The 143711-nt window shown below is 42.2% G+C and overlaps 6 protein-coding genes and 2 long non-coding RNA genes across 12 annotated transcripts in view; 6 read left to right on the top strand and 2 right to left on the bottom strand.

Moving 5' to 3' along the window:
• The window catches only part of rec8b (REC8 meiotic recombination protein b), a 12609-nt gene extending 10991 nt beyond the window's left edge, over positions 1 to 1618 (top strand). For both annotated transcript variants that reach the window (XM_042068042.1, XM_042068041.1), the window contains 3 exons: positions 121 to 246; positions 579 to 685; positions 889 to 1618. In XM_042068042.1, the coding sequence (XP_041923976.1) occupies positions 121 to 246; positions 579 to 685; positions 889 to 974 (319 nt within the window). In that variant the 3' untranslated portion in view covers positions 975 to 1618. The remainder of the gene's footprint in view (positions 1 to 120; positions 247 to 578; positions 686 to 888) is intronic.
• A 15466-nt stretch (positions 1619 to 17084) lies between these two features.
• LOC121688470 lies at positions 17085 to 18014 on the top strand. The gene is made up of 3 exons (XR_006024590.1): positions 17085 to 17540; positions 17711 to 17756; positions 17917 to 18014. It is a non-coding gene; the product is annotated as an uncharacterized LOC121688470 (long non-coding RNA).
• A 14438-nt stretch (positions 18015 to 32452) lies between these two features.
• On the top strand, positions 32453 to 37400 carry si:ch211-196f5.2 (uncharacterized protein LOC556372 homolog). The gene is made up of 4 exons (XM_042068817.1): positions 32453 to 32586; positions 34603 to 34833; positions 35344 to 35585; positions 36809 to 37400. Exons 1-4 carry the CDS (start codon positions 32453 to 32455, stop codon positions 36934 to 36936), a joined length of 735 nt encoding a protein of 244 aa, XP_041924751.1. The 3' UTR covers positions 36937 to 37400.
• Positions 37401 to 37834: 434 nt separating this feature from the next.
• ipo4 (importin 4) lies at positions 37835 to 57672 on the bottom strand. 2 transcript variants are annotated; one of them, XM_042068014.1, is made up of 30 exons: positions 57547 to 57672; positions 53314 to 53400; positions 53048 to 53127; positions 52895 to 52936; positions 52622 to 52751; positions 52173 to 52352; positions 51807 to 51872; positions 51619 to 51720; positions 50363 to 50446; positions 49750 to 49908; positions 49591 to 49644; positions 49373 to 49482; positions 49056 to 49164; positions 48523 to 48652; positions 48219 to 48332; positions 48011 to 48124; positions 47108 to 47231; positions 46804 to 46915; positions 46577 to 46710; positions 46346 to 46423; positions 46076 to 46133; positions 45546 to 45651; positions 42974 to 43167; positions 41993 to 42043; positions 40518 to 40643; positions 40137 to 40363; positions 39769 to 39901; positions 38730 to 38834; positions 38513 to 38582; positions 37835 to 38408 (listed from the first exon to the last, which is right to left on the bottom strand). In XM_042068014.1, exons 1-30 carry the CDS (start codon positions 57616 to 57618, stop codon positions 38278 to 38280), a joined length of 3282 nt encoding a protein of 1093 aa, XP_041923948.1. In that variant the 5' UTR covers positions 57619 to 57672; the 3' UTR covers positions 37835 to 38277. The 2 variants fall into 2 exon arrangements, with proteins under 2 accessions (XP_041923948.1, XP_041923949.1); XM_042068015.1 differs by lacking the exon at positions 57547 to 57672 and adding an exon at positions 53718 to 54097.
• nanog (nanog homeobox) lies at positions 56757 to 59638 on the top strand. The gene is made up of 5 exons (XM_042068063.1): positions 56757 to 57348; positions 57778 to 58136; positions 58230 to 58352; positions 58602 to 58872; positions 59012 to 59638. The coding sequence occupies exons 1-5, from the start codon at positions 56967 to 56969 to the stop codon at positions 59065 to 59067; spliced, it is 1191 nt and encodes a 396-aa protein (XP_041923997.1). The 5' UTR covers positions 56757 to 56966; the 3' UTR covers positions 59068 to 59638.
• Positions 59639 to 60205: 567 nt separating this feature from the next.
• tm9sf1 (transmembrane 9 superfamily member 1) lies at positions 60206 to 76097 on the bottom strand. 2 transcript variants are annotated; one of them, XM_042068040.1, is made up of 9 exons: positions 75614 to 76097; positions 74918 to 75138; positions 74659 to 74790; positions 74309 to 74431; positions 73382 to 73740; positions 71899 to 72053; positions 71288 to 71473; positions 63943 to 64216; positions 60206 to 61510 (listed from the first exon to the last, which is right to left on the bottom strand). In XM_042068040.1, exons 2-9 carry the CDS (start codon positions 75128 to 75130, stop codon positions 61117 to 61119), a joined length of 1836 nt encoding a protein of 611 aa, XP_041923974.1. In that variant the 5' UTR covers positions 75131 to 75138; positions 75614 to 76097; the 3' UTR covers positions 60206 to 61116. The 2 variants fall into 2 exon arrangements, with proteins under 2 accessions (XP_041923974.1, XP_041923973.1); XM_042068039.1 differs by having other exon boundaries at positions 75670 to 76097.
• Positions 67591 to 107830, top strand: fen1 (flap structure-specific endonuclease 1). 2 transcript variants are annotated; one of them, XM_042068071.1, is made up of 12 exons: positions 67591 to 67744; positions 76615 to 76709; positions 76894 to 76996; positions 89104 to 89206; positions 90213 to 90276; positions 90396 to 90505; positions 90788 to 90924; positions 91509 to 91575; positions 91659 to 91790; positions 98860 to 99011; positions 101549 to 101663; positions 107562 to 107830. In XM_042068071.1, the coding sequence occupies exons 2-12, from the start codon at positions 76628 to 76630 to the stop codon at positions 107637 to 107639; spliced, it is 1143 nt and encodes a 380-aa protein (XP_041924005.1). In that variant the 5' UTR covers positions 67591 to 67744; positions 76615 to 76627; the 3' UTR covers positions 107640 to 107830. The 2 variants fall into 2 exon arrangements, with proteins under 2 accessions (XP_041924005.1, XP_041924004.1); XM_042068070.1 differs by lacking the exon at positions 67591 to 67744 and adding an exon at positions 76207 to 76360.
• Positions 107831 to 122312: 14482 nt separating this feature from the next.
• Positions 122313 to 124386, top strand: LOC121688464. Its single transcript, XR_006024584.1, has 3 exons — positions 122313 to 122382; positions 123125 to 123299; positions 123380 to 124386. It is a non-coding gene; the product is annotated as an uncharacterized LOC121688464 (long non-coding RNA).
• Positions 124387 to 143711: the final 19325 nt, after the last annotated feature.

The following is a 143711-nucleotide window of genomic DNA, read 5'->3' as shown; positions in this document are numbered from 1 at the left end:
CAGGTACTACAAAGGAATCAAATAAATAAATGTTCTACTAGATATGGAGATGTTATGCAAATGTTAGAGTGTGTGTGTGTGTGTGTGTGTGTGTGTGTGTGTGCGCGTGTGTGTGTGCAGGTCTGTGACAGAGGAGGCTCCCTCAGTGCTGCACATGGAACCCATCCTGGAGGAACCTCTGGTGGAGCTGCCTCCGACTGTCACAGAGATGGAGCCCGGGGAGCACACCACCGCTAGCCTGCTCAGGTATGAGTGTGTGTGTCTGTGTGTGTGTGCGTGTGTGTGTTTGAGAGATAGAGAGAGAGTATGTGTGTGTGGGTGTATGCATTTGGGAGTCACATGAATGCGTGGAAGGAATTACAGTATAACTGCACACTGTTCATTTCACCTTTTAGTGCCGGTGCAATATTTATGTGCATTACCCTGTGTGTGGGTGCACATGCTCACGGGTATTCTGATTTGTAGTTCAAGCCATGTAATGTCATGCATGGCATACTGTGTGTGTGTGTGTGTGTGATTTGTGACTCACAGCAGTGCTGTTGTTTTTTTTGTTTCTTTTTTTGTTTTTCCGTCCACAGAGCGGTCAGCAGCCACCTGGAGCGCTTTGGGAAGATCTCCTTTGACTCGATGCTCCCCCCAGAGGCCGACCGCTGCACTGTGGTGCATGTGTTCTACAACCTGTTAGGTACAGTAAACATACCAGAGTGAGAAAGCGTTTGTCTATGTGTGTGTGCATATTTATTTTGTGTGTTATCTGATGTTTTGAGTGTAAGATAAATACCATTTGTTTGTGTGTGTGTGTGGGGGGGGGGTTGCTGTGTGTGTCTGTGTGTGTGTATTAGTTGGCGTCTTTAGATTGGTCCTGACGTCTATTTGTTTTTTTTGCAGTGCTTGTGAGTGAGAGAAGGTTGGGAGTGTATCAGGCCAAGCCCTTTGACCCCATAACGGTAACAGCTGGATTACACATTCACTAGTACACACACACACATGCACACACCATCACATGCTGATACTCATGAACACACACACATGCATACATTCACTAGCACTATCATTATGACCCTAAAGCATACTCCATACACAGAGATGCACACACATGTACAAACCTAAATAATGACATTTTTATTCTCACTGTGCATTCTGATAGAGATGGGGGAGAGATGAGAGAGGTGGGGTAGAGAGATGATGAATTTGAATTCTTCATTTTAAAACACAGTGTTTCATAAATGGCATTTTTACCATTTATAATCAGAAGAAAATGAGAATGCAAAAAGGCATTATATTGCAAGTAATGATTCTAAAACTATTTCAGAACATAACTTGCTATAACATGTTTTGTAAGATATATTCATTGTTTTATTGTGGTTTAAATGTAGAAGAAAGTTGTAGTATTTATACTCAATTATTTATTGATGTTTGTGTATTTGTATTTATTTAAAAACATACTTGTTTGTATTTGAAGTATGGTTATTTGAATGTTGAGTTATTTGAAGTACAAAATAAGTATTTTCCAAATCTACTCCAGCAATATTGTGTACGTAACATTCACCTTCACCAAAAGTGTTCAAAAGATTCATGCAAATCTCATTAAACACCCACTGTCAGGGACTGGAGTGTCCTTTCTCATTCTCGTGAATGTTTTGACCACTTGACCCCTCACCTCACCAGATTTATAGTAGAATGGTGATGACCCTGTTTTACCATGGATAACCTCTAGTGGGCGTTAGAGTACCAGCATGCACTCTGATTCGGGTTCTCCAGTCCTCGGCACCTGTTGAGTAGCCAGCCAATTGCTCCACCCCAGCTAGCTTTTCACTGCTAAAGCAATGCAGATAATGTGTGGCTGGTGGCCGAGGGTCTTCCTGTTTAGTGCAGTGGGAATGGGGGTATGCATTGGGTAGTTACAGCCATGTGTGGTGACACTAGAACATGATGTAACTAGCTCATTGCTCTTACTTAAATGTCTGAATGACAAATCACCCTTTTTGTACACTGTAAACCACTTGGATGTCCTGTTCAAGGCTCTGAAGGTCCTGCAATATAGTTTGAGTGAGGTAATAGCACTTTAGGCTGTACATCAGCAGTGAATTGAGGTGGTTTGGAGAGAGGCTGTGCCGACTTCAGCAGGGGGGAGCCAGCCACGGTTGCTGCCATCTGCCCCACAAAAGCACACTCAGGTCACTTTAACACACACACATGCGTATTCACTGAAGTTCATGCTGAGGTATGATCAGGTCAGGTGAACTGCTTCTCACAGTAGCCCCCTGCTGCTGCTGCACCTGTGGAGGATTACAAGAACCGCACATCCTACCTGGCAAAGAACCACAGACAACACACAGCTAGATTAGATTTAACTGTGTTGTCATTTAGCAGAGTACAGGTACAGAGCCAATGAAATGCAGTTGACATCCAACCAGAAGTGCAAAGAAGCATTAAATACCAAAGTGCAGATTGAGTACGGTATTCTGTGCAGTTATGTAGACAATAGAGATTAATTATGTACAGTGTATAGTTGGATAAATGCAGGTTTTCCAGATGACATGTCTACAGAGACAGAGGGTTATATATATTATGTACAGAGAGTATAAATAGACATTCTAGACCTATGATGCATTCCATAGCCTTCAATGCCAACTTACACAATGTGTTTTACTATGAAAATGACACACAGTCCCACCTCACCCTCACCTCAATGTTAGCTTCCACTCACACTCTCTCACTCACTCTCACACACACACACACATACATACATGCCTCACTGAGCTCAGCTCAGGCTGTCTCGTCCTTCACCTAGACTGCAGCACACACACCCAGTCATCTCTGCTGGGGATGGTTTATAATATGAGGTCAACTCACCTGGATTCCATACTAAATTTTAGTCCCTTTTTGCCAGACGTCTGGAAAGCAGATCCAACACACGTTTGTTTAAAAGGTGCTCTATAAATTAGGGCTGTCAAAATAACTGATTAATTTCGATTAATTAATTTGAGAAAAAATAACTGATTAAAAAAATTAGTGCAGATTAATCGATTCCATATGACCTTTGACCCCGAGCCGTTCTAGTCAGTAAAAATTAGACTGTAATATGAAGGAGAGAGAAGAAAACGTGCTGCTTGGATCATTGATTGGAACATTTACTTTTAAAAAACGGCCTGATGGTGTTGATAAAAAATAAAGTGTTGAAAATAAAGTCCTCTGCAATGTCTGCAGCAAGGAATTTGCATATCACCGGAGTTCATCAACTCTATAGTCGCACATCAATGCAAAGAAATAAGTGTTGACATTGAGGGGAGTATTAATTTATTTTCATTGTGTCCCCTAGGTTATATCTGTGGCCTGAAATGCCTTGTATGTAAAAAAAACTTCTTCCCGAAGCACTTTATTTTGAATTTATTTGAATTTGAAGCACTTTGAATTTATTTCCTCAGCATATTAGGTCATATCATAGATTATTATGGCAATTATTACAGTGAAAATAATATTACAGTGAAAATAATAATAAAAGAGTTTTTGAACTTTAATGTCACTAATGCTGATTATTCAATGATTCATTTGAATTTAAATATTTAAAATACTTTCACAGCAAAACGTATATATAAAATTCTAACTTCACATGTAAAAGTGGTCTGGGGAAAGGTTATGTGTGTGAAATCATGCATTTGTCTTAGTGTTTAAAAAATATTGGTTTAAATGTTTCCTCAATCTCAATAAAATCCTACAGTCAAACCCTTACATATAACTATACTACAAGTATCAGAACTGCAGTTTTGGAGTAATTATGCAGTTCTAATGCAGAAATGCAATATTTTGGCGACTTCAAATATACTATTGTATATATTTTATTGGGGGGGTGCCTTTATTCAGATAGGACAGTGAATAGTGATGGGAGAAAGAGAGGAATGGGGGTATTCAAATCGGGGTACCTGTAGCTACTTGGACCCTAAGATACAGCAGCTGCTTGCACCACAGCGCCCCCCTCCTCCGCGAGAGCGGGCACGCGAAATCTCATGAAGCCAAGTGTGAGACTCTTTATAACTGTTTGCTTTCTGTTTGATGTGCTTTTTTACTGAGGGCATTCAAATTAATCACTGATATCAATTGCAACAGCCAGAGAAATAAAAATATTTTTTTACGAAAAGGATGACCTTTGACCTACACACAATAACCAGCGTCACGAGACTCTAATAATGTATATAACACCGAGCACTAGGTTAAGCAGCGCTTCCCTGTGGAAAAGACGTCGCTGTGCACATGAAGAATTGTGCCAGCATCGCCGGTTCGAATCCTGCTTGATGACGTGGCCGCCTCCGTCACGCGATCTCCCGTTAATTTTACCGCTGTCCGGTAGTCAGGGCAATCGCGAGTCCGTGTGTGCGTGCGGGCACGCGCGATCTCTTATGAAGCCAAGTGCGTGCATGACTGTTTGTAACTGTTTGCTTTATAGGTGGAGTTTGACATTCGAGCCAGGGGGAGCAGACAAAAAGCATGAACACATAAGGAGAAAACAAACATACTAAATAAAGATATATATTACATTGTAACAATTTAACAATTCGTCCATGAAATCCAATGCAGCACGGTTGTCTTGAAACGCAATAGACAGGGTGTCGCCTAGCAGTTGAAAACCTTCGGGGCTTAAGTGTTCTACACATAGATATAATATACATAGACGCCGCATCGACCGCTACTCCCTACTAGCGCTGACGAGATGTGGGGCCACCATCTTGGATTGGTCATCCACTCCACTCAGTGTAATCTGTTTGGCTGATGCAATGAGCTGTCAGCGCATTTAATTAATCATACTTCACTGAATACCGAACAGATTTTCACACTTTTTTTTTTTGCTGCAAAGGTCATACATGTAGCTATGATACAGGCCACATGGTTCGGCGTATTTTAATATTCATAGTAGGTTTAACAGTAATAGAATATTCGGATATATGATAAAGTGACCTGACGTCCGATATCAAAACTGGGAACATAATCCATGTTAGACAGCATAGACAAAACTATTTTGATACAAGTTTAATGAGTTAAATATAGTTCACAGTTGACAGAAAAGTTCAGCATTAGTCACAGTTCACAGAAAGGTTCCATAAACATTTAAGTGAGATCAGTGCCATTCAGACATCTGAGGGGTATTCCAAGTAGGCCTATGTGGTTTAGTGACAAACTTGGGTAAATTGACAATGAAAAAAAAAAAAAAAGCTGTATGATACAGGAAACATGGTTGTGTGTATTTTAATATTCATAGTGGGCTTAACAGTAATAGAATATTCTGATATATTATAATGTGATGACATCCAATATAAAAACTGGGAACATAAATAATCCATGTTTGACAGCATAGACAAAAACTGGTTTGATCAGTAATACGCTTTAATGAGTTAAATTTACAGAAAAAATCAATTTTCAGTTCAGTGCCATCAAAAATAAAGTTTGATGAACAGACATTGGTGTGGCATAAGTAAAGGAAATGGAGTAACTGGGTTCAATATCAACAGCATTTGTTAGACAAGTTCCATAAATATTGTAAAGTGCAAGTTTGTTTCTGATCCTTAAAAAACAGACATTAGTTTGGCATAGTAAGTTCAACAGTTCATCAATTCAAGACAAAAAGGTGACTTGTCACTTGTACAGTGTCAATGGGTTCATCAACAGCATCTGTTATTTACAGTTCACAGAAAGGTTCCAGCCCCAATGAAGAGATTAAATAAAAAGGAATTAAGAAACATTTAGAAACTGCTAAGATCAGCCCCGTTCATTGCAATCAGTAAAGAATCAGGGAGTGTCTTCACAGGCTCAGTGAGACAGAGATTACTGTCATGCAGTTGGTTCTATGATTTCGACAACTGGTGCATGTAATTTTGTATGTTCCCAACTTGCTAAAATTGCTTGGGTACACTTTGACTGAGAACAAAAGTGCTTCAGACAGCAGGTGGGCAAATAAGATGGCAGAACATAGTGAAACTGGGTAAACTCCATAAAAGAGGACCGAGTCAACCAGACGATGGGAAAATGGGACACAGAGTGGCGAATGCAGGTGATGAAGGTCACAATATTCAGTCACAGTGTAGCAGATGCACTGCAGTACTGCAATGAAGAGCTGCACCTTCCTCAGTTCCAGGGGTGTGAGGAGACCGTTCAGTTCATTCACAGTCTCCTTGAGCAAGGCAGTTGTTCTGAGAAGCCCCTGGCTGCAGCTTGCAGATCGGGGCTGGGCTCAATGTGGGGCGGAGCGCCACCTTCAGCACGTCTTCTCACGCTGACCATGTCCGTAGGGCCTACCTTGTTTCCTACTGTCCAAATTATATTTCTCAACATAATCTAGGAAGAATGCTTAAATCTATAAAAGCATTTCCTCGACTTCAAGAGAAAAACACGGAGGTTAGACGCTCGCATCTGGTATCTTGAGAACGTTCACCAGTGTTTTGATTTTGCCCTACAGAACGTTCGGTAACAATCCTACAAATCGCACCTTTAAGGCCCGTACACACCGAGTCCGATTTTTTGGACGAAACATTCGCCCGAAATTATGCAGCCTATTAAACACATGCATTCATATTAGTCTGTACACACCGAGGACGAAATTCGTTGCGTTTAATTTTTTTTTCCGCAACAGTCTTATTTCATGCGAAATTTCGCATACATACAGTCGGCAACTAGTCATAATCGTGGTTACCGCCCACAGTTGCCGTGGTTACCGTGGCTGAAAAGCCCCCGAGGGGGAAAACATTCGTTTCGATTGCATGTAATCTAATGGAGGTGCACCGGCTTGAGTACAGAAAGCACCTATAAAAATATTAAATCTTTTAGCAAACATCACTAAACGGTACAAACACGTTTCAACTGAGAGTTATCTGTGTGTCAAGGAGGTTAAGGGTAACATTAAGTTCCCTCATTTTGCTAATTCCAGTTAAACGGCCAGAACTGTCTCGGGTGTACTCATTGTAGAACTGCTTTCAATGGCCGGACTGTGTAGCTCGGTTTAGCAAGCTAACCCTTTTGCCTTAACATCACATACACGCAAGTTGCATCTAAATTTATTCTCACATGAATGCACATTCCCTACAATGGCCGTGGGAATAGTTTTAACAAGTAATGTGTACCAGTTGGTTATGTTACACTGACGATATAAAGTTAGCCAGTTAGCAACCTTATGATGCTACCATTGAATATAGCTTCCAGAGAAATTTGTCGTCAACATTGGGCAATCGAGGGTGTCAATCGATAGCAGTTATGCTAACGATGCTAACTAACATGTTAACAATGCTAACCATGTGACTTAGCTAACATAGGTAATCATTTTTAGCAGTTATGCTAACTAGCATGCTAACTATGCTAACCATGTTACTTAGCTAACTTAGCTAATCATTTTTAGCAGTTTTGCTAAAAATGCTAACTAGCATTTTAGGAACATTTCATATAGATTTTTGCAACTGGTGTTTTTTTACTTGCTAGGACCCCATTGAATATAAAACAACCTGTTTCCAATTTTTTTCTTCATTTTCAGTGCCAAAATTCAAGATGGCAGACAATATATGCAGAAAAATCACAGGAAATAACATATATAATCTTTTCACTTCTATAAAGGTTTTAAAATGGTCAACATTTTGATGAATGTACTCCTAATAAGGCAGACAACTGAGACACAGACTATTTTCAAAAGATGTATTGGATCATTTGCCAAAAAATTGGGGGGAGGGGGAGAAAAATTAGGAAAAAATGAAAAAAAAAAATTCTGCATTTTGTTTCATTATTGAAGAGTCAGTCAGTCATTGTCACTCAAGTATTAATCTTCATCACTGTCACTGTCACTATCTGACTTTTCAATATTGGTGCACGTCTCCTCAGAGCCCTCACACCTGCAAAGTTGCGTGCATGGTAAGTTGTTGCTCTTGCAAGAACACCTTCTACTGCATTGGCTGCCAAGACAAGAGTACTTCACAAGCTCCACAACAGCCTCTGGTGCTGGTGGAAGTTTTGACAGGACAGGAGCCCATTGCCCATCATCAATTTGCCTCCATCCCAGTGATAGTGCATCAAGAATCTTTGGAGCAGGCACTGTATCTTGTGCCCAAACATTTGCTTGCCAGTGTGCTCTCAGAATGTGCTCTGTAACTGCTCCTGAAGTGGCACATAGTCTTTCCACTCCCTGGTTGGGTTTTAGAGTTTTAAACATGTTCCACCGAAGGGCTGTACCTGTTTCAAAACCAGGTTTGAAGAGCTGACACATGAATTTCTCACATCCAGCTAACACGTCTGGAGATGGATGAGGACCTACACCAAGCCTACAAAGTGCATTAATGACATCATCATCTGCCTCCATGAATGACTTGAAACAAGAAACCTTTCCTTTCCCACGGATATGGCCTGTGGTATCGCAACCTGTGAGTGCATGGAACCCTGGTAATGCTGCTGCACGCTCTGGGCCAAGAGCCATGTAAATAGGTTGGAGTTGTAGCTTTCGTCGACGATCTCCAGTGCCCATGATAATGAGACTGTCTTTGTTGAGGTCTGGTACCCTGCGTAGGGCAAGCACCAAGACATCTGTGTCACATGTGTAGATGTGTGGGGTTTTGCCAAAATGACTTACTGCTACTGCGTACATGATCAGTAGAGTGTCCGCCTCTTCTTGTGAGCTCTTCATGCTCACCATGTTATCTTTTGAGGCCATGACACCTTTGTGTGTGTGAACTGTGACTGGCAGTTTACATAATTCAACAGCTTTATGAGCAAGGTAGAGGACGAGGTTGGCTTTGGTTTCCTTAGATCCCAGAAAAGCTTTAAAGTCTTTGATTGGTGTGGAATCTTGTATTTTGTATCCCTTATCCTGTGCTTTTCCCGCGCTGTACGAACCTGTCTTGTCCTGTCTTTCATGGAGTTTGAGATGGTATAGTTGTCAAATAATATGTATGTGTCTTTGTAGCCTCGTGCCTTACTTTCAACACTTTGAATGAAGCATTCTGCCAAATCTTGGCAACAGTTTATGTCACTTTTCCTGACAACCATCTCCTGCACAACAGCCATGCCATCTATTAAAATGCTATCCAATGCGTCTGTTGATTGCACTGAGCTACTCTCAGAGGATGCTGTTTCTGAAACCAGTCCCTCCAGTTCATGGATGAGGGTAGACTTAGCTGTAGTGGGCAGCAAAGAACCATCAGGCACCATTAGGCTTGCGTTATAGTCAGCAAATTCATATGTTCCCACAATGTCCTGCAAGTCCAGTTCTCTTGAGGACTTTGCAATGAGGAGCAAGCGAACAAACAGGGAGTTGGTTGCTTTCATCTGAACAACCTCAGAAGATGACTTAAGCTTGATAGTTTTGCATCCATCATTCCATGTCAAATACTTCAGCTTTGACATTTTGTCCCACATATTCTTTTCTCCTCTGACCCTTTCATTAACATAAGTTTCAAGTGCTTTTGCACCTCGTAACTCTGTGTCCAAAATATCATGCTGCACTGCTGTTGGCATTATTTGCTTGGTGACAAAGTTAACCAATTTCATGTTGTGATGCTCAACACGTTTCACATGTTTTACAGCTTTTTCCTGAAGTGTATTTCTGGATAAAGAATGTCGATGATGTTTGTTTCTCGTGGGATCAGTAATATTTAGCATTCGCTCTGTCTCACCAGCCAGTCTAGCCAGCACCGGGGAACTCAGGCAGTACTTCAACAGGCCCTGATTATCAGTGGTTAAGCCTGAAATGGCACCCTCTCCTTTGTGAATCTTGTTCAGATGCGCTTGAGCATGATCCGGTCCAATGGATGTGAAGGGAATAGGGTTGGTACTAACAACAAAATCACCACTTTTGAGATCTTGCCAAATTGAAGGCTGTCTTCTTTCCAGGTGATACATATGTGCAATGTACTCAGGAATATTCTGGGCATAATCATGCCTGTTGTAGGCAAAAAAGTAAATGCACATCCTTTCCAGTGAGGCCAGGTGCAAGAGCCAGTTCTGACTGTGAATACTTCGCATGAAGTTGAGTAGGTTGCTGACCTGTCTCATGTACATACGAGCCCACTGGTACATTGGATTCTTTTCATTGTTGCGATCAAATTGTTCCAACATTTCCATCAAGTTCAGATCAGATACCATTTCAACCAGTTTACAATGAACTTGAGGAACATCTTCACCACTTTCACCAGTTTTTCTGACTTCCTCTAGCACAGGTGACAATTTATGACGCAACACTGGGTGATGTTCATAGAAGGCCTCAATCCATAAGTCAAATAGAACTTGTAGAGCTTCCAATGCTCTATTGTAGTGTTTACCATTCAGTATTTGGATTACTGTAACACTACTGTACAGACCAGATTGAACCCAGGCTTCATCCAGACCACTGCCCTCAAGGGTTGCACCAAGACACCGTAAAGCACAGAGTACTACATGGAAAGGACCTGGATGTGGTATGATGTTAGCTTGGAACTGCAGATCCAGGAAACTCAGTTTTCGAACTCTTTTATACAAGTCCATGTCTAACCACACAAGTGCTGGCTCATTTCCCTGGTGGTCCCCTGCCATCAGTTTGTTAAGATTACAGAACCGAGTTAATGCTGTAGTGAGAGTTGTCCATTCATGCGCTGGTGAATTTATGATTGGCAGGGTGTGGACTTTGTCAAGTGACTGAGTGTTGGATGTTGATGTACACACAATTGAGTTATATGCTGACCACACAGGTACAGGCTGACAGTTCACCTGACTCTGTAGAGAATCATCAAGTGACTCTTTGTTGCGATGGTCATGACGTACCAGCAGCCAAGCTAGGTCATCTACAGCAGGTTTTCTGAGTTCTTCCTCATTCATTCCCAGTTTGAAGTTTGGATATTGTGGGCTGGTGTGAGGCTTAGGAGCACCAGTTATCTTGCTTGGTATCAGTGGGATGACAGTTTTGGGGACATCCTTTAATGAACTTATTGGTCTGCACTGTGAAGGGTTTGCCCACTCTGTGAATACCACTTCAGTGTCATCCATTCTAGGCTCTCGTTGATAGACAGCCATGGCTGTTGCATGGAATGAATTCTTTCCATCATAGGTATCAACATTTGCATCAAGATTGTCAATTGAAAAACGCAACCGTTGTTTTTTGTGAAGCCCAGGGGGTACATAGTTTCCATCATTTCTGGCCATGTTCACTTGTACTCCTTCTGCAATTTGAGTGACACGCTGCTTCACTCTTTTGTATGGAATTCCCAAACCAACTTGTGAAAGTAAATTGGACAGTTTCTTGCTTCTCCATTTATGATCACAATACAGTGAGACGCCAAGTGTGATTGGCGTTTCATTTGTTGATTGAAATCCTGCTTTTGATGATTTTGGGTCATACAACAATTGGCGATTTGATCTGTGGGCTTTAATAATTTGCTGAGAGATGACTGCCACAGATCTTTCCAACTCTTGTGTCCTGGCTTCAGTTTTGACAGCAGTAGTGCCTTTTATAATCCACAACATCATGCTGTGGAGCTCCTGTGGCACAATGTCGGTCTCACTGTTTTCAAGTCTTCCATCAAAAATCCACCCTTTTTTCTTTGCTTCCTGGATCAGCCTCCGTAAAACTCTGCTTGCTTCAAACAATGTCTTTATGTCATCATACCCTTTTGCTATTTGCTACTTTCTGAGCAGCTACATTTTGTGCAGCTTTAGAATGTATAAGTGTAGGCTTCCTTTCTGATGTTGTGAACAGAACTGTTGGGACATGTTCCTCAATCTTTTGCCGTAACCATCTCCATTCTGACCTGACACATGAAAACTTTGGGTTGTACTGGATTCTGTACTGTGCCATCTTTTATATGTATAGCTTTTTAGCATCATCTATTGGAATAAACTGTCCCTCTTTGATGAGATCATGTATTTCGGCAAAGAACTCAATTTCAGCCATGATGTGGTTTACTGTCGGTCCACTGTCCTCTTTGTTGCAGCTGTAAAGTGTCTTTGAACTTGAACTGTCATCCTCAGTGTTTCCCTGCTTCAGAATCTGCCACTGTTTGGTCATACACTGCTTGTGGTACACAAGATCACATGACAGAGCATCACTGTCAGCTAAGACCATAGCATAGTTGATTTTCCATTCTTCATTGTCTGAGTGATGCACTATGTCTTTTATTTGCTCTCCAATAATTTTTGTGTGACATTTGTGCAAAGTACCTTTAACTTCACCTTGGCAGAAGAAACATTCTCCTTTATTATAGGGTTTGAACTGTGATCGAGTGCGCTTTTTTGGCAATGAGTCCTCGTCCATTTCAGTGACTTTTGATGAAGTTGATGGTCTCCCAACTTTTCGTCTACTGAGGAGAGCAATATCAGATGTTGTACAGGCTTGGTTGTAGCGCTTTTCATCACGTGCAATATGATCTTTATTTATACACTCTCCATAGCATGTTCTGTGCCAGGTAGCATTTTTATTGCTTAGATCTTGCGCTGTCAGTTTTGCAATTTTCGAATTGAGTGTGATAAAGTCAGTGTTCCCAAACTGAGCTCTTACACAAACTGCTGTCAAGAATTTGTCATATGTTGATAGTTTTTGAGACTCTGGGGGCTTCTTCAATTCTTCTTTCTTTGACCTTTGGCATTTTATGCACAGCTTAAAATTTAGTTCAGTATGTTTTCCTATCTCCACAGACTCTTGGTTGGTTTCCATCACTTACCTACAAACAGAATTAAGCTACTGTTCAAACTGTTCAAAATGGACACTTCATGAGCTCATCAGTACACTCTCATTCACAGATCATAATAATGAAGTATATTTAAAGTGTAACACATATACCAACTCTGGTCTCAAATTACCCCTGACCTTATGGTTTACTTTAACCAGCAACCAGCTAAACCCAGTACTGCTCACAAGATGCTAGGCTAGTAATTCAGGGCTTGCTCAGATGTCACATTATAGCTTATCAAAACAGCACTGAGGTTTGATCACTCTTATGTTTTTTTTCTCTGAATCACTTAATTTCTAACATTGGGTGTAGAAATGTGAACTTACATTTCATAGCACATTTGACATGTGCTGTTCCTCTCCATGCTGGAAAAATAATTTCCCTCTTCCTGAAAAAGCTCAACATTTCATTTTGTTTATCGTTTCCTAGTAACAAGGGCTGGCTATCTTTCCCATCTTTCCTGTAATCCATTCTCCCCAATAGTTTTCGATGTCATCTGATTGTTAACAGAATTATTGTGGTGAGCGCAGACCATTATTTTAATTCAAATATTACATATTAGGTTATGTGAAGGAAACTTTTAATCAGTCAATGTGTTTTTCCGGGTATGCCAATAAATAATATAGTGGTGGTTACACCCATTATTGGTTGATAATCATGATAATTCATGTTACCCATGGTCATATTTATTACCTAAATCATTCAATTAATTAGAAAATGTATGTATATAATGATATACCTAACATATATCCATTTGAAATGTTTAAAAAGGCGATTATTTGCCATTTTTGGTGATATATCCGCCATCTTGGATTTTGGGCATGTGCAGCCCGGGAAAAAATTGGAAACAGGTAGTTTTGCAAACTAAAGGGTCTGAAGAAGTCAAAAAACATAATTTGCAAAAATCTATATGAAATGTTCCAAACACTTTATTTTGCTACATATGGCCCTGCACTATTGCCACAAAAACAGACAAAAACGTGGGGTAAGTCCAGCTATATGAAGTGATTATTTTGCTGTCACTTCGTCTGTTTTATAACCCAGAAGGATGTACTTGGTATCAAATGATAGCTCTGTGTCTCCTCTCTCATCTGACATGCGTGGCATATCTATCCGATCACGGGTCTGCGAGTAATTCAAACGAGAGTAATTAGTGTGCAGCATTGGCTTGTGTACATGACGTTATTATTTTGCAGTCATATCGTCTGTTTTTATAAGCCAGAAGGATCGATATACATGGTACCAATGGATAGCCCTGTGTCTCCTCTTTCATCTGATATGCTTGCCATATCTATGCGATCACGGGTTCGCGAGTAATTCAAACGAGAGTATTGGGTGCGCAGGTGAACGCAGAGAAGTATAGACTGTTAATATGATGCAATTTGATTTAATTTCATGATTTGTTTTTGTTCATGATTGTTTCATACTTGATCGTACAGACACGTGTGTAGTCTCGTTGGAAAGCCCCACTTCTGCTCTGTCACGCAATAAAGGTTTCATCTCGCTGCGATGAACGGTTCCGGAGCAATGTAACAGAGAAGAAAGGGTGTGTTTTTTGACGCACTTTGCGTCAATCGGGTTCTAAGGGTTAACGGCCGTATTATGATGTCACAATCGGCAATGTTAAGTCTATGGGGATTTTTTAAAAGTTTTTATTTAATAGTTTAAAAAGTATAAAAGTTTAAAAGTTGAAAAGACATAGCAGCTTGGTCCGTTTGAAGACCTACGTTACAAAGTTTGAACGAAGTTTCTAAGTTAAACTGTTCAAGAGAAATTGCGTACGGAAAAAGTGGTAAGCGGAAGAAGAAGTTGTTGAAGTTGCCTAGGAAGAACAGTACAGTGCATTTTCATGCACTGTAACTAGAGAATCCAATTCCAGGGAATTACGAGTGCATGAAAATGACGCTAGGACAGACATGGTGGTTGCACAGCTTAATAAAAGTTGATAGTTTAAAAGTAGACAGTTTAAAAGTTGAATGTAGATTGGGAGTTGATCACACTAGTTGACTGAAAAGCTCAGGCTGCCAAACAGTTGTGGGCAGAGGACACAATTGGCGGGAGTCATAGCTGATGACGACAGTTGGATTGGCTGAACAGTTAAATAGTTGGATAGTTTAAATGGTTCAAATATTTCATAGGGAATTGTTGTAGTGAGGACTTTTATTTTGAAACAGCTTTGGGCAGAGGAAACAGTTGACGGGAATCATAGTTGATGACAACTGACAGTTGGAATAGTTGAACAGTTAAAAAGTTGGATAGTTTAAATGGTTAAATAATTTAATAGGGGATTATAGCAGTGAAGACTTTTATTTTGAAACAGTTGTGGGGAGAGGAAACAGTTGACTGGAGTCAAAGTTGATGACAACTGACTGTTGCTAGAGTAGTTATGGTGGTTGCTATGCTGGTTGCTAGGTTAATGATGTTGGTTGCTAGGTTTTAAAGGGGTGATAGAATGATTATATAGGGTATTTGGTGCTGGTCCTTAAGGTCTCTGAATAGGGTGTGTAACATTGGTTGGGCTGAAAATGGCATATGTGCTGTTCTATGCGCCCTAATGCAAGCCTGGTTAAAAGCCCTAGAATGAAACGAGAGGTTTTCTCCCTTTTATGGTATGCTCATGAATATTTAGATGAGCTGTGTGATGATTGGTTGGTTTACAACGAGCGAAGCTGCGGAGCAAATGCATCATGGCCACAAGCACTCACTCACTGAAACATCGAAATTGTTGATATGGACACATTAGGTGTTGAACCATATGTGTATGAGCCAGAATCAGAGGAAGAATCTGATGTAGAGGAGCAACCAGTCGCCCATAGATTACAAATGACTACTTCAGAATGGTAAGTTTTTTCATTTATCATTTACACGTAGCACTACACGTTAGCTGTAATACTAATGTAATAGCCTACTCACACTTCAGTGTCCTAGCCTAAGCATAACGTTGTATTAGTCTTATGTTAACTTTGTAAGCAGCATAACAGTTATTCATTTGCACACAAACAAATGTTTTACAACATGTAACGTTACCCTCATGCATTTTCTGTCAAGACGTCCAGTTAGCGAGAAAGTCCGTATAGCCAATATGTAGCGTGCAGATAGCTATAATGAAATGAGTGCTGCTCGCAAGGAAAGTAGCCTATACTCTCGTTTTAGTCAGTATATTGTTACCGTTCTCTCCTGCTGAATGGGTTATCTGATTAGGAGTTACCTACATTATTTGCCACGTAACGTTAGTAGTAATATGTGATCTTACAAACGTGGACAAACGTGCATCGTAACGTGTAGATTTACATGTCAACATGTTATTTATTCGAATGAAATACAGTCAGGGAAATGAAATGTTACCCCCATTGCTAACAAACTGAATCGTAACACATTCTACGTGTACATGTATGTTGCTATACACGATATGCTAGCATTGCTATCAACTGCTTAGCGACAAAATAATACTTACAGCTTGCGGTTGTGATGACCTTACGGTCGGAACAGCCCCTTGTTTCAGTAAAAGAAGTTTGGCAAATCCTGCTTTAAACTGTCCAAGATTTTGAAAGCTGTCTTCGGTAAAATGTTTAGAGCAAATGAACAGCTGAGCGTCGAACTTTGCAGGGATCTTCTGATAGACAAACATTATCCATGCCTGCCGAGTCTTCGGATCCTTGGGAAGACTGTGACAAACTTCCCCTTTCTCCGTGCAGCCTGGAACACTGCATTTACCTCTCAGGCTCATTTTCGATAGAGAAACTGCCTGCTTTGTAATTCTTGTAGAAGTAAACCCAACAGTAGGCTAGCTAAATTAGTGTCTGACATCTTCACGACCTCCATTCATGTTCTTGGGCCAGCGAACCAGTGGGCTGGTCTGTATGTAAATTTTGGGGCGTGACAAATGTACAGGCCAGAGCCAAATAAGGCACCACTTCAGAGTTTGCGTAAACTCTCAGCTTCTTTTGGATTCGCCCGTTTTATGGCGGGAGTTTCGAATTGTGAGATTTGCACAGAAAGGAGGGGTTTTGAACTTCTCTGTATCTCCATTTCACCCACTGAACTATCGTTATTCATCTATGACAAGGTAAACTCGGTTTTGCATTCTATGACCCCTTTAATGGAATGTGGTTGCTAGGCTGTTGCTAGGGTACTTGAAGTCGTTGCTAGGTTGTTACTAGGGTGTCCATGGTGGCTACTATCAGAAATAAAGGAGTTACTACAGTGGTTTGCTAGTATAATCATCTTGGTTGCTATGGAAACTGACATAGATGCTTAATTTCAATGGTTGCTAAATTAGTTGCTAGGTAGGTGGTGGTTTAATATAGTAGGCTAGAGGCATAGTTGATGATAACTGACAGTTGGAATAGTTGAACAGTTAAATAGTTGGATAGTTTAAATGGATAAATTATTTAATAGGGAATTATTGTAGTGGATACTTTTATTTTGAAACAATTGTGGGCAGAGGAAACAGTTGAACAGGATCTGTAGTCTTAAGAGAGCCAGATTGTATGCTAACTCCAGCACTATCACAGACGGTAAGAACATTTTCCTGTCTTCAAATACACGTCTGAATTGTATACAAATATAGTCGTGTTTCTACATAGCTCTATAACAGATATGACTATAGCTTCGTTTTGGTGAATAGCTTTGTAACAGCCCACTATGCAAACGTTATTTATCGACAACACATATTTTTATTACAGTAGGTGTAACGTAGCCTACTGGTTAAGTAGCTATTTAATGTTAGCTTGTTAATCTAAAGGCAAACTTGTGAAACACAGGCAAACTTAAGTCACTGAACACATCCAATATTGCACATCCAATTATTTCCCTTTTTTCTGTTCTGTTTTCAGTGCATAAGACATTCAGTGGAGCTGCAGCAAGCAGTATAAATTGGTAAGTTTTTATCATGGCAATAAAGCCTCATTTTGCCCTAATATGGCTAGCTAAGTAGCTAGTTAACATGTTAACCTAAATGCTCTGCAGGTGGCAAACTTTTTTAAAACAGACAGACTTATATCAATGAACACATCCACTTATTTCCCTTTCTTCTCTTCTGTTTTCAGTGCATAAGGCATTCAGTTGAGCTGCACCTTAAGGCAATAGTAATGGGTAAGTTTCAATCACTGTAGGCCTAATACAGCCTCATTTTTACCCTACACTCAATGACTGCATCTGAATTAAACTTCACTAAACAATTTCTAAGGCTATTTAAAGAGTAGATTTAGTAATTGTGTTTCTTTTGTCTTTGTGTGCATGTTGTCAATTTCAGATGCTGTGAGAAGAAATTCTGTTTGCTCTGCCAACAGTCGACCCGTTTACAGTAATAAGTATGCTGATATGACTTAATAAATACAAATCACAATGAAATGCATTTAATCTTTGTGTTTTTTTTTTTGTAAAAATATAGGCTAATTTAACAGTATGAGCCTAGTGCACTAGGACATAGCAATTAATATATAAAACTAATGTAGACATTTAAGTGGAGTTTCAATGTAGATGCAATCATTTGGCATACTTATGGCCTCACTTTGGGTCAGTTTTGGCTTTTATTGAAGTGGAATTTATTGAAGGCATTTGATCACAGCTGACAAATTACGCAGAGACATTTTCAACTGGAGCAAAACAATGCATGAATGTAGCTTGGGTGCGTCTTGAATTTCCCTATCTATCTATCTATCTATCTATCTACATGAAACACAATTGAGACAATAGATTGACCATATCGGACAACTTCAAAGCTTTATCATAGGCATGTTACATTCATGACATGAAAAGTGGAACTTATTGTACAAAAATGACACATTATGCTGTCGGCTAAACATTTTAAACTTGCGAACCCAGCATCGGTGCGTCGCATAAATTAAAACACAATTGAACAGCTTGACCATCGGACAATCCTACTGAAAATCCTTTTCATAGGCATGCAGCGTTTATGACATAAAAAGTGGAATATGAACGAATTTCATCACACCTGACAATTACGGAGCTGCCGGCTGTAGCCTACGCGATTTTACTGATTCTTGAACTATCAGCGCAGTGTTGACTTGCGCGTCTTTTTTAGATGGTTAACGTAAACGAAGGAAAGCCCGCTGTGGCATGGTCGCTTGCAAATGTATGGTTCATCTATATTATTTTAACTAATTGATCTGAATTGGTTGATGTTTCTTCTAGTAGCCTATGCTCGCCTGTGCTGCGTGCGTATACCTACCATAATGGCTGTTGCGGTCGTGGGCGTGTTGCTCCCCGGCACAGAATAACGTAGGACCGGCCCTGTCTAAAATCAAAAGAATATCACTGTGCATGTGTGTGGTATCGTTAACTTCTGGTCTTGACTCACTGCAGAATGCAGCGGCTTGTTCACTGCACTGGAGAATACAGCTAAACAAGTTAAAGAAAGGGAAACGAAACTTCATATTTTTAAAGCCTCTAAAATCAAATTGACTATTGAAATCGAGGTTTAGGATGGAGTGATGTGTAGGAGCGATGACGCCCCCGCCCCCCCCTCGGCTTTTTTCACAAATCGCACCCTGACTAGGTTGGCTTGTCAGTGTGGAACGCAACCTCAGACCAACGCAGATGCTAAAATAAGGAACGGCAACGTAATTCCAGTGGCTAAAGCTCCCCGGAACATTTCTAGTGGTTCTCATATGCATTGATGGATTTGCGAGACTCGCAAAAGAAAGTCGAGATCTCGCAAAAGAAAGTCAAGATCTCGCAAAAGAAACCCGAGATCTCGCAAAAGAAAGTCAAGATTTCGCAAAAAAAACTCGAGATCTCGCAAAACAAACTCGAGATCTCGCAAACCTAGTCAGTGCTTGTCCCAAGTACATACCTTTTCTCGTTTTTTTTTTTTCCATGTCACCTCACAGGCTCCATATAATTTCGATGATCTGTCGCGGTAGATTCGAACCCTCCTCAGCAAAAGTAACACCATGCGAGATCGTCTCGCTCTCCACTACACTACCACAACTACAAAACTTTCACGACATGACGTTGTTTTCACTCAGTAGGCCATGATTCACCGTTCATCTGAATATTTTGAAACAACTGGTTACCTTGATTTAGGCTTTAAAACATAACTGTATCATGCACTCTACCTTCTGTTACACCTCTGCGCTATTCATGTGCAAGGATTTGTCATAGCCTACATTCTGCCAGGCAGCGCACGGAGCATGAAACAATGGGCCTAAAACAACTGGTTACCCTGGACTAAAAACGCATGATCTCGCTGTCAAACACTCAACAGCTGGAGCTGGAGAGCTTTTGGTGCAAATTAACTAGCACACAATGTTGGTATATGCGCAAGCAGCTTGTGGGGATCATCTGTAGCCTAATTGAAGCAAGGTAACGAGTTTCATCCCAATTTAGAACAAGCTGCTTGTGATAACAGTGATATGAGGTTAACCTTTTAAAATTAAAAACCTGAAATGAAAAGCATTGTAGGGGTTGCAAATACTTATCTTCCGTTGTAAACATAACGTTGTAGGATAGCATAGGCTATAACTTTGGAAACGAGACGCCATGGCCATAGAAATCTGCTTGTCCTAAACCAAAGGAACTGGCTATTGTAGCTGTTTTTCACAGTCTCGATTTCATGCGTTTCCAGGCCAGGGTAACCAGTTGTTTCAGACCCATTGTTTCAGAATCCATATGCTGCCTGGTAGAATTTTTGACAAATCATTGCACACAGATGGCGCAGCGGTGTAGCAGAGTACACAATATGTTTTACGCCTAAATTAAGGTAACCTAGCCTAGAAATCTAGACGCGACCCTAGCGGGCAGGGCTAGTCTAGCAACTCTCCGCTGGCTTGTGAGCTCCAGAAATCAAAACTCAATCAGGCCAATGAAATCGTGTATAGAGTCATTAGGTGGGCTTAACATAATGATTGATGGCAGAGTTGCAACGGTTTGGCTTGAATTCCCTGCTACTTGAAAACAAATAAGATGGATGTTGCTGTTGGCGAACAGTGTGACACAAGTTAAGCTTTTATTAAGTTGGCAAACGTTTGAACTAGCCAACTAGCTCCGCTGGTGGGAAAGGCATGGGACTCATAGCGCTGCCGCTGTCCTATTGCGTGCAGAGGGAATTTGAAAGACAACTGATTATCCCGCCCCTCGGACTGAGCACTGCGAACGGAGTGCCCAGACCCTACATTTTAATGTGGGTCTGGCTCGTCAGGCTAAAGGTAACCAGTTGTTTCGGAATATTCAGACAAACAGTGATGTGTGACCTGATAGAAAATAGTTAAACGACCATTGACACAGTGTTGATAGTGTAGTGGGGAGCGGTGTGGTCACGCATGTAATTTGTTTTCCTGAAGAGAGTTCGAATCTACTGCGACACGGATCATGGTCATGGTCATTAGGCGCCTTCTAAAAAATCATTTTCTCGCTGGAAAATGTTATAGTGCTCAGCTGTTCAGTTTAGTACAGATTATAGTAAGGTGCGACACGCAAAGGCCAGTAAAATGTGTAGGCCTATGCATCCAAGGAACGTAGGCTATTGCAGCCTAGCTGTTTGAGAGCGAGATCATGCGTTTTCAGTCCAGGGTAACCAGTTGTTTTAGACCCATTGTTTCATAATCCGTGCGTTTCCTGGTAGAATTTATGACGAATCCTAGCACATGGATAGTGCAGAGGTGTAACAGAAGGTAGAGTGCATAATACAGTTATGTTTTTAAAGCCTAAATCAAGGTAACCAGTTGTTTCAAAATATTAAGATAAACGGTGAATCATGGCCTACTGAGTGAAGACAGCGGCATGTCCTAAAAGTTATATAGGTGCTGATAGCAAAGATTGTTAAGGAGCAAGATATTTCATCAGGAGCCACTTCCGGGAACCCGGATTGCACGAGGGGGGGTCAAAATCCCCCTTTATGCAGAGCAGAGGCAGCGACTGCTCCATTGAAGTCTATGGGCATAGCTCAGAATTTCACCACATATGCTAAGGTCTTGGTTCTATAGAGTTAGGAATGTGAATTTCGGGCACATTTTCATGATCCTCAAACCCTTCTGAACATTTCAGGTACATTTTTAGCATTTTTGAGCAATCCAGTCTGGAGAAAATCAACCTTATATCAGGTGTGCGCCGGTTATTTCTGCCGCTGCTGTTGGCCGGTTGCAACTTACGCTCGTCAATACGTCATCGACACGCCTCTTTATGCAGACAGGATTCGATCCCCATTTCGCGCCCATAGACATGAACTACGACGAAGTGTCTTGCTCCGCCTTAACAATCTTTGCTGATAGTGTAGCGGAGAGCGAGGCGGCCTCGCATGGTGATACTTTTGCTGAGATTAGGTTACTTTAAAAAAAACATTTTTCCCGCTGGAAAATGTTATAGTAATGTAGTGCTCAGGTATTCAGTTCAGTTCAGTGCAGTTTTTATCGAGGTGCGACATGCAAAGGCCAGTAAAATGTTTATGAATATGTAGCGAATCTGTCGACGTGGGTAGCAGTCAGTTGCTGTTGATAGGTATACATGACATCTGGACAGGCTCGGAAACAGCTCGGAAACCACAACCAGTAGGTGGAAAAACCAGAAGGGGCACAACACCGGATCACTCCCTAATTTAGAGGTCTGCGCGCCCGCAATATTCTGTCCGGCTCCCACATTATGTGTCATTTTTAGTCCCGCTCCCGCCCGCATCTGTAACATGATGTCCTGCTCCCGCCCGCTAAAGCCCGCATGCAGGAGGGATAGCCTATTCAGCTTTTCTTTCTGTCCCACGAAAGGAGCACACACACCTGAGAAAAACTCCAGATGTCAGTTTCTTGGTTCTGAATGTAAGCTATAAGTAGGCCTAGCCTGGTGCCCTCTTCCTGTCATGCTTTCGATTTCGAGTTTTGACAATGAGCAGCAGGAACATATAAAACAGCATTTTCTGAACAATATCACCATAGTTTTTGACATATTTTTTTATAATTTACCTATCTTTGACACATTGGACCAAAAAAAGGCCATGTCATGTCAACCACCCATATACATGGATTTCTATGGAACGTCACGAAAATATGCATGCGCAACCAAGAGGCAGAAAGCACCATAGAACAGAACGCATTTGAAAGGCTTTTTAGAACAAATAAGTGACTCAAAAAATATAATACTCAGCGGTCTGTATTTTCTCTGCCCCCTCTTTCGCATGCAACATTCAAATTTTTGGGCAAAAAATTATATCCAGAGAAAAGTGGATTTGAGGGGTACAGCTCCATAGACCTTCATTCATTCTGCACTTATTCGTGAGCGCCCTCATGTGGAACCAGAAAAGGAACTGCAACCAGTTCAGAAACCGGAAGTTTCCAGAGAGTGGCGGTTCTCCCCTTATTAGACATTCTCTGCCAGCAGCCAATGCATTCTCGGTTTTTGCTTCTTTTTTGCTTGCTCTGTCATGACGAATGTCTGAGAAACTCCGTCGCTACCTTTTTCTAGCCGGTGCCTGGCGTGTATGTGTATTTGAATGCAGTAAAGCAATTCGTTAAACACTCGTTATACTTCCTGACACTGAGGCCGTCGGCCCGCCGGCCCACAGTTGCAAGGGTGGTTTTTCCGCTCACAGGCGCTAGGGGGAAGCGAGACGGGGGTCAAAATCCCCCTTTATGCAGAGTAGAGGCAGCAACTGCTCCAGGGGCGGTCTTAACATAGAGGCATACTGTAGGTAGGCCAAATATTGTTAAGGCGGAGCTCCGACTTAACAATCTTTGGGTAGGCGGCTGCTTGGGGCCCCCTACCAGTAGTCTTAGGGGGGCTCCCAACCAACCTAAAAAAAATAAATAAAAACCCCTTGTCATCATGAACGCTTCAAAAGTATGGTAAATTGTAATAATATTCTCAAGAAAATACGTTAAAACATTGACGTAGTAGTTAAAATGTCCAGTTCATGGTTATGTCCCTAACATACACCCCCTACTTCCACAATGAAATGGACTAGTCTGTAACGTGCATTGCGCGAAAGATAAACACAAAGGACGTCTGGGAAAGTGTTGCCAATTTACTTTGTCGCTAGATTAAGTGACTTTTGGCCATCCCTAGCAAGAGAAAATGCCATCTAGCGACTAGCGACAAATTTGCTTACTTCTTTCAACGATGGCAAACTCTGTTTCGTTGTTGAAACGTCAGAAAATCTCTCCTCTCATGCCAGTTTCGTCAGTGAATTAGGCCTACATCGCAAATTCGCAAAAGTTACGACTGGCTTATGTGGTATCAGCCTGTGTCATTACACGGAAGAAGATGTTCTATAAATCTAACAGCTCAGAAAACTTCACTGGAAGGTGCAGCAACAACGAGACGAGAGCAATGCCATGATGACAGGGAAACAGGGACACGCTTGCCAGCATCGTTCAACAAGCACATTGAACAAAGAAAAGTAGGCTACAACTTCATTCACAAAGTAGAAATCGAGCATACAAGTAAAAAAAGTAGAAAAACCTATAACATTTGTTTAGGCTATGCAGCATGTTGTCAATGCAGGACTGACTGTCGGCTGGAGTAAAAAAAACAATTCTCTCGGTCTGTCCGAGTGACATTTAAGCCTATAGCCTATATCCAAAATATAGCAATTGCCGGTTAAATTGTGTAGGCTACCCTATGGTGAAGTTATAATCAGATGTCAAGCTGTAAAAAGCAGATGCAGCAGTTGGGAATAGGTTAGAAATGACTGCATTTCAGCCACCTGATGCTCGTTCTGGTGTAGGCTATGACAAGATAGTATACAGAAATGTAAAGTGTACCAATTAATACTGTATATAGGTATTAAAACAATTATATTTCAAGAAGTTGCCTATATTAATATGAGTAGGAGAAAAGCAAACAGGCGTAAAGGGGAATTAAAGGGCCATCACCAGGGTTTTTTAGGTGGTGGTGGTGGTGGGGGGCGGGGGGCGGGTTCTCTGTTGGGCTATCGTGACTATTAGTTTGTGTAGTGCTACAGTGCTTGTGTGTTCTCTGCTTTCCATCTTCGTTTTGGAGTAAAGAAGTGTATGCAGGGTTTAAAGGGGAAGGTTTTTTTCTCCTCTCCAACCTTTACTTTCCCGTAGATTAGCTTTACCTGCCTATCCACCATTCAGTCGGTAGGCTACATTTTTTTTTGTTCTCTTTTAAAGATCGGATGGGGGGACCCCATACATACCTTCGCCTTGGGCCCCCAATTTGCTAAATCCGCCACTGGACTGCTCCATTGAAGTCTATGGGCATAGCTCAGAATTTTACCACATATGCTAAGGTCTTAGTTCTATAGAGTTAGGAATGTGAATTTCTGGCACATTTTCATGATCCTCAAACCCTTCTGAACATTTCAGGTACATTTTTAGCATTTTTGTAGCCTGACGAGCCAGACCCACATTAAAATGTAGGGTCTGGGCACTCACCGTTCACAGTGCTCAGTCCGAGGGGCGGGATAATCGGTTGTCTTTCAAATTCTCTCTGCACGCAATAGGACAGCGTTATGAGTCCCATGCGTTTCCCACCAGCGGAACTAGTTGGCTTGTTCAAACTTTTGCCAACTTAATAAAAGCTTAACTCGTGTCACACTGTTTGCCAACAGCAACATTATCTTATTTGTTTTCAAGTAGCAGGGAATTCAAGCCAAACCGTTGCAACTCTGCCATCAATCATTATGTTAAGCCCGCCTAACGACTCTATACACGATTTGATTGGCCTGATAGAAGTTTAATTTTTCAAGCTCACAAGCCAATGGAGAGTTGCTAGACTAGCCCTGGCAGCAAATTTAATTTGCTGCCGCTAGGGTGCGTCTAGATTTCTAGGCTAGCATTTTTGAGCATTCCAGTCTGGAGAAAATCGACTTTATATCAGGTGTGCGCCGGTTATTTATGCCGCTGCTGTTGGCCGGTTGCAACGTACACACATCAATAAGTCATCGACACGCCTCTTTATGCAGACAGGATTCGATCCCCATAGAGCATCACAGTCCCGCCCACAGTAGTTTCCGGAAGTAAGAATTCAATACAATTTCTCCATTGACAATTGGGGTATAAGCCATAAAAACTTAACCATACATGGTAGACTTAAAACCAGCTACGGCTGTACTAAGCGATTGTATATGCTCATATTAAGGGCGAAAATTCAAGGGGCACTTGTTTTGAGAGAAATGTCTTTTAATCGCGATGTCTGTATGTGTATGTATATGTACGTTATGTATGTACACAGTCTTGTAGGGGTCATCCCTATGTTCCCCGGGTCCGGTGTGATATAGTCACGTTTAATTGATTTAATTGTAACAGTAGCTGCTTGAAATAGCTGCTTGACTTATATGCGGTTTAATGCGCATCGATAATTTCAGAAGATGAAAAGAAGGTTCAACAGATACTGAGAGACGAGTTTAAGTTAATAATGCTAGGCTATGTTAGCATAAACTTAACTTAGGCTACCTATAAAGCATGCTTATGACATCAATAAATAAGGAAAATTATCACATATACACACACTCACATATATCCGTTTTATTTAACCAGAAACACACAATCCCTTCAGTCAACACAGTTACAACAGACGTGCAGACCGGTGACCGGCAGACCGGAGCTTTTGGTGGAAAACACTTTGTTTGTGATGAGGGAAGGAGGGAAGGAAGAGGGGGCGCCGCGAACTGAAGTTCTTTGCACAGAGGCGCAGTGCGGAGCCCAGTGCGATATAGTCACGTTTAATTGATTTAATTGAGACACTTAAGTCTTATGTAACAGTAGCTGGTGTCAGTGGCAATCAGCCTAATGACACAGCCCCACCTGTTTTCCTATGATATTAGGATTGGCTCACTGTCTTGCTCCAACGGCCTGCTGTGTTTAAATCTAGCCGAGTCTGCATGGCTTCAGTCCCAAGCTTGTCATTGTCTTTGCACTTGGCATGTCATTGTTGATTCTTACTGTACAAGAGGTGAAGGAGGTGATCTAAAATAGCCTTTGGTTGAGCTGTCGGAAGAATGGGATTAATTTTAATGGAACAAAGAGATATCAAACTATACTGGGCTGTAGACCCAAAGGGACATTTTTTGATTATTGACGAGTCAGACCAAAGGGGCTTCGGAGCAACGCGCAGTCCCCCCTGCAGCGTGCCAGCGAACGGAAAAATGAACAAAACAAACCAATTAAATATCAACTTAAAAAGGCATGTAGTTGTAGCGCGTTTCTTCTGTGAGAGGTGCAGCTCGTGTGTGTTGCTGTCCTCAATTTAGTGCTGAAGCGGACAATGCGAAGTTACCTAGAATGTTAACTTTGAACTCGTTATATTCAGTAAAGAAGCACTACAGTAAAACCATTGTAGGCCTATGTTATAAAAAATGTTCTTCATCTATTCTTTTACTCCGCTATACTCAACGTGGAAGTTAGGAAAATCGCCCTTCTGGCTTGTGTCAATATTGCACCGTGCGCGTATGTGTAGGTCTACCTGGTGTGCTACGGCAAGCAACATTGACAGAAAAATACACTTTGCTACCATTTGTGCACGAAATGTGCACTCGCAAGCATATCCCATGCAATTTCCGTGGTCAGATACAAGGCGGGGAACATAGGACCCTTTTCTACAAAAAGGGTCCTATGTTCCCCGGTCCCATACAAATAGCGGGGAACATAGGACCCGGGGAACATAGGTACGCTCCCGTCTTGTACCTTTGACTTTTTTTGGACTTTCTCTTCGTTTTTTCACTCGAAATGATATGTTGTATGCTTATGACTTACGCCGTAGCTGATTAGCCTAAGACATGCTCTAAAACTCTTTAGATACGGATTTTTCCAAAACGTCAATGGGAGAAATTAATGGGAAATTTACTTCCGGAAACTAAGCTCTCTCGGAGGAGGGGCGGGACTGTGATGCTCTATTTCGGGCCCATAGACATGAATTACGACGAAGTATCTTGATCCGCCTTAACAATCTTTCCTCGCTGCACCATAGACAGTAAAAGAAATGGACGAACAGACTCCGTCGTTCTCAGTGGGAGGGCACTGAGTCAAATTGAATGATTTTTCAGTTGGTCCCCCAGTACTGCGCAGACTCGCACTTAACTTTGTGACGTTAGCCATCGAACTGAATCTTATAACTCATATGATAGATACACAGAAATTCTTCTCACACTTCCTTCACCTTCAAAGTTAAACATTTATTTATGTATTATTATTAATATCATCCTCACAAGTGATATCAAGTCGTGTTAATGTTGAAACTACCACATATGATCATCTTCAAAAACAGTCATGGTAAAACATTTAACAAAAAAGTTATAGCCTTGAAGCTAATCTTCTTTCCACTTTTCTGACCTACGGTCAATCCATTGAAAACCTCTGAAATGATTATTGTTAGACTACCTAACGGTAAAACTACTGTTTTTCATTAGGTTTACTTGCCTCTATGCTTTACCTTAACGTACAATGCTATTGTAGGCTACATAGCTTTGTTCACGAGTTTCCGTGCTGGCTGGACCACGCTTCTTATCCAAACAATACGGTTATCTCCCTTCGGTGCGTTAGCTTCACTTCAACCGGACATGCTAAACATTCTTCTTACGGGAACCTAACGTTACGTACGAGGTAGTCGAGTCTTGTTTTGCCTTTTATTGTTTATGTAGATAACACAGAAGCTACAATATCGGCACAGGATATATGCCATATGAAGTTATGGTATTTAAAAAAAAATCCTAAAATGAATGGGCTTCTATGGGGGTTAGCCACCTCCAGCCACCATTGATTCTTCTACTTCCGGGGGGCAGGCGAACGTTCGGAGAGCGTAGACACTATGGCTGATCTGAGGCTAAATAGTAGACCAGTTCACCTAGCCATCCCATTGAAGCCCATTCAATTTTGGCGCCACTTTGACATCAAATAACGTTACAGCTGAAGCGTTTTAAGACTTTATATGAACTTTTTCTATTTTCGGAGTAATACAACATTGTGTAATTGTCGTCATAACCTCGTAACTGACTTAACGGCTGAGTAATAAACTTTTTTCCGAAATCAATGCTAAAGTGACGTAATGAGCATACAACCAGAGCGGGTGAAAGCGTCACACAGGAGCAAAATAACCTTATTCTCTGGATAAGAACGAAAGCATCGGAGCACATTTCTGGTAACGAAGGAAGTGGCTACATACCCAATCTCTCCGTGCAGCTATCACAAGAGTTACATGAGTCAGACTACGTGCCTACGTTACATTTACGTCCCCTGAGCCTGCGCAGGAAGCCTCGTCGACCAACAGGAAACGGTTGAAATTTGCTTCACCCGCCTCGATTGACGTCTACGTGATGATTCTGTCCATATCTTTTACTGTCTATGGCCGCACCAGACCGGTAGTGCGACAATGTGACGTCAAAATTGCGTCATTTCCTCTGTCGCACGAGAAATTTTAGCCACGCGCAGGCAGGTTGTTTTTTTCAGATGCGCGCGACAAGCAGGATGAGCTTGAAGCCAAGATCAGGGAGCATGCGTGCCTCTATAGAGACATCAACCACATTCAGGCATTTCATATAGCCTAGCCCTAGCCTAGGTGCCATTCCGAACTTAGTCCCGCCCACAACTGAGGTCGGGAAGTTTGGTCTGGCATTGCTTCATTGTGGTTGAAGTATGCTCACCCTATATCAGGCGGACCAATTAAATCAGGCTTTACGATGATGGACAGGTGAGCAACAGCGCCTGGTCTATCACGGCATCTGAGCACGCTTAGATTAGGCTTATGTTTGAAACAAAAACGCTGTGGCTAGAAGGATACATGGCTTTTAAGACCCCATATTGAAAATTCATATTATTTAATGAGGTTGTATCACTGAAAATGATTATTTCTGAAAACTTTGGCCAAAGTTGAGATGTGGTTTCACTTTCATCAAGGGAAAACAGCGCTGTTGCATTGCAACATGTTCCCTCGTTCGTTTGAAATCTCTGATTGACCACCTGTTCGAGGGATTTGCGACAGCCTTTCCCAGCTGTTTAACATGTTTGTAGCATATCACTGTTCAACAGAATTATTTTTAAAAACGGAGGGGATATAGGAGAAGGATGGTTTGTGTGTTTTCTTCCTACAGGTACACCTCACGGTAAGCTATTTTGTTGCTCTGATTGGTTAGGTCTATCCAATTGAGTGCAGAGGCATTCCCCCCTTTATCGGTTGAAACACGCCCCATAATTACCTTGCTAAAATTTCCCTCGGGATGAATAAAGTATCTATCTATCTATCTAGCTGCACACACCTTGGAAACTAGATGGTAATGATGGTAGTTGTGAATAGACCTCTCCGGAATAAGTCCCGCCTCCGAAACATACGGATCCACCCAACTTCCGGGCGTCGAATGTCTATGGGAAATAACATGGCGTTTCGAAATATCCTGTCAAACATCTGTAGGTGGCGAAGTAGAAAAAAAAGGTGGGCTGATTGGCCTACACACTTCTGCCATCTAGTTTCCACTGGATTTTTTGATTGTCGGTGCCGACGCGACATCTTATGAAGCCAAGTGCGTGACTGTTTGTAACTGTTTGCTTTCTGTTTGTTGTGCTTTTTTACTAAGGGCATTCATATTAATCATTGATATCAATTGCAACAGCCAGAGAAATAAAAATCAATTTTACGAAAAAGGAAGACGCCGCTGCGCGGCGGACTTTGACCTACACGAGACTCTAATAATGTATTTAATACAGAGCACTACGTTATGCAGCTCCTCCGTGGCACTATTGAGAAGACGCTGCTGTGCAGAGCACATTAAGAATTGTGCCAGTAGCATCGCCGGTAATCCGGCTTGATGCTTCGACTGCCGTTGCGGCCGTGGTCACGCGGTCTCCCGTAATATAATAGAACAGTTATATCTGTTCATCTGTTTCATTTTACTTCCAGCTCCTGTGATTCTAGACCCCAACTCTGCCCACTGTCGCTTGTCTTTGTCTAAAGACCTGACCACCGTCAGGTTCAGTGAAGGTTTCACTCCAAGTTCTTCCTGCCCCCGAGAGGTTTGACACCAGTGCTGTGGTCCTGGGCTCTGAGAGGGCTTCAGCTCAGGGAAACACTGCTGGGATGTAAAGGTGGGTGAGAGCGCTGACTGGGCCTTGGGCTTGATGGCTGAGTCTGCAATAAGAAAAGGATACATCAGCTCCAGAACCGGTCTGTGGCGGCTCCTGTACAACGGGGAGTACCAGGCTGGGTCCACATCAGGGTCGCCCACTCTCCTAACAGTGAGGCAGAAAACCCCAGAAGATCAGAGTGCAGCTGGACTGGGATTCAGGAGAGTTGTCCTTCTCTGACCCTGACAATGACACACACATCTACACACTCTTACACACAATTTCACTGAACAAGTCTTCCCTTTGATAAATGTCACATGTAAAGTCTCTCCAGTAAAAATTATGCCTCTGAAGGCTTCTGTGACAGTTGCGTCTTTGAACTAAGACTGAGTAACACAAACACCAGATTACACAGGCAAAATACATTAGTCATAGGGGGGGAAAGATTATTTATTCAAGGAAATGGTACTCAATTCTATCTCTTATTGATTTGTTAGAAAGCTTCAAGTAAAGTTGAAATTCATTTTCAGATTAGATCAATCTAATCTAACTCTAAATCAGCAAATGACTACTTAGTTTCTTGAAGCACTAGGGAAGCCTAGTGTTTGTGCACAGAGGTTGCTTTGTTGGTGATTTTGTGTTGTCTGGTTTGGTTCGTTGTCAGTATTTGTTGGTAGGACCCATCATAAGTGTGGAGGGTGTTAGTCTGGGACGCCAGATACCACTGTTGAGCTTTCTGGAGATGTTGTGGAGCTAATTAATGAAACATCTATGGAGATAGGTGCCTGCTTGATAACTCCAGTGACATGCTCTTGAAAGCAGTTCTGTTGGTGATGTTTTTATTAGTGATTTGTGACTTAGTAATTTTGGTTTTGACAGTAAACTACCAAGACTTGGTAGTAGATTGGCCACTGTGTGAAATCCCCTACCTGTAGCACAAGGAATCAACATCTCTCCTGTGTATATTTCTTTTAAAAAATATTAATTTTGAATAGAATCCTTATTCTATTTCAATGAAGAGAAAACTATTTATCTATTATTCCTGCCCTCACACATGAGACACTTTTTGGACAGAACTCAAACTTGGCTTAACCATGGAATTAATCTAAAATTAGTAACAATTTGTATGGAAGTAAAACTGAGGAAAACATTGGAATCAAAGCAATCAAGGAACTGAGCAAATGTGGAATTGAGCAAATCAATTGTGTGTGTCTGCCATATTATCCTGTCTGTCGAGAGCAATCTAATCTGTTGCTGAGTGCAGACCCACTGGCTGACCCTGTGCCCCTCTGTCCCCTCAGTCCAGTTGCCATTGTACCACGCTGGCAGAAACCACAACAGCCCTCTCATGCCTGAATGACTTCACTCAATTAAAGTGTGCTGAGAGAGGGGCAGAGTTACAGCAGAGCACAGAAATGTAGCACGGCTGCGCAATAAACAATGAGTGGAAAGGACACGCTGCTTTTGAAATAAGCTTAGAGACATTAGGCATGCTTCCTGTACCCCCGTGGCTGCCCTCACACACATGCGCACACACACACACACACACACACACACACACAGGATGACGATAGGGCTGTGCATAGTGTGGTACTCTATCTCAACTAGTGGAAGAAGGTGTGAACAACGTCAAGGCCATGTGGTTGTTTCCCATTTACTGATGAAATAATGATCTTTACTATAAACATCTTTAGATAAATGTCTCTGCGAAATAAATAAATATTTATGTCGAATTTCATAACTACTCTGTATTTGTTCAATTTGCCTTTTTTAGAAAATTAATATTCTTGTCCAAACACTTTCTGAAAAATGTTGTTCATTTGCATTATGAAGCGTCCGATCAGCTGTGTAACCTCCTGTAAACAGCCTGTACCACACGCCCAGACTGAGAGCATGGCCGTGCATTTAGAGCACATGCGTAAGCGCCGCGGGGAGCTGGCGCCGCCAGACGTGTCACTCAGGTGTGGCATCTTGGTCCGCACTCTATCAGACGTCAGCGACTGACATCAGGCCCCTGGCAACTGGCATCCGCCTTGGCATCAGATGCTGGCATCACACAGTCCCCGTCCCAGAGGCAGAGCCAGCCAAAGCTGAAGCTGGCATGCGATCTGGCCAGAGCTGGACGGCCTCTCTGGACTAATCCTTGTGAGGACAAGGTGCCGAGGTTTGATTGATTGGACACAATTAACGCTTACTGTAAGGCCAGTGTTCTTGAGGTCTGGGCCTGAGTTACATGAGACTATTACATTTAGATTTACACTGGTTTATATTCTCTCTCTGCTTGATTATTATTCTGTTTTTGTAGATTTATGTTTGTAATTCTTATTGGTGGTTTGCTCAGGAATCTTTAATAATTACCTGTGGAATGTGAGTTATTTTGTTTGGACCATGTGATCAGAGATGTTAATAAGCTCTGGAACAACATTGATGCTGAAGGTCAATATTTAATGTATACTGGTTTCTATGGAGATGCATCTTTGCTGAGACGTGCAGGTATGTAGCACTGTGCGGTCAGCACATCTACACTTTGCCAAAGGAATGTTGTTTACTTTCAGTTGCAATAGACAGGAGCATAACTGGGTCTTATGAACATGGACACAAAGGACATGTTAAGGCTGTAAAAAGTTATGGAAGTGAACAGTGTTTTTGCTGCTTTTAGAAATGTGACACGTGGCTGTGAGATATCAATAAATCCATCAGCTCACACGTGGCTGGCAGAAAGAGACAGTGCAGAGGACAGATTGGGGGACTGAAAGGGGGAAAGATGAGGAATAAGCAGTTGGGGTCTAAATATTTATCTGAGCCTGAACTATTTTGCTGTAGGTATGATTAATGAACCATATTTAATTATCAGGACACGCTCCATTAATCATTTATACTGATGATCAATTGGTCTTATATAAATAATTTATTATTATTTATATAAATTATTTATAAATATTATTCACTTGCCTTTTTAATGTTTTTGCATTTATATGGGTACTTACATCTCTAAAACATTGTAACAAAGCATTACATGGTGGAACATCAATGCACAACTCTGTTAATCCATCTAAACAGCATAGCTCAGATGGAAGAAAAAGTACAGTGGCATGACAAGGTCAAGGGCTCATCTCCCAAAGAGTACAGATCATTATTACCTTACCTGTGCTGCACATTCATAAACACATCTGCTAAATGCGCAGTAGTCATCAGTATGTGAAGAATTTTATATACATTCTGTCCCATCATGAGATGACCAACCCCTGCACACGCAGACTCCACCAGAGGTGTTGTCATGCAGTATTTCTTCCCAAGGAGATGGACGCTGTCTTGATTTATGCTCGGAACACCAGAGCTATGACCTCTTAGACATCAACACACACTCACAAGGACCTCAAAGGACTCGCAGGGTCTAGTGTGTACTCTAGAGAGAGAGAGAGAGGGAGGGAGGGAGAGGGAAAGAGAGAGAGATTAGGACAAGGGGGACAGCCGAGGAGGATTCCCTCGCCATTTTAAGAAAAAAGAAACACACAACAAGGCTGTTTGTCAGCGCCCTGACAGCCTAATAAACTTCACGGCCCGACGCCACATTACACATCGTCGCTTTGAGTATTTAAAAAGGAGGGGAGATTATTTCTGAGCTCATCAAAGCACACAGAGAGAGAGAGAGGGAAAGAGAGAGATCACATCCTCACACCCACAACACAGAGACATCCAAGGAGGAGAGGCTCCACACGCTTTGACCATCCTTCTTTGACCAGCCGTTTGTCCCCAGCGTAGGAATCGAGACTTGTTGAAAACCACTGACCCCCTAAAGGGAACATGAACTAAGGACTGCGGCTGAAAAGCCTAAGCGTTACTGGACAGAGACGAGTAGAGACCACTCAGACCCCAAGCAGACAAGGAGAAGGACAAGGATCCAGGACAGAGACATAGAGCGGAAGACCCGACTCTGTGGAGATCACTTTTATTCCTTTCCTTTGGTTGTGTGAGTAACCAGACAAGCTGGCGGGCCAGGAGACAGAGGTGCAGGAGCACCAGGGCTCGGCTGTGCAGCAGCCACAGGAGCAAGTGAACGGGGAGCCAACGAGCCCCCTCACAGGAACCAAACTCTCCCAGCTCCTCTGGGACGTCCCCATGTGCGTCTCCCTGCCCATCGAGGTCCTCAGCCCAGACCAGGCCTTCCCTTTCCTGGACACCACCCTTGCCGGCCTGGGCATTGAAGAGTAAGTGTTCTTTGATTTCCTTTTTTAAAGTATATTTTTTGGGCTTTTGGATAGGACAGTGAAGAGTGACAGGAAGTCAGTGGGAGAGAGAGATGGGGTGGGATCGGGATATGACCGCAGGTCGGATTTGAACCTGGGTCCCCGTGGGCACTTAGACCCGTACATGGTATGGGCACTGTAGCCTGTTGTGCCACAACCCCCCCCCCAAGTGCTCTTTGATTTCTAATATGACTGCAGTGCATGTGTAGAGATGTAGTGGCATTAGTGATCTGAACGTGTAAATAAGTGAGAAAATGGATAGCTGAGCTCTGAATATGTTAAGAGTGGTGATGGGCAATCCACCAACTCCATGAGTTTGATTCTGGAGAGCGAAAATCACACATAGTCGGAAAAAAGTTGGCTTCATGGTGATTGATGCTGTGCAGTGGCACTGTGAAGTATGTAGTCAATATTAGCTGGCATTAGAAATGACCTAAGCATGTTATCGTGTGTGTGTGTGTGTGTGTGTAGGTCAGCGGTGAAGGAGCGGGTGGTATGGGTGGACACCAAACGCACCCAGGTGAGAACTAAATCGGGAAAGGTCAAGGAGAAGGAGATCACGCTGCTGGAGGTTCGCGTGAAGGCCAAACATCCCGGGGACAACCAGAGCCAGGAGGTCCTCTACAGCACCGAGTCCCACACAGACCGCTCCTTCACCCGCAGCGGAGTGGACATCACACCCTGGAGACACACTGACAAAGACAACGAGCCAGGTGAGCAGAGAGCTTCTACCTGCCTGCCTACTGTACCTGACGCAGAGTTGTTGCAGTGTACACGTGACCCTGTTGTTTCTGTTAGTCAATGCAATGGATTGCTTGCTGGCCTCATAGTGCAACATCAGTCCATCAGAGAACAGTCCAGTTTGGTGCTTTTGTTTCTCTTTTGTGGCTGACCAGAGTGATCTAATCTTTCCTGTCAGCCCTTGTCTGAAGGTTTAGTCTATCCTTTCTGGTTCATGAACACTGCTGATTTGCCTATCTATACACCTTATATTCCTGTTTCTACTGAGTCAGTAAATCACTGAAGTGAAGGGTTGAGTTTCTTCTCAAACGTAACTCTGATCAAAAATGCCATCAGTTCTCATCTCGTCTTCACTCCAGTGGTCACTGTGTCCAGCAGTGTGGTTAATTGTTGCTCTGGCCTCCCTTTGGTTAAAGAGGGTGAAAAAACAGAAACACTCATATTTGAGACTCTGATCTTTGCAGGCGCTGGAGGGTAGCACGGTATCCTCATTCAAAATGTCACTCGAGACGGCAGTCATAAATTGGTCCTTTCAAACAGTTAATTATGTTGAAAGGCGTCCGACTGCTTTCAGAGAATAGATCTTTTTTTTGTTACAGTAATGGCTCTAGCGTCAGCCCACTACCTTAGTTAAGACTATAGTGAAGCTCTACTGGCGGCTGTCCACAATACAGTCGGCCACAAGGCATTCCAGAGATGGCACACTTGGGGAAAATGGGATCATGTCCCATCCGGCCCCTCCTTCATTAGGTAATAGAACAAATGTTCAGCTAGCCTGAATTCTCACACCGCTGAGGATTCCTGCCCCATGCCAGACGCCCATTCCTCAGCGGCAGAAAGGAATGACCTCAGCCTCATTTATCGTCTCTTGGCCAGAGCACAGGGACCGCTGCACCCACCTCTGTCCTGCTGGCTGTTCTCTGGACCACACCAGCACGCTGTGCTATAGGGCTGAGTCAGTGAAGATGTGTGGTATTTGTCCAGTCAGCATGAGCTCTCCACTGCGGAACTCTGCTGCTGAATGCGTGTTCCGATTAGGAACTAATGGTAGTGTTAGTGTTCATACACTGACTGTTTTATGTTGAAACATTTCCTAATTAGGAATTCCAGCTTAATAAAAACATCTAAATTGTCTTTATTTAACTGGTGCTCTATTATAGGATTTTTAGATATTGAATTCTTGATTGCTTTCCAGCATTGCCACAGGATGAATTTGAGACAGTGGAGATGACTCTGCCCTTGGACATAGACGCCCTCTCCCAGGCAAAGACAGAGGCCGTGGAGGCCAGGACCCAGAATGCCGAGCTGCCGGCGGAGGAGTGAAGGCACCAGAGATAAAATGCACGGCTCAATAAGCTTTTTTTCCTGCTTTGAGATCTTTAACAGACAGGCCTTGCACACCGAAACGATGGCGTCCATCTGTGCTCTAATGCAAGAGCTTTAAGGCAGCGTTAGTTCATTCTGCTTAATGTGCCGAGAAGGACACTACTGTAGGCCATTGTCAGGATTCTAGTCTAATTCTGAATGCTTCTCTATATCTTGTGTGAAGATATTGTTCAGATAGCCTGTCAGTATTACTTTGTAATACAAACAGACAATGATTTATAACTTGGAGGTATAGAAGAGCTAATTTGACTTGATGTTGTGATGAGGATAAGAGATAACAGAACACGCTGCATATGTGAACGACAACAGCTACAAAGAAAAAGCAGCCAAATACATGACCACCAGCACTGAATACTGAGCTGGACTGTATTGTGTTCCATCTAATAAAAATTATGAAGCTGTCACTGTGTAATTTTTCAGTCCAAGAGTATAGGGGGGGGGGGGGGGGGGTTGACCAATATGGGTATTTCTATGGTCAATGGCGATCTTTACAAATCAGGGTCAGCCAATGGCCGATGTGTGCTGCTGATTTGTTTTTGGCCGATATTTGGAGGTTTTTCCCTGTACTAGCATGATAAAGAATGATAAGACAATAATTTATTTTTCTCCCAGGAACAACACTGTTGTTGTGTCTGCTGGTAATTTAATTGACACAAGGAGTAGCAGGCATCACACGTGTTCCACAGGAACAACACTGGGCTACCCGCAGATGCACCTGCCTGTTAATCGGCTCAATATACTCGGAATAGCAGCTGATGCTGATTATTTTAAAAATGGCAATATTCGGCTTGATAAATAGGTCTACCTCTAGGAAAAAGTATGCAAAGGCAGCAAATCTCTGAAAAGCATTTATAGAATGAAAAATTCATAGTTTCACACATACACTAGTCAAGCCAGAATACTGTGGGATTGTGGAGTGGGACTGGAAGCAAATTGATAAAAAGCCTCGAGGTCAGAAAATCAAAAAAAAAAAAAAAAGAGAAAAATAATAATAATAATAATAAAAAATAATAACCACAAAACAAAACTGGTAACTAAGAACATAAATTAAACATAAAAGTAAAATAGTAACACTGAACATATGACCAGTTAAACTATAAATTAAAAGAAAATTCTCCCTTTTCTGGAGTAACAGTTTTAATTGTTAAGCGTTTTAAGTGCTGAAATGTGCATATATTTGGCTTCTGATATTTATGTATTTTACTATCTGTGGTATAGTAAAAAATCTATGACAAATTTGGCTAGTTTTCAAGTGAATGTAAGGCCTTGTGGGAGGTGCTACGACTGTGTGACAACTGCAGTCATCTTGGTCCGCTGCTCTGCAGGAAGTGACATCACTGCACCCTGGAACTCCTGGGAGTGACGCTGGGCAACGTCTCTGAGCAGCAGAAGCAAGGTATTCTGGGTTTCTATAAAGACATGGCAGATATTTCAAAAAGACAAAACACAACGACAATAACCACAACCACATGCATTCACAGAATGGCCATGGTGGTCTCCAAACCTCACTTACCTTCATCAATTTCCTTTGTTCCCAAGACATGGTTGGAAGCAGCTATGATGGGCTTCAGTTGGCTTACGACCTATTAGCAAACATCATTCCATTACACATCTCAATAGTGCAGTGAGCATGGGAGATGACAGACTAAAATGATGCCACTTGTTACTTCTAGAGCTATTGTTCTAATGACACTTGACGTGTCCACTGGGAGAGCAGCCGTGCAGCGTACCAGTGAAGGGTTTTTGGAATAGAGGAAGGCCAGGCACTGGTAGACAGTCTGGTTCTCCTCCAGGTCCTCCTTCAGAGGAAGTTGTGCTATGAGGGCAGGAACAACCTGAGAGGCAGGCAAAGGGAAAGTGGTGAAGCAATAAGGCAAAGGCAGAATTTGCAAAACTCGGCCCAAAGGCACATCACAGACTGATCATCCATTGTGTGTGTGTTTTTTTTATTATTAATTTTGTAAGAGGATAAGTTAACTGACAGAGAAATAGTACAATACTGTAATTCACTTTATGCTAGCTATAGACTAACTGGTGTAACCCGCTTCCTGTGCATTGTGTAAGTGCTAAGCTAGGCTAACAGTGTCAGACTTGATTATTGCCCGCACAGAGCAGAGAAGGGGGATGGGTCATTCCGTGTCAAATCAGATAAGGTTGTTGCTGCACTCTCAGAGAGCTGCATTCTCAGATTCTCAGAGACTCTCAGACCCTGTCTATATCAAGAATGGGTCCTAAAACCAAGGCCTGTAAAATATTTCTGTTCAAATCCTATGTCCTCATATTATTTTCAGCCCTTGAAATGACTTCAGTTGTACAGCCTGAAAATCACATTATCTGGGAAGCAATGTTTTGGCATTAATACAATGAAAAGTATTATCTATTGGCAGCCCAAACTTTGTAGGGTGGAAGACAAACATGTTCTCAATATGACTGAACCATTACAAGTTTGTACACTGATTTCCTTCAAGGCCCTAGATTTGGAAAAAGTGCAAAAAGTGCGCATTTTGTGTCAATAATTATTTTTTTCTTTACAGTATATGCTAAACTTTTCAAAAGTTCTGCCAATATTTGAGCTCTCCACATATAATGGGCTTGAAGATTTTTAAGGATTAAACAAGGGAAGGTTGTGTTTTTGGGTAATTTTCATAGGATTAAAATGGTATGTGGGGTAGCTAGATTTGACATGGAATGACCCGTATGTATCCTCTTCTATAAATAATTTCCCAAAAAGTTGGCGTGTTCCTTTATGTGAGAACTGCCAGGCAGTACCTGGTCCACTGGCATGCACTCAAAGTTGGTCATGATCATCCTGCACAGGGCAGCACACAGGTTGTCAATGACCCTACGGTCCGACTCCTTGGCCAGCAGGTTAGAGAAGAGCGAGAGCATCATAGGGTAATCTCTGATGGTTGGGTAAAGGAATACTACGTAATCTGTACATTTACAACAGAATCCTCACACAATCACTGCACACCTGTCCAGCTTCAATATCCACTGAAGAAACAATACATGTGCTGAAGTAAAAACAGACTGACATTACAATGTAAATACTGTATGAACATGGATATGGGTGGGTGTGTAAAGGCACCTCGTGAAGAGATTGTACATGAAAACACACACACACACAAAGAGGATACGAGACGACAATGGGTCCAGCAGCCTGGGCCAGGACTCCCAGTCCGTACACGCTGTTGTTCCGCACCTCCGGGTCACTGTCCTTCACTCCGCTCACCAGCACGGGCAGCAGCCGATTGGACAGCCGTCCGGCCACGCCTGCGCCACCCTGCACCTTAGTGAGTGCGTGCAGAGTCTCCCCAAGGGTCCCCACAGAGAAGGAGCGATCGGCCACTGTACACGAGGACTTCTGTGGGGGTCAGCCAAAACTAGTCATCTAGTCATCAACAACTCACCAGAGGCCACACAGTTGGTGTCAGCGCTGATCCAGTGTACTGAAATTGAAGTCAATAGAAATACAGCTATCCTAACAATGAAACTGAAGTGAGGGAGTTGCCACTCACCGCCTTGTTGATGATGAGGGGTAGCAGCTCGTTCAGGTAGGGCAAGAAGGTATCAGCGGGCACAGCCGATGCCAGCAGAGGGATGCCCTCTCCTGCAAACTCCTGCAGCATAGCGTCATACTCTGCCTGGGGGGCACAGATAGGGAGCAGTCAAGGTAATGCTAACAGCCTAGCATTTCCACAGAGAATACACATGGTTAGCATACAAAACATGGGCTCAGGGAATATATTTGCCATTCCTACTCTAGCATGCCTATCATACTTTGAATAGCCTACTTTGGAAACACAAGCGACAATTCCAACTGCATGGTCACAAATTTAAAGATGCAAGATGCAAATGGCAGACACCTTTTTAGCCAATCAGTGTTTACTCAATTATTCATATTGGTGGATTAGTTTACCGTATTGTCCATAAAAATAATGTCTAGAATCTAGATTACATACAGCAGGCCTGTTTCATGTATAGGCATATGCATGACATCATCCCTTGGTGGCTGCCTGGCCATACATTCGTCATGAAATTTACCACACCCTTCCTCTGCATGTACATTTAACAAAACATTAACAATTGTTGAAGGATTGTTGTTGGCACATACATTGCATAAAAAGACAACGGGCTAAATTGCTATTAAATCTGCTTAGCATTGTGACCATGCTGCACAAATTCGTTAAAAACTGCTACGGTCTCATCACAACATAATTTAGTAAATAGGGGACACTAAACTAAGTTATGCAATCAAGCTGTATCTCTAAGCTAATGTTAGAATACTGTTTGGATGTCGAGTTTAGCATGTTTAGTTACAGCTGCTTGTCAATTTTGACTAGGTTACTCGTGCAGGGCTCTATTCATTTGATTGACGGACACTGAATGTTTGCAAAATCCCAATGTAAATGGAAAAGTGTGTTCCAAAACTCAAAAAAGTGCTTGTCCCAAGGAAAAGAAGTACGAGCCTTTATTTAAACTAACTACATAGAAAACATTATGAATTGAATCCACACATATCAGTAGCCTTTAACTGTGTTAAAACTGCAAGCCTTCCTCCTTCACAAACGTCTTAAAGTGACAGGAACTCAATTAGGCCTACACACCTACAATGTATTGACATCAAAGATACGTGTACGTGCTGCCCAAGTCAGCTACCACCACAAACAAAATCCAATTCTGTGGGAAACACTGCTAAAGTCTTGTTTTCTAATGACAGAGTACATGCTGTAAAGAAGGAAAACAGTCCAAAGCATCCAACAGCATATTAATACCCCACTGAAGGGACTTTTCCTCCCTCTCTACCCATGATTAAAGCTCGTCAGTGTGGTGCGACAGTGAGTCATGACAGACAGAGCTCTTCATAAGACAGAACGGGTCAAATCCTGGCTGCCACATCATGCAATCATTTTCCCATTAACTGCCTGAACTGTGTAAACACAGACTAATGACACTAATGACTTAAGTCTACAGGGACTCCGAAAATAATCACCTGCTGTTCGTCATCATCGTCACCGTCACCACCCCCATCCTGGCACACCGTCTGTTGGAGGACCGGGATAGGGAGGAAGAGAGAGTGAGATGGGGTAAAAGAGAGAGTGAGATGGGGTAAAAGAGAAGAGAGAGTGAGATGGGGTAAAAGAGAAGAGAGAGTGAGATGGGGTAAAAGAGAGAGTGAGATGGGGTAAAAGAGAGGGTGAGATGGGGTAAAAGAGAGGGTGAGATGGGGTAAAAGGGAAGAGAGAGTGAGATGGGGTAAAAGAGAGGGTGAGATGGGTAAAAGAGAGAGATGGCAAAACATTAGATACATAGATACGGTATACAGCAATTGCTACAGTAAAAATAAATCATGACCATGAAAACCATCAAGGTAATTTATTCTACTGAGGTCTAATTAGTTTACTGAGGTGAAGCAGAGGTCAACTTTCAGACATACATTTAGACGAGGTCAACTTTCCGACACAAATACGGTCACTGCTATGCACTTTGTCTGAGTGGTTCTACTTTATGTCCTCCACTAGAGCCCAACTAACACATCGTTGTGCCTTTCTACTAAAAACACCAAATCGAGTTTTTGATCTTGGTATAGGATTAATAACACTTGGATAGATTTTGTTAGATAAGCACTTTTCGTAGTGTGGTTGGTGGTCACCCTATTTCTGCTACTTTATAGAACACGCCACTTCCCCTTTTAAACACAAATTATGACTGTCAACTGGTCTAAAAGAGCCTTTCATTAGGATACCCGATAGTTAGGCCTATTTAAACAAAATATCACACCTTGATTAGAGCTTTTCAATATGCTACATATTAGAACACATTTTTAACCTTGTGTTAAAAATGAATATTGATTTATCGTTTATAGGTTTTTTCAAATCTTCAAATATCAAAGTCAGTATTGATCTTTAATCCCCAATTGGTCGGGCTCTATCCTCCACTACCCCAACACTGACACAGCAGCAGCAGCCCTCACCTTCTTCTTGAGCACGTCCCTGATGGCGTGGCTGATCTCGGCCAGTCTGCCCGGCACCTGCAGCGCCTCCCCCTGGCAGGACTTGACCACGCCGTTAAGGGCCTCCAGCACCCCCATCACCACCTGCCGCTCGCGCTCCGCCCGCACAGCCTCCAGGAAGCACGGCAGCACCACGCCCAGCAGCTTGTGCAGCGCTACAGGGACAGACGAGGGGGAAAAACATGAACAAGGAACATACAGAAGAGGCTCGTAGAGACACTATTGTTCAGATTAGGGGTCAAGGGTCATAGGCCTGTTCGGAAGGGAGAAAGAGAGACACACAGAGACTGTATCAATCCAAAACAAAAGGTCTGAGGCTGAGGGTGAGCCTCAGCTGATGTGGTCAGATAATGTGCAATATTTGTCGGCCCAGACGACATGGTAACTCATACTACGTTCAACTGCTCACACGGCAAGACAGCTGAAAAAAAAATCTGACATGCCAGAAATCCAACTGGATCTGACCAGAGCTAAAGCGGATTGTTACATCGGCATTGTGAGTCTGATCAAACAAATAGGAATTCGGCCCTATTCAAAATTTTGTCAGATCCGACTAATCCTGAATCATTAGGCATTAAGGAATTCAAAGACAGGTCACCCTGCTGTAATTCTACACCACTCTTGCCGTACGGTGCACCAAGTTACTTGTTACTGTGTAGTATTACAATAAATACATGATGTGCATCATACACACACTATGCGTTGCTAGGTCTTGGTATCTACTGAACACACAATTCTGGAACAGAAAAAAGTTACACACATCCACACCAGCTCTTTAGTTCATAGAGCAGACACACTTTAGTGGAAAGGAACTTTGTTGATAAACATGGTAAATATGCTTGGTCTGACACCAATAGAAAACAGAAGAGTAGAGTGGCGTAGTGTTGTTGCAGCTCAGACGCAGTCACTTAATGCAGACCAGTGAAGCCAAATACCCACCTGTGATTTTACACACAAAACAACAACTGGAAACAAGAATGGAAAGTCAGGCCTGGTCACAGAAGGCCAGCTAAAAATACTACACCTCAGGACACAGATACAGGACTACTGAAGTCAATACTAGTCTGACCCTGTTAGAAAATGACTCATGTAAAAGTCTACACTGCATGACTATGATATGGGGCACCTCAATATACAGCTTTGTACTTTGTAAAAAAATGTAGTTTGGCTGAACATCTTTGCTTCCGCTGCTGGTGTCAGTGTTCAAAGGGTGCTGTGATCTTCTCTATGAAAATGCTTACTGCACTAGTTTCTTAAGAGAGCGGCTCCTTCCCAAGAACGAGGGCCAGAGAAGATGAAAGAGGGAGGTGTGGAGGGAAAGGGTGATGAGAGAGAATATTAAAGAGGAGGAGGAGAGGGGGATTAGGGGAGGGGGAGGGTGTACAAAGGAGAGAGATAACAAAAGAAATCTTAGGAGGGAGGAATTTGCAAGCATCTGTGTCTCTATAGGTTAATGTCTATATTGGATTCTGAGCTCTCTGAATGTGACCATGTGCAATTGTATACTTGCTAGCATGCAGCTGTGTGAGTACGACTGATTAACCTTTAAACACTGTTTGTTGCTACCCCCCTTAATTTACTGTTCGCGGTCAAATTTGACCGGACAGTTTTAACAATACCATGACAAAAAGTATTATTTAATAGAACATTATTGTAAACAGACCCTTATTAGAACATTAACATCTACATTATGTGTGTTTGTGTGTGTGGGTGGGTGTGTTTCTGTATGTGTGTGAATGTGTGCGGACACTGTGGTTCACATGCACAGTGGCAACATGACAACATGAACTGACAACATGAACTCTCTGTCTGTGTGTGTGCGTGTGTGTGTGTGTGTGTGTGTGTATGTGTGTGTGTGTGAGAGAGAGAGAGGGAGAGAGTGGGTGGGTGTAAATGTGTGTGTGTGTGTGTGTGTGTGTCACATGCACAAGTAGCAACATGACAACATGAACTGTGTGTGTGTGTGTGTGTGTACATCTGTGTGTGTGTGTCTGTGGATGGGTGTGTTTCTGTACTGTATGTGTGTGAATGCCTATGTGTGCGAACATTGGTGGTTCACACGTACAAGTGGCAACATGACAACATGAACTGACAACATGTACTGAGTGTGTGTGTGTGTGTCTGTGAGTGGGTGTACATGTGTGTGTACTGTATGTGTTTCTGTTTGTGTGTGTGTGGGTGTGTGTGCATGCATGCTTTTGTGTGGGAACATTGGTGGTAAGTTGTAGGAGTGTGTGTAAGGAGTGTCTTACCTCCTGAATGAAAATTATATTCTTTCCCATTCATCATCCCGGTCATTTTTGACCGTAAACAAAAAAAAGTATTTCTACGTTGAATAAATCACTCAAAATTCAAAGAAAGTAGTCAAAATAAATTCTGTGTTCAAAAGCCTTTTGTGAAGGATATTATAAGATCTTGAGGCAATCTGATTAAAAATGCCATATTTATGGTACAGGGAATGTGTAAATCGGTCATTTTTGACCGGAAAAGTGTTAGAAGGTTAAGTGTGTGTCTGTCTGTGTGTGGACATTACCCTGGTGATTTTCCTCGGTTGGGCTGGCCTGCCACACTTTATGCTGAGCCCGGCAGAACTGACCCATGGCTCCGAATGCTGCCCGACGCACGTCCTCATGGGGGAACTAGAACACAGGGATGTTCCGTTAGCACGCACACGCACACACACACACACACACACACACACACACACACACACACACACACACACACACCTTCAAGAGCCTAAAGGAGACACGCGCATCTGAGAGTAGGGCTGCTCGATTTGGGGACAATATCTAATTGCAATTTTTCTGACAGATATTGCGATTGCGATTTGATTTTTGAATGTCAATTAATTGATTCAATTTAATATTCCAAATGTCTCTTTAATTTGTGCCACCCCTGATTGGTGAGCACGCCTGGTGCACAAAAAGCACAGCACTGTCAAGGTCAAGGTCAGAAGGTTCAAAGTCAGAAATGTGACAAAACAAACTGCACAATTATTTGTAGCTTTTGTGATTCGATAATTGCGATTACGATTGCGAGCCCTATCTGTGAATGACTTACATCGCGCAGCTCATAGACCTGCTGGAAGCTGGACTCCAGGAAGGGTTGGAAGGCAACACTGAAAGGCACAGGGAAACAAGCAGTACGTCAGGAATCACGCATCTCTGGGTTAACAGCGTTTAGGCATCTCTGTATGTTGCACGTTTCAAGCATGGTTGAACGATTATGTATAACTTGAAAAATGTAAAACATTGAATTGAAACATTATGAATTGTGAACTCAAATGAAGTGGCAGGTGTGTGTGTGCGTATGTGTGTGTGTGTTCCTCACCCTGTGTTGAAGGCAATCTCTCCCAGGGCGTCACAGGCGTCCTCTTTCTCGTCAATGTAAGCGTTTTCCACAGTGAACCTGGAGAGAAATGCATATGCTGACTAAAGTTAAGCAACGCAAAATCTAATAGTGAGAAAAGAGAGAGAGCGAGAGAGAGATTTAGAGAGTGAATGACTTGAGTTGCGTGCAAGAGAGGGAGAAAGACAGAGGGTCTGGATGGAGGCCCCTTACCCAGCTACGTCCTGTACAGCTAAATCATTATCTCCATCGTCATCCAAAATGGTATCACCCGCCCCACTCTCTTCTTCCTCATCGTCATCATCATCGTCTAGAAGGACAAACTGCTTATCCTCCTCCAGATGGGCCTACCAAAGCACAGAGAACAGGAATCAGCATGAGGACAGCACTAGGGTACTGAGGAGTGAAGAGGCGCAAACTTCCTTCACAGCGGCACTGACCTTGACCCCCTCAGTGGACTTGAGTGACAGCAGCATCACTGTGGAGATGGCGGGCAGATGAGGAACCAGACAGTCAGCGCTGACCGTGGACACAGCAGAGAACAAGCTGTACCTGCAGAGGGAGGGAGGGAGGGATGGATGGATGGATGGATGGATGGATGGAGAGAGAGAGAGAGAGAGAGACAAATGAAGATAAGAAAAACATATTATAGAAACAGGGAGAAGGGGCAAAAGAAATATCCCACCAATTATCAGAGACCCATGTGGACGGACACACACACACACACACAGCTCTGGTCCTTACGTGCAGCGGCGCAGGTCAGGATCGTCCACGGCATCAGTGAGGTTCAGGCCCAGCTGCACACATTCAGCAGCCAGGGGGCTGAACACATCCTTGCCGATGGTCCGGGCCAGCACCGACAGAGTGTCTGCAGGGAGGGGGGGGGCACACAGCACAGCTACTACAGAGCTCAAATCCACTGGATTCAAGGGAATTATGTGAAGTATTGTACTTGTGTTTCAAGCTCTTAGGTAATCTAAGCCAGAAAATACAAGTCAGAAAGGGCTCTTGAATATTTCTTCACTTCAGTTCAAGTAGAGGGACAGTGTGACCTTTTCAATCACTCTGTCTAATAACCTACTTTAGATGGTTTAGTGCCTGGCTAACTGAGAAGACTTGTAGACTTGACAGAGGCATTTAAGAGTTTCTCTCTAATAGCAACGGAGGTATTGCCACTTACAATCTAGTCACAGAAGTCATTTTAGTGTAGAATCTAGGTGAATAGACGATAGGCTAGCATGCCCCAAAGATGACCAAGAGTCTAATGAAGTTGACCACAGATCATAAACCTGGTATGTTTTTATACAAAGCTGTATAAGGGCCGTTTCAGTTCAGATAACAACACATATTTCTGGAAATACCATTACAAAAAGACAGACTGCTATAAATACACAAACTCTGCGTTGCCGCACTGGTTGGCTCACGGCGCCGGTCTCCGCCACTCCGATTCTCTTTCGATCGGTCGGGGGCGACAGAGGCCATCGCCCCACGCTTCTGAACGCCGCATCATCATTATATAACAAACTCTGATAACCAAATAGGCTAAAGCAGCATGCAGTGTGTATCTGTATCCACTCTAGTGCAATAAATAGCTAAAGCACTGAGATGAAAGCGGAGGTGAGATGGAGCATGAGTAATGGCGCCTACCCAGGGCTTGGGTCTGTAGGGCCCTCATCTCATCACGGGTGTCAGTCAGGAAGCCCTTCAGGCTCTCAATCACAGGCGAGAAGTAAGGCACCAGCTGCTCTTTGGCTGCATTGGCTGAAAGAGGCAGAAGGGATGGGCTTAGACAAGCTGCGCCGCAAATGAGACGTCAATCCAAAAGCTACAGGACCAGAGAATGCAGGTTCATTACCGATAGCTCCAATGGCACTGACAGACAACTCCTTTATCTTCAGACTTTCAGAGCTACTCAAAGCAGATAGCATTGTCTCCATCAGAGTGGGGAGATAGGGCTGAATATCATCCCCTGCACAGATGGAGGGAGAGATAGAAAGAGAGGGAGAGAGACAGAGTGAGAGAGAGAGAGAACAGATAAAGAAAATGGAACAACAAATGAGACAAAATGTTCAATAGAGTAAATGGGGCAGGTGGCATATCTTCACATCTTGTGGGGAAAAACAACAGAACAAGCAGGTCTGGTTGGGGTAGACTCTCACCTAAGTTCTCCACAAAGTTCTCCAGGGCGTAGAAGGCCTTGGTCACGTGTCCGATCTTGGCCTGGTTCAGACCAGACATGTAGCCCAGCAGAAGTGGCATGAGCTCTGCATGGTACTTACTAACCTCAGGCTGAGGAGACAAAAGAGACAGCCATGTTTAATGGATTCCTTTGGACACTTTGGACACTTTGCCACAGACAAAATTAAATATTTGAAACACTTTCAAAAGTTATGATTGCTGCTCCAATTTTAAATTCCACACTTGGAAATTATCATTTGCGTCTTCTTCAAACACTTTCCCCCCACTTAACTATACCTTATGGTACACACATATACTAATACAATGTGAAATTTGTAGATAAGCAAGCAATATTTTGAGTAAAGAATATTAGTAACAACAGACATTTGTTGTAATTTATTGTCATTTTCCATTGTCACAAAAAATGCAACTGACTACACGTCAAGATCATTCTAGTACTTTTAATACTAAACAGTGTTTTTGATTGAAGATGAAAGTGGAGGTATAAGCCGACCTGTAGGTGCTCAGAGAACTGCCCCAGGGCAAACAGCCCTGCACTGCGCACCACCTGGTTACTGTCTGAGAGACTCTGACACACAGTCTGCAGCATGGACGACAGCAACCTAGTACACACACACACACACACACACAACAGCATTCAGCAGGTTACTCTCCTTCATCTATGCATCACTACCAGAGTAATTAACATGTTATCCAAAGGTACAGTGAAAAGGTTTCAGATAAAAGGTTTCAGATAGAGGAGTGTGGTACTCAGGGACACCTTGGATGGGAACAACTTTTGTATACTCAGGTACTCAGTGAGTTACTCACTTTGTGCGGATGTGGTCAGCACAACCCTCAGCCAGTACAGCCAGACACATGAGCCCTCCTTTCCGCTCGTAGGGGTTCTGACTTGCCAAGCAACCCTGTGCAAGGGGCATCTAAAACAGGATATCAATGCTTAGAAGACATACATATTGTCCTGAAGAATTGATTAATTTGTACCATATAGATATATTGTTAGTATAGGCGTCAAAAAGAATACCAACCAGCTGGTGGAAAAGCTTTTCGGGTGGCATATGGAGAGCCATGGTGTCAATGACCTGCACAAGGAAGGGGGTTTGGGGGGTAAGCTACTGACATTCATGATGACAAACGTTTGACACAGGGGTGTGTGACATAACCTAAGCATCATACTACTATCTGACCTGAGCAGCTAAGTGCTTGGGACTCTCATTATCATTGTCATTATCATCTTCGCCATTCTCCTCGTCCTCCGGGTCCTCCTCACCAGGAGGTGGCGCTGCACTCAACACAGGGAACACGGTCTGGAGAATGGGATTCAGCAACTTCTGCTTCAGCACAGCCTGGAAAATAATAATAATTAAAAAAAACATAATTCAGAGCATATATCACTGTACTTCATATACACACACACAAAACAAAAGGGTTCTCGACTGTTGTAGAAAGAAATGGCTGATCTTTAATGCAATATCAACATAGTTGTCCATTACCAGCAACCATTCATCTAATATTTCAAAGGCACATTCTGTTTACTAATCTGATATCATTTTAAAAGGCTAACTGAGAAAACATTGGAGAACCATTTTGCAATTATGTAATCTGAAAACTGCTGCCCTGAGTAAAAAAAAAACAATGCAAATGATCTCAGCTGGTATTTTGTCTATAATGGTGTGGAATGTAAATTTCTAAGTGTCTCCAAACTTTTGACTGGTAGCGTATATATACACACACACACACATAATATATATATATATATATATATATAAAAAGAGTATGTATTTATGTATTCAAGCTTACCTTGCTCTTCAGTCTGATCAGGACAGAGATGCAGGAAAGAGCTTTCACCCGCAGAGAGTCACTCAGGGAAGCATCCGCACCGATCTTAAAGGAACACAAAACACATCCAGTCATAGATAGTAGGCCCCTTTCCATTGCGAGGGTTCGGGGTAAAACCTAGGAGGCGGGAACTTGTCCAGGAACATGCCCTCATTCGGTCCTCTCAGTCCTTGCGTTTCCATTAGAATTGAAGGACCCTGGTCAGAAAACTCGCCAGCCTCTGGAAGTTTGTTACAGGACATGCCCATATGCAGCTTTTTCAGTCAAGATGTCATTTTAGCTAACTTGGTTGATCGAGCAGTTATATGGTCCACACTTCAACAACCCACGAACATGAAATCTAGGCTACTGTCTAAACTTTTGAGAAGGATAGACACTAAATGAATGTAGCACAGTATAAGCACACGTATAATTTATTAAGCATAGAGTGAACGTATTAGTGTCTGTTATTATCTAGGCTATAGGCTCTAGCTTACAATATGATAAAGCTTACGTGTTATGAGACACTTTTCAAGCAGAGGCGAAGCTAAAGTTGAAGAAATATGCTGGATCAGCAGGTAAGACGGGACGGGAGTGCCACTCGCCCCGGCCTCGCCTAGACTCACACAAAATTAATTCCATCAATTAAACCTCGCTACTATTGTCTTATCAGTGCAGATTTATTGATGGGTAGCCCAAGTCCAATGTTACTGTTTCTTTCACACATGCAGTGAGTGATTTGGATGATTCAGACAACGGGTAGCTTGCCTGTCTTCAGCTTAAAGTTAAATGAATACCATTGAAATTCTAATCAGTAAAAGCCTATTTTTAGCGGACATTTGTTCATCCAGTGTTGGCTACCTCAACTCAACAAGTTAACAGCCTAACTTGTAATCAGTTTAGCTGTAACTGATGTCTGCCTTGCTAGGTTTTAAAAAATGTGCTTGCCATCTTCCATTTCCACACCTCGTTCACACCTCATTTACATCTGGAGTTCTTTCAGGGCCGCACAAAAGTACCTTCCCCCGAGGCAGGTACTCTGTCGGCTCCATAGAAGTTCCCGGAATGTCACATCACCGAGCCATTCGTCTAAAGGAAATACGCACAAATGTTCCCATTCCCGTAAAAATCAAGTTCCAGGTGTGGCAATGGAAACGGGACTATTGGTGCGCAGGAGTGACAAGCTCTAACCTTGCTGCACAGCAAACGTTAACTACATCAGAATGCTTTGCACTTACCTCTAGACAGAAACGCACAATCTCTACTAGGTGAGGGACGATAATGGACACCTCGCTCTCCATCAGCTCATCCAGCACCTCCATGGCCTCACTGGCCTGGCCCTATGGCAGAGAGACCACAGCCCTGGTGAGAGCAGTTTGCTAAAGAGCACTCAGATTCTTCCAGACATGGCTGGAACTGTCCTCACCTCATCCGCTTTGATTAGGTGCTTCAGGGCAGTGACCAGTCTCGGGACAAGGGAACGCATCAGATTCTGGAGAGCATAAGACATGCAAATAAGTGACGTATCAAGTACACCTAGAGGTGGACCATCATCAATTCATCATGCAGGCATGCAATGTGTACACGTCATCAAATCAGATGCTACTTACAATAGGGTGTGGACTTCAATTCAACCATACCCGCCCATTTAATTTGAATGATAAACAAGCAACTTACCATTTCCTTTTAAAGATAAACAAATAAACTGGTGTTTATAGTGCTTGAAGTGTGGCTTAAACATGGCAACACATTTCTGGGCCTTTTACAACATACATAACAGAGGAGCCCTTACCATCTCCTCTGAGCCGGTGTAGGCTGTGATGGCAGTTAGGGTGAGGATGCAGTAGTAAAGGGCAGTGGGGTTGTTCAGGTCCTGCAGCACAGTGCCAAACAACTGCAGGAGTTGCCGGTAGTGTGGCTTGAAGGGCTCTGGGTTGGACTCCACCACTTTGCTCAGCAGCAGAAGACCCACCTGAGGAGGGGAAGAGCCAATGATGTCCAAAATTGTTAAGAACTCACTGACCACAGAGATATCCAATTAGGTGTATTTTGTATGTAGATCAAGGTTAAGGGATAAGGAGTAGCGGAGATAACAGAAAGTAGAAACAAATGTGGAATTCATAGACCTAATCATCATCTCTTTTCCTAATAACTGGAAAATGGAAAAAAGTGGAAAAAATAAATAAGTGGCAAAACATGTGCAGCAGCAAACAACAGAGCGTGGCTGTGTAATGACCACACCTGTCTATCCTGAGGGTTAGTGCTGTGAGTAGACTGGTTGAGCAGAGTCAGCAGAGCTGGCCAGCGGTCTGGCGTCTCGTGTTTGACCATCACAGCACTGAGCTGAGAGAGGGAGTGACGCACTGTGTGTCTGCGGAGGAGACACGTCGTATTAGCCATTTAGGTAGCTCAGGACAAATGATTATGACTGTACAAACATTGAATATAGTTAAGGAGGTCAACTACAATTAATAACATGAATTGCATTCAAGAATATTAAGTACACAAACTTACTCTGTCTCTTGTTGGAAAGCTTGAAGGACTACTGCTTTTAAACTAAGGATGAAAAAATACTCAAGGTTAAGCAACACTGCATCTTCAAACAACGGCAGGGTTTTAACATTTTTGGAAATGAGGACATCAGGAAAAGCTTGTGTGGGTGCTGACCTTTCTCTATGGTCTGGACTTATTTTCTTCCAGTGCTTCTTAACCCTCATCCTCAACATAACAGCTGCAGACTGGCGGATCTAAAAGGCAAACAAGGATACAAGGAAGTTTATTGTCACATGCATATAGTTACTGGAAGTAAGAAATGCAGTGAAATTATGTCTGGTGTCAGCCTATTTGTGCAAACATTTAGCATATAGGTCATTCCTAACTTAACATGACTACGATCAATAGATCAGTAAACAGCCACCAGTAGCTTGACATACCTGCGGGTTCTGGGAACCTGTCATAACTGCACATAGTGCTGGAATAATGGCAGGGTCTTTGAAAGCCTGTTTCAACTGTACTGTGGCCTGGGTGGGGTAAAATGACATCTGTGGTTAATAATATCGCGTTTAAAACCAAATGCATATTTCCATGATGATACAAATGAAGTCACTGTCAACCCAAACATGACTAGATAGAACTAATGCAAACGTCGTGACTTAACCTCCATAGCTAACCAACGTTAGCCATCCTAAGTTAGCCAGGGCAACAGCTGACCGGCATGGGTATGACACCCACATGATATAAAATATCTCGATCACACCAGCCAGTGATTTTAATTGTTTAAAAGCAGACATGTCTGGTAAATTTGGTAAATGCTGTAAAAGATTTAATAAAAGATTACCTGCTGAATAATCGCATTGTCAGGCTGCGTGAGCTGTGATAGGATCTGTTCCAGATGCTCAGTCATCTTCCCTGGTTGAACGTTAATTAGCTAGACCGACGTTAGCTGTCAAAGATGATGCTTTTATTCAGAACTATAGGCCAGTTCAAGCCGGCAAAATAGACAGCAAGTTATGTGACTGTTGTCAACACGTCCAGGCGAAGCCAACGTGGAGAGGACGGGTGTCTCACCCGCTCCTTGTAAGAATCAAGCAAGCAATATACGACAATGCATAAATAGATCTTCAAAAATATGTTTAGCCATAGATCCAGAAGCGACGGCGGTTGATATTTGAGTGTCGCTCTTCACTTAGATTCTTTCTACAAAACCCACGCGGGACAGAACCGCTGAGGAATCCTCGTGCGTCGCTTAAAGGGCCCGCACCGAATAGTGAGCTACACCCGGCGTGTACGGCTTACAGCGCCAGCCAAAGGAACGGAGGGATTATGGATGGTGATTTAGCATGAAGTGCAAAAAACTAGTTTGTTTTTCAAATGAATTAATTGCCTTTAAACACACACACACACGATTCTATGTGTTGTAATACTAGACTGCAAATAGCTAAGTGTGTTGTGATGTGACCAAAGAAGTTTTTTTTTGTTGTATTTTTTATTATTTTAAAACCAATGTGATCCAGCCAGCTGATCTGCTCCAGGAGCAGCAGTTTCAGCGGGGACTAAACGTTTTTTTCACCCTATTGACTTTCTAGGGCTGTAGGACTAGCAGATCATTAGGTGCTAATGGTCAATTTGGGTATGAATTGCACACCTTTTGAAATCCATTTGGAGGTTAGGAGTTGTATTGAACCATAAAACAACAGATCACGCAGCACATTACAGAAGCAGCCTACAGCACCCACCCCCACCCCCCCAAAAAGGCAAATGTAAGTCATCTGCACCTCAGTTCTGACAGACTTGTTTTGCTATCCATACATTTCTGCACCATGCATTTTTTACTTTGTGCATTCAAGTCACTGTACATCAGACACTGAAGACGACTGATTGCATTTGGAGTCAGTTTTCTTCACCTTAAATATTTATAACGTTGGCGACATGTGTGTCAGATAGGCCACATGCCTGCAATAATAGGCCTAGGTTTAAGGTAAAACATGTATAGGAAATGTAAACATCTGATGTAAGAAACAGATTGATATGCTTTTGGACTAACAGCTATATATTTCTGATTGAACACTGAAACAAATTCCCCTATTTTCGACTTCAATTTCGAAATGCTTAAACAGTAGGTTATACCTTCCAGATGTGGACTGTGCATTGAACAGAGAATGGTGCATTTGGGCTACTCACTTGGATACAGTTAGACGTTGTCTTTTCATCATTTGCTACAATCTAGAAGCTTCTCAAGACAACAAAAATAGTCCACGTCTTTAAGATTGAAAACATTCCAAATCGAGTAGTCTACCCCACCTGCAAACCTTTTCTCACCTCATCTGTCCCTACCCAGAGATCTGTGGCATGCGCTGATCGTCCGATGGGCTAATCGTTATCACATATTTTGGGCTCCATCTGAATCATTCTCATTCTAATATCGTCGAGGCGTTAGACTACAAACGAACCCATTTAGATGATAATATTCCGTCAACTCAGGTTCATTCAAGCAACTCCAGTGACGCAATGGCGCTGCAATGCAACAGGTTGTGGACGTAAACATGCATGGTAAACATGTACCAGCAGCTCCCGTCTCCTTAAAAAAAAAACACGCAATATCTAGCTACGTTTAAGACATACTGATGCCAGAGGCTGATGGCATTATCCACACAACGGTTAACTTTAAAATCTTAAAACCAGTTGGAAATAGCGCAAGATAGGTTAATCATTCCACAATGACCAACAAAGTAAAAGCTCCATCCAAAAGCACTTGTGAAAAAAAAAATAGTGATTCTATTTTAGACTACCTATAGGCTACTCATCAAATAGCAAAATACAAATTGCACAAAAAACAAAGCAAAACAAAAAAGTCGATATATGATACTCCTCCCTCACACCTTTAGTCTATTTTTTGTTGAAACAATTTGTCAAGGAGAGGGCAGGTTTTATGTCAAGCATTTGAGAGATATTTTTGGTTGATTATTTTAGACTGTCTGGTTATTTCTGTCCATGTCTTAATGCAATAGCAAGTGACACTGATCTAATGGATCTTTTTTTTACCTGTGGTCTGTTCATTTGTTGTTTAAATAGCATATGGCTTGAATGGCTGTTTTCAAAAAGTAAATATAATCTATTTCTGTCTAATGCAAATAGTTTGTGAAACAGCGAAAGTGCCTACAACTGTTTAAATCAGACTAATCCATAAGGGGGGCTAACTCCTCATTTGGTATCTGAGATGCTCTGTGTTGAATGGTCCAAGCCTACCTAGCCTGGTTAAAGGATTTAATGGAACTGCAATTCACTGAACAGTGAGTGCAGGTGGGGTAGATAGATAGATAGGTAGATAGATAGATAGATACTTTATTGATCCCCAGGGGTTTTTTTTTTTACCCAGGGGGTATGTTTTATTCAATTCCGAAAATATTGTAATAGTCTTACTACTAACTTCAACATGAATGAAAATTCAGGTATTTAAGTAAATTAACCCATTCTTGATGTAAGCAATGCTTCAATATACTTCACAACATTCAGTCCCAGTCTGAACATGTGGATAAAAACATCTAGGTCACTGTAAGTTTACAGTCCTACCTTTTGCACAATACATGACCTACATATGTGCTATTTATAGAAAATGTTTTGTTGTTATTGAGGAAGTGATCAAATGTAAATTCTGAATGTTCTTTCTTTTACCTTTATGTTCGAACTTTTGTCGATGATACCTTTCAGAAAACATGCACTGTAGGCCTAATGGGCGGGGGGCGTGATTGCAATCAAAGCCTATATTCAAGAAGTGGTCTGATTAGTCTATCTAGATGCTATCTCTTCAGTCACACCCCCAAAGTCCACACCCTCACTGCTGATCTTCCATGACTATAAAAACCCCTTGAATAACCTACACTGTTTGATGGTTTGAAGGCTGTGGGGTTTGTGCATTTAACTATGCGCAATTAGACTGGTTTTGTCTTTCTGTAATCAGTAAAGTTATAGGTTGAGTTTATGCTGGACTAGAGGCCGAACCTCGGGCTCATAAACTAGCTAATTAAAATAAGGTTTTAAATAAGTTTTTTTTACAGAAGTTGCTAACGTTAACGGCATTATCCAAACTATGGCGGACTGGAAGGTGCCGGTAAGCTACAACTTCAACCCTTCATACCACGCATATGCTTACGGACTGCTCTATCCACCTGGCTCTGAACAAACTCATCCAAACCTGAACTGGACCGAGACGACCTACAATCATCCCGGAGTCAATGGAGGTTACTACCAGACGCAAGCACCACACCAGTCTCCACCTGGGAGCCCCGAGCAAATCACGTCGAATAGCACAGCTCACTACCCTGGTCCAATGCTGTATTTCTCCGACACTCACACGCAAAGTGGCCGACTTTTCCTCTCTCAAAATCGCAGTAGTCATTATGAGGATCACACAAAGGAGAGCGAGCAAGCAGGAAGTGATAACCCCAGTGACTCTGAGGCCCACACACCAGGTAATGAAATGTAATTTGCAACAATTTGCAAATGCACACATCCGCTAGTTACCATAGCCGGCTAATGTTAGCACTATTTGGCGGTTGAGTTAGTAGTTCTTTGCTGCGTCGTAGACCGTTTCAGTTAAAACGTTTAGAAGTGTACGTTAAGTTAAAGTAAATGCTTGTATATTTGGCGTTCAGCGCTTCAGTACTTACTTTACTTGGATCTTGAACGAAAACCACGATCTCTTCTACAAAGGAGAAGTATGTGTATGCTGCATTCTCCATGTTTAGCGAACGTTGAATGAGTGCAATTGCAGTGAAGTAGCGCCACACTGTGGCTAAAAACAAGACATGTACGATGAACGATTTCTGTCGCGTTATTTCATTGCACTCGGAGATGTACAATTTAGAATACGCTGCTCAATGTCTGGTGGTGTCTTGTAGATTCATGGAGTTCGGCCAGTAGCAGGGAAGGATGCATTCCTCCGGAAAATCCCGCCACATGGGCCAAGAAGGAAACGGACGATGAGACGGTCAGTGGCAGTCCAGATGGCACAGAGGTCGTGTCCAGCTCCCTTACCATTGGGGATGAGCCAAGTCTGAAAGACGTGCGACCGGGCCAGGGCGCTGTTGCCATCCCTCAGTCACCACCGGGAAAAACGCCAAACCGCAAGGCCAAAGTACGCACTGCATTTTCGGAGGGCCAGATGAACGCACTGACTCACCGGTTCAGCATGCAGCGGTACCTCACCCCTGCAGAAATGAAGACCCTAGCTGGAGTCACTGGGTTGACCTACAAACAAGTGAGTGGTCATACATTTGCCATCTAAATTGTTGGGGCCTACAAATTGTGCAAAATGTGAACTGTTGAATTAACATATTTTGATACTTTCAAGGTGAAGACATGGTTCCAGAATAGGAGAATGAAGCTCAAAAGGCACCAGAAGGAAAATGGTTGGGTGTCGGAGCGGTATGCCAACTCTGGATACCCCAGTGTACCACCAGCTCCACATTCTCAGGTCAGTGCTTTGAACAGATTACCCCCCCCCCCCCCCCCCAGTCTGTGTGCAGCCTGCCTCCTCCCTGGCAGACGGGCAACAATACAGGGGAAGAGAATAGCCCGTCCACTATGGAGGCACTCCTAAAGTTGGAGCAAAGCCTTAAAGGCAGGACGTCACACAAACAAAACCACTAAACTTTTTTATGGTTACTTAGTTTATGGTTAAACCATGTTTTGGGCTGCCTCTTAACAGCTTCTCTTCCTTTAGTTCCAGACGGATTCCCAAACGTTACTTCAGGACCCGTATTCAAACCCTCAACTAAGAGAGGCCGTCTTCAAGAAGAGTTCCCCCCAACCTGCAGCCTTCTACCCCAACTACATGCGACCACACTCTCCTCCCCAGGGAACTGGTAGGCCTCAGGGCAACTGGCCTCTCCCACCGACAATGTCCCATTACGAGTACCCCAGCCCTGCCAACTTCATGCCCCCCAATGGCAACACCAGCATCAATTCTGACAATGGGAATGGGGTGGATGCTGGTAGCAGCCCAACGCACATGGCCATGGTGCATAGTGCCACCCAGTGGTCATCCTGAGTCATTGCCTGTAGATAAGGCCAGAGACCTTTATTATGCAAACACCAGCATCAATTCTGACAATGGGAATGGGGTGGATGCTGGTAGCAGCCCAACGCACATGGCCATGGTGCATAGTGCCACCCAGTGGTCATCCTGAGTCATTGCCTGTAGATAAGGCCAGAGACCTTTATTATGCAAACATGTACATAGTTTTTGTTTTAAGAGATGTCATGACCCTGGTGTTTTATAAATTGTGTATATATTTTTAGATGCAGTCTTGAGATGCCTTGTTTTTTTTTTTCTTGCATCTCTGTAAAACACTATGCTGGCTGCTTCATGGCTTTACATTATGAGCAATTTTTTTTACTTTCGAGTTCTATTTTTCTACCTTTTTACCTCAGAGTATTTAATCTTGCCCATTAGCTTATGATTACCAATGATTTTGACGAGATGTATTTAATTCCGCCTTTATGCAATGCACTACTCATAATATGTACAGAAATGGGGATGTTGCTGCACTGAAATTCTTGTTGCAGGTTGAAATGTGAATCTTGTATGATGTGTAACGTGTTCAGCATTTTTGCAAGATACCTTAAAATTGTAATGACTTCACTGTTACCTGAACCATGATCTTAAACGTGACCAAAAAACAAAAGTGTTCTTGACCACTTGCACAACCAAAGTTCCAAAGTGGTCTTACAATAAATGTTGCATTTGCTTATATTTAATTCTTTCTTCATTTTTGTGGTTAAAAGTGCAGTTTCTTGCTTGTTTCAATCAAAATGTTGCCAACTTTAGTATAGTTAAGGACTATAGTAGATGATAAGCTCAGGTAAACATTCTTTTGATTTGAAGTTATGGACCTTGGAACCACTGCAGTAAAATGCAAGGCTTGGTCTTGGGCACTGTGCAGGAATTTGGGCATGAGCCAGGCTGTTGAGGATATTATGTGCTGTGAGTTTTCTGATTACTTCACACAAAGCTCATTTGCTTTAAGCCACAAAGATGGCTACATAAGCCACAATGTGTTGACAATTAGTGGTTCATTGCTGCGACAGACTCAAGACACTTAATGTTCAAAGTAAATGCTTGTTTGTTTGATGTTCTGCACATCAGCCCTTACTTCACTTGGACCTTGAATGAAAGCCATGCTTCTGCAAAAGAAGTAGGGGCATATTGCAACATTGCATCAAGTTTTCTGCACGTCTTTTGTAGGCCTACATTTTTCTATTGAATGACCTGATCAAACAATGTCATGAAAATATGTAATATGAGAAGGTAACTGATTGCTTTGGTGATTTGTAATAAAAAGATGTGATTTTTATTGAAAACATTGTATATTTACAACTTAATTTATCACAGTTGATGGTGACTATAGTACATGATATTGCTCCCTTAACCCGACACATCTGACACGTGTGTGTGTGTGTGCGCTCAACATGTCTACTTCAAACACAACCACACCCATCCACACATATGGATATTGCACTTTCATACACTCTTTTGCACCGAGGCTGCATTCCCCTGACAGAGCACCACAGCCTTCACTCCATACACCTACCAAACAGTCTTCCTCCCTTTTGAACTCTGATTGGTCCAGTTGCATGGTTCCCCTGTTCACCTTTGTAAGAATGAAGGCCTCAGCTTCACGTTTTTCTCTGCTCTCCTGGAGTACCGCTTGCTCCATGGCAGCCATCAAAGACACCTGTGGTTTTATTTATTTTTTTCTTCATTTTTCTAAAGTTACTGAACTACAAATGACTTGAGTTTTTTATTGGGCTCTATATGTAAGTCAGTTCTGCAGTATTCCCCCAACCAGTTATTTTTTTCCCCCTTCCCTTCTTTCAACAAAAAATCCTTAGAGAGAGTAACTCATGGACGCCTGCTGTGACAGCATCTACCAAAGTCTTAAAAACTCAAAAAGGAAAAAAAAAAAAAACAGCTCAGGCATAACTCAACAATCAGCTGGAGTTTGGCGAAGCCTGCCCGCACAGAATACTCCTGTAAGCGTCCACACTCAATACTTCCCTATGCCAACCTGCTTAACATGGGGGACCTTGGGGAAGGTGGGACTTGGATCATTTGAATATTTAAGAGGCGTGTGTGTACGTTGACTGTGTGTGTGTGTGTGTGTGTGTGTGTGTGTGTGTGTGTGTGTGTGTTTAGCCATGCCCTAGAATTGCCCGTAGGCGCAAACCCTAAATCCTCAGTCCATCTTAAGGCTCCGGTAGATATAGCGTATGAAGGTCAGCGAGGCCCAGAAGGAGACTGTGCCAAGCATGAGCGAGAAGACGAGCGCAGTCAGCAGCGAGTAGCCGAAGAACTCCACGCTCTGCACGGCGCCGCTCATGCTCGAGCGGTTGCGGTAATAGAAGACGGAGTAGACGAAGATGAAGATGCCCGTGGAGCCCGTGCTGAGCACGCTGCGCCACCACCAGCGGTAGTCCTCGCCCGACAGCAGGAAATAGGTGAGCGCCACCGAGATGCAGGCGCCTACCGAGAGCAGGATGGCGAAGACGCAGAGCAGGATGCCGTACAGTGTGTAGTGCTCACGGCCCCACACTGTGGCAAAGATGTAGTATAGCTCCACCGAGATGGCACTGGGGGGGGGGAGAGAGAGAGAGAAAGAGAGAGAGAATTGGAAACAAAAACAGAATTCTTCACTCAAGAACAGGGTGTGAGACAGGGCTGTCCTCCATCACCGACCCTCTTCAATATATATATATTAATGAATTGGCAAAAAGACTCGAGCAGTCAGCAGCTCCTGGCCTCCTATTAAATGTCTCCGAAATCAAATTTCTTCTTTTTCCGGATGACTTGGTTCTGCTGTCTCCAACAGAAGAGGGTCTACAGCAGAACCTAAATGTCCTGCACATTTACCAGTAGGCCACTTTTTTCCTTATATTCTCTTTTTCTCCAGTTGTGGATTTACTATTTTTATTGTATTTTCTTTTCCTCCATTTGTGGATTTACTCTTTTTATATTTTCTACAACATTGTAACCAGCAAGTGGATATGCGCCGCATTTTGTTAACACCTCTGAAGTGCTGAAAAGTTAAGAGTTCATTTAACTATTGCATCCAACTCTTTAAGCCGTATTTTTTTTTATCTCTTTTTAGGTCTTCTACGATTTCCTAACAGGAAGATATCTCACGTGACCGCAGTGTTGCGGTAATGCGGTTACCGTCCCAGCCCTGTGTGTGTGTGTGTGTGTGTGTGTGTGTGTGTTTATGTGTCTGTGTGTTATGTTTATGTGCCTGTGTGTGTGTGCGTGCATGCATGCATGCTTGTATATGCCTGTGTGTGCATGTACATTTCAACTTCATCCAGCAACCCTTCGCTCAACACCACCATCTGCAGGCCAATTTGTGTAGTCACTAAATGTACACATAAATTAATTTATTGTATTGCCCCCCATGAATGGAATTCCACAAAACTCTGGGCGACTGATCAAAATAAAAATCAATGGTTCAGTCATCCTTGTGGGGCTACATGTCCACCAAGTTTCATGCAGCTTAGTCTTTCAGTGTCCCGGGAACGGTTGACACAAAAAAATTAAAACGAGACATTGAGAACTTTGAAAAAACACTGGTAATTTATTTACAAGACGATTTATACAGACAGTACCTTCACAAAGTTTTCTGGGCACTTGCGTGTCACAGGAAGTTGATTGACGAGAAACTACAACTGATACGTGAATACTCACATTAGTAATGTTGACGGAAGACCGATACATGTGCATATAGCCTACGGACTGCAGCTTCAGCTGACATAATGGAGGATAAGATGAAGACAAGATGGTTCATATCACGTATCAGCTGTAGTTTCACTCTTTGTCGTCAATCAACTTCCCGTGACACGCAAGGTTTCAAGGAAAACTTTGTGAAGGTACTGTCTGTATAAATCGTCTTGTAAATAAACTGCCAGTGCTTTTTCAAAGTTCTCAATGTCTCGGCTCTCGGAAGTCTACCAATGAAGTGAGGGGCTACATTGATAATCGTAAATGGGGTAAAATAGTGATATATTTGCATGGCTAGCCCAATGCCCGAGGCACTCACATTGAAAGCCTGTTGGTAGCATCGGCTAACTAGCGCCGGATTTCAGAGTGCAGGGGACAAGCTGAGATGGTCTATGAGACAAAAGTTCACACTCAGCTCTCAAAGCATGGGGTTACTTGACAAAGGCATGCAGAATAACCAGACTGTAAATGGCATCTGTTCCATTCGATAGCTGTTAATAAGGAAGGAAGAGGAATCTCAATTTAAACTCCAGGTCTCTCAACCGGTCATGCTGTCTGTCGACACACCAATCTGGCTGAACCAGATAAACCAGAGAGGCACTTCTAACAGCACATGTACAAACATCCTCCACAATGACATTTGCATGTATCCCATTTAACTCTTAACCTCAGAAAATAGTACAGGGTCAGGAACCAGAAGTTCATGGTCAGGATTAGATAGTGTCTTCAAAACATTTTGGCAGTGCTAAATTTCTGTCGGGATGAATTAAGTATCATTCTAAAACTGATAGTTCCGGTCCTTGATTGTGATTGGCTGAATCGCGTTTGATGCCGTTGTAAAATGCAGAATAAACATACACCTTGACCGCATTGCGTTCTATATTACTACGCTACCATAACTTGGTACAAAAGTTAAAGTAGCTGCATCTCGACGTTGCTTGGCAACCATTCAGATAGAGGAAATATATTTATTGGCGGAAGAATGATTATCTAGGAATAACTCGTTATATTTCTAGTTGCTGTGGCTTTACTTTATGAAACTTGGCCAGGCATTTATAACAGTTTTAGAAAAGCAATAAGCCACTCAAGTCCGTTACAACAGCGAAGGGGGGTTTTGGGCACTCCGCTAGCGCGTCGTGCCTAACAACGCCCTTTAGCTGTTGTAGAATCAGTGTAACCTACGGCCTCTCGGAGCTTATTGCTTAAATCTATCCCAGATCTTCAAGTCTTGAAGAATCTTGCAGAGCTTGACACAAACATGTCGGACTGTTCTAAGGGACTTCTTGTGACTCACCTGAAAGGGAGGAAGCCTCCGATGGCCATGTGCACGGCAGTGTGCTTGTACCAGGGCTGCTGGGGGATCTGCCGGGGGATGTTGCGCGTGCGGCACGGCGCCTGGAAGCTGCCCGCCCGGTTCTTGCCCACGATGCCACCGATGACAGTGAGGGGGAAGCCCACGAGCATCCAGGCGCCTAGCAACAGCAGCACGGTGGAGGCGGGCAGGGCCTGGGTGGAGCCGCTCCACCAGTGGACCGAGTTCACCACGCTCCACGTGATGAAGAGAGGAGCTGAGACAAAAGATGAGGAGAAAGTGGGTGAGAGAAAGAAAAGAAAGAAAGGAAGAGAAAGACAAAGGAAAGGCGTGTGTGAGGGCTGTGGGTTTCAAAAGAATTACCACATTTCCACTCTCCCTATAATTTATTTTTAAATAACAAACTCAATTTGGTCTTTAGTGCTTCTAAAAATACGCTGACAAGTATTTTCAAGTTTCAAGTTTTATTGTCAGATATACTTTGCAGTATAGCAAAATTCTTGTGCCACAGTTGCATTAGTACAAGGAGGGGTAAATAAACACAGGAGGACAGTAGGGGGGACCTTAAATAAAGGGAGATGAAGAAGGACTGTGCAGTACCACACATAGCCAAACTATCAACACCATTATACGGCCATAAATATATATACACCCCCCCCACACACACACATATGCACACACATACACAACCACTATACTTGCATGCAAAGCATAAATAAAATCTCATGGACATGGGACATTTAGGATTCTGACAGCTTGTGGGAAAAAAACTGCCAGAGGGAAGCAGAGAGAAGAGGGAGTGAGCTGGATTGCTAGCATCCTTGATGATAGGGTCAGCTCTCATCCACACTGTGATGCATCCAGTCAGGACGCTTTTAATAGTGCAGCGATAAAAAGTTCACCAGGGTTTTTGTTCCCCCCCAAAGCTCTTTAGCCGCCTCAGAAAGAACAGTCTCTGCTGTGCCTTCTTGAGGATTAGAGTTGGGTATCGTTTGGGTTTTATCCGATACCGGTGCTAAATTGATACCTTTAAAATAGTGGCGGTGAAAAAACGGTGCCTTAACCGGTACTTTGTTTTTACAATAAAATGATCTAAAGCATGAATTGCTTTTTTTTTTATTGATTGCCTGGCGAGCCAGACCCACATTAAAATGTAGGGTCTGGGGACTCACCGTTGGCGGTGCTCAGTCCGAGGAGCGGGATAATCGGTTGTCTTTCCGGTTTGGCCAATTCCATCTGCACGCAATAGGACAACTCATGAATCCCATGCGTTTTCCCACCAGTGGAGCTAGTTGGCTAGTTCAAACTTTTGCCAACTTAAAAAAAGCTTAACTTGTGTCACGTTGTATGCCAACAGCAACATCCATCATCTTTGTTTTTTAAGTAGCAGGGAATTCAAACCGAACCGTTGCAACTCTGCCATCAATCATTCTGTTAAGCCCGCCTCACGTCTCTATACACGATGTGATTGGCCCTATCGAAGTTTAATTTTTCCAGCTCGCAAGCCAACGGAGAGTTGCTAGACTAGGCCGGGCAGCAAATTACATTTGCTGCCGCTAGGGTGCGTCTAGATTTCCAGGCTAACTTTTGGCATGATCTTCATATTAATTGTGATGCTACATGCTATATATGCTTTAAAGTAAGCTAGGCCTACTTTACTTGGCATAGGCTCATGCAAGCTGTCAAATACTGTTCACTAGCCTGGTGATGAACCCCTAAGCTTATGCTTATCAGAGTTCCTACACATTTTCCATTTCAAAATTCCATACTTTTTCCATACTCAAATTTTCAAACTTCTCGGTACATTTTTTTTTTAAAGTATATATTTTTGGGGCTTTTATGCCTTTAATGCTACAGGATAGTGACATGAAGTGAGTGGGAGAGAGAATCGGGGTGGGATCCGGAAAGGACCACGGGGCGGGAATCGAACCCGGGTCGCTGGCGTACGGTGCAGGTGCCCCAGCCAGTTGCGCCACGGCTGGGGCCATGGTACATTTTTCTGACCATATTCTAGACATTGTCAATGGAGTGTTCTACTAGCATTGTCAATGTTTATTATTAACTTGGTAGCCCTTGGATACTTTTTGTTGGGGGAAGTGCTGTGTTGGAAGGTGCACTCACACTTTTAGTTCTCTGTAGATACAGCATAGCCTACATATGTTGGAGGCTAGTGCACTGCTGGCAGAGGCCTCAGAAATCACCATAAACAATATTATTTGTTTGCAATAACAGTTTATCAGATAATGCAGTATCCATGTCTTGGTATCTTTTACAAAATTAAAAAAGTCTACCAGTGTTTTAGCCGAAAATAGCAGAGCTATGCAAACATACCAGTGCACAATGGTATAGGGCACGTAGAGCAGGGGTTCTCAATTTGGTTTTGGTTCCAGGGTCCCCTTGTGGGAGAATTTTTTTTCTAAGGAACCCCTTTCAATTGTATGTTGACGATGTGGACTGACAGTTAAGCTACACAACAGTAGGAATGGTTCATTATGACCTGAGTGAAGTGATTAGTCCTGTAGATGCAATAGTCTGGAAACACAAATATTTCTCCATACCCTTGTTTCTTTTTTCCATCCTTATCCAGACCTGGAAATTACTAAAATCAAATTCCATACTTTTCCAGGTTTTCCATACTGCGTAGGAACTAGGGCTGGGCGATATGGCTGAAAACTGTATCACGATATAAGTCATATCAGTCGATATCGATAATTATTTATTTTTTAAAATCTATTTCAGATAAGGACCAGAAGGAAAAAAAAAAAGTTCAACTTAAACACTTATTATTTTTAAACTTAACCTTCCTCTGATTTTAATCACCTTAGTTATCAAAGCAAACAGGGAAAAGAAATGTCAACACAATCATGAAAAACACATCTGAATTAAAAGCAGCACTGGTTGAAGCCTGGAAATATTGTAAACAAAGTAGCTTAATTTGCTAGTTTATCATAGTCTGGTTAGACTGTTCAGTTTCCCCACGTGTGTTTAAGTTTCAAATGAATACTTTTTCTCCTTGGGATAGGCCCGTTTGAGTCTTGGAAAATACTTTTCCATTGGCATCTGGATTGAGATGATTAGAACTTAGCAGTCAATTTGAATGCAACCGTTTTGAACAAATTTGTGCAGCGTGCTAATGATGCTAACCGGATTTAATAGCAATTTAGTCAGTCATCTTGCACGATTGTGAATGTTTGGACATGCTGGGGAGAGATGCGCCTGTTGAGAGGGAGAGGGAGAGGGGGAGAGAGAGAGAGAGAGAGAGAGCGCGGGGCAAGGACTCATTGAGAGTCTGTGTTGAGGTTGGCCTACTTCTATGGACAACGTAAGGCGGGAGGTGTGTGTTGCTTTTAATTATCAAATGTTCTATTGAACATATTTTTTATTGATATCGATTACATGTTTATTGCGATACATATCGCTATCGTTTTATCGCCCAGCCCTAGTAGGAACCCTGGCTTATACAGTGTTTTTGTTAGCTAACTGTATCTGGATGTGTTGCTATCAGAGTAGAACGTTAGAACTGGCGTTAGAACTTTTATATGATGCCTCATATAAAAAATAATAAAAAAAACGTCAGATTTAAGTGGCACCGAAATCCACGTTATTATTCGATGTAGTTACTACCGTTTGCGTTGGCACCAGTGCCATATTAGAACCGTGTTTCGGTTCCCTATTGAGGATACAGATGGAGTGAAGGGACCGTGAAAGGGAGTCGGTGATCTGCATGGAACTTGGCTAAACACCTCGCAGACATATCCCAACATTTTTGTTCAAAGAACGGCAGGTAAACGAATATGCTATAGAAAACACGACTACATGGTTAGTGCCAAGTTCTTCTCTTCTGTTTTAGTCTAGCCTAAACGAAACGAGTAAGGTTCTCTGGGATAAAGCGAACCTTCCTTCATCAATGAATTTTGACGAGACATAACGAGCTGTAATCATTTTGACGAGACATAACGAGCTGTAATCATAGGGTGCTAACGTGATGAAAGCGCAATGTTTACGCCAGAATAACATTACCATAACTTGTAAACAATCTATTTCATGTTCGGTCAGTACTACTGGTAATATTTGTCATGGCATGTAGACTGCAATTTGTTCAATAAGTATTGCCCAGATGTAGGATAGGCTACCCGAAATGCGCTAATTAAAGCCCACAGCATATAATACCACCAAAGCGTGTTGAGTCCTAATAATAATAGCGGCTTATTGTTACGTTGTAGCAAATCATGTTATCAAAGAAATAGACGTAGGCTAATGTAGGAATGCACACAGACATATTGCAACAGGTAATGGTGTAGGCCTATCTGACGAAGACCTGAGTGGTTGGAACGTCGTACTTGTACACTGGCCGCAAAGAAGACTATCCTCACATTTTTCCCTTTGCAACTGTCAAAGAAATCCCATGAACACGGGAAGGCCTAGGGAAGCCTATACTGTACATCAGATGGCCTAAAGATTAGGCCCCTCTGCATAGCATTCAGTGATTTGCATGCAGTAATTTCAACACTGACCTTGATCTAGCCTAGTTTGGCTATTTAAAGCTACTTTATTGGCAAAACACAACACAATGTAAATTAACTATAACAAAAAATAAAGGACTTAATCACACAAAGTAGGCCTACTATTTTACTGACTATAAAAATAATAATTATGTAGGAAGTTTAGAACCCAGAATTGACCTGCACACTACAAAAGTGCACCGAATTCAACACAAATGACTCAATACACTTGGAGGAGGTATGAGTCCTTTCTTTTCCAGATATCTTAGGATTTCGCCGTAGTATTGGTTCAGTATCGAGCATCGTGATATTTATGGCAGGTATCGTATCGAAGTCATAATTTTGGTATCGTGACAACACTACTGTAGTGTCATCTGCAAATTTGATGATGCTGTTGTTTTCATGCCTGAGACAACAGCCTTGTGGGATGCCAGTGTTGAGCATCAGCTTGGATGATTTCCTTATGCCTATTTTAACTAACTGGGGCCTGTTGGTCAAGAAGTCCAGCACCCAACTAAATATTGGGTTGCTCAGTACCAGGTCTCTGTGCTTTAACACCAGTTTAGATGGTACAACAGTGTTAAAGGCAGAGCTGTAATCAATTAATGAACAGCATCTAGACATAGGTGTTATTTTTGTCCAGGTGAGCTAGGGCAGTATGCAAGGCAATTGAGATAGCATCATCCACAGACCTGTTGTGTTTGTATGCAAACTGGAGTTGATCCAGGAAAGCAGGGAGGTGTGTGTTGATGTAAGCTGCAACCAGTCTCTCCAGGCACTTCATTACCACGGATGTCAGGGCGATGGGCTGGTAGTCATTCAGGCAAGAAACAGAACTTTTCTTGGGAACTGGTACTATTGTTGTTCCTTTGAAACACCGTGCACCGTGAAAGGGACAAGTTGAAGATGTCAGTGTAGACTTCATCAGGGTCGGCAGCTTTGCGAACATTAACACGTTGAAAAGTTTTGCTCACCTCAGCTCGACACCTGTTAAAGGTCACCTCCCGCTGGAAACGCACCTTCGTCCACCAGAATAGAGTTGTGAGACTCAAAACGAGCATAAAATGTATTTAGCTCTTCCGGAAGTGAGGCAGGGATGTCCGTAAGCAGAGGTGATGTCTGTTTATAGTCCGTGATCGCCTGCAGTCCCTTCCACAGACGACGGGGGTCACAGTCGCTGAAGTCATTCTCCAACTTATTCCCATACTGTTTTTTAGCCTCTTTTATTTTCCTTTGTAGCGCGTACCTTGAGATCCGTACATTGAGAAAGCCGCAGTCCTCTCCCTCAGGCTCAGGCGAACAGCGTTGTTAACCCAGGGCTTCTGGGGGGCGTTTTCATTGCAACCAACTAAGTTAGCAACTTTGTTGCTTGCAATGCAATTTCCCATTGCCAAGTTAAGTTGCCAACTAAGTTGCCAACAGGTTAGCAACTATGGTTTTGGGAAACGCCCCCCTGGTTGGGAAACGTTCGGACTGTTCGGGAAGGCACACACGAGTCCATGCAGAACCTGATATAATCTGACACCGAGTCGGCGTATTCGTCCAGGTCCGCAGGAGTTTTTGAACACAGACCAATCCGTTGTTTCAAAGCAGTCCTGAAGTTCAGACTCGTGTTCTGCTGACCAGCATTGCACTTCTCTCACTGCTGGTTGCTCACACTTTAACTTTGGTTTGTAGGCCGGCAGCACGAGCACTGACGAATGGTCCAATTTACAAAAGTGTGGGCGTGGTACAGACTTGTATGAGCCTTTCAGTGGGATGTACCAGTGGTCAAGAGTCCGATCACCCCTGGTGGGACAGGTAACATGCTGGTAGTATTTGGGAAGGACTTTTTTCAGGTTGAAGTCACCCGTTATGATAGGGACTGCTTCCTGGTACCTGACTTTCGTTTGCAGATGGCACCATACAGTTCATCAAGTGCCGCTGTAGCAGAGAATCCGCCAGGTTGTATGGCTCTAAGCCAGGTCTCGGTGGAAAAGAGTACACTGCACTCTCGCAAGTCCCTGCATGAGCCGATGCGACAGTGGAGCTCATCCAGTTTGTTTTCCATGGCCTGCAGATTAGCCAGCAATAGAGTAGGGATGGCCAGGTTGGACGCTATCGTATTCTGGCCAAAACGCCGCCTCATCTCCCTCTCCTCCTCCGATGAGAAGGCCTGATGTCCGATCCGCTTGTGGAGTTGCGAACAATTTCCATAGGTAATCCCGTTACATTAATATTGACTGTTACACTGTTTCTGATGTCTAGGAGAGTCATACGGTCATCGAGAATATGGCAGTTATGTACATGTGGAACAAAAAACAACAAAAGCTTGTCGCCATTGTACCAGAGGGGTAACAACTTAGCAAAAGAATGTCAACTTGATGTACTTTATTCTGATGTACAGTCTGAAAAGGTCAGATTAAATTGGTTCTGGTTGGCAAAAAAAATAAAAAATCAAGAGCTATAACCATATATATCTATGGCTATAACCTTTCATGAACTGCATCAATATGACAAGCACTCTTCCTAGACAAGGTTCTACTTCTCAGCTTTTACACCCTCAGTTCAAGTATACAGTCGGTGGGGCGGTGTCAGTGTGCTAGTGTTGTACACAGTCAGTGGGCTAGTGTTGTACACAGTAAGTATGTTAGTGGTGTATACAGTCAGTGTGCTGGTGTTGTACACAATAAGTATGCTAGGGTCATACAGAGTCAGTGTGCTGGTGTTGTACATAGTAAGTATGCTAGCGTCGTACAGAGTCAGTGTGCTGGTGTGGTACACAGTAAGTATGCTAGCGTCATACAGAGTCAGTGGACTTGGGACAGAGTGTGCTGGTGTGGTACCTGAGAAGAGACTGGAGGTGAGGATGATGTTCCAGACCCAGCGCTGGCCATGGATCTGCGTGTAGAAGCTGCAGGAGCAGTAGCCCGACACGCAGCTTGTCAGAGCGTACAGCACAATAGCAGCAGAGTTAATGGCGCCATGGCGATGGATGTTAAACATGCCCAGCAACGCCATGATGATGATTCCTACAGAGAGGGGAGTGATTACCAAGGGGGATGAGAAGTGGGGGTTAGGCTGAACCACGTTTGATGAAGCTACAGAACTCCTCGAGTAGTGACCATTTACATTTACATTTATTAATTTGGCAGACGCATATCCAAAGCGACTTAGAGCAACATTTAAGCTATTAACATTTAAGCATATTAACAACTAAGCTACAGAGCTACAGCTAAAGCAATAGAATAACATATACACTATTAACAATTAAGCAATTTAACATTTAAGCTACAAAGCTACAGCTATAGAATAACATTTAAGATACAATGCAGAGCAGACCTAACCTGACCAAAACCTGTTTGTTAAATTATTCAAATGAATAGAAATATATATTTTTTTTATCCTGATTGTTTACACAATTCCTCTTTTAAGCTTATAGTGACCTGTTAGTTACCTGTTGCAAGAGTAAGAAACTGTGCTCCGACACCCAGCACGGCACACAACAGACTTTTGTAAGGAGGAAAGCGGAAGACGTCTGTGTGGATAATTTTCCATCCGTTGTCCCCTTGGTCCAGATCATCGCAACCACCATCTTCCTCCACGTTATACCTGTTGATAGAGGGAACCAGAGCTGTTCATAAATGACAGTTGATTAAATCTTAAAATGTGCCTGTGCATAGGGGTATGCTGTCATATTTATGACAATATAAAGTATCAGCAGTGCTATCACACATCTCGGTCTGCGGTCATATTTATATTCCTGACAGCATAGGGGTAGCATCAGGTCAAAAGTCACTTTATCTGATAAGCAGGAGTTAAGCCTGTGACCTTGTTGTATTGGTTCTACATCCTTATTCATCTGTATGACAGATGGCTGGACAGAGGCATTAAGCCTGAAAAAACTTTTGTAAAATGCAAACTAAGAAGGAAGTACCACATAACTGTTGGCACAAACACACACACACACACACACACACAGCACATGTCCAGGGTTTCAAATTAAACTCAGTCACTTGTTCTCACACTAGTTCTGCTGCCTAAAATATACACACAGGGAAGGCACATGCACACACAGAGTCCTCTACTCCTACCTCCTCCCATTTCTTCTCATATTTTCTCAGTCCTCCTCAGATTCATCCTCCCCCAGTTTCATCCTAGCCCTGCTCTACTCCAAGACAATTAACAAATATGCATATTTGATCACTTGTGTATGTTCGATACACCTGGATTTAATACTGTATATTTGTGCTTGCCTTCTGCAGTCTGATAACTTAAAGGATAGGACAGGATAACTGATGTGATTACTATTATGACATCACTTGTACTCTCTACTCTAACCATGGGCTACTGCCTCCCTCCCTACATAGAGAGCTGTCTCACTAGACATGACTTTGGATTAAATGCATCTTTTAAAAATGAGCGTAGCACTCTAGAATCTTTGGGTAACACTACGGTATGACGTCAGCAAAGTCCTGACGTTAAACTAAATTAGCTTACGTAAGCTAGCAGGCTAACGGTATAAATTAGTTTTACGGCCGGCAGATATATCAGACCAGACGCTATTAATGGTTACAACAATGGCATAATCAGATAGTAAATTGTTTATTTCTCATCTCTAATCTAAGCAAAATAAGGTCACACAAATTACATTTTAAACAGATTCAGCAGCCATTACCGATGTCATCCGCCATGTTTGTTTACCTTTCACAGCTGTTTCAGACGTTGCCGCAAGGGATTATGGGTAGGAGGGAGCATGAAGTGTGCATCGATGCTGCCTCCAAAAATGACCGTTATTTGGGAATTCTAAGATATCTTAAAAGGCAGCAGAATTTGTTTTTTCGGTTTCGAACCGCACTTGCTGCCTTGCTCCCCAGTTAGATATCTTAAAAGGCAGCAACTTTACCCGTTTCGAACACACCCATAGGCTCTCTGCTTACCTGGCAAAGTCGTTCTTGAGCACGCGCATGAGGATGATGATGACGAAGCCCAGCAGAAGTACCACCAGCACCAGCGAGTTGATGATGGACAGCCAGTGGATCTCCAGCGTCTTGGGGAAGAAGGAGTAGTCGCGCAGGCGCTCTGCCCGCCGCACGTACGGCAGTGGGCTCTCAAACCAATGCACGCTGTATGTGTGCGTCACCGTCAGGCTGCCAGCCGAGCTCCCCATCCCCCCTGGGCTCAGCCCGCCGCTCTCGTCCAGGGGCACAGGCTTGACGTCCTTCACCGACACATTGGCGAAAATCACTGAGTCGCCATTGTACTCAATGTTGAAGTCCAGATGAGTCCACAGACCCACCTGTTAGGGGAAATGTTGAGAACCATGAGAACTGAAATAGATTTTGTAGAACAAGGATACCATAGCAAATGTGTTCACTACACCATCAGTCACTAGAAAGAGAAGGACACTAGTTGCTGTGTTAATAGTGTGAGATATACATTTTAATTGGGTGCCTGCTAACACTGCAACTATCATTTCAGTTAATGATCTGACTCTTGTAACACACATAAAAACAACATACAGGGACAATACATGTAGACTATAGACTTAGACTGTAGTGTATACAAAATAAACAAAATAAATACACTACACATTCAGCAAGGGACAAACACTGACAACAAAAATAAAACAACAATAAATTGACAGGGGAGTGATTGGGATGGAGGAGGAGCAGTTATTGAGTAGGAAGGAAAAGCAAGAGTGAAAAGGTGAGCAACACAAAAATTACTTTACACAGAAGACCGTCCCTGATGTCTCAAGAATAAGAGTGTGTCAGAGTGTGTGTGTGTGTGTGTGCGCGCGCGCTGTGTGTATGAGAGAAGGAGACAGAAAGATAAAAGAGAAAATAGGGCAAAAAATTAGAAACCTTATGGCTGTGAGGAAGGAAGCCACTCTCCTCCATGTAGCCCACAAAGCCCCAGATGGGAATGTCATCGAGGACAAACTCAAAATAATACAGCTCCTCCACAGCCTCTCTCAGCTGCTCCACCTGTGACCAGAAAACAGCTCAGTGTGCAGCCATTAAGAACCTGTGTCACTGAACAGCCTGAACCAACAGCCACCAAAACACAAATAGTCAGTTTTATTTGGTTCCACGTGCATGCAAGAACCAGCTTAAACTGCTGTTCTTAATCAGTTGTTGGCCAAACAACTAAAAAAATAATCAAAACAGCAGCAAGTTCTTGTTTTAACAGTGAGCATAGATTGCTGGTTTACCTCTTTCTCGTTGAGGGTTATTTGGCACAGTGTTTGTCTGTCTGTGTTCTCCCTGAAGCGGATTTTGTATAGCGACTCTGCCATTCTATCTCCATCTAACACCTCTCCAAGGCTTAAGGCTTTATGGCGCACCTGAGCAGGACAAGAGTCATAAACTGCAACGCACCAACTCAAGATATGGAAAGACATGGACATTACAGTTACATTTATTGTTGGCCACGTGTCATGTTTGTTTTCTAGTAGACTTCATGTGACTTACCTGTTCTGGCCTACAGACAGGTAAGGTGTAGAAGTGATACGTCTCCTGGGGATTGTGGTAAGGACCAACTTTGTTGACGTAAAGGGTGACTGCATCTCCTTGGTTGTAGCTTGCCGTACATCCAATTTGAGATAGAAGGCAAACAGCCAAGACGCAGTACCTCCTCACTCCATTGGAGTACTGATGGCTGGATAAACCCAACCTTGGCGTCATCTCGACTCCTGGTGAATGAAAAACGTTCACCTCACTGCGTCAAAACATACACTTACGTTACTTAATAGCAGCAAAATGTGAGTTATGCAAACGAACTTTTTTCACGTTATAATGTCCTATAACAACCAAGCTAACCACGCTAGCTAGAATTCTAGCTAATTTTGCAAGGTGGCACTGTGATGTAGCAACATTTCATAAAAGTGCGACAACACATCCTTCGCTTCACTTGATAAATAATAACGTTATCGGAAAAAATACATTTTGACGTTTTTAGCATGCAATTTCCGTAGTTAACGGCGGTTGACAGCTAGCAAGTAAGCAACTTGTGTTGGTAAGCTAACTTAATTGGTCTGTCTGGCGAAATGTTGTCAAGATGAAACCAAATGGCGAGATATAAGCATACTCGACCGATGTTCTCATATCGTCGTCAAAACATGTCAGTTCTGCCGTGTTTTTAACATAATTTCCGTGTTGGCACTTAACTCTTATTGTAACGTTACCGCAGCTTCCTCCAGTAGGCTATGATAACGTTAACAAACCTGTCGGTGCTGCTTGGAGGATTTTTCGGATTCCAGGCCTGGGAACAGTCACTTTCTCTTATCCGTGTTTCTGAGAAACTGTCCAACTCAAATAAAAATATTCCATAACATCTTCTTACGTACGTTCAAATTAACAATAGTGCGAGGGCTACATTCGACCCCTAAATTGATTGTGCTGTTCAAAACGACATGATGCCGTGCTGAGTGCCGTGAAACAGCCTACTCCACGTCACCTTAAAAATCAAAATAATGTCGACTACTTTTCCGGAGTGGGCGGGGCAAAACGCGCTACACACCTCCACCTGCTTATATAATGCTAATATCAAAATAACTGATTTTGTTTTTAGATGTATTAACACAAAGAAATATTCTCTTTAAAGTGGACATTACAGTTTGTCCCGACAGTGGCCGCTTGTTTGCTGTTGTCTACCCTCTGGATACCATACAGCCCAAACCAATCGTATTAAACCAGCGCAGATATCAAAGATCCGCTTTAACCCTCTCTGCAGATATGTTTCCATTTCTTTCCCCTGATCCGGACGAAATAATCATTATCGAGCAATCGATTCTATGCAACAGAAGCTGGATCATCACTCTGTATCGTGTAGTAATGCCTACTTTTAGAATTTCGCGCGAAAACAGACGCATTTTCTTCGCGCCGGTGGTAGTGAGATCTTTCTAGCGTGCGAGGGTAAGTTTTACTCCTACGAATTGAATGTCAAAAATGCCTACATTGAAATTTTGACAAACTTTTTTACGCTGAAGGTCTACTGGTGTTTGTCTGATAAGCAATATCGTATGTTTTTCTCAGTCATGCCCATGTCGAAAAAGAACCTGTAGGCTAACCTACCTTCAGTTGTTATTGTTAACGTTAACGTTACAGCAATTCTGTAGAGTAATCTCTGAATTATCTGAGAGCTCTGAATTATTGCATTTGTATCGTAGTCATAATAACGCTATGGGAATACACGGGCTTGCAAAGTTGATTGCAGACCATGCAGCCGCAGCCATCAAAGAACAAGACATCAAAAGCTTCTTTGGTAAGTTCGACAGATGTAACCGTGTCCCTGTTTGTTAAGCATAACCTTGGTAGGTGAGGGCAGACAATTAACAATAATTGAGTAAAGCCTCTCCTTATGGCCTTGAATTGCAAAAAACTTCATATTGCATTTATTGACAAGGCATGCCTAACGTTTGCTCTTTTCACGTTCTGTTAACACCCAGGGCGAAAGATTGCTATTGATGCATCGATGTGTATCTACCAGTTTCTTATCGCGGTCAGACAAGACGGCAATGTTCTACAGAACGATGATGGAGAGACCACAAGGTACTGAAAGCACGTGTCTTACATTGTACACTTCGGATGTACTGTACATCTGTTTAAAGAAACACGCCACCCAATGTCAGTTGTAATATATGTTCTTACCTTAACTTTCACGAGTTGAGTCATACCTCTCCCGTGTCAGTACGTTCACTCGAACGCTCTGGTGCGCGGCGCGAATGTGTTAGCATGTTGCTATGCTAGCGGGCTAAAGTCTTACATTGGCTATGTTGTAGCCTATCCCCAGAATATCAGCAGCAAACTCGGTCTCTGTCTCGCAAAACAGTCTCCAAATAAAACGCACATTCTGCCAGCTTGTGCAAATATATCATCCAAAATGCTTGATTGCATTCTCCACATTTTTAGCTAAACTTTCATGTACCACATCAGCATTTTTGTTAAGTGAATCTTTTGTAAATTGCTTTACAATAGCGTCGGGCCCTGTCAGCAGCCTTCGGCTTGCCTCTTGCCACATTCACCTCCCTAAACAGAACCAACTTTACGTTGACTTCAACCTGTGTTATATCCTAGATGGCTGGGTTATTTTGTTTCGATATTAGCCTATATATAAAACACTAGTAATTGTAGCCTACCATTCAGGGAATAGGCATTTAAAAAAGAGACAGAGAGTGATGACTCAGAAATGACATCGGGCGATGGCAGTGCGAGATGTTCAGAGCGTAAGAGCTAAACCTTCTACTCGATAACATCCAGCGGAAAAAGAAGGTATAAGAAAAGTTGTCGGAAAACTTAGATGTGTAAGGCAAGCAAGCAAGTTTGGCAGTTGTTACTAAAAATGTGAACATGCACGTTGCACTGTTGTGCGGTGGACAGAATGAATGGAGTCGGCGTTTCTTTAATATCGAGGCGTTTGTCCGATCGGCCTGCTGGTATAAAATTAATTGCGCTGTCTGTCTGAAAAAGACTCGCTCTCCTCCCGTGCAGTCAAAATGAATGGGAGTCTTCAGAACAGGCTTGTCATAGTGTCACCCTCACATGACGGTGCGTAAAGTAGCCTATAATGTGAATGACTTGTTATTTTATCAAGGATTTCTTTCTTTTTGCAAAAAAATAAAGTACAATAGGCATTAAGTAGTAGGGCAGCAGCATGTTGAAATTATGTGGCAAATTGCGTTTTTTATTACAATGATAAAATTGTAAAAGGACGTGACCGAAGCTGAGGCAAGCCAGGCAATAGGCCTATAGGCCCGACGGTAATTGTAAAGCAATTTACAAAAGATTCACTGAACAAAAATGCTGATGTGGAACATGAAAATTTAGCTAAAAATGTGGACAATGCAATCAAGCATTTTGGATGATATATTTGCACAAGCTGGCAGAATAGGCAACATGCCGATGTGCGTTTTATTTGGAGACTGTTCTGCTGAATTTGCTGCTGATATTCTGGGGATAGGCTACAACATAGCCAATGTAGGACTTTAGCCTTGTTGGATTCACGATCGTTTTGCGTTGTGTTTTAGTTCTGATGTCTGTACTGAAGATGGTCAATAAAGCTTGACGGCTGGATCAGGATCGGTGATTAAAAGAATTTATTGTAGATGGTACAACACTCACTAACCGAGCACAGGCTAAGTCTCAAACAGTAAAACTGCACAGAGTCTAACAGGTGTGGTAGTTAGTAGAAGCGGGTTGCTGCTGAGCGTCTTGGCATAAGATGCTCCCCGAGTCGCTTCCTCGATCCGTCTCGAAGTCCAAACCTGAGACAAAGCCTGTTATACTAAAATCATATCAACGTAAATCATGCCAACGTGGAAGGTACCAGCCATAGCTCAAAAATAATAGGAAAAGTACTAGCCCTGAAAACAGAATAACAAGGTGCTATCTCATTCTGCCCATGCTATCACTACGGCCATGAACATGGCAGTCTGACCTGTTGATGGTAAATCCTATGTGCAGCCACACAGGCGCCTAAGGATTAGAACTAGGGAGTGAAACAATGGCATGTACCTCTCCACGTCTCTACTACACACAAAAGTAACACAAAAGTAACACAGATGAACACATCAGAATACATACAGAAATACCCCAGATTTCTAGTCCCCCCCTCTTGATCAATTAAAAAACACAGATTTTTATAGATCATACAAAACAAATAAAAGGAGTCTGATGTGGTCTAAAGAACAGAGGACAAACCAAGACAAGATTACTTCTCTAGCACTTTGAAAAGGAGGAAGTGCCGGTGTCTTAAAAGAAAAACATAATAACTGATTTCGTTCCGGAGGATTGTCTCTCACATAAAAAGGAAAGGAATCAAACCCACATCCTCGGTTCATCCCGAGGCTGGGCAGGAGGTACTCTAACAGGGGCCAATCTTGGAGCGGTAGTGGTGGCACGCTTAATGATACACAACACCACTTGGATTGCTAAGTAGATGACAAAGATGGGAATGAGCAGGGGCATAATGAACTGGACAATCTGAGCAAACAGGGGCCCACCCCAGCTACTCAACCAACCTCCCAGGGACCAGCTACCATTATCCCGCTTAAGCTGCTGCACGTGGGTGTAAATATCTTTGATGTAATTGGAGACATTACCGGTCGAGTCAGGCACATAAGTACAGCATTCCTGTCCAATCAGAGCACAAGCACCTCCCTTACTGGCCAAAACCACGTCCAGGCAGAGTCTATTCTGAAGGGCAACCTGTCTTACTGCATACAGTTCTCGGTTAATGTCTGAAAGAGCGCGTGCAGTGTCATTAGCTACTACATCAACAATGTGTACCAGGTCTCTAATCTCATCAAGCGCCACAGTTAGGCCATAAGTTGGAATTAAAGCGGCAAAGAATCTCTGTGTCGGGGTTGCAACAGTACTCAGTGTTTCCCCTAGAAATTTTTCCAGCAGCGGTGCTATTACTTGGGGGGGTTGCGCATTTTTTTTTAATTTTTTTTTTTTTATATCATACCTTCGTGTTTCTTTTGTGGACATTTTCAGCTTTCTTTTACATTATTGGTTAAAAATGATAGAAGAAAAATGAAATGGCACAACCCAGAAAAAGATTATTTACAATTTATTTAAATTTGTCTTAATGGCAAAGGCCACACCCAATCTGCGAGCACTTAATTTTTCTGGGCTTTTCAAAGAACATCTCTAAGGCTCTTTGGTAATTGAATTGAATTGTTGGGGGGCCATTAATGCTGACACGCATGCACGTAGCCAGATGCTCTCCTTGTAGTCTATTTCTCAGTCCCAAAACAACAAACCCACGTATAAAAAAGTAAATACTCACTTTTCTTCTACATCACTCCCACAGTTACCATACAACTCACTCACAATTAACTCGAAAAGGACCTAGGCTACTTGATTGAAGTGCGACCGTTCGTCTCACCGTCAAGAGAACGCTGAAGTTATGAGAACACGTCTTTCTGATAAGAGAATGTAGGCTCCTATGTCTAATGCCGCAAACGTAGAAAAGGTTTGTTTGTGATAGCCTATTATAGCTAAGTGGACAGAATTTAGGCTATACGTATATGCCAACATATGCTCATATTTCCTTTAACTATCAGAAAGTTTAAACAGGCCTAGACTGTGTTCGCCTAGCTTTCCCATGCAAACATTACATGTAGCCCTACGCTAACGTTACAAGTCTAGGCTACAATTAACGTTAAGACCATACACCTTGTAGCACATTGGTTTACTCTATTGCATTACTTACGTTTTAATAATTTGTCGTTGAATGTTGATGGAGGCTCATCTTTGGGAAATCAGCTCTCTGGATAAAATTGTCAACCGGAGCAAGAGAGTTGACGACACCGGACGTAAATCCAATCAGCAGAAAGAACCGCATCACAACAGTAGGCTAAATCGCAACAAACTTTTTTCCCCCCATGTTAAATTCATTTCGGTAATCATGAATTGGTTTCTTTTATTTGATGTAGGCTAGGAGAGGAGGATGCATGTTTCACATTAGTGTCAATGTGTCAAAGCAGGCTTTGGATCAGAGGAATTGCTCAAGCTTAACATATGACATAGGCTACAAGCGAATTCACGGCATACAAACAGCTTCGTGATGAAATATAACTAATATCATTTTTTATTGTCACCAGGCCTATAAGTAGGCTATTTATTGTGTAACCTACAAGTGAAAGATGACTCCATAGGCTACACTGTGGCGGAGCAAGACCCCATCAGTCGGATAGCTAAACAATGTAACCGTGTTCAGAACGTAGGCTAGCCATATGGGCTGCAGACTTGTCTTTGGGCTTGTAATCACCTGACACATCATGCCGCATATAGGTCCTGAATAATGAGAGGCTAAGTGCAGATTTGATGCACTTAACTTACTCAAGACTTTCAGAAAACAATTTCGAGATGACGTTGGCCGTTGTGCTTTTACAGTGTGTCAAGTGAATCTCGTGATATTATGTTGCAGCGGCGCTGAAAATCCAGCGGCGGCGCTGCGCCGCTGTTAAATACACTGTAGGGGAAACACTGGTACTGTGATCCCCAAAAGTGTCACGCTTAGTCCTAGGGTGTATGGATGTTGACTCACCCACCAAACGTTCCCTCCCCACAATCCTCACAGCTGGAACAACATAAGATAAATAACAGGAGCCTTGCCAATTAGGGGGAAGATAGGAATATGCATACTGTCCACACACAAACATGGAACCACGTACAGGGGCTAGTGCATTAGTGACGACCGTGCTTCCTGGCGTTCCACCTGGAACACGCATCATCGGGGGAAGGGGAATAAGGACCACTTCACCTGACTGTTCAATGGAAACCTCAGTCTGTCCAACCTGAACTTCATATGGGCAGATGCTCTGACCTACCACCGACCGTCCACTCTTGTCGGCCACCCAACAGATCACACCACGTGGGGCATAACTCAATTTAAGCTTAGTGGGGGGCCCTCTGGCCCATGGAGGATTGGGAAAGATGTCATCAGGGGAACCATTTGTAGTACTGTTAAAGGCTGCTACATACTCTGGGATGGTAAAGGGGATGGCTATGTAAGGATACACTTCAGAGGCAGATGGCATTAACCCGCATACCCAACACGAATGCTTACGCTTGGCCTGGGCCAACCCATGAGCCGTCTTCAGAAAAGTGTTGTCCTTGTGCACATCATGATGGCTGTCATACAGAGTATCAGTAACAATAACCAGTTGACACAGGATAACAGCACAACAAAACAACATTCTCGGTGACATTTTTCAGTTGATAAAGGAGACACACAACAACAGTTACACAACACAGAATTCAGTGAGCTGATCGCTGTTAGAGAACGATGGAGTTGAGGATTCCTTTGGGAAACAGAGTCTTTTTGGGGAGAAGTGAAGGAGACCGGCAGGCAACAGTTCAGTTCAAAGGCAAAAGTCTCTGTCCTGGATGATGTCCGTGGCTTCAAGCAACTTCATGGGTACATGTGGAGTGAAAGTAAAGATCAGTATCAGTTGGAGGATAGTCATGGTTGCAGTGAGAACAGTCATATAATGATTAAATGTAATGTATAATCAAGTTATAGTATTGATTGTAACATGACAATATAATATGCAAGCAAATAATGATTAAACATTTCACAGGTATATGTAATCACTCCTGAATTAGATAATGGCTAATGCCAATAATAAAAAAAAAACAGGTAAGACTTGTCCAAGTCTATCACCTTTCTGAGCATGAGTTTGTGTCACCAAGAGTCAATTAGCACAACACTCCAAGCAGGCTCGGTTTTACAGGGAAAGATTCTACACTGGTGTCCCTACCCTTTTCATTTTTTCCTCTGACCTCCCGTGAAAACAACAAATCCACCGTCAAAATGAAAGTCCGTGAATCTTCCTCCCTGGTCTACACCCTATTTCTAAAAAGAAGACGGGCGGAAAATCAGATATAATTCGTACCCTGCCCGGCGTGTCATGTTTCCGGCGGATCAACTAGTTTGCAGTGGCTCGCGTGTATCCATTTGGTTTTGCCCTGGACCTTTACTGCCGACTGTGTTATCAACAAGATCTGATACGGCCCATCGTACTTCGCTTCTAGCGCTAACCTTTGGGGCTTGTGAATCATCACCCACTGACCTGGCACTAGAGAGTGCCCACCTTCCGGAGGGTCTCCCCAGGCCTCTTTCACTTGGTTAGCCGCTGTCTGGACCGCTTCTTTCAATTGCACACAGTAGTTCAGCATTGCATCTGATGTCAGGTGGATGTCGGCTTTCCTCAGATCAATCGTGCCTGGTGCGGAGAAAGGCCTGCCAGTCACGATCTCAAATGGGCTGAGTCCTGTGTCCCTGTTGCTTGTAGCACGTATGCTACACAGGACTGTTGGTAAGGCGTCAACCCAAGGAATGCCTTCTTGATGTTTCTTGGCCAGTCGTTCCTTCAGCGTCCGGTTGGCTCTCTCCACCTGCCCAGAGGATTCTGGGTGGTAAGGGCAGTTCAGGGACCATTGCACATTCAGCATGCGGGCCACCTCGGCGTAGACTGCTCCAGTGAAGTGTGTTCCGTTGTCTGAGCAGATCTGTTCCGGCAATCCGTATCGTGGAATGATGTCTTTCACGAGGACTTTGGCAGTGTGTAGTGCAGTTCCGGATCGTGCAGGGAACGCCTCGATCCACCTAGAGAACTTGCACAGGACAATCAGAACGTCGCGATAGCCTTTGCACTTTGGAAGGGTGATGTAATCTATCTGAAGAACTCTGAAAGGCCCTGGTGGAGCAGGTGTTTTCAATGTTGGCAGCTTGACCTTTCTGTCGTGGTTGTTTTGCCGACAGGTGGCACACCGCTTGACGATGTCCCTGGCCGTTGCTGTGAACTTTGGGGCCCACCAGACCTGTATGAATCTGTTCCTCATTTTTTCCACTCACACGTCCAAGCGAATGAATTTGCGTCGCCAGGTATGGCAGAAGACTTTCTGGAGCCACTGTTCGTGTTCCAAACCTCCACAGGTTGTCGTCATGGAGCTTCGCCGCATTTTCAATCCAAGTCCACTTCTCTTCTCGGCTTGCGCTGTTCTGCATGTCTTTGATGTTGGCCAAACTTTCCCGTTTTCCCTCTTCAGATGTTTCCTTGACCTTCTTGGTCACTCTCATCATGCATTTCTCGTTGTCATTTTCAAAAATTTTCCTGTTACCGTTAGATCCGTCCGTGTTTCCATTTCCGTGTCCATTCTCGTTAGTCGTTTCGTTATCCCCTCCCTCTCTTTTTCTTGCGGCTGTTCTTGACGCCGCATCCGCCAATGCATTGCCTCTTGCCTCAAGGGTGTCTTGCCTTGTGTGTGCTTTCACTTTTACGACTGCCAGGTCTTTTGGTAGTTGCCTTCAAGCAAGGCAGTAACGTAACGATGTAGGATCTTCAATGCGTCAAAAGGGTGCAGGTCTCTCATCTCCTTGAGTTCTTTTATCTTCGTCCAGGTATGCCGTCCGGCATCCCGAGGGTGTTGTATGGCGGCGGACCACTTCTGGATTTCGTCGCCCTTTGCTGGTTGGTAGAACACACACACCATCAGCGTTGGCTACTGTGCGTACTGGGCATATGAGGGCCTCATCAGCTGATTCATCCCAGACATCCCATCCCTCTGCTGGTGGTCTGCGCCTCTTGGTCTTGGGCTTAATTACGGGAGCAGCCGCTCCCTGGCTTGCATCAGATGTGGATGGGGCGTCAGTCACGGGGACAGCAGTTGCGTCATCATTCGCTGGTGCTTGGTTGGCTTGTTCGGGTGGCAGGTATTGGGGATTGGTTGCAGGTGGCGCTGGTAACCGCATGGATGGTGTTGGAGTGGGTGCTGTAGCAGTGGCCAGTGGCTGGTAATGGCCCTGCTGGGGTTGAGCAGGTTGTTGGTAGTGGGTCACATATGAAGTGTAGAGGCCAGGGCCTGTTGGTAGGCCCATGCTGGCTTGAGCATCAGCTGTAGATTGTTGGAAGCAGGGGCCTCTCCCTGTTGGCTGTTGGTACCCGCCAGGTGGGGTGCTGTTCATTGGCTCAAACAGACCTCCAATAGCCGGATAGTGTGCGATGAAACTGCCTCCCAGCTCAATAGTGTCAGAGATGTCCACTGCACTTCCAGAAGCCTCCACCATGGCAGGTGGCGCTGCTGGGTCCAAGCCGTGCAGTGTCGGATAGAGGCGGGTGCTGTGCTGCCCTCCACGCCCCCCTCCCCCATGATGGGGCTGTGGTAGTGGGAGGAGTTGGCTCCTCCCCTCAGAGTGGCGCGCTGGGACTGCTCCTCTTCGCCTCATTCCAGTGTGTTCTAGCAACATGTCTGCTTCTGCCAACTGTTCCTCCAAGTCACGTTTCTCCATCTCACTTCTCCAAGTCTTGTCTCGAATTTCTGTCTCCAATTCTTGTATCTTCCTTCTCAATGACTCTTCCACAATTTCGGCCGTCTGCAACCTCTTGCCAGCTTTCCCTGCCTGGGATTTCAATTCTTCTGCCAGACATGTAGTACGGTGTTTTTCGGCATCCACCTCCTGCGAGCAGGATGCCCGCATAGCCCCCATAAAGGATCGCCTTAGTTGGCTCATTAACAAAAAGGCATAGGGCTCACGATGTCTGTTGTGCTTTTTCCAACTCAAATACACCTCACGAACCTTCTTAGGTGGCCAGCGCCCCTGGACAATAGATGCTGGATCAATTTCAAAATCTGTTCTCAATTTTTCCTCAAATTTGCCCAATTGAAATTTCTTCGCCATCCAATCTGACACACAATCTTGTATTTTAGCGAATGTCTCCTCCTGCTGAGGCTTCACTCCTCATCATGGTCAGCTGCTTGCTTATCTTCTTTTTGCTTATTGCGCCCGCGAACTATCTCTGATTTCTTACTCTCTTGCACAATGTCTTGTTCCAAATTATTATTGGGGCCCGAAGCCATACGAATTGGACTATGTGTTCGTACAAGGACGAGGTCCTTTATTTAAACTTTTTACTTAAATTTGTCAGTAGTGTGTGATGTTTTAGTGCCAACTTTTGCGATTCTGCTTTGGCCAGAGAAAAAAAACCTCTCTCTCTCTCTGTCCTTCTCCTTTTTTTTCCACACACTCACACACACACGCTCGCTGCTCCCGCCAGGGAAAAGAAAACACTCTCTCCTTATCCCTCTCGCTCCGTAACCTGGCACTTGGTAAATTATTTTACTCACAGCATGAAGCCACAACAATAACTTTCACCAGTGTCAGTTCCACTTAACTCAGACTATTTCCTTTCTCCCCAAAAACGGCTGGACAACGACAAAAAATTAATGTCTCACTCACACCTTTAACGATCTCTCGTTAAATTCACAGTTGACCAAGTATATTTGCTGCATTGGATCAGTCTTTCTAGAACAGGCAAGAGCTTTCTAGCCTCACTTCAGCAGCGCTGCATCACCCATACATTAAAACAACTAGCGGATGGTGGGCGCAGGTGCTGTTTTGAAAATTGGTCAAAAAACTTTGGTGCGGATGGATGATAAGTTTTGCTATGGAGTTATGGTTGAAATAATAGCCCATCAGCTCATCTCTAGTGTGTGTGTGTGCCTCTCTCTCACTCAGAGGGGAGGGGGAGGCTGAGGGGTCGATCAAGCATGGATTCTATACTCTGTGGTGGATAGGATCTACAATTAGGCCTAGGTGTTAATTAATATTACTACGCTAGGTCGAAGTACTCCCAAGTGCTATTGCGCCAAACATTGTAGTTCTCCTGTTTATTCGCTTGGAAAATCGCCACGTTTCATGTTTGACCATAGACATTTTAATCAACTACTTGTGTAACTGTATTTAAGTCGGGAAAACGTGGATGTTTTTGATTACTGCTACGTCTGAGCCCGCTAGCATAGCAACATGCTAACACATTCACGCCGCGCACCAGAGCGTTTGAGTGCACGTACCGACATGGGAGAGGTATGACTCAACTCGTGAAAACATATATTACTACTGACATTGGGTGGGGTGTTCCTTTAACAACACTTGTGTGTTATCAACTGCGGTCATCTCAGCCGTCGTTCGTTTAGCCGTCATTTGCCTTAATGTTTAAGTTCCCAGCATCTTCTGACATTGGTAACAACGCGACATCTGGCGACACTGAGCCCAAAGCAGTTGAGAAAACAGCGATACGACATTATGCGTTTACTTCCGAGTTTCAAAATAAAAGTTAGAAAACGGTGAACAACTGTCAACGACTATGCAACGAAATGAACTACGTCTATAGGGCCTACTTTTCACACATTTCTGCACAAATTACTGCTATTCTTGAGGTAAGTGACACAAATTCATGACAAAACATGATTAATACGGTAATCATGACGAAATCCTAATTTGAGCACATTTCATAAGACGATGGTACAACTTAGGTTATGACATAATATATATATATAACATAAGACAGCTTCATGCATAAACGACACCAATCATTATTGCATGAATAAAATGAAAATGATAACCAATATGACACCTGAGACAGAGACATGGTAGAAAGATATTGTTTTAGTCAATCTAAGTAACACAGAACTTTGCAATGCATGCTGGGTAGATAATCTAAAGTAATACTTCAGACTCAATAAAGGGTTGCTACTGGATATGGATCATACCTGTCAACACTCCCGTTTTTCCCGGGTTTCTCCCGTATTTCAAGGTCATCTCCCAGCACCCTCCCGTTTTGTTATTTCTCCTGGAAAACTCCCGTAATTTGCATGGCCATCAAACTTTATTTTAAAATCATTGATCCATTCAGGTTGCCAGATTGTGTATGAAATACACCCTACACGTATACACGATCACTTAGTTTCAATTTCAACTGTTTTGTCATAGGCCCAAAACCCAAATAAGGAAGTGGGTGCCAACTGCGCAGCCTGAGTCTCGTCGTAAGCAAGTGGGCTAGTTGAATGGCCTACTCCAGAACTAGCTGTTGTGAAATTGTTGGGAATTTAATTGATTAACACATCACATAAACTGTTATTGAGTGTTGTTGATACACTGAACTTGTTCCCTCGGAACCAAATCTGACAGCAAGCAGCTTTGGAGTTTTAGGGCCTGTCCACACGGAGACTCTTTTTAGGTTAAACGCAGAGGTTTTGCTTCGTCTTGGCCGAGCGTCCAAACGAATCCTGTAAACGCACTGCCCGAAACCGCACTTTTCTGAAACCTGGTCCCAGAGTGGAAAAATCTGAAACCGTAGCCCATTTGAATTCGTTTAGACAGCAAAACCGCACATTCTGCTTGCGTATCGATGATGTCATTAGAACTCACGTTAAGCCGATGGTAGCACACTGAATGCAAATGCGCGATTTGATGCAGGCAAACAGGCAAACATATTGACTGTTACTAACGAAGGTTATTGGTTATAAGGTATAGCAATATTATAAATGTGGCGACAGAATAGCCTAGAACTTGGGTAAGCCTTGCGTTTAGTAGCCAAATTGCGGTGATAGCCAAAATTAATGTGAATCACGGACTATCCTACAACCAAAGAAAGTAAAGGTGATTAGTAGGCCTACCTACTAGTTGTTAGCCAAATAAAGGACGGGACTGCACCCTTCACAAACCGTAAAATAAAGTTTATTAGTTTTACAGTTGACAGTTCACCATCAGTCCACACAAACAATTCTGGTTTCCTTGCACTGGCCATTTCGTCGTAGCCTATTCTGTCTGTTTGTAAAGCGCAAGTTTTGGTCAATTTCTGTAAAGAAACAGTGCCACCTATAACAGCTAACAGTGCCGCCTGGGGTATGAAGTAACGTGTTTTGAGTCGTGTTGAGATGGATCCGTTTGGACGCAAATATTTTTGATACGGTTCCAGGGAAGACGGAGGAAAAAAAGATCGGTTTGGTACGTGTGGACTAGGCCTTAGAAGTAGGCGAAGTAGGCTGCAGGCAGGCTGGTGGATACATAACATAACTGCCATGCGTAAGGTAATGGTAAGGTAAAAGCAGCGACCGAAATGCAGTGTTGAATTGGAAATGAGAAAGTCAAAAGTAGATTATGCTGATTTAAACGTCTGATGCCAGGTGGGTGCTACACATTGGTGGTTGTTAGTGATGTTCCCCTTCACTGTGAATCGCTTTGAGTGTTGTGAAAAGCGTTGTATAAATGTAATTTGTTGTATTCTCTGCCTGTTATTTCTGCCAGTATTCTCCTCCTCCAGTTACCAACTGTTCAGAGTTAATGTTTGTTTTTTTAACCTCAGCCATCTTGTGGGCCTGTTCTATCGGACCATCCGCATGCTGGATAATGGAATTAAACCTGTCTATGTGTTTGATGGCAAACCCCCACAGCTGAAATCTGGAGAGGTGCGTAGCATTTACTCAGCTCTTCACAATTACCATACTAAATGCACAATTACCATATTAAATGTACACTGTCAAACAAAAAAGCAATTTTTGATGTCAGTTTCACACTGTTCTTTGTCTGGCACTGCCGATGGACACCAGTTGTATTCTTCGTGGTGTGGGTGCAGTTAGGGAGTAATTGATCAACATTATATTGAAAATGAATTGAATCAGCTCAAAGATCATGAGATGGACACAGAACGCATTACACTGTAAAACTAGGTTGTGTCCTCTGTGTATTGCCCTTTCTGTGTATTGGCCTCTATAAGGGTCAGTGGTATAATAGATAGATAGATAGATAGATAGATAGATAGATAGATAGATACTTTATTGATCCCCAGGGGAAATTCAAGGTCTCAGCAGCATACATACAACACAAACACATTCTTTAACAGCAGAAAGAGTAATTAAAGTATATAATATAAAAACACAACTAAGCAGTAAGGACAGTAGAAGATAAAGAATATGCTAAATATACTAAAATACAAATTATACTAACACTTAATACAATATATAAAAATATACTAAATTACAAAAATACAAATTATACTAACACTTAATCTAAATCAATTCTAAAAACAGTATCCACATAGTGGTGATTAATAAATCAGAGGCGCTTGCAATGACTGAGGCAGGGACTGAGCCTGTGATTCTCTGTGCTCTAAGGTGCTCTGTGTGAATGAGTGTCATGGTGGTAGTGCAATGGTGATAGTGCAATGGTGATAGTGGTCATGGTGATGGTGCAAATGAGTAAGTCAACAGTGCAACAATGCAGAAATAAAGTAGAGTAAAGTCTATATATCTATATATTTAACTGTTTAAGAAATGTATAAGTGTGGCCACAGTTCGGCTGTGGCATGGAGGGGGGGGGGGGGGGTTATGCATATGTGCTAATATAGCACGCAAACAGTATGTTGTTTTTGCAAAACAAAATGTAAAGTAATCATCTTTTATTTGCTGGGGACAGCTGGAAAAGAGAACGGAGAGGAGAGCAGAAGCTGAGAAACAACTTGCCCAGGCCCAGGAGGCAGGTATGTCTGAGAGAGTGCTGATCTTGAAAGTTCCACCTTCCTGAAACTTCACCCCATCTTAATAATAAATACAAAAAAAAACTTTGACTATTTGGGTGTTTTAATTGACTGTTTCTCAGGTGAGCAGGAGAACATTGACAAGTTCACCAAGCGTCTTGTGAAAGTCACAAAGCAGCACAATGACGAATGCAAGAAGCTGCTCTCGCTAATGGGAGTCCCTTATGTTGAAGTGAGTTTTGGGTAAAACCTTAACCCGTGTCACTCTGGGAGCCTTGCTGTAAATTTAGACAACATTTGTTTTTGAAATTGTTCAGTAAATTAGCTTTAGAGAAAGAGTACATGTTAACAATTACATCATTTATTAATTTAGCATGCTTTTATCCAAAGCGACATAATATGTCAATTATGTTATAAGAGCCACTGTCCCCAAAGACTCGGGGTGGAAGCTGGGTTAAAAGTGCTAAGCTGGCAGCATGGACAGGAAGTAAAGCATTGTTCTCCTCTTGTTTAGGCTCCCTGTGAGGCGGAGGCCAGCTGTGCTGCCCTGGTAAAGGCTGGGAAGGTGTTCGCCACGGCAACAGAGGATATGGACGGATTGACGTTCGGAACCAACGTCTTGCTGAGGCATCTCACAGCCAGCGAGGCAAAGTATGGTCACTCTCAGTGCACTGCACTATAGATCCGTTCAAAACCAGCACAGCTAGTTTGAAATGAAAAGGAATTGGACTTTAGCATAATGCTCTACAATGTTGACTTTAAGACTTGTTGTTTTTTTGTCCCTCTGTCCCTAGTTACCATTACTGCCAACCACTTGTGTGGTTGAAAGGGTCTATACATACTACCAACCACTTAACACACAGTGTTGTATAGATCAGCAGAGCATTGTATGGAAACATACACACTGTAGACTAATAATACTACTAGGATTACATTGTGTTTATAGCCGCTTAACTATAACTGCCCTAAAGGATCAGTTATGCTCAAATGGATGCAAATACAGACGGAAGCTTCTGTCCATAGTCTGCATTCATAATGTCTGTTTTTTTTGCCCATTTACTTCAAGCTTATGGACACAAACAAAATGGATCAACGTATGAAACGTATCCATTTCTGTATGGAAAGGGACCATAAACAGGCTTATTAATTACAATGTTACCAGCAAGTGGACTGCAGCATATTTATCAAGCTTCTCTACTCACACTTCATATCCATGGATATTTTAATTTCCACAGGAAACTACCCATTCAGGAATTTCATTTCAGTCGCATTCTACAAGAAATTGGGCTTTCACATGAACAGGTATTTCTCTGTCCGCATGTTACTCCATGATCACCTTGCAGATGCAAATGTTTTGTGTTTAATCAATCCTCTCACACTTGCAGTTTATAGACTTGTGTATCTTACTGGGCTGTGACTACTGTGGGACCATCAAGGGTGTTGGACCTAAGAGGGCAATTGACCTGATCAAACAACATGGCAGCATTGAGGAGATTCTGGAGAATATTGACCTCAAGGTAAAGCCAACGCCATCTTAATATACATAACAGGATGTAACAGGAATGACTTATTGTTTGAGTCCACAACCCCTGTGTTTGTTGGGGGCAGGGTAACTACCAAGTAGTGAATGCTGGTGTAAGTGTCTTTAGGGTGGTATTGAACTGATTAGTAGGTTGCATTTACAGACTGACCCAAACTCTTTCCTTTAATGAAGTTTATTGGGCAGAGATGAATCATGAGTCATGGTTTCAGATTGTTGACACACCTCAAGGTTACATCTCAAGGTTAGCTCAAGAGACTTGAGATTAGAGACAATTTTTTATATTAACCCACACGCCATAGATATTACCGTATATACCGTTAATACCGTATTTTCTGCACTATAAGGCGCACTTAAAAGCCTTTCATTTTCTCAAAAAACGACAGTGCGCTTTATAATCCGGAGCACCTTATATATGGATAAATTGGGGGCCTAGCAGCGAAGCTGCGAAGGCACCCATTGAGTTACTAGCTTTTCCTATTATTATACTTCCGCCATTGGAGTCTATGGCAGCCCATAGAACGCCTGGCTAAAAAGTGCTGAAATTTGGCAGAAAGTTTCGGGACACTCCACTGACCACTCACACTCATTTACGAACCTCTAAACCCAGCCGTCTAGCGCCACCAACAGGTCAAAATCTGGCCGAAAATTGAACCGCTGGGTCTAAAGTTATGAAATTCGGCACACTGATTCAGCACTGTCCCATGATCACTCTCACCAATTTACAGAACTCTATGCCCAACACTCTAGCGCCACCAATGGGTCAAAACTAGATTGCATTCATGCATGTGACTATTGACCGTTTCAGCGGTCACAAATTTCATCCGATTTTCACGGAACTTGGCGGAGATGATTGTCAGACCGAGCCGCACAAACGATACTTGTCCTATTTTTCAAATTCCACTTTATTGGCCCATGACGATATGGCGATGAAGCCGCAAAACAGTAGGTGGGCTAACATCTTGAAGACTCTTTAATGTATGAAGTCCAAACTTGATGCAGGGACATATTAGCTGATTGTGAGGACATGCAAGGAAAGTGGTCTCATTTGGCCTCTAGAGGTGCTGTAATAAGGAAAGTGAGCTCACATCTCAACACTTTGGTGTATGAAGTCCAAACTTGGTAGAGGGACATGGTAGCTGATTGTGAGAGCTCACAAAGACATTGGGGCAATTTGGCCTCTAGGGGCGCTGTAACAAAGTAAATGATCTTATTTCTCAGCCATTCTTTATCCAATTGCAATCAAACTTGCTGTGAGTGCTTGCTCATGCCATGGCAACGCCATTCCTGCTATAGCGCACTGCTAGGCCCCCGCATTGCTGCTTGCAGCTATATTTATGGTTGTTATGGCTACCGTAGTCAGGGGCGTCGCGGAGTAGGCCTTATACACGTGCTTCACCATAACATTACAGTGTGTGTATAAAGACCCCAAAATGGCACCTGTCGAGACACACTTACAACGCAGAATTCAAACTCAAGGTCATCAGTCACGCAGTAGAACATGGGAATAGAGCAGCTGCGAGAGAATTTAACATTAATGAATCAATGGTATGGAAGAGGAGGAAGCAAGAAGATGAGCTGCGTCAAGTAAAGAAGACCACACAGAGTTTCCAAGGGAACAAAGCGAGGTTATTGTGGGTTATTGAACAGAGAGCAGCAGGTAGAAGCGTCTCTATTCGACTGAAGGCAACAGCGTTAGCACGGGACATGAATATCGATGCCTTTCGTGGCGGGCCTTCTTGGTGCTTTCATTTTATGAAAAGACGTAATCTCTCCATCCGCACACAAACTACAGTCTCGCAGCAACTGCCAAAAGATTACGAAGAAAAGCTGGCCACTTTCCGCGCATACTGCAAAAACAAGATCACTGAAAAGAAGATCCAGCCAGAGCACATTACCAACATGGACGAGGTTCCTCTCACCTTTGATGTTCCCGTGAACCGCACTGTGGAGACAACAGGGACCAGAACGGTGTCTATACGCACCACAGGAAACGAGAAGTCATCCCTCACTGCAGTTCTCAGTTGCCAGGCTAATGGCCAGAAACTTCCACCCATGGTCATTTTCAAGAGGAAGACTTTGCCTAAAGAAAAGTTTCCAGCCGGCGTCATCATCAAAGCTAACCCAAAGGGCTGGATGGATGAGGAAAAGATGAGTGAATGGTTGAGAGAAATTTACGTCAAGAGACTGGATTGTTTTTTTTGTTTTTTTACAACTATCCATCCCTATTGATCTACGACTCCATGCGCGGCCATCTCACCGATGCTGTCAAAAACCAAGTGAAGCAAACTAATTCGGTGCTAGCCGTCATTCCGGGTGGATTAACTAAAGAACTCCAGCCGCTAGATATTGGTGTCAACAGGTCGTTCAAAGCTAAACTGCGAGCTTCATGGGAGCAGTGGATGACAGAAGGCGAACACACATTCACCAAGACGGGGAGACTGCGCCGGGCGACTTAACGCCACTATCTGCCAATGGATCGTGGATGCCTGGGCCTAAGGTATCAGTCTCAACTGTGGTCCGAGCTTTCACGAAGGCCGGAATCATCACTGAACTGCCAGGTAACAGCGGCGACAGTGACACTGACTCGGATAATGACGAGAGGGATCCCGGCATGCTGGATGCCGTAATCGCCCAACTGTTAAACTCGGACACTGAAGATGAAGAATTTGAGGGATTTGTGGACGAGGAATGAACTGAAAAACTGAGTGTATTGTGTTGTGTTTTGCCCTACACACATTTGTCATCTAACGTAGTGGTTTTTGAGTTGAGAATTAATAGTAAAGGAAACAGAGCCCTCAAAAGTTGAGGTACCTCCACTTGAGGTAAAACAAAACAACCATGTTTTTTTTAAATCTTTTTCATATGTCTAGTTTATAAAAAATAAACATTTTTTACTGCACAACTACTTTTTTTTGGATGGTATTTCAATCCTCCCCAAAACCGGAACTTGTGAAAATTCCGGATTCTGAAAAAAGGACATTATTTGCTTTGTTCCATATATCTTTGGAAATAATGATCAGATACTCTCCAAATGTGGACTGTATGTCCACAGGTAGTTGGTTCATATAATGAAGTATCACATTTATGAGTATGTAGCAAATACCGGTACATATTCTTCAACATACATGGAATGTAGGCGGAAATTGAAAAGGTACAAAAGACAATAAATAGACAGAAATCACCATTAAATGTAATTTACAAGTACTAGATGCTTTTATCAGTTGTTTGACAATTCAGTTGACCCTCTGGTGTCACTAGCCACCAATAAACACCTTGTGCCACTAGCACTGTGCAGTGAAAAAATACAATGGGACCCTATGCTTTGGCGTAAATGGACACGTATAATATCTGGTAAATGTGTATATTTAATTTGAACTTTTTGAACAGATACGTGTGTATGAAACATGTGTCTTGTAGCCTGGCCCCATCCATCTAGATCTTCTTTCAGAGACTGCTAGTCTAAGCTGTGCGAGTGGATAATTGGACCCAGTGAGGTGGTGTAAATAGCAAAGTGAAGGGGACCCTAGCACCGAGTCCTGGGGCATGCCTGTGGATAGGTACTGATATGCGGACAGTTGTCCTAGACAGAACACATTGAACAAGTCTGTGAAGTAGGATTCAAACCAGGAAAGTGCTGAGCCAGAGATGCCCATGTTTGAGAGTATGGAAAGAAGGATACAGTGGTTAACAGTACCGAAGGCAGCTGATAAATCAAACAGGATGAGGACCTCTGGCTTCTTTTAAAGATCCCCTGCCACACGTATTTCATTACTTTGTGGTAATGTCTGAAGTTCTACCATGGACTCTAACATTTTTTGTGGAAAACATGCCTTCGTTACCTTGTTTCAAGCCATTCTAGTGTGGTATTGAAAGCCTGCATGAAGACTCCGCTCGATTTGCGCCAGTTCTCATTAATATTCAACGAGCTAAGCTGCTTGACTCTGATTGGCTAACAGCTAGTAGGTTTTGTCCATAACATGACTGCCATTATCAACTAATTTTAGCTTCATGGCATGAACTTAGCTTGGCTAGCGAGTGCTAGCATTGTCCAATTTATATGTGCATAAATAAAACCTGCTAGGCTAGCGAGTTCATTAAACCTGCGCTTCCTTGAGTTGACAATTATGTTTTACTTACAGGCACTGGTCGTAGACTGCGATGGTGGCCTGTTCCAGGCTTCAACAGCAACCTTTTTGCAAAGCCTGTGGCATTGTTCCAAAAAATAAACTGAAGCCATTTGATCCTCAAGTCTGGGTTCTTGGGCAAAATGCATTGTTGAATTCTATTTGTGCATAGCGCACAAGTCCGCATGAGTCCCATATAGCATCACAATGAATATGAAGATCATGTTAAAAGTTAGCTGGCAAAAACATAAATATGTAGGTTACATACCTGATGTCACTGAGCTGTCAAAGAGGCTACGGAACCATATCTGTATGTTATCGCTAATTAAACTCAGCTGACTGGTGTTAGCGCGTAGCCATAGTTGCTGCTAAAATGCCTACTAGCGCTGGGAATCTAAACACTTCAACACCGACATGTAGCCTAACATGTTCAAAACTATTGCGTGTTATGGGGGAAGACATGAAATTCCTTGGAGCATTTGGGAACACACTGAATAAACTGGAAAGTAGAGTCCCTGTTAGAATAGCTTGCTTGCAAATGCCGTTGTCCATGACTGGCAGTTCTATGGCAAGCGGTTTTAACATACCTCATGGCAAACCGCCTACACTGGGTAAACTTGAAAGCAGAGCTTACTTGTGTGGCATGGCAAGCTGTTTTAACATTTTAAATGTATTATGCGTGGGAGCAATGAGACCGGTACCGGTTCAGGCACCGTTTTAAAAGTATTGATTTAGCACCAGAATCGGATAAAACCCAAACGATACCCAACCCTATTTATAACATCAAAGGTAAAATGGTGCCCTCTAATGGCGATGTTGGTCAATTGCATAGGTCAGGGGTGTGCGCAGAGATTTTAGGCAGGGGCTCAGCCTAACAACCCACTACTTGCCCTATGACGACTCCTAATCCCCTTGGACAATTAATTTCCTACACTGGACTATTTGAACTCTTTGACACTAAATAAGATTCATGCATTATCATACTGGATATGTAACCATCCCACCACCTTGTAACATACACCTTAGGTGGCTTTAAACACCATGTTCTTTTCGCTACACCTTATTAATTTATCATGTAAACTAGGGATCGACCGATATGGTTTTTTCAGGGCCGATACCGATATCAATTATTACCAAAACAGGAGGCCGAAAACCGATATGTCAGTTGTCAAAAAGGGGGGTAGATAGTAAAGGCTATATGCTGCAAAAAATGTATTCAAAATAATTTAATTATGCAAACTTTTCTTTCTTCTTTTGATACACAATTGTCTATCAACTTGCATCACTTTGCAAGTGTAAATCCTGTGTATCATGTTAATCCAAAAGCTGAGTGATCGCAATTATTTTCATAGAGTAGGCCTGCACAATGGGCTATGTGCTTGTTAAGGGACCTGTCACAAAGAGGATGCTTTGCCATCGTGTGTGTGAGTGCACGAGAGGGAGAGGAAGAGGTGCATGCGTGATGGCAAGTGTTACAGTTGAATAGTTTAACAAAACAGTTTTAAAATAGTTTTTAGGCTATTTAAGCATGCAATTTGTGTCCATATGTAGGCTATAAACTACACTTTTGAGAGCCTAAAAGGCACGTTAATAGCCAGCTCAGGACACGATTTTGTTCAGGTCGGATTAAATTACGGTTGGCCCTGGGTGCATGTAGTCTTTTCTGACAGTCCGTTTCAAAAAGGAGCAATTAACTTTTTGACGTTCGCTATCGCATAATTTAGGACTTCTCTGTACTATGTCCGCCGAGGTGTCCCGTTATTCACAATTAACGAACAAGGCGGAGGCAGAGAACTCCCGACGCGCAGCACCCGAGTTTGTGGGATAACTAGTAAACAGCATCAGTAACGTGCATCAATCGGGAATTCGCTAAATGAAGGAAGTGGGTGCTTTACTTATTGATCCGGATCAAAGAGACAATAGCTTACAAAGTGGTGTTTTTGTGACTTCAGTGTAGATGATTGTGATTCACTGCAACTTCAGCAATGTAGGCTACCTTCCTTACCTTCGAAAAATAGCTCCGTAGGCTACAGCTGAAGCCCAGTCTGCCTCAGTGAGAATCCTAAACTTTGTCTGTGTTCAGTCTTCGATCCTGATTGGCTGCATTCGTGTTAACTAACAAATCAGACGGTGTAGTGGACGGGACAATGCTCTTGACCACAGAGTAGCAAATTCAGGGAGTGAGAGACGCTTTACAAACAAAGTAGCGCGTTTCATTCTTTATCCATTTCAATATCGGCTTATCGGTGGAAAAAATGACCGATACCAATTATTATAAAAATGCTAAATATCGGCCCTAATAATCGGCCAGGCCGATAATTGGTCGACCCCTAATATAAACGGGCCTTACTGTTCTGTACTGACCCTAGGCAGATGGGTCAGGCCCTTGAGTTTGCTCGAGGTTTCTTCCTACATGTTTCTCCAATTCTAGGGAGTTTTTCCTCGCCCCTGTTACTCATGGGCCTTCTCTGATTGTTTAACACTCTGTAAAGCGCCATGAGACATGTGCAATGTTTTGCCGCTCTAGGTGCTCAAGCCCCCTTTGACGTTTAAGTGTGCACATGCCTGGCATAGGTGACTGACTGTCCTCATTGTGGTCAAATTTGTATGAGCAGGCCCAGAGATTGATTTGTCCTGCTTAATTTAAAATATTTGGCATGCAATGGTAAAATATTAACACTCTCACCTCTCTCTACCTGTGCTCACAAAATTTAAATGTGCACACCTATGCTTCTTCCACATGCCCTGATGAAGGCTGAATAGTCGAAATGCATTGGCATGTAGCCACTGATCAATAAAGGCTTTTTATTTTTGTACAGCAGTGCCTCAATTCTTTTGATTTTTCTTTGTAAAGTATTATCTATTGGGTTAACAGTGCCAATGCATCATTGATGTTTGTGTGACTGGTGCTTTCTGTAGAAATACCCGCCACCCGAAGACTGGCTGTACAAGGAGGCCCGCAGGCTCTTTCTGGAACCAGAGGTGGTGGACTCTTCCACCGTGGACCTCAAGTGGAACGAGCCAGACGAGGAAGGACTCATCAAGTTCATGTGTAACGAGAAACAGTTTAAGTAAGGCACCCTGGGAAATAAATACAATTGCCCTCTCATTTACAGATGTAATCCCTAGCAATCCCTGTCCTGCTTGTGGCCTTAATGTTTACTACAGATTTGAGCCAATTTGAGCGCCATTATATCTACTAGTGCTGTGCCCATTAAAACATGCCATTCCTATAGAAAACCTGTAGCCCGAGGGATGTGACTCAACAATCTCTGGTAGCCTATAAGTAAGATATAAGCAGGGGTGGGTAGAGTACTGAAAATCTATTCTCAAGTAAAAGTACAATTACTCCCTTCAAAAATTACTTGAGTTAAAGTAATTATTCCTATCTGAGAAATCTGCTCAAGTAAAGTAAAAAAGCACTTTGTTAATAAATTACTCAAGTAACAAGTAGTTGTTGTTATTTACATTTTTATATTTTTGATGGCCCTTTTTTAAATAAGGCACCCTGGAAAATTAATACAATTGACCTTTTCATTTACAGACGTAATCCCTCTCAATCCCTGTCCTGCTTGTGGCCTTCATTTTTACTACAAATTTGAGCGCCATTATATCTACTAGTGCTGTGCCCGTTCATACATGCCATTCCTAGAAAACCCGTAGCCCTAGGGCTGTGACTCAACAATCTCTGGTAGTCTATTAGGAAGCAGTTTCACTGGTCTATGCAGTCATGTTGAGCAGACCAGAATATTGTTTTAGGACCGCTTTGGACAAGCAGCTGCTGGCATGACTGAAAAGTAGCATTAATGATGAGATAGTCAGACTAAATTAATTTTAAAGCACATTTGGCTGATAGTTGGTTGTTGGGCCAATTACCTGTTTACAAGGACCCATAGGGACTGCCCCACACAGACGCGCGCGCACACTCATACACAGACAGACAGGATCATGCCTACCCTTAGTACATGCTTTATCAATCAACTAAGAATATAGCTTTGCACAATAAACTTACAAATATTGCATATAGCAATAATATAAGCTCAGATAACGTTGGGCTAAAGTTGAATTTCAAATCTCACACAGTGCCCACCAAACGAACTTGCAACATTGAATCATAACCTACTGCTAGCAAGCAAACCATGGTATATCTTGGCATGTACTCTTGGCCAACCTAGCCATAGCAAACATTGCAAATTTACTATTAGTAAGTTACTAGGTTACCACAATAATGTGTCAATAATCGACTGATAATAACAAACTCTCAGCTTACCTCAATAAGCTTTTTCAAATTAGACGGCGAGTTTTTGAAAGCCATTAGCTCGTGGTACTTGGATCCGCAGAGCTTGCATCAGCACATCCGAAAGGAGTTGATTTTGCGTCCAACCAGTTTGAAAAGTTCTTCCAGGGATGCACACGGGTTGGCTGGTCTTCCTGGCTACCAACCTCCTTGCTGGAGTGTGAAATGAAATGAAAGAAATGAAAACAAGCCAAAATGAAATAGAAGTAACAAGGCTATTTTTAAAATGTAAGGAATAGAAAGTGCAGATATTTATATGAAAATGTAAGGAGTAGAAGGAAAGAAATAATTACTCCAGTAAAGTATAGATACCAAAAATGTCTGCTTAACTAAGGTAACAAAGTATTTGTACTTCGTTACTTGACACCTCTGTAAGTGACATGCCGCTCTGTCTGACACTCGTTGTCTAGCTGTGTGGCATTCTGAAACGTCTTTAAATTTGGGACCATTAGCCTATCGCTTTTTTCAATTTGGGACCTTGCAGTCGGAATTTATCATTTGTTTATTCCTAGTCTCAAGTCCAAAGTAGCCTGGGCTATTTTAAGTGTCAGTTTTTACACATGTTTAGGTCATTTTGAATAGCCACTGCATACCCGTGTTTGTTGGCGTGTTGTTCTGCATACAGGGAGTCTTTATTGTTGAGGTAAGACATGATGATCATCCAAATATCTTGCATCTTGCAGCCCTGATTCAGTGCTGCCAAAACTCCGCTTACCCTCTCTGTCTCTGGTTCTGCGCTATGCTGTGTGAGAGGGGGAGTGGCTACAGTAGAGCGGAGAAAGCCAATGTGTGCTTCTTTTACCGATATATTTAACGGTATCTTTTGCATTACTTATCCAAACAACGTCAAACTTGGCACTGCATTTACTCGTGCCCATAGCAAGACTCCTGTGAACGGTTCGAGAGCGATGCGAATAACAGACAGACAGCCGTTCCAGTCATTTATAGACAGATATACCATAATATAAGGTGATGTACTGGCAGCGTATATATTTTTCTGCTTTGCTAGGGTGGTATTCTCACTTTTTACATTCTTTAAAAGAACTGTGCCCTTGGTGTAAAGTGGACAGCATTATTTCATGACGTGTGTCTAGCTAAGCATTGTATAAAACAATGATGTAGTCATCAGTAATATACTAATGCAGCTAATGCATCAGTAATGCACATTCATTTTCTTAGAATAAAGCAATGACTCCAGACTTTATTCAGTAACATTTTGATGAGTGGTCGTTAAGCTGGTAGTACTCACTGTCATGGATGAGGAAGTTGAGGCTGACCTCAGTTCTGTTATGTGGCCTGTTGTGTCTGCAGTGAGGAGCGCATACGTAACGGCTGCAAGAAGATCATGAAGAGTCGCCAGGGAAGCACTCAGGGACGTCTGGATACCTTCTTCACAGTGACAGGCTCACTGTCCTCCAAACGCAAGGTTGGTAACAAGCAAGAGGGAAAGAATGCAGGGCTCTACAGTGCGCCCATTTCACTCGCACATGCGAGTAAAAATGATGGCGTGCGAGTGCAAAAAAATATTTAGGCGCACTGGTGCGAATGACTTCTAACCATGTCAATGTTTGTCTACAAAATACACCGCAACATCAAGAAACGTTACTGGTGCAAAAGAATCACGTCGCGAATGCAGCATAAAAACTACACCTCCCATCAACGTTAGCAGTTTCGCGTTGTGACTCGCTAGTAGTCGCTTCTATCAAATCCAAGAGCATGCAGAAAAAGTGGAAGTTAGACTAACCAGCCAAGATGCAAAGATTGAAGAAATTAGTTCTTCTATCCACCGAATTCATCGGATATCGGAGGAACAGGATGAGATTCTGAGAATGCAGTGAGAGAAGAAAAGGTAACCTAACATGCCTTTTAGCCCAGTTGACGTATTGGCTGCAATATGCAAAATATAGCTGTAGCGAACAGGCACAAAAGTAGCTTCCCGTAATTTATTCAAAGGTAGAACGCTACTGACAACTCCAGGCTTCCACGCATGCTTGTTTGTTTACACCGAATACAAGCTGAAGTGCAAAACGAAAGTAGGCCTAACGTTTGCCTACTGCCCCCATCAATGCAGATATTTCAAATAAAAAGTAAAAGTATGAAATATATATATATATATATATCCTTGATTAGCCTATGTTGGGTTTTGTGGATGAGAAAATGTTGTAGTTAGCTGTTTTAGGCAGTATGCAGTCAGATAGGTCACCGTGGGCATATTTGGATTAGCTACAGATGGATTCACAAATAAATAAATTAGCCTACATTTGGCAGGATACTTGATATACAGGCTAAATGCAAATATGGCAATGTATTATACTATTTTACATTAACAAAATGTAGGAAAATAGAAGAGACTGAAAATAAAATAGGCACTGATCTTTAAAATCCTATTTCCTGTAGCCTAAATGTTGTCAGTCATTCTTAATATTCGCAGTTGGTGCACTGGCATGTTTAAGTGTTAGCTGCAGTGTAATGTTAGATTATGTTTAAGTTAAGTACAGAACTGACTGTGCGCCCAAATTTTTGTCTGTGCTCCTACATTTTTTAACTTGGGCGCACAAGTGCTCCTGGAAAAAAATGTTAGTGTAGAGCCCTGATCCTTTACGCTTGTTTGCTTTTCTCCTCCTCTGTAGGTTAATATAAGCTAACACATTTTAACAGCCCAATTCAAATATATTTTATTTAATATACTTTAATATTATTTGACACACTTTTGTAGGCTATCTTGTCATAGCCAGAATAAGCATTAAGTGGCTATTGATTGAAAAGCAGTCACTGGGAGTGAGAGGGAGCGCGGGGGTTCTTCCAGTGTAACAATGTGATTCGTCTTGCTAACTGTGAGAGGCCACAAGCTCGCAAAACTGGGACTGTAGCAAATAATACATAGAAACATCTGGGTTAACATTGGTGGAAATAAATAGAAACATCTGGGATAACATTGGTGGAGATAGATAGATAGATAGATAGATAGATAGATAGATAGATAGATAGATAGATAGATAGATAGATAGATAGATAGATAGATAGATAGATAGATAGATAGATAGATAGATTATTGATCCCCAGGGGAAATTCAAGGTCTCAGCAACATACAGACAACACAAACACATTCTTTAACAGCAGAAAGAGTAATTTAAGTATATAATATAAAAACACAACTAAGCAATAAGGACAGTAGAAGATAAAGAATATACTAAAATACAAATTATACTAACTAACACTTAATCTAAATCAATTCTAAAAACAGTATCCACATAGTGGTGATTTAATCTGAGCCTATGATTCTCTGTGCATAGTAAGGTATGGTAAGGTGCTCTAAGGTGCTCTGTGTGAATGAGTGTCATGGTGGTAGTGCAATGGTGATAGTGGTCATGGTGATAGTGCAAATGAGTAAGTCCAACAGTGCAACAATGCAGAAATAAAGTAAAGTCTACATATCTATATATTTAACTATTTAAAGAAAATGTATAAGTGTGGCCACAGTTACAGTACTGCATAGAAGAGGACGCGGGCAACAACAGACTGGTAGAACATCCTGAGGAGCTTACTGCACACATTGAAGGACCACAGCCTCCTCAGGAAGTACAGCCTGCTCTGCCCTTTCTTGTAGAGTGCATCAGTGTTGGCTGACCAGTCCAGTTTATTGTCCAGGTGGAGACCCAGATACTTGTAGGTGCTAACCACCTCCACATTGACCCCATCAATGTGGACTGGTAGCAGAGTGGGCTTAGACCTGCGGAAATCCACCACCATCTCCTTGGTCTTTGAAGTGTTAAGTTGAAGATGATTGAGTTTGCACCATTGCACAAAGTCCTCCACCAGGCTCTTGTACTCCTCCTCCTGCCCGTTCCTGATCCACCCCACAATTGCAGTATCATCAGAAAACATCTGCATGTGGCATGACTCGGTGTTGTAGCAGAAGTCAGATGTGTACAGGGTGAACAGGACTGGAGAGAGCACAGTTCCCTGTGGCGCTCCGGTGCTGCAGATCACAGTGTCAGAGATCGGTAATCTGTAATCCAGGTTACCAGGTGAGCGTCCACACCCATCTGCAAGAGCTTGTCTCCCAATCTGAGGGGCTGGATGGTGTTAAAAGCACTTGAGAAATGAAAGAACATGATTCTCACAGCACAGGTGTAAGGGGAGGGGAGAGAGAGGGGTGCATCTGGGATCTGTGTGTCTGATGGCTGTTGACTGAGGTCGTTGTCACCTCATTGTTCGTGATCGCCATGTGGGGGAGGGGTGCAAAATCCAGTGATGGTGGGGGTACGATAGCCTGTGATGATGGAGGTGATTGTTGCACTGGTATTGAGGGGGTGTGAGGGTGGGGGCTGGGGAATGGTGGACAGACCACTGCCATTGGAGCTGGAGCAGGGCAGTCAAACCTGTTGTATAAGTGGTTCAACTGGTTCACCCTGTCCAGGTCCCCCTCCACAGAGCTGCTGTTCTTCTTCAGGCCAGTGATGACCTTCATGCAGTCCCATGTCTCCTTCAAGTTGTTTTCCTGCAGCTTCTGTTCCACCTTCTTTCTGTAATCCTCCTTAGCTTACTTCAGCTTGAATTTGAGTTTCCCTTGCACGCGCCTCAGCTCTGCCATGTCCCCCTCTCTGAACGCCATCTTTTTCCTGTTAAGAAGGGTCTTGACATTGCTGGTTATCCAAGGCTTGTTGTTGGGAAAGCAGCGTACAGTTCTGGTGGGAACAACAATGTCCATGCAGAAGTTCAGGTAGTCAGTTGTGCACTGTGTGACCTCCTAAGTCCTCTCCATTCTGTAACACACTCCAGTCAGTACACTCGAAGCAGTCTCTCAGAGCCTCATCCACTTCGGGTGTCCACTTCCTGAAGGTGCGTGTGGCAACTGGTAGCCTCTGTACTTTGGGCTTGTACATTGGCTTGAGATGAATGAGGTTGTGGTCTGACTATCCCAGTGGGGGGAGGGGGTTTGCACTGTATGCATCCCTCACGTTTGCATACATGAGGTCTATTGTCCTGTTTTTCCTTGTAGGGCAGTCAACATACTGGTAAAAAATTGTGAGTGTGGAATCCAGTGTTATGGGATTGAAGTCGCCAGAGATCACAAAAAAGGCGTCAGTGTGTTGGGTTTGAAGCCTTGCGATTGTGGAGTGGATGACGTCACACGCTGTACCCGGGAGAGCTCGAGGTGGAACGTAAACACAGACGGCAATTGCGTGCGAGAACTCCACATCCTTACAGCATACAGTCTCCTTTACTGTTACATGTCCGGGATTGCACCATCTATTGTTAATGTACAGCACCAGTCCGCCTCCCTTCTTTTTGCCAGAAAGTTTAGTCTCTGTCCAAACGAGCTACACTGAAGCCAGGCAGCTCAACGTTAGAAGTGGGGATATGGCTTGTTAGCCACGTCTCCATAAAGCATAACAAACTACATTCCCTGTACAACTTCTGGTTTCTTACCAGGGCATCCAGTTCGTCAGTCTTATTAGCCAGTGAGTTCACGTTTCCCATCACAATCGATGGAACTGAGGGCTTGTATCTCCACTTCTTCTCCCGACGCCTCGTCTTCACTTTTACTCCTGCTCTGCAACCCCGAAAGCACCACAGTTCCTCTGGAATGTTGTCGCGAACACAGCCAGCATTCCGTCGTAGTGCGATCAGCTGGTTCCTTGTGTACACAAGCTTGCTGTCGCTGGAGCGTTGTAATATGTCCGTATCCATAGGATAGAATAAAAACACTCCTCAAAGTGTGTAATCCAAAAAGTTGCAAAGTAAAAAGTAAACAAAAGACGTAGAAACAAACACTAAGACACGGAGCTGCTGAGTAGGCTGCCACACTCGACGGCGCCGGAACATTAATGATAATAAAAAGATCAATGCGGCTCCTAATTGTTGTGATAAAGTTAGGATCAGAAAGTAGTAAGGAATTGAAGTGCCGGGGGAACGGGACACGGATCTGCCAGGAAGAGAGATGACAAGAACTACTGTTGCATGGTCTGATATCACAATGGGGCTGTACGAGCATAATCTGACTGAGAGGAGCTTATTATCGATGAAAAAGTAATCAATACGGGAGGAAGTGCTATGGACAGGAGAGAATTGCTCCATAAAGGACTGTATGACTTTAAGTCAGGAACAGAGAAAAAAAAGTTTAAAAAAAAAAAAGTTATCTTTGGACCATATACATTTGCCAACATCAAGCTATTGCCTCCGATTTTACCTGTGATGACGACAAAGCGCCCGTTCGTATCTGATATGATGTTGGTCACAGAGAATGGTACTGGGCTTTACTTGAAAATGAGGAGTGGTAGAGTCGGCCTACTCACCCCCTATGCATCTGATGGTTTAAGATGGGGTTTTTGTAAAAACGCTATTTTAGTATTTAAACATTTTAAATGGTTTAACACTTTGTTACGTTTGACAGGAGAATTCATCCCTCTAACATTCCAACTAGGAAATCTTAATGCACCACCTGATGTAGGCAAGGAGTTTAAACTTTAAGTATATGATGGGCTTATTTTGAGGGTGTGTGCAAGGAACAATCATTTACGTTGATCGCCACAACTCCCCACACCTGCAGCCCAGCATCAAGGAGAGGGAGGAATGATCCGTCGCCATGATAAACATATTGGGTAAAAGAAGCAGCACGCAACCAAAAGCAAAGAAAAGTGAGAAAATGCACACAATGAAACCTAACAGAAAATACATTAAACAAATACCCCAAACTTGGCTGCCTCTGTTGCAGACAGGAGCCATGCCTGCTCACCGCTTGGCAAAATGATAAGGAGCTTGGCTGGATAGAGGAGAGCCGGCTTGTATCGAAGTTGATAGAGCTCCGCCATGGAGCTCTTGAACTCGGCGCGCTGCTTCAACAAATCGGGGCTGTAATCGTCGTAGAAGCTGATCTTATGGCCCTCATAGAACAGGTCGTCTCGTTTGCGAATGACCAGGTCCTTCATTTGGAAGCGTGGTTGTGGGAGCGAGCTCGTCACATGTCTACTCAGCCCACCTCATTCCCGGAAGTCCCCTCTCGTGCGTTACTTGTAACGCGTTACTACCAACCCCTGGACATTTCAGCCATTCCCACTGGTCGGGGATCAAACTCTGTAAAGTGCCATGAGACATGTGTAATGTTTTGCCGCTCTATAAGTGAAATTAAATTGAAATCTTTGAGCTGACGTATTAGTATACACACTCAAAATTGGAGATACTATCCTTCACCATTCGGTCAAATGACTGCAAGAAATTTAAAATGATCACTACAAAGTTAACAACAGCATGGCTGCCACTGAGGCCTGGCCATTGGCAAATGATGGCCTTTTCTTAATGTACTGTATCTGTTTGTTGACAGGAGCCACAACTGAATGGCTCAGCCAAGAAGAAGCAGAAGACTGGAGCGACACCTGGTAAATTTAAGAAGGGCAAATAAAAGGGTCAAGAAGGCAGGAGGACAAATCATTGGAGTACATTCTTCTATTCCTTTTTTCTGAATTCCGTTTCACTCTTTCTTTATGATTCAAAGCAATACTGGCTGCAATATCCTTTTAATGAACTTGTGTTGACAAATGTTTTAATAAATAGTTTTGTGTGTGTGTACCTTGAATAAAGTTTGAGCGCGTATTTACTTGTAGGTTCTATTCATTTTGTCTGTGTTTACCATGTTTGTTTGTTTGTTTTTTTTAGTTGAAATGATGATCCATGATAAGTGTGTATGATCAGAAAGGACAGTCGAGTATCTACAAGAATAGATGAGGAAGAAAAATATCTCTTTTAGACATGCTCTCATCTAATCAAATACTCAGGCAAAATATGTTTGTTAATGCTCAGTTGATGCAGAGGCATTGCCATTTGCAAAGTTTTAACAAGCAAATGGAAGAGGGGAAGCACAACATATTCACAATGATGATCAGAAAGGACAGTTTTTAGATATCTCCATCAGATATGCTGCCATAGACCTGGCACCCTGGTACCCAGATCTCCTTATATGGGCAAAGATTGCAGGGGCAGCTTTTGGTTCCTTTTTGCAGGCATACTTAAGAGGTCTATAAATGGATGAAATTGTTTGCATAGTTTCAACATGCAAAAGTAAGTAATTGTTGACCTATTATACCCTTGCTACAGGTGCAAATTTATTTCATTGGCTCATTTGAATAACATTTTGGGGATGGTGGTGTAGAAGTTTTGCCCTGTGTCTCGAAGACCTATAATGTGGTAATCATATGTTATAATAAATAATGTGAGTCATTATTGAGTAAGGATTTAGGCTACACAAATAATGATCCCTAAATGCTTTGGGTATTGGGCTTTTAAGTGCACAAGATGTATCCGACGAAAAAAACTTCCGACGAAAAGTCTTACTTTCATGTCATCCACTTAAACTTTCCTACTTGCTAGATTTGACCAATCTTCCATAGCCTACGTGCACAAGTAGTTTGAGTAGCACTATTGCTCTTCATTATCTTCCTGCTTGTATTATTTCATGATTGCTAAACGTTTGATTCCTTTTAATGTCATCAGTTAACTTCATTCAAATGTGCTTGTGATTGAAGTATGTCGTTCAGTTGTTAACGTTCGTAAATTGCGGTAGGGGGCAGAGAAAGGCGCTGTTTACCCGATGAACTGCAGGTTTGATAAATGCAACATTAACATAAGTGTCATAGCATGCGGTTTCTGTGGGTTGGCCATGGCACTGATAATGCTGTGTTCGTAAATATACGTACATCTGGCCCTGACCATCTTATAGGCCTACCCTTTTTTTCAGACCAATCTAAGCAATATGATTTCGTTGTCATTTCATTTTAAACAACTATATACACAAACATGAGCAAATAATCATAAAAATATGTACTTATTTATTTTTGAATAAATTATTGGCCAAGAACACAAATATATAGATTAAACTTTTTTACTAATTGACATCATACACACACCTATTCTTAAAATTAATAGTAATACCATTGAAATATTTACAACAACTATTATAGTCAGAGAGATATCCCTCCTCCAAGTCATGTTGACACTACTTTCTATAATGCAAGTCAATGGGTGGATTACGGTCTATGGATGGCGCTGTTGCTGATCTAGTTAATCTACCCATCCCTGGACAGGAAATGACTTCTATACAATGTCCCATGCAGTAGGGGTTAAGCAGAGAATGTCTAATAAGGGCTGGGTTAAGTCAGCCCATCTACGGAGAGCCTGGCCACTCCATATTAAAGTGGAAATGAAGCAGTCAAATAAAACAGATGTCTATAGCACTAGTTAAATATTTAAATATACCATAAATACAAATAAAGTCAGAAATATGACCCGTTATTCAGAATAAAGCACAAACAAGTTGCATTAATTTCAGCTGTGCGCCGCCATCTTTGTTTTCAGAAAATGATGACATCACAAGAATGGTTGGTACAACATTCTATGCTGTTTACACAGCGGCTGTCATAGCGTCACAGTTAGCTTACTGCCTCAATAAAATGGATGTGGATGAATGGGATACACCCACCAATGAGGACAGGCATCCAATTGCCTAGGCTTTTGAGCCAGTAAGAGCAGTGGGAGTTTTAGTGCCCCCACAGAGCCTGACTATGGAGGAGAAATAGATGATCGAGAGAGAGGTGTATTTGAGCGCACAGAAAACAATCGGTGGTGGGTGGTTGACATGACATGGCCTTTTTTTGGTCCAATGTGTCAAAGATAGGTCAAAAACTATGGTGATATTGTTCAGAAAATGCTGTTTTATATGAACATACAGAGCATTCACGGGATTAATCTTTAATTTTTTCACAATTTTCAGCCAAACCAGAAAAAGCTCATATGGTGTGACTTTCCCAAGCACATTTCACAAATTTTGATTTTGAATAAAAACAAGAAAATTAATTCATTTTCTGTTTATTCAATCATATATTGATAACCCAGATGCCTACTTGTGAGTCTGCTTGACTAAAAGTTCAGGCATAATATTGTGAAGCCACCCTTAACTAAAATACTTTGTCCCAGAATAATTTCTAATGATGCCATATTACTTTTTTTAAACGGGCAATTGTCTGGAGACCTTTGGGGAGTAGGGGTCCTCCTTTCAGGAGGAAGATCATCACCTCAGAAGGACACTGAAAGTTACATAAGGTGAGTTTTCTCTCTTAATGTTTAAAAAAGAAAATCAAGTATATCCGGCACTCCTGCTTGTCTTTTGGTGTGACACATTTTACACAAAAATGGCCAAATGAAATTACTTTTCAGTCAATATTACCTTTAAAACTATATTGTCATATTGCAGTTAGCATGGTTTTAGGATGTTAGCATAAAAGCACATTGCTTAATGTCATGCTAAGTGCATGAAACTTCATATGGTGTGACCCCATATCATATAGTGTGACCGGGTTTTCTCGTCACACCATATGATTTATTTGTCACACTATATGATAGAAACTGCATTTTCCTACATAAATTATGTTTTGTCATACATATGTTTAACTCATAATTAAGTGTAATATATATTTTGACATATTTAACATGATTTAACATTTATTATTTAAGATGTGCAACTATTGCATGTATTCACACACATCACACACACATAAAACACAGAAATCACCCCCACACACTCACTCTCTCACTCTACAGCCTTGGATACAAAAGATACATAGTATAAATTGAGCTACCACATCACTCTTAATTAAGTTATAATTTTGCAACCCCAATCAAAGAGAATTTCTAATAAGACATTACAGACGGGCTCTGAGTATACTCTTTGATATGAAGCCAATCTGTTTAGCACCAAAATAATAATAATAATCTTTATTTATATAGCACTTTTCAAAACAAAGTTACAAAGTGCTGTACAATATCAACATAAATGATAATAATATAACAATCAAATAATATATACTAATTCAATTAGAACTTAACATAAATTTGAAAAAGGAAAATAAACTTACACTGAAATAAAACTTGACACTGAAATAAACCTTACTGAAATAAAACTTAACACTGAAAGAAAACTTAATAAACTTAACACAAAATTAAGTATATTACTTAAACAAAACCAAGGAAGGCTTGCTTGTAAAGATGAGTTTTAAGGAGGAATTTAAAAGAGCATACTGACTTGGCTGACCTGATTTTTAACAGGCAGGTCATTCCAGAGCCTAGGTCCCCTGACACTAAATGCTCTCTCCCCTTTAGTTTTGAGATTGACCTAGTTCTGACCTAGATTGAATAGTTAGGAAACCACTACCAGATGATCTTAAAGTATGCACAGGTGTATAAGGTACTAGGAGATCAGATATGTAGTTGGGAGACAGGCCATGTAGAGCTTTAAAAGTAATCAGAAGAATCTTAAAATCAATTCTAAAGCTTACTGGGAGCCAGTGCAGTGTCTGGGTGGTCGGTGGGAAACACAGATTGGTTGGCAGTAAGCAATGTGTTGATTGGCTCTTCAGAAGCTGGGACTTTTCAATGAAATGCAATTTACAAAGACATCGTACCACACTGAAAGCTAATATTTTGTCACTAGCAACCTACATCTGTCCTCTGTCAAATACAGTTGGAATTTCATCTCTGAACAAAACTGTTCATGAGTTATTTAAGCAGAAGTCGAATGTGCGTTTTGTTTCATTCGACTCTCCTGGCCAGAATGAATGGAACAGGCATGGGGGACGAAAGAAACCATACCATTTAAGCTATGTACTTCCCACAACTTAAATATTTTTTTTTTTTATTGGATTACAGTGTAATGTACAATTTACACATATAGAGATATAAAAGGCAAAGTAGATTACAATGTACAGATATAAAGATAGAAAAGGCAAAGTAAATTGCAATGTCCACATATAAAGATATAAATGTAATGTACACATAAAGATATAAGAGCCCCCCCCCCCCCCCCCCCCCACAATCCCATCCCAACCAACCCACCACACCCTAAATAAACACTAACAAAATAAATCATAAAAAAAAGAATCAAACAAAACTAATTAACAACAACAATACAACACATAAGAAATAATAATAATTAGAAAAAGACTAATGCTTGTGAGGGAACTCTGCCAGCTCAAATGTTCTCAGGGTTAATTGCAATAGATGCTGAGTAATCTAGAAATGGTGTCCACATTTTTTGGAAGGTGTTTAGGGAACCTCTTAAGGAGAAATGCATTTTCTCCAATTTCACACGTTGTAATATCTCCCGTATCCATCCATCATGAGTTGGTGGAGATACATGCTTCCATTTTAAAAGGATAAGACGTCTTGCCAATAAAGTTGTAAAAGCCACCACACGTTGAACCAGAGCAGGTGTTTCAGGCCTGGAGGGAATTCCAAATATTGCGGTCAAGGGATTGGGGTCTATAACTGAGTTAAGGGCACTTCCAAGGGTTTGGAAAATCTCTGACCAAAATTCTGTTAGTCTCGGGCAAGACCAAAGCATATGCACCAGATCGGCTGTTGACCCCTTGCACCTATTACAAGCATCACGTCTCTCAGGGTATATCCTAGCTAGCTTAGCATTAGTAAGGTGTGCTCTATACAAGATCTTGCATTGCAACAGGCCATGCCTAGCACATATGGAGGAAGAGTGAACCAGGTCAAGCGTATGCTCCCACTGTGTCTCTGAAATTGAAATGGCCAGGTCCTGTTCCCACACGTTTTTCAGGGCTTTGGTAGGGTCTGCGTGTAGAGTATCCAAGTAGCTATAAATAGTAGAGATGAGGCATCTTTGACTCGAGTTAAGGGATAGAAGAGAGTCGATTTTTGATTCAGGGGGGTGTTCAGGGAAGTTGGGAAATAGCTTCTGCACAAAGTGTCTAATTTGAAAATACCTGAAGAGGTGGGCATTAGGTAGACTAAATTTAGCTGATAACTCAGAAAAGGTGAAAAAACTCCTTTATTGTAGAGGTCATGTACAAGACCGTTAGTGAAACGAAAACGAAATGAAAGGTCGTAACAGGATGGAGGAAATAAGTGGTTATTGAAAACAGGCGCAACAGTGGAGGATCTATTCAAGCCGAATTGCTTTCGAAACTGGGACCATATTTTGATAGTATTCAAGACAATTGGATTTGTAGTGACATTGTTTGTGAAGGGTAACTGAGAGGAAATCACAGAGTGAAGTGAGTAATTTGAGGAGGAAAGTTCTGTTCCAAATTTCTCGAGTGCAAAAAACAGGTAGTTCCACTCCACTCTATCAAATGCCTTTTCAGCATCCAGAGACACCACTACCTCAGGGGAGTCACAGCCAGGACAAAGAAGAATGTTAAGAAGCCTCCTGGTGTTGTAGAAAGACTGTCTCCCCAGTATAAAACCAGTTTGGTCTGGCGAGATTAAAGTAGGCAATACCTGTTGGAGGCGCCCAGCCAGTACCTTAGCTAAGATTTTAACGTCAACATTTAGAAGAGAGATTGGCCTATAACTGCTGCAAACAAGGGGGTCTTTGTTCTTTTTGAAGAGTAAAGATATGGATGCTTCAGACATGGATTGTGGCAAGCAACCCTTCATAAATGCATCATTGAATATCTTAGTTAACACTGGGGTCAGGATGGCAGAGAATGTCTTATAGAACTCTACAGTATATCCATCAGGCCCTGGGGATTTCCCAGATTGTAAAGATTTAATGGCCTCCACCACCTCCTGTTCAGAAATAGCTTCCCCCAAAGTGTCGACAACTTCCTCATCAAGTTTGGGATACAGTAGATGATCAAGTGGATTGGAACTACTGCACAGGTTTTGGGAGTATTCAGATGTATAAAGTTTGGCATAAAAATGTAAAAAAATGTGGTTTATTTCACGTGGAGCTGTGACAATTTCACCACTTGGTGATTTTACTCTGGGGATCAGTCTGGAGGTGCTTATGGCTCGTGCCTGTTGTGCCAGTAGTTTACCAGCCTTATCCCCCTGTTCAAAATAACGCTGCTTTGTAACCAACATCTGTTTTTCAACTTTACTGGTAGACAGCAGCTCGTATTCTGAGTTGAGCTGTAGTTGTTTCTTATATAATCTTAAGAAGTTCACCAGACAATTCATTCAATATGGATCAATCTCTTTTGAGAGAAAATCAGTAAAACTTTTGTCAGATAGCATGCCTGAGTTGAGTTGCCATCTTCTAATGGAGGGTTTACCTTGGGGAAAACTAATATTTAAAGAGGTTGGGGCATGGTCAGAGATAACTATACTGTGATATCCACAGGATTTAACTAGGTGTAAGAATCTGTCGTCTAACATAAAAAAGTCAATTCGAGAGTAAGTATGGTGGACATGAGAGAAAAATGAGAACTGCTTACTTTTGGGAAATTTGGATCGCCAGGGATCTGACAGACCTAACTGGCTGGCATAGGACTTCAATGCCTTGGCAGAGTTAGACAGTGTCAGTGGCTCTGAAGATGATCTGTCAAGATGCGTTACGATCTGTCAAGAATCTGGAGATGAATTTATCATCATCCCAGGTTGGAGCATATACGCTGGCCAGGATCACTGGAGTATTTTGTAACCTACCAGAGACAATCACATACCGCCCATTGGGGTCTGAAATAATGTTAGCAGGTTCAAAAGCTATGTCTTTGTGAATAAGAATGGCAGCCCCTCTTGTTTTATCTGAAAATTTGGAATGGAACAGGTGGCCCACCCAACCCCTCTTAAGACAAGATATATCTGATGTGCGAAGATGTGTTTCTTGTAAAAAGACTATATCTCCACTGAGGTGTTGCATGTGTTAGTACCTTATTAAGTTTGGTGAGGTTGTTCAGCCCTTTGACATTCCAAGAAACCAGACAGAAAAGGAAAAAAAAACAAAAAAAAAACATAAATAAAATGAGATGCGAGAACCCCACCCAACCCCCAACCCTTGTCAAAAGGATACACCAGCGTGCATCCCTCAGGATGGCATTCCATCTTCCTGTGCTCAGAGCGACCATCACTGGACTAAATTCCCTCATGAAATGAAGAACCCCAACAGCAAAATCAGGGAATTGAAATACAAATTGAATTAAATATGACAATATATATATATATATATATATATATATATATATATATATATATATATATATATATATATATATATATATATATATAGTACACATGCCTATATTATAGAGCCCGCTAAACATGAAAGCAAACCATATGTTCAAAAATAAAAAAGCAAACATAAAATGGGTAATTCAGACTTCGACAAGAAACAGTCATATTGCAAGAATGTTAAATCACAGTAATCATTCTACAATAAAACAGTTCATCAGCCCAACCACTAGGGGCTTTGATCAATCACCGGAATCTTGTGCAGTCTCTAAGATCGAGGAAGAAGAAAAAATAGAATGTGTACAAAACTGCAGGACGAAATCGATGAACAATCAGTCGGCACCATAGCAAAGATTGTTAAGGCGGAGCAAGATACTTCGTCGTAGTTCATGTCTATGGGCGCGAAATGGGGATCGAATCCTGTCTGCATAAAGAGGCGTGTCGATGACGTATTGACGAGCGTACGTTGCAACCGGCCAACAGCAGCTGCATAAATAACCGGCGCACACCTGATATAAGGTTGATTTTCTCCAGACTGGAATGCTCAAAAATGCTACAAATGTACCTGAAATGTTCAGAAGGGTTTGAGGATCATGAAAACGTGCCCGAAATTCACATTCCTAACTCTATAGAACCAAGACCTTAGCATATGTGGTGAAATTCTGAGCTATGCCCATAGACTTCAATGGAGCAGTCGCTGCCTCTGCTCTGCATAAAGGGGGATTTTGACCCCCCCCTCGTGCGATCCGGGTTCCCGGAAGTGGCTCCTGATGAAACATCTTGCTCCGCCTTAACAATCTTTGACCATAGGTCGGCACTCAGCAGACCATCATGAAAGAGCCAGTCAACAGGTCGCAGTCATCACGACTAGTAAATGGCTCGACGGTCACCTCTGACCAACCCACCACGGTCAAACAAGTGAAGAGTTCAGATGCAAAACCCTCTAAATCCGTCTGACCACTTTTCTTTTAAATGAGCATTTAAATTCAGGCTCCTATAGGTTTTTGCCTATAAATCGATATTTCAGACCAGGAAGAGAGTGGTATTTAGTGGGTTTAGAAGTTAAATTATTTGATTAGCGTATACTATGTGTGGAGCGCATCCCCTCACCATCTTTATCTCATTTTTGACATAGGTGGCATTTAGAGGCTTTTGCATCTGAACCCTTCAAGTGTAAACCAAACAAAGTAAACGAAAACATGTAAGAAATCAACCCCGCATTAACAGCAGATATTATAACGTTAACTGTGAATAGTGTGGCCAATGAACAGTTGTCAAAGACGAACTAATCGAAGGTAATCCTCCAGCTAGCATTTCCAAGTTGCTAGTTACATGCTAGCCCCCAGCAGCTAAAGCTGCTAGCTAGCTAGCCCTGCAGGGAGGCGCTGCCGTGAGACCTCAGATATGCCTTGGCATCGGCAACAGAGGACAAGTTAACTTTAGCCCCTTCTTTGGAAGTGATTCGGAGCCTCGCTGGATAAATAAGTGAGGGCTTGAAACCCTGTTGTTAAAGCTCTGTCATTACCTCCCTGTATACACTGCGCTGCTCCAGGACCTCAGGGGTGTAATCCTCGTAGATGGCAATGGGTTTGCCCTCATACCGCAGCTCCTCATACCGAGCCTCCCGAATCACGCTGTCCTTCACCTGATAGCGGTGGAAGCGCAAGATTACTGCCCGTGACTTCTGCCCTGGATGTGGTTTGGCAGTGAGGGACCTGTGAGCTCGGTCCAGCTCTGGTGGAGAGGGCAGGGTATCCTCGCCGAGGACTTATGTAGCAGCTCAGAGAAGAAAACCGTAGGATGTGGATCCTCAATGGACTCAGGTAGGCCCACGATTCTTATGTTGTTCCTACGGCTGCGGGACTCAAGGTCAGCCGTCTTTGCTTGTAGCTTGGTGTTGGTGTCCAGTAGGGTAGCGCAGGTCTTTTCCAGCTCCTGGATGCGAGTGTGAAATGTGTCTGCTGCGGTTTCAATGCCGGTAATCCGTTGTTCATGGTCAGTCACTGAATCCTGGACTCCATCCAACTTTACTTACAGAGAGGCAATCGCTGATCTGAAATCAGTGGACAGCGCGGCCCTATGTTCTTCCAGTAGTTTAACCAGGGTAGACATGTCAAAGTCACCGGGTGTAGCGGGCGTGTCAAGGGCAGCGCTGTCTTTGGCGCCGGAGATTTTTTTGCTCTGGTTTGCCGACTTGGAGGTCATTATTTTAAGGCACCACAGTTGCAACAGTTAAATAATCAACAGGCTGTCGTATATGTAGAGATCGGGGTCTTAAAAGCGAAGTTTAAAATAAAACGTAATGGGAGCAATAGGTAGGGACGTTTTGTTAGAACAATATGTGTTCCCAATTATATCATGTTTCTATAGTGTAAAATGTTATTTCACTGTATTTTTACGTGGGTTAGGGCACCACACATCCAAATAAGTGCCCTTCATGACCCACAGGCCTTCAGTCTCCACAGGTTAACATGGCAAAACTCGAAAAGCTTGTCAGACCTCCCGTGCCTAGTGACGGGTTGCTAAGCCATGATTGCCCTGTGGCGGTTTTCGGGTGTGGCTTAGCGAAGGGTGAATTAGGGTCAAAAGTCCGTAAGCATTGCAAATCAGTTTCACAAGCTCGTACTTTCAGTGTTGCGCAGAAAAGCATCGTGTAGCGTCGCGTAGGAGATTCACACACATACATCACAAGTATTTGTGCAGGTACATATTTTTTCCACAAGTGTACAAAATATTTTTACAGATCCGCATTTCCCCCCCACATATGTACAAAACATTTCTACAGATACACATTTCTTTCACACAAGTACATAATATTTCTACAGGTACATATTTTTGTCACACTTGTACAAAATATTTCTACATGTACGAAATGTCTTTGCACATTCAGAACTCCTTTTGCACAGCTACAAAACTGTATTACACATGTGAACATCTTTACACAACCTCTCAATATTAATGACCCTATTTTGACTCCATAGAGCCGGATCACTCCCTATTGACTCCATTGTACCTGCAATCTGTTGCAGTTCCGCTAGGGGCTATCACGAATAAGTGCAAAAACAATGGGGGTCTATGGAGCTAGACGGTCTCTTTTACTTGGTTGTCGTTGAGAAATCAAAGATTTGATTGTGGTTTCTGCAAGCTCAATATGGATTATAGGTCAAAAGTTGAATGAATGAGTAGTCACGTCCTTTCGATTTCTTACAGGTTGGGTCATTGTTGCCCACAACACACTAGCTTTCTGCTAATGAATTACGTCATTGACACATTTGAAAGGCTTTTTAGAACAAATAAGTGACTCAAAAAATATAATACTCAGCTGTTTGTATTTTCTCTGCCCCCTCTTTCGACTGCAACATTTAAATTTCTACACAAAAAATGATAACGTGAGAAAAGTGGATTTTGAGGGTACAGCTCAATAGACCTCCATTCATTCTGCACTTATTCGTGAGCGCCCTCGCGTGGAACCAGAATGGGAACTGCAACCAGTTCAGAAACCGGAAGTTGCTTTTTGGAAAGAGATCGTATGCATCCATGTCCATTGTCCTCTGCTCGCTTTCATTCCTTTTGCTTGCAGTAATGTAAATAATCAACATTTAGCATGTTTAGGCCTACTTTATAGAAAAAGAAAATTGGGTAGGCCTATACCTTATGAAGGAAAGACCTCTAGGCATACAGCATAATCCTGTACGTTATTGTACAGTAGGCTACTGTACGTTTCCAATAGCCTATGACCCAGGGTAATATGCTGATTTAGCCTACAAAACAGAGGACTAAATTATAAGCGTGATATGTCATGTAGGCTTAACGTTTCTTTTTGGATAGGCTATGTCTTTGCTGAAAAAGTAGCCTAGTTCGCCGGTCATTATTCATTCATTCTGCATATCTTTGCGATCGTTTTCTTTCAATAATGTCCAATTGCTTAAACATTGTCCTTTATTGTTTGCTTTAGACCTACCTTTATATTTTAGCCTACATTATCCAACTCACGTATTGTCATCTGATCTTGGGCACTGCCAGTCAAAAAAGCAAACAGGTGCGTGCTCTGCACCTCTTTACGCAACTCCCCCGCAACACTAATATGAAGATGCCCTGCTTTCAGAGAATAACTTCCGTCCCTTGGTTGTGTAGGCTATATATGATATAACATAGCCTACATTGTATAGCTTACATTCAAATATTACCTTTCTGTTACGGAGCTGGGAATAGGCCTATTAGCGCAGATTAGGATGTAGTGGAGGCTAAACCCGAGTAAACGCAGTTTATCCACCTTCAGAAATACAGTTTACCCACCTCTTATTAGAGTTTATCCACCTCTCAAAAGAGTTTATTCACTTTTAACATTCAAAACTGTATTATCCAATAGCCTACTAGGCCTATCCTATAATCCCAATATTGTAGCCTACAATAACCTCCACCATTATCAAACATGTTCTGAATGCCTTTTTTAAAAATCCGATACCGCATCCACCACGAGATCGCAGAATTCATAGATCACCCACCTTATTTTACCACTACATCCCTGGCGCAAGTGTACTTTTCCTGCCTTTTTTAAAAATCCGATACCCCATGGCGCAGTCCACCTCACCGAGATCGCAGAACTCATAGATCACCCACCTCTTATTTCACCACTACATCCCTGGCGCAAATGTACTTTTCCTCTCCTAAACGAGGGCAATTGGACATTTTATGGTCAATATTAGATTGGTGAGAACACTAAATATAGGCCTACTAGATCACCTGCAAGAATGTTTCAATCATTCTATCGTAGGTCTTGGTGTTTTTTTTAGATATAATAAGCTATACGTTTTTTCACTTTCTTAAGTGGGCTATAGTTCTCATTAGCAGTTTTATGCCAAACCATGAAACAAGCTGCGTCCAAAAACGATTTTCTTCTGATTTGATCAAATCTTCTGATATTGATCATGCATATGGTAAAGAAAGACATGAGATCGTTGGTCTTGGAATTTTGAAAATGCATCGCACTTAGACCTCAGATTACTTGCAGTACCCCGGCATTACCACAAGGAAATGGTCGTACGACAAGTTTGAACCTGAAGTGGAGATAAGCACTTTTCCACGTCAAAGACGTTTTTTATAAATCTGAGCATTGGTATGGATTTGAGCATACACACGGTCTAAGATCAAATCTGTGTGTAAGAACGCTTTATAAATGAGGCCCCAGGGCTCTTATTGCGCTCGGGGGTCTTAATTTGGGGACTTTTGCCAGTGACTGCATACAAATCTTTGCAATTGCAAAATTCATTCACCTAATATATTTATTAATGTTTTTGTGTTTTTGTTCTTTTTTTATAGCTCCATCAGCCAGGGCTCTTATAATATAGGACAGGGCTCTTATTGCACTTGGGGCTCTTATTCTGGAAATTTAAGTGATGGCATATGTTTTTGTTTTTATAGATTCATCAGCCAGGGTTTTTATAATATAGGTTAGGGCTCTTATTAGTTAACACTCTTTTGTAGGTTATGAAGATCTTTGCAATCACACTTGCAGTGTAGACTAAGTTATTAATGGGATATATTTTATTTGTGCATATTATTACATTTCTAAGGGCTCTTATTCTGGGAATTGAGCCAGTGACTGTATACAAATCTTTGCAATTGCAAAGCGCATTCACTTTATATATATATATATATATATATATATATATATATATAAGGGTCAGACCTTATGACACAGGACTACACCACACAAATCATTGTACTGGTGTAATTCACTGTTAATTGACCAGGCTGTTTGTGCTTCTATAGGGGCCAGAATACAATGTAAATTTCAAATTCAGTGGTTCCTCGTTTGTGTCTAAAGATCTGTTCTAAAGTAGCCTGGCGAGCCAGACCCACATTAAAATGTAGGGTCTGGGCACTTACCGTTCGCAGTGCTCAGTCCGAGGGGCGGGATAATCAGTTGTCTTTCAAATTCCCTCTGCACGCAATAGGACGCAATAGGATATTTGTTTTCAAGTAGCAGGGAATTTAAGCCAAACCATTGCAACTCTGCCATCAATCATTATGTTAAGCCCACCAAACGACTCTATACACGATTTCAATGTCCTGATTAAGTTTCGATTTCTGGAGCGCACAAGCCAACGGAGAGTTGCTAGACTAGCTAGAATTTCTAGGCTACACTGTTAAATGTGGCTGTAGGTTTTGCAGTACAGTACAGCTAAATTCTACAGTATGATACAATATCATGTCTTTACAGCACAGTGTTGTAGTTAATGTTGCATTCTGGGTAATATTATTGACGCGGGAATATATTACAGTACATTTCCCCGCATACTGTAACTTTGCTGCCACCTTGCTGTAATATCGAGAACGAAGTTCTGCCAACCCGACGACTTTACTCCTCTTCTGAAGACATGACCCATAGCGGAATGAGCGCAAGTCATTGAAATTTGGTGAGTTTGGTTTTCGCATTCATTAAGTAGTTTTACCCCGGCATTGTGTAGATTTTTGTTTAGTAAAAAGACGAGCATAGCTTGTTTGCTGGTATCAAAGCTGGTGTCGATAGCAAAGTATTGTCTCTGGCTTAAGCATAGCTAGCTTTAACAACAAGGTAGGCATAGCCTATTTGTTTAAATTAATCATCTAATCCTCTTTATGCCTTTCTTTTAACTTGTGTAAGTTTAAAGTTAAAAATATCGACTTGTCGTTGAAAAGTATTGTCTGTTGTTATTACCAGCTAACTTCAAGGACTAGCCTAAGTAAATTGAAAACGATGTCGACGACTCTCGTCCCCACTTAGAGACACGATTCTAGTCAGATATTTTAGCACTTCAAAACTAATAGTAAATGTATTTGCCCCTTTTTAATAGTTGTCTTCTATAATTTATTTTTCCATTTTACTATCCTGGCGACATATGTCTGTATATTGTGAAGTCTGTCATATAGCCCGTTGGCTCTTGTCTAAGCACAGCTAACCCTAGTTTTAATTAACAGCAAGGTAGGCCTATTTGTTTAAACTAAGATCATCTAGCCTTCTTTATGCAGGCATCTAACATTTCATTTTTTGTAAGTAATAGCATGACAAATTAACAAACTGTAATGCACATGTTTTTTTGTTTTGTTTTGTTTTATACAGGTCACTGAAACAGTGGCAGACGTAGAGGGGCACGAGAGATTGCCTGACACACCCAGACTCATTATGGTTGGTAAGTATGTTTTTCCTCTTCATTTGTATGTAAACTTTATTATTTAGCAATGGAATGGTTTTATAAAAGCCATATAACACTTGTGGTTGTGAGATTGTTCTTGGATCTCCTTATGTGTGTGGTTACCTTTGTCTGAACTACACCCGAGAGGATATCCACGAACAACCTCACTCCCACTTGTGTTACATTGCATAAATATTATTAATCTTCATTAATCTGAATTTGATAGAATATGGGTATGGGTATTCCACTGCTTTTTTTTAAGGATCCCTGGTTAGCAGAATCTTGGTACTATCTTTTTGCAGTCTCTTCCACAGTTTGGCAGCTATAGTTGGGTTCTGAAACTATCTCTGTACCTCTGTTCTTTGAGTCTGGTGAGTGCTGCTGGTAGGTAAAAGAACCATAGCATTTGGGACAACAGTGACCAAATTTGCTAATGCTAACAGATGAAAATGAAACTTCTTTGACCTTATCAGTTAGTGCTGGCTGATGTTTCACCATTTGGTCTATGTTGTACCAAGTCTTGTAGTTTTCATACCTTCTGACAGCACTTAGTAATGTGAAACAACAGGGTTATGGGTTGGTTGACTCCAGATAATACCTTAAACCACTGCTTTGTCATCAAGGATTTTCATATATTCTCTATAGGGTGTACATCTGAACTCGGTCTGTTATTGCATTGTTTCAGTTTTCAGTATTTTTGAAGTTCGTGTTCAAAATAAAGTACATTGTTTTGTTTTAGGACCCTCGCTCATGACAGCAAAAAGATGGATGGTGTCCATTGAAGGAAGAGTTGCTATTACATTCACTGGATCAGACAGTTTTCCTGCTGCTTTCGCCACTCTTTTTGCATCGTATTACGTCTTAAACATGGAATACCAAGAGTCAGCTGCATGCACTTTGGAGCTTGTTCAGAGGTAAGTTATTTTCTATATGTTTTATTTTTATCAATTATAAAATTATAGACTGGAAGTTAAAATGTAATCTCACATTATAGATTTCTGGTGAGAATTAATCCGGAAGATGGAAAGAAATGCACAGCCCGACAGGGAGTGAGCAAGAAGACCGGACGAATTGTCCAGAAAAAAGCACCACCCATCAACTCCCACGTTAATAACTTCATTCGCTCCTTGCTGGACTTTGAATGGCAGACCTCTAACTAAGCAGTTACATCTAACAGGTTTTATGTGTGTGTGTGAGAGAGAGAGAGAGGGGGAGGGGGGGGGTTAAATGTTTGTGTGTGCATGTATGTATGTGATACCACTTGTGTGAGCAGCTCAGAGAAGAAAGGGGGGGAAAAAGCAGGGGAGAGAGGTGTCTTTGAGTGATGTTTGTATCAGTGAGTGGGTGGGGGTGGGGACTGATTTACTTGTTTCAGACTTTTGAGTTAAAATAGTTCTGCTTTAAACATTACACTAGATTGTGTGTGACGTCACAGTGCCAGATGAAAAACAAAATGAAAAAAGATGAGAAGGAAGTGTGTGTGTGTGTGTGTGTGTGTGTGTGTGTGTGTGTATACGTGGAGGAGAACCTGTTTCAAACTTTTGTTTGTTTAAATACTTGAAGTAATACTAGTTCTGTTTGAAACTTGACAGTCTGCTCTGTACTTTTTAAAATGTAAAATTATTGAAGCAACAACTGTTCAAAATGTTGCCTTTGCATGAGTAAGAAGAGTGACTCTTGTCATTAATGGTTTTAATGCAATATGTGTGTGTGTGTGTGTGTGTGGCTATAGGTAGAGGAGGACCTGTGTCTCAAACTAATGTAATTAGTTGTTTAAATACTTGATTAAATACTAGCTCTGCTTTAAACTAAAATAATTGAAGCAACACCTTAATGTTGAAATCGTTGCCTTTGCAGAGAGTATCGGTCGGTCTCTCTCTGTGTAGCAAAAGTTAATGATATTGTAATGTGTTTCAGTGTTTTTAATGTGTTTCAGTGTTTCAGCTTGTGTAAAATGAATGAAATATCTTCAAGAATGATAAATAAAAGTGTTTAATGTAATATTGTTTTGTGTGACTTAACATTTCACTTGTTTAAATACTTAAACTGAATATTGTTATCATAATATGTAAGTGTTGGTTGATAGATAAATACATTGATTAATAAATAAATGCAATTGAGGAATACTAAATTAAATAAAAAAATAAATAAAAAAAACAGTAACAAAAAACAGTACTGCACTGTATAGTACAGTACAGTACAACCTTGTAGTAAAACAGCAATCACATGATTACTGTAAACTGTATTACAGTACTGTATCGCACCTTAATTCTACGGTAAAGTTCTGGCAACCGTGCTGCCTGTACTGTACTGTAATTTTACAGGGAATTTTCTAAGAGTGTAGTTCTAAAGATCTTTGGTGTCTAAAGATCTGGTTTAGAGGACTTCCGGTGGCGTAAGAGAGCGAGATGGACGTGTAGTGGTGTGCTCTTCACAGTCGGTTTTTAAAAATACCTCTTAACGCTAGAAAAAGCATTTAAATCATCTAAACTCTAGTATGAAAGGAGGGAGAATCCAAAAAAGTCTAAAGAACGATAAAAAAATGAGTAAAATTCAAGTAGACTCTGATGTGAATGTTGCGAAGATGGCAATGGAGAAGCAGCCTCAGGTAAAGCTACTGAAGCTAACGTTACTGTTAACCAGAACACACTGCTCGAAAGTCTGGCGCTACTATCCAAAGAGCTTAAGGACTTTAAACAAAATATGAGACAGGACCTGAGTGAATTTAAAAATGATGTCATGAGAACTATGAAGGATGACCTCGTTGAATTCAAAGGCAAAGTTCTGCAAGAGTTGCAGAGTCAAAACGCAAATATTACTGAGGCTCAAACGCGGATAGCAGACCTGGAATCAGCTTGCTTGGAAATGAACGATTCACTGCTAACAGTCGTGAAACGGAATTCGGAGATGCAGGACAAGTTAGTGGATTTGAAGAGTCGCTCTAGAAGAAATAACATCCGAATCTATGGCGTACCAGAAGAAAAAGAGGGGAAATCGGTCACCGATTCAACGGGCGCATCGAGCACTAATTCTGAAACCGGCTGCGACCGCATCACAGAGATCAATAATAGTGAACTTCTTACAATTCTATGTCAAAGAGATGGTTCTTCAGAAAGCCTGGCAGAAGAAGATTGAAATCGATGGTAAGCGAGTTTACTTTGATAACGACTATGCAGCTGAAATCGTCGAGAAGCGCAAAGCATATGGGCCGATCAAAGCAGCACTGAAGGAGAGGGGGATCCGATTCCAGACACCATATACGAAGATGCGTGTGCACTGGGACTCAGGTCTGCAGATCTATGGGAGTGCGGATGAAGCGGCCCAGGACCTGACTAAACGTGGATTTCAGGTGACGCTGAACACGTCGAGAATGAGCGCTGCAGTGGCCGTGGAAGAACGTCTGAATGAGTTGCTACCATGGAAGCGCAACAACACTTCAGACAGAGCAGGTCAATGCGCAAGAGAGAGGCTCACAGAGTTCAGAAGAGATCTGCCACTAAATGGTTTGAAAGATTAGCATGGCCCAGAGGAAGCATAAATGAGGTATTCATGTGGTTGACATAATTATTTAGTTGAATTATCCTTAACTAATTCTGAAGACTATATATTCTTATTTTGGATAATTCTGGAGGTAAAAGTATTACCTACAATGACTCCGGGTGGATTTGTTGGGCAGGCTTACTTAGCCCTATGGCTGCTTCCTTTCTGATTGTTTTTTTAATCTATTTTCATTTCATTTTCATAATTCATTACAATATGAAAACAAAAGATTTATGACTTAATCCAACCAGTTTGCGAAACCGACCAAGGACCTGGCTTAAGCGCTATATGTTGGACATTTCTAGTGAAAATTAGTATTTTCTCATTACTAGGGAGGGCCCCTGCAAGCATGAGGCACCTTTCCCTCCTCCCACCAACAGGGACCACAAAGGATGGAAAAAATCATCCTTGTTTTTGGAAGTCACAAAGTTCTATGTTCAGTTGATGTTCCATGGTTTATTTACCTTAGTTGTGTTGAGGTCTGGATTGCAAACATTCATCAGTGAGAATGATAGAGAATAACATTAAGATACTGTCGTTGAATGTTAATGGTCTTAATAACCCCATTTAGAGGCGGAAGGTAATGTCCAGGTTAAGGAAGGACAAATCTCAAATTATATATCTACGAGAAACACATTTGTCTGGGCAGGAAAGTGAGAAACTTAAGAGGTTTGGTTATGCAAATACATTTTACAGTTCTTTTCGTCATGGGTGTAGAAGAGGTGTGACTATACTAATTTCAAACTCAGTAAAATTTGAATGTTCTAAAGTAATTAGTGATAAGGAGGGAAGATTTATTATTGTAAAAGGGAAACTAGAAAACGAAATAGTGACACTGGTTAATGTCTATGCTCCACCCAATAGTGGAAAACATTTCTTTAAAACTGCTTGATAACATAATTCTGGAAACAGATGGAATATTGATTTGATTTGTGGGGGTGACTTTAATATTGTGATGAATGATAAACTAGATACAACAAACAAAAAGAAAAACTGCATTTAAAGAATTTGGTATAGTGGATCTTTGGAGAGAATGTCATCCCTCTAAAAGGGATTACACTCATTATTCAGCCCCAAATGATAGCTACTCCAGAATAGACTACCTTTTTATAAATAAAAATGACTTATACAGAGTGAAGGAGTGTGAAATTGAAGGTGCGGACATATCAGACCACTCTGCAGTATACCTAAAGCTCCACCTAAAACCACAAGAGAAAAGTAAATTGTGGAGACTAAATGTTGGAATTTTGAACGATACAGCAATTGTCGACGAGATTAAAAAAGAGATCAAACTATATTTAGATGACAATGACAATGGAGAGGTTAGCCCTGTCATTTTGTGGGATGCTCTTAAAGCAGTCTTGAGAGGGAAATGTATAGCTAAGACAGTGTCTATTAAAAAAGCTAGAGAAGAAACATTTAAGAAAGAAAAGGAGAAGTTATCTGAAATTAAACAGCTACATAAGAACACACGTGATCCCTCATTATTACCTCAGATTAAAGAAGTTAGGGATAATATAGACAAAATATTAAGTATAGAAACTGAAAAGAAGATAAGGTTTTTAAAACAATCCTATTATGAAGTGGGACCCAGGGCTACTAGATTGCTAGCAAAAAGATTAACGCGACAGGCTGATAAAACAATTCATAACATACGAGATATAGTCACAAACCAGTTGACCTATGAACCCAAAGAGATCGAAACTAACTTTATGAACTATTATAAAAATCTGTATAGCCAGCCTCCATCAGCTACCAATGAACAAATGAGAGCATTTCTGGATACTCTTGACTTGCCAGCAATTGGTAAGAAACAGAATGATTTTCTGACTTCACCCATTACACCATCAGAAATAGAGAAAGCAATAAGTAGATTAAAAGCGAACAAGTCTCCTGGTAGTGACGGCCTGCCGCCTGAATGGTACAAAACATTCAGGGAACAACTTCTACCACTGCTTGAGTCATCTTTTAATTATACACTTGATCATGGCAAGCTCCCACCATCCTGGAAGGAAGCGGTAATAACAGTGATTCCTAAGGGGAACAACATTGAGACTTGCTCAGGTTACAGGCCGATATCTATGCTCAATGTAGATTATAAACTATATACCTCTATTATTAGCAAGAGATTTGAGCGCTTTATGAGTGACCTCATAGATGAGGACCAAACAGGCTTTATTAAGGGGCGTCAAACTCATGATAATATAAGAAGAACTCTACATATTATTGAGCATGTTAAGCATAGCATACCACACATTAACCCAGTGCTTTAGTTAAAATAATAACCCAGCACTTTTAAGAGTGTGGTATGCAGCCTTAATAAGCCTTGATGCTGAAAAGGCATTTGATTGTGTCAACTGGGCATTTCTTTACCAGACACTCCAGAAATTTGGATTGAATGAGAAGGCTGTTCAATGCATTAAAACACTTTATCAGAAGCCGACTGCAAGGATAAAAATTAATGGCAGTCTAACTGAGAGTATACAGCTAGAAACATCTACCAGACAAGGTTGCTGCCTATCACCAACTTTGTTTGCAATTGTTATAGAACCCCTGGCGCAATCAATTAGACAGAATACTGATCTCAAAGGGATAAGAGTTGGGAATGAGGTTCACACCATCGGTCTTTTTGCTGATGATGTGGTCTGTTATTTAGAAGACCCAGACACATGCCTTCACTCTAAAAAATACTGGGTTATTTTCTCAACCCAAACGTTGGGTTGAGGCTGTCAGGGCATTTTGTGGGGTTGTTTTGACTCATGTTGGGTTATTTTCTGTAACCCAGCTTGTTGGGTTGATAGTTTAGAACAGCGCCCCTCCTCTCTCCCACCCGACGTGGAGTACACTACCCAGCACCTGGGTGACTTTAACACAGCTGCATAGTTATTTGAGAATTCGAAAAAACATCGTTATTCTTCCAACCGTCCAGTCCACCAGCTGTCAGCATGCAATGGAAATCAGGCGATTTCGCAAGGTATGTATCTTTAACTTTTTTTAAATGTTTTATCCAGACGGATTTTAAAAGTCCACCCAGAAATGTAGAAGCTACCCTTCATGATATGAATGGATATTCTGCCTGCCAATTTCGTTCAGCCCAAAGAGTATAGAAGTACTAACTTACAATTACTGTTCGTGTTAAATATACACAAAGACAGACTCATAAAAACATAGTTCTTTGTTCACTGGGTATGAACTGCTGACAGAAACAAAACAAACTTTTACAACAAACTAAAATGAGCATACCAAGCTGGTTAACATTAGCAGACCATATAGCTAGCATCAATGCTAATTAAATATGCTTCGTGGTGGTTGTAGCCTAGACTATGGTTGCAGCTAACATCAGCTAATATTAACACAGTTGAAGTAATGTTAGTCTCTTCACAAGCCACACGTACAGTAATAATAATGGCAAACAACATCTTATTAATTAATTCAGGGTAGCTTCATATTATAGCCATGTAACTTAACTTTACTGGGTGTTTTTGGTTGTAGCAAAGAAGACGGGCTCTGGTTGTAGCATCAGACAGTCATTTAGCTAACGTTACCCGGTAACGTTAGCATCTAGAACTAGAAGCTACAATTATAACAACTCCATAGGTGGTCATGGTTTCCGAGTGTGTTGCGCCAATATTTTGTCTCCTGGTGGATTTTTAATGTTTGTCAACATCATTCAATGATAATGGTTCATGGAAATCTTGATATAAAGTTCTGTAAATAACAGTGATTAATGCACTCTCTTTTTTTTCTTTGATTCACAGGTGTGATCCCCAAAACGGACGGTGGAATCTGCCTGCCTTCATGGAAGTATCGCAAGCTTTTTCTAGCTATCTGTTCAAAAAATAAACTGCAAAATAAATAAATGTCGAACTGTTTTATTTCATTGCATGGCTATTGTTGCCCATTGGATGGATTTTAAAACATTATATTGTAACATTAATGATTTGCAAACATTTATTTGAATTATTATCAATTAATATGATTGGATTATGGAGAAAAATAAGATACTTAGAATAACCCATAAATTAGGTCAGCATAACCCAGAAATGACAGTGAAAATAATATAAATCCTGGGTTATATAAGATAGCCTACCCAACAATTATGTAGGCTTAACCTAACAGTGTTGTTACGATAACCCAATGTTTGGGTTAGACTGTCAACCCAACTCATTGGGTTGACCGAACAACCCAATTTTCGGGGCTAATATAACTCAGTGTTGGGCTCGACCACTATTTACCCAGTGATTGGGTTGAAATTGGGTTGTTTTTAACCCAATGTTTTTTAGAGTGTTCCCATATTAATTAGTCAGCTAGAGACGTTTGGTTTCTACTCTGGATATAAGTTAAACTTGGCTAAAACACAGCTATTAACATTGAACTATCTACCATCCAAAACTGTACAACAAAAATACAAACTCAACTGGAATGCAGCTACAATGAAATACCTTGGGGTTACTTTAACAAAAGGAATTGAAGATCTATATGAAGCCAACTATGTTAAAGTGGATAAATCCATCAGAAATGATGTAGAGAGGTGGAGTGTCCTTTCTTTGGACTTTAGTTCCCGAATAGAGACTATAAAAATGAATATCCTTCCACGGCTCCTATACCTGTTTCAGTCACTTCCCATTGAGATACCTGAGAAACAATTTAGAACATGGGATAAAGTTATCTCAAGGTTTATTTGGAATAGTAAAAGGCCAAGAGTCAAGTATGAAATGTCGTGGAAAATTTAACCACTTCCTCGAACCTCCAATCTCAATAAGCACTCTGATGTCAAAGGACCCGAAGGAGAACACCAAGACGAGAGATGTTGAAGACTGTTGACTCTTTATTTGCCGTCTTGCAGTGAAGATACAATTCTAACAGCGTCAGGACTGGACCGTCAGGCAAGAGAGCGATGGGTAACAGCTGCTTCCCCGATGAGATCTGATCTGAATGTGCCTGCGCTCTACCTTTTATGCTTCTAAGGGCCTGGGAGATGTCTCTTTCTCCTAAGAACCCAGGCCCCTTTTTAGCCAATCAGAACGTTTCTCGAACTTGGGATATTGGTGGAAATCCCTCCTCATTTAGACATTAAAAATATGTATTGGCCAGGTTCTATGTGTAATTACTAGTTGCTAGGTAGGGCCTGTATTCATTTTGGCTCTGTGAAGCACTGTCACCTAATTATACTTCCTCTTTTTACCTGCCTTGACATTTCAATCTTATGACTTCCAGACAGTCCAGTCTTATGACTTAGTCTCATAATTTTTTTCAGCAAATGTTGCATGACATTGCACAAACAGTATTACATAAATTTTCTGGTAAATCAATCAGCATACACACATGTATATGATCAAATAAAATCACCACAGAAACGTTACAGCTTGGAAAACATAAAGGAGGTATGGCACTGCCAAATCTAAAGGAATATTTTCATGCAGCACAACTTAGACCTATAGTCTGCTGGTGTGCTAAGAATTATGAGGCGAAATGGAAAAATCTAGAACAGTATGTACAAGGGAGGGAAATCCAAAGTCTTATTGGGGATGAAGGGGAAGCTAAGGATTTATTTAAACAGGTAGATGCTATCACCCAGTTCACACTAAAATTGTGGTATAGCATAGTACGAAAATATAAATTAGAGGCAGATCTCCCACTACTTAGATGGATAGCTTATGACAGACACTTCACCCCAAACACCCTTGACCAGATATTTCAACAATGGATACCGAGTGGAATAACAGCACTGTGTACTGTGACAAAGGCAGGGAATTTCATGAGTTTTGAAGAGATGAAACAAAACTTTGCATTGTGCAACCAGGATCATTTCAGATACTTGCAATTAAGGGATTTTTATGTGAAGGAAGTAAAGCCAAAAGTACAATTGGACAAAAATGGTATAGTAAGAACTATAATAGAAACATACAATTCAAGAAAAGGCAGAGTAATATCTACATTATACCAGCAGCTGATGGAAAGGAAGAGAAATACAACATCATATGTAAAGCAGAAGTGGGAAAAAGAACTAGGTGTGAATATGTCTGGGGAAGACTGGTTACATATATGGAATACACAACAATCTGCCACATCGTCGCGTATATGGAGGGAATTCTGTTGGAAAAATGTAATAAGATTTTTCATTACACCTAAGATTAAGAGCAGATATCTGTCAGTGCCCCAACCGTGTTGGAGACGGTGTGGAGAAGTAAATGTAAACCATTCGCATTTATTTTGGCTCTGCCCTGCCATTACACAATTCTGGGAGGATGTACACTTGGTAATTGTCAAAATCCTGGGTTATGATATACCTATGTCATGTACAGTGCTATATTTTGGTAATATGACAGGAAACATTGTGTCAAGAGGAGATCAATACCTGTTTAAAATTCTGTTAGCAACTTGTAAAAAGGCCATTACGAAAAGATGGTACAAGCCGGATCCACCAACTCGAGACGAGTGGTTGAAAATAGTGAATAGGATAAGTGTGATGGAATGGTTAACTCATAAGATAAGAGTCCAAGAGGAACAATGTGTAAATAAATGGGAAAAGTGGACTGTGTTTACATGTCAGCGACAGGATGAGATTTGAAATACTGATGTATCATTCATAGGAACAAATTGAAGGTAAAGGCAATCCAGATTGTTCATGTTTTTTTTTGTATTGTTTTTGTACCTTTGTGTTGGTGTGTCTGTTTTTTCTTGTATGCCATTTGCATATATGTGATAAAACTATAAAAAATAAAGTATTAAAAAAAATATATATATATATCTGGTTTAAATATCTGTTCAGCATACTCTTAAGCATACACTTAATTAATGAAAGGGTTCTTTTTGTCTCTAAATCATAACCATAACTATAATGAATATGCCTTTTTGTGTGGCTTTTTTTTTCTGTTCAGCTTCATCTTTTATTGATTTATATTCAGCTCTATCTTTGCAACTGTGATTGCAATTAATAAAACAATCTTGTCACACAAGTCTGAGAGCAACAAGAGAAAAGGACCTGCGTTGAAGAAATCTGTCACTGAAGGAGTTGCCCAGCTATCAGAGTGTTGTTCACTGGGTGGAAAATGCTTGCCACCAGAGACCAGAATCATGCTATTTTAACACACAAAAAAGGTGCGGCGAGGTGGATGATATGTGCCTGTGATCCTTACATACTGAGTGTGGTTTGTCCTGAATCCAGTTCCATATGCTGGAGCTGTTGCAGGTGCTGAGTAACACAGTCTATGGCATCCTCTGTCAACCTGTTATTTTTGTAAGCAAACTGGTATTGGTCTAGTGAAGGTGGTATGGCAGATTTTATGTGTGTGATGACCAGTCTCTCAAAGCATTTCGCTGCGATGGGGGTGAGTGCCACAGGCCTGTAATCGTTCAGGCCTGTGACGCTTCCTTGCTTGGGAAGAGGAACTATTGTGGCTGATTTGAGGCATGCAGGGACCCATTGATAGCAATAATTTTATGGTTAAAATTAATAATAATTTAATTTCTAGACTAGTTTCAGTTGGCCATGTGGCCCTTCTTGGTTTAAAACAAAGACACCCTCCCCTCCCCCAATGAAATGCTAATGTACTGGTTCTAAGGGCTATCAGGTCCACAGGACAAAGGATGTTACCTTGATATAATGTATCCATGTGTCATGAAATGTAAATATATTCATGTTATATTGTGATGTATAAGTGATATTTCTGATATATAAGATATCTCTCATATCACACCTATCTGATGTTCTTCAGATAGGTGTGAAGTGGGTGTGAGTAGGTGTGTCTGCTGCCAAGTGGAGAACCAACCAAGTGGGCTTGTTTTGGCGCCAAAATGCTCCTTTGTTTAACCCATACAAAAGTAACTAAACTGCAATCTTTGTGGGACTAAGATTAGAAGGATGGATAACTGAAGAGAGAGAGAGGGTGATCCAACACGAGGCCATGGGCTTTGTGCCATGGCCTCCAGACCACAGACCATTTTATCCTCTCTGCTTGTAACAGAATAAACCTGATTCCTGAGTTTTCCTGAAGTTTGCCAGTCTAAGATTAATATTAAGTAATTATTCACCACAATTACTTTCACCATGAAGTTGCCAGAGACAGGTTGAAGATGAAGACCGGTGCAGAGTCTGACCTCATGGGTGCTCAAGACTGGGCTGGTGTCATTAGAGAGGAGAGGGGGCAACAGAGAGTCTTTGTTATCCCTGGCAAATTAGACATACAATATGTTTAGCCAGAGACTTTCTAATGAGACACAGCACTCAAATCTCTCATAGAAATGTATGGGGTTTCCACAGCTAAAAGTTGACATGTGAATACATCACGCCAATCATGTGGTGTGTTGTGAATACATTGTGCCAATCAGGTGTTGTGATCTTGCAGCTGGAGCGAGGTTGGTGTGTCGTGATTCATGAAGCATTGTGCACGCGCAGTTAAGGCAAATAAGTGCCCTCCCACACCTGCTGGGGGTTTTCTAAAAATGGGCTTCAATGTAATTTTTGTATGTCGGTTTGGCATATCTAATAGATAGATAGATAGATAGATACTTTATTGATCCCCAGGGGAAATTCAAGGTCTCAGCAGCATACAGACAACACAAACACATTCTTTAACAGCAGAAAGAGTAATTAAAGTATATAATATAAAAACACAACTACGCAATAAGGACAGTAGAAGATAAAGAATATGCTAAATATACTAAAATACAAATTATACTAACTAAACTTAAATACAATATATAAAAATATACTAAAATACAAATTACAAAAATACAAATTATACTAACACTTAATCTAAATCAATTCTAATAACAGTATCCACATAGTGGTGATTAATCAATCAGAGGCGCTTGCAATGACTGAGGCAGGGACTGAGCCTGTGATTCTCTGTGCATAGTAAGGTATGGTAAGGTGCTCTAAGGTGCTCTGTGTGAATGAGTGTCATGGTGGTAGTGCAATGGTGATAGTGGTCATGGTGATAGTGCAAGTGAGTAAGTGCAACAATGCAGAAATAAAGTAAAGTAAAGTCTATATATCTATATATTTAACTATTTAAGAAAATGTATAAGTGTGGCCACAGATCGGCTGTGGCATGGGGGGGGGGCATATGTGCTAATGTGCTAATATAGCACGCAAACAGTGAGGCATAAAGACAGTGGTAAAAGTGGCTAGTGGACAGACAGTACCAAACATGGAGGGGGTGAAGAGGCAGACAGACTATGCAGAGAAGTCTATCTCTCCTCTTCCCTTAAGTGAGGCATTGAACAGTTCAATGGCCCTGGGGACAAATTACTTTCTCAGTCTGTCAGTTGTGCAAGGCAGTGAGCGAAGTCTCCAGCTGATCAGGCTCTTCTGCTTAACAATAATGCTGTGGAGTGGGTGACACTCATTGTTCAAGATGTTGATCAGTTTGTTTAGGGTCCTTTTGTCAGATAGTGAAGTGATGCACTCCAGTTCAGCTCTCACTACAGAGTCAGCTTTCCTTACCAGCCTGTCAATTCGCCCCGCATCCTTCTTCCTTGTGCTTCCTCCCCAACATACTACTGCATAGAAGAGGACGCTGGCAACAACAGACTGGTAGAACATCCTGAGGAGCTTACTGCACACATTGAAGGACCGCAGCCTCCTCAGGAAGTACAGCCTGCTCTGCCCTTTCTTGTAGAGTGCATCAGTGTTGGCTGACCAGTCCAGTTTATTGTCCAGGTGGAGACCCAGATACTTGTAGGTGCTAACCACCTCCACATTGACCCCATCAATGTGGACTGGTAGCAGAGTGGGCTTAGACCTGCGGAAATCCACCACCATCTCCTTGGTCTTTGAAGTGTTAAGTTGAAGATGATTGAGTTTGCACCATTGCACAAAGTCCTCCACCAGGCTCCTGTACTCCTCCTCCTGCCCGTTTCTGATACACCCCACAATTGCAGTATCATCAGAAAACTTCTGCATGTGGCATGACTCGGTGTTGTAGCAGAAGTCAGATGTGTACAGGGTGAACAGGACTGGAGATAGCACAGTTCCCTGTGGCGCTCCGGTGCTGCAGATCACAGTGTCAGAGAGACAGTTCCTCAGTCTGACGAACTGTGGTCGCTCGGTCAGGTAATCTGTAATCCAGGTTACCAGGTGAGCGTCCACACCCATCTGCAAGAGCTTGTCTCCCAATCTGAGGGGCTGGATGGTGTTAAAAGCACTTGAGAAATCAAAGAACATGATTCTCACAGCACTTTTCCCCTTGTCTAGGTGGGAATGTGTCCTGTGTAGAAGATAAGTGATGGCATCGTCCACGCCCACTTTCTCCTGGTATGCAAACTGTAACGGGTCTAGTGCATGGCGTACCTGGGGTCTGAGCATGCCTAAGACCAATCGCTCCATTGTCTTCATCACATGTGATGTAAGAGCGACAGGTCTGTAGTCATTAAGCTCACTAGGGTGTGGCTTCTTAGGGACAGGGGTAAGACATGATGTCTTCCACAGTGTTGGAACTTGTCCAAGGCGTAGGCTCAAATTGAAGATGTGCTTCAGTGGCTCCCCCAGTTCAGCAGCACAGGCCTTGAGTAGCCTTGGACACAGTCTGTCAGGGCCCGCTGCTTTATTGCTGCACAATTTCTTAAGTTGGACTGTCACTTGATCTGTTGTAATGGTGAGGGGAGTAAGGGGGGGGGGGGGGGGTGCATCTGGGATCTGTGTGTCTGATGGCTGTTGACTGAAGTCGTTGTCACCTCATTGTTCGTGATCGCCATGTGGGGGAGGGGTGCAAAATCCAGTGATGGTGGGGGTACGATAGCCTGTGATGATGGAGGTGAGTGTTGCGCTGGTATTGAGGGGGTGTGGGGGCTGGTGGATGGTGGACAGACCACTGCCATTGGAGCTGGAGCAGGGCAGTCAAACCTGTTGTAGAAGTGGTTCAACTGGTTCGCCCTGTCCAGGTCCCCCTCCACAGAGCTGCTGTTCTTCTTCAGGCCAGTGATAACCTTCATGCAGTCCCATGTCTCCTTCAAGTTGTTTTCCTGCAGTTTCTGTTCCACCTTCTTTCTGTAATCCTCCTTAGCTTCCTTCAGCTTGAATTTGAGTTTCCCTTGCACGTGCCTCAGCTCTGCCATGTCCCCCTCTCTGAACGCCATCTTTTTCCTGTTAAGCAGGGTCTTGACATTGCTGGTTATCCAAGGCTTGTTGTTGGGAAAGCAGCGTACAATTCTGGTGGCAACAACAATGTCCATGCAGAAGTTCAGGTAGTCAGTTGTGCACTGTGTGACCTCCTCTAAGTCCTCTCCATTCTGTAACACACTCCAGTCAGTACACTCGAAGCAGTCTCTCAGAGCCTCATCCACTTCGGGTGTCCACTTCCTGAAGGTGCGTGTGGCAACTGGTAGCCTCTGTACTTTGGGCTTGTACATTGGCTGGAGATGAATGAGGTTGTGGTCTGACTTTCCCAATTGGGGGAGGGGGTTTGCACTGTATGCATCCCTCACGTTTGTTTACATCCTTGTAGGGCAGTCAACATACTGGTAAAAATTTGTGAGTGTGGAATCCAGTGTTATGTGATTGAAGTCGCAAGAGATCACAAAAAAGGCGTCAGTGTGTTGGGTTTGAAGCCTTGCGATTGTGGAGTGGATGACGTCACACGCTGTATCCGGGAGAGCTCGAGGTGGAACGTAAACACAGACAGCAATTGCGTGCGAGAACTCCCTCGGCATGTAGTACGGACGGAGACTAACCGCTAATAACTCCACATCCTTACAGCATACAGTCTCCTTTATTGTTACATGTCCGGGATTGCACCATCTATTGTTAATGTACAGCACCAGTCCTCCTCCCTTCTTTTCGCCAGAAAGTTTACAGTCTCTGTCCAAACGAGCTACAATGAAGCCAGGCAGCTCAACGTTAGAAGTGGGGATATGGCTTGTTGGCCACGTCTCCGTAAAGCATAACAAACTACATTCCCTGTACAACTTCTGGTTTCTTACCAGGGCATCCAGTTCGTCAGTCTTATTAGCCAGTGAGTTCACGTTTCCCATCACAATCGATGGAACTGAGGGCTTGTATCTCCACTTCTTCTCCCGACGCCTCGTCTTCACTTTTACTCCCGCTCTGCAACCCCGAAAGCACCACAGTTCCTCTGGAATGTTGTCGCGAACAGAGCCAGCATTCCGTCGTAGTGCGAGCAGCTGGTTCCTTGTGTACACAAGCTTGCTGTCGCTGGAGCGTTGTAATATGTCCGTATCCATAGGATAGAATAAAAACACTCCTCAAAGTGTGTAATCCAAAAAGTTGCAAAGTAAAAAGTAAACAAAAGACGTAGAAACAAACACTAAGACACGGAGCTGCTGAGTAGGCTGCCACACTTGAGCCAGAACCGGAATGCCCTTTCTCAGAGCTGTCCTGGCTGCACTGTATGCCTCGATATCCCCAGATCTATATGCTGCATGCGTTAATTAATGATTGTGCCTTTTGAAGTCATCCAAGGTTTTTGGAGTAGTTTTTGGCTCAGAGATCAGGGGACAATGGCCTCAGTGAGGTGTCTAAGAGGACATCCTTGAACTTTCTGCACAGTCCTTCAGCACCAGTCCAGGAATGTTGTCTGGTGGTTTGTAGCAAAAGGTCATTTCCCATGAATTTCCCTAATGTTTGATTGTTTTGTTTTGTATAGTACAGGATGCTGTGGCGTGAAGTTATTTGGGGTGATGGGCCTCTTTACAACTTCAGCAAAGTCCCTAAGAGGAAGAAGAGGCAAAGTGCCCAAGAGGCGGGAGAAACCAGTAGAGACAACAGGATGGCAACAGGGCCATGCATAGCAGAAAGCAGACCTGCATTAGAGTCAGAAATTGTACAGTATGTATTCGTTCAAAATCACTTGTGCATTGTGTTCTGAATCATCCAGTGTTACATATGCCTTGCATTACCATTTTAAAGGCAGTCACCCAACCAACACTTCCTGTGTTGCATTGCATTACTCATGATCATATTTAATTTCTTCAGGGTTAAACCATCAATTTGTTTGTGTAGATCTCTTGTTGAATACATTCTTAACCTTGTGATCATTTTTCATACCACTTAGGTAAATGATGTGGCAGCTGTCCAGGAGACCTTTCCCCTGGACAGTCTGTCATCTTATATTTTCCAAATTACGACAACATAATGCCGTAAGCGTGTGCAATGCCACAGCCACCGTCTTTGCATTGCCTGACTTCAATGGTGAACATATGAAGCTTGCCGTATGTCTTCATATAATCTCCATTCTTAATTTTACCTTCATATCTTTCTTTTTTTATATATATATATATATATATATAAATATACTGTATACTGAGACATCAACATATATTTTCCTCTTTCAGGACAGCAAATATGTTATTGTCCAAAGAAGTGGCAAAATGTTGAATGACAGAGCTGTATGGCTATTTAGCTGCTCCTGCTCTGACAGAGCACAGGAGTTAATTGCTTCTTTAGCAATGAATATTTGTTCTGAAGAAGCACGTAAGATCAATTAGATGTTAAATATAATAAAGAATAAAATACAGTAATTTCTTTAACTATAGTATTTATTTTACATGTTCATGATCAGCTATATTATTAAGACCTAAACTATCTGTATCTTCCTAAACAGTGATAAGGCAAAACTATTGCCGCCACATCAAAGCTGTCGAGCAGATTGTGGAAGGGTTCGACAGTGGATGTGGAATTCATCCAGTGATCTTTTCAGATCACAATTACAACGCTGCTGACATCGCTAGGAACTTTTTGTATGAATGCAAAGGTTGGTATACTAACAGTGGATGCACCATTGTCATATTTCTGCAGAATGTCTTAGCTCTTCCATTTTGTCTTGTATTTATTAAAGAAATTGCCTGAAATTTGTGTTCATGTGTCTTGTTGCAGTGTCTTACTATGTATGTGTTGAGTGAGGCAGTGTCAGTCCTCAGGGACGTGCACAGGGGGGTTGCTCAGGTTGCCCGGGCAACTGCCCATATGCCCTTCTTAACTCATGTTGCCCTTCCAATGGGGAAAATAAAAAAATAAATCGTACAATGGATGCAGAATTTCACGTAGGCCTAGATAAAAAAAAAAAAATCGCAAAGCCTCATTCACTTCCATTCGGGCACCGAAAGTGAAAGTCAGTAGGGGAAGGGCAAACTCTGTTTACGTGGCTGCAGCGCTGCACGTGACCGGCACCTGAGCTGAGCCTGCATAAGCGGCCCTAGAAGGAGATTGTCGCGGTTGTCTTACAGTATGAGACGACTCAACGTTGTCGGGAAAGGTGAGTTTGTGATGTATAACAAACGAACGATCATCGTCATCAAGTTTTATGAAATTAATTAAAATCTTCATAAATCCAGGCTGAGTTTGCCACGTTTAGCCTAAATAATCAGACAGATAGCTTGCAGAGAAGCAGCCTGTTATCACATAGCCTATAGGCTACCCTTTTTTCAGGTCAGAGCAACTGCCCCTCAAAATTCCTGTGCACGTCCCTGTCAGTCCTTATGATAATGGTAGTGAGGACGCCATTCTAAACATGGGGGCATATCTTGTCTCCCATGAAGTGCTAAAGGACTACATGTACCACTTCATGCAGACTGGGTGAGCGTTTTAACTGCAGTACATATCTGATCTGAAAGCATATGGCTGGATTTGTTCTGTGAGTATGTTTGTTGGAACATAAAAGTGAACATTTCATGTAATGCAAAAGTTAAACTTGAATATAGGGTCAGAAAATGCTAATATTTTTTAATGGTAATGTACTGGCATGGCTTTAAATTTGAAAGCATCAGTTAAGTAATCATAACCATTTTCTATTGTATTTCAGAATGACAATGTTTGGATTTTATCAAACTCTGATAAAACACATGGTGGATGCAGGGTGTAAAAATGCATGCCAGATTTTCGCATACCATAAATTTTAATTATCTTGGTATGCCTTCTCTGAGCTGCTGGACATCTCTTTTGATAATGGTTTTGAGTGTCCTGAGTGCGGCCCCACACCTAAGCTTATGGCGTGAGATTCTGCCATGGCGGGATTTACTCTTCTGTCCCAACGACACAGAGCATCCGAGGGAGAAAGGGAGATAAGTACAAAAATAATTGATTACATAAATGGTTCACTGAGTTGCCAAGTAAAAGTAACACCATGATGTAATATATTACCTCATCATTGAAAATGGTGTGAATCTAAAATTTGTGTGTGCCTGTGTGATGACCACATTATGTTGAAAAGACCTTGTCTAATTTAGCTTCTTCTTTTTTAAATCACCAGTCACAAGGACAGGGTGTTTGTCCCTAAGGCCAGAGGGCGTCAACTGCTGAAGGTCTATACAGACACAGGGCTGACAAGAGAGGAGAGTGATGAAATTCTGGCCTGTGTTCCACCCTCTCTGTGGCCAGTTCTCCAGCTATGGCCAGAGAAATGCCCTGATGCCCTGGAGAAGCTCATCAGGGCATTGGTGAAGAACAGTGCAGCATGTGCACTGCTTCACCCTTCACCGGAGCTGCACCATTTTGTGCAGAGGATGGCGGATGGAGAAGATGTGAAGCAGTCTGTTAATGACATGCTGTTTCTGCAACATCAGTGCCCTCTGTTTTTTCAAATATTGAAAAACAATGAAGAGAGCCATGTACCGCCATACCTGAGGTAACTCCTCCTGGACCTGCTGGACAGAGCAGAAAGACCATTTGTTGCCAGGAAGGAAATACCTGAGGATCCAATATCACAAACAGCATCATTCATTCATTGCACTTCCATGCCAATTGCACACGGATTATCTTCCTTTATGTATATTCCTTTATCTGTACTTACTTGAGTATTAATCTTTTTGGAAACTTGTGTCTTTCACTCCATTTACTACATTTGAAAGGCAAATACTGTACTTTTGACTCCACTATATTTGAAATATGAGCATGAATTACTCTTTGCACTATAATACAAACAAATACTTTGCACATTTGAAAAAGTTATGAACATAGGTCAAATGTTTTCGTTGGATGTAAGGACAGGGCTCTACACTAACATTTTTTTCCAGGAGCACTTGTGCGCCCAAGTTAAAAAATTAAGGAGCACAGACAAAAATTTGGGCGCACAGTCAGTTCTGTACTTAACTTACTGTAAACATAATCTAACATTACACTGCAGCTAACACTTAAACATGCCAATGCACCAATTGCGAATATTAAGAATGACTGACAACATGGCTAGGCTACAGGAAATAGGATTTTAAAGATCAGTGCCTACTTTATTTTCAGTCTGTTCTATTTTCCTACATTTTGTTAATGTAAAATAGTATAATACATTGCCATATTTGCATTTAGCCTGTATATCAAGTATCCTGCCAAATGTAGGCTAATTTATTTATTTGTGAATCCATCTGTAGCTAATCCAAATATGCCCATGGTGACCTATCTGACTGCATACTGCCTAATACTACTACTAAAACAGTCCATTTTCTCTTCCACAAAACCCAACATAGGCTAATCAAGGAAATATATATTTTTTTATACTTTTACTTTTTATTTGAAATATCTGCATTGATGGGGGCAGTAGGCAAACGTTAGGCCTACTTTCGTTTTGCACTTGAGCTTGTATTCGGTGTAAACAAACAAGCATGCGTGGAAGCCTGGAGTTGTCAGTAGCGTTCTACCTTTGAATAAAATGGGAGTATTACGGAAAGCTACTTTTGTGCCTGTTCGCTACAGCTATATTTTGCATATTGCAGCCAATACGTCAACTGGGCTAAAAGGCATGTTAGGTTACCTTTCCTTCTCTCACTGCATTCTCAGAATCTCATCCTGTTCCTCCGATATCCGATGAATTCGGTGGATAGAAGAACTAATTTCTTCAATCTTTGCATCTTGGCTGGCTAGTCTAAACTTTCCACTTTTTCTGCGTGCTCTTGGATTTGATAGAATCGACGTTGATGGGAGGTGTAGTTTTTATGCTGCATTCGCGACGTGATTTTTTTGCACCAGTAATGTTTCTTGATGTTGCGGTGTATTTTGTAGACAAACATTGACATGGTTAGAAGTCATTCGCACCAGTGCGCCTAAATATTTTTTTGCACTCGCACGCCATCATTTTTACTCGCATGTGCGAGTGAAATGGGTGCACTGTAGAGCCCTGAAGGAACTTAAGGTCTGTTCAAGTTTTATGACTGACCAACACTATTAATGACCAGATAAGCATTACATTACAATACATTACAAAGGACAAATACGTGTACTTGTATTTGAGTAATATTTGACAAGGTGTATTTATACTTCCACTTAAGTAAAAGAATTGTGTACTTCGTCCACCTCTGCCTATGACAGTGCCCAAGGTTGTTGTGTATGACAATAGCTGCAATCTACACCAATATGCTTTAAACCGGGACCCAGTGCTCTTTAAGGACACATGGTTCTTGATTGATCGCCTCCACTGGAGGAACCACACAGGTCAGGAATTAGTGAAGAGCATAAACCACAAAAAGAGCACTCTTATGAATGAATTCTTCAAAAGTTTCACAATAATCATTCTTCATTTTGTATCTTTATTTCCCCTTTTCTATTACAGGTTGTTCGGTGGGTTATAAATTGGCTGCCTATCCTCAATTTGATGGGATAAACTCGCAATTGGTGGAGCAATGCAATACCTCACTAAAAAAAAACTGAAGGGCCAGTTGTCACTCGCCAGCTAAAACTGTTTCTGTGGCAAAAAAACAGGACCGAGTTTGAGGCAGGACTCTACCCCCCACCTCCCCCAGAGGCAGGACTCTACCCCTTCTCCTCACCCTCTCCCTTTTACCTTCTATGTATTTATGTGTCTTGTCCTGCGTCTTTATCTGTTCATACTAACTGTATTTGT

Source organism: Alosa sapidissima, chromosome 17 (genome assembly GCF_018492685.1).
Source record: "Alosa sapidissima isolate fAloSap1 chromosome 17, fAloSap1.pri, whole genome shotgun sequence".
NCBI lineage: Eukaryota > Metazoa > Chordata > Actinopteri > Clupeiformes > Clupeidae > Alosa > Alosa sapidissima.
Note: the sequence above shows the minus strand (reverse complement) of the source record. Positions and strands in the feature narration are given on the sequence as shown.

What these genes read in the sequence shown, in the direction of transcription:
- si:ch211-196f5.2 (XM_042068817.1), top strand. Translation starts at nt 32,453, where the DNA reads ATGAAGCGTCCGATCAGCTGTGTAACCTCCTGTAAACAGCCTGTACCA. An exon ending in CCGCCAGACGTGTCACTCAG is followed by an intron (nt 32,587 to 34,602) that starts GTGTGGCATCTT and finishes GTTGTGTGAGTA; the next exon opens with ACCAGACAAGCTGGCGGGCC. An exon ending in TGACAAAGACAACGAGCCAG is followed by an intron (nt 35,586 to 36,808) that starts GTGAGCAGAGAG and finishes ATTGCTTTCCAG; the next exon opens with CATTGCCACAGGATGAATTT.
- nanog (XM_042068063.1), top strand. Translation starts at nt 56,967, where the DNA reads ATGGCGGACTGGAAGGTGCCGGTAAGCTACAACTTCAACCCTTCATAC. An exon ending in CTGGGTTGACCTACAAACAA is followed by an intron (nt 58,137 to 58,229) that starts GTGAGTGGTCAT and finishes GATACTTTCAAG; the next exon opens with GTGAAGACATGGTTCCAGAA. An exon ending in CACCAGCTCCACATTCTCAG is followed by an intron (nt 58,353 to 58,601) that starts GTCAGTGCTTTG and finishes CTCTTCCTTTAG; the next exon opens with TTCCAGACGGATTCCCAAAC.
- ipo4 (XM_042068014.1), bottom strand. Translation starts at nt 57,618, where the DNA reads ATGGAGAATGCAGCATACACATACTTCTCCTTTGTAGAAGAGATCGTG. An exon ending in GAACTTTGTGGAGAACTTAG is followed by an intron (nt 48,333 to 48,522) that starts GTGAGAGTCTAC and finishes CCATCTGTGCAG; the next exon opens with GGGATGATATTCAGCCCTAT. An exon ending in AACAAAGGAAATTGATGAAG is followed by an intron (nt 38,409 to 38,512) that starts GTAAGTGAGGTT and finishes ATGTCTTTATAG; the next exon opens with AAACCCAGAATACCTTGCTT.
- tm9sf1 (XM_042068040.1), bottom strand. Translation starts at nt 75,130, where the DNA reads ATGACGCCAAGGTTGGGTTTATCCAGCCATCAGTACTCCAATGGAGTG. An exon ending in TCCTTCCTCACAGCCATAAG is followed by an intron (nt 73,741 to 74,308) that starts GTTTCTAATTTT and finishes TTCCCCTAACAG; the next exon opens with GTGGGTCTGTGGACTCATCT. An exon ending in GGAGGCTTCCTCCCTTTCAG is followed by an intron (nt 61,511 to 63,942) that starts GTGAGTCACAAG and finishes CCCCCCCCCCAG; the next exon opens with TGCCATCTCGGTGGAGCTAT.
- fen1 (XM_042068071.1), top strand. Translation starts at nt 76,628, where the DNA reads ATGGGAATACACGGGCTTGCAAAGTTGATTGCAGACCATGCAGCCGCA. An exon ending in CACAGCTGAAATCTGGAGAG is followed by an intron (nt 89,207 to 90,212) that starts GTGCGTAGCATT and finishes TGCTGGGGACAG; the next exon opens with CTGGAAAAGAGAACGGAGAG. An exon ending in CACTGTCCTCCAAACGCAAG is followed by an intron (nt 101,664 to 107,561) that starts GTTGGTAACAAG and finishes GTTTGTTGACAG; the next exon opens with GAGCCACAACTGAATGGCTC.